At 37.5% G+C, this 144,179-nt stretch overlaps 3 long non-coding RNA genes and 1 pseudogene across 7 annotated transcripts; all 4 read right to left on the bottom strand.

The window, feature by feature from the left end:
* Positions 1-11,470: 11,470 nt before the first annotated feature.
* Positions 11,471-87,840, bottom strand: LOC119530084. Of its 5 annotated transcripts, XR_005216016.1 has the most exons (6): positions 87,752-87,840; positions 49,165-49,228; positions 41,198-41,290; positions 32,125-32,322; positions 29,774-29,865; positions 11,471-11,954 (listed from the first exon to the last, which is right to left on the bottom strand). It is a non-coding gene; the product is annotated as an uncharacterized LOC119530084 (long non-coding RNA). The 5 variants fall into 5 exon arrangements; XR_005216017.1 differs by lacking the exon at positions 32,125-32,322; XR_005216015.1 differs by lacking the exon at positions 49,165-49,228 and having other exon boundaries at positions 87,752-87,838.
* LOC119530085 lies at positions 13,059-26,757 on the bottom strand. Its single transcript, XR_005216019.1, has 3 exons — positions 26,670-26,757; positions 19,661-19,704; positions 13,059-14,157 (listed from the first exon to the last, which is right to left on the bottom strand). It is a non-coding gene; the product is annotated as an uncharacterized LOC119530085 (long non-coding RNA).
* LOC119530083 lies at positions 59,120-61,336 on the bottom strand (annotated as a pseudogene).
* An 11,072-nt stretch (positions 87,841-98,912) lies between the features above and the next one.
* LOC119530086 lies at positions 98,913-111,252 on the bottom strand. Its single transcript, XR_005216020.1, has 3 exons — positions 111,169-111,252; positions 108,693-108,759; positions 98,913-99,011 (listed from the first exon to the last, which is right to left on the bottom strand). It is a non-coding gene; the product is annotated as an uncharacterized LOC119530086 (long non-coding RNA).
* Between the last annotated feature and the right edge of the window lie 32,927 nt (positions 111,253-144,179).

A 144,179-nucleotide genomic window follows, 5' to 3' on the forward strand; every position in this document is an offset into this window, starting at 1 on the left:
AAGAATGACAAGGTTTGTCTATTTTCTTTCCATTAGCAGTAAAATAAAAGCTCTTTTGAAGTTCAAGAATCATATTCTGTATGTCTATATGTAAAATATGCAGTAGATTACAAAATATTATATCTAATAAAAAGTCTAGATATATAAAATATTAGATTACAATGTATCTTGTACCACAAACATTCTTTTCTGGTGGTTGTGCTGGGCTGAATAGCGACCCCTTCACACCCATGTCCTAATCCCAGCAACACAGGACTGTTATCTTATGTGGCCAGAGGGACTTTGCAGATGTGATTAAGTTAAAATCTTGATATGGGGTGATTATCCTGTGCTGTCTCAGTGGATCTTAAATGTAGGGATCTTGAAAGAGGAAGAGAGAGGGAGATTTGACTACAGAAGAAGAAGGCAATGTAATGACAGAAACAAGGGCTACATTGCTGGTTTTAAAGATAAAGGGGCCACAAGACAAGGAATGCAGGTGGCGTCTAGAAGCTGGAAGAGGCAAGGATACAAATATTCCCCTAGAGCCACCAGAAGGAAATAGCCCTGCTGACACCTTGACTTCAGGCCAATGAGACTGACTTTGGACTTCTGACCTCCAGAACTTTAAAAGAATATATTTGTGTTGTTTTAAGCTACTGAAGCTGTGGGAGTCTGTTACAGAGGCAGTAGGAATCTATTACAGTGGAGCTGCTCGTTCTGGACTGACTTCTCCTCGCTCCCAATAAAAATCTCTGTGTGCTGTACCTCTTGGAGGTTTCCATCTGGTGCACTGGCTTTTGAACATGTCAGTCCTGTAAACCCAAGAGGTAATCACCCCTCACAGGAAGGCATGTGGATAGGTGCCAGGCATAGGTCCTGGCGCTTGATTTAAGTCTTCCTCAAAGCTTCTGGAAAAGTTCCAGGGAAGGGAAACCAAGGAACCACGGGTCTGGTTTGGGCTCCAGGCAGGTCTGCCTGTGTGAGTTGGACAAGATGTTCCTTCCAGTGGTCAGTGGTCAATGGCCAGTCTTCAGGAGGGAATTTTTCCAGTTGGGTTTTGGCACCTGGCCATCCCATAGTCACCTATGTCTTCATAAGCAGATGGATAAATAAATAAAATATTTCTGGAGAAATACCCCTGTAAAGTGTAGTAAATTCCTGGAATCATTTGCTCAAAGGAGATAGACATCCAGAATGATGAAGCCCAGAAATTGTCCACAGAAGGAACTTAGCTTAATTTAAGAGTATGTTTTTTGGTCCAATTTTAACATGTAAGAGGTAAAAAGAATAGTCAGTATAACATGAAGATTGGAAACCTTTGCTTTATTTATCCTGGTCCGCATTTGTAGGCTTTTCCAAAGTCAGAATGACAAGTAGGCCGACCACCCAGAGGCTCAATCATATCAGGACAGAAATATAAACTCTCACTTCTTTTTTTGGTGGCTTCAGACTTGAGAAGCTGTTACATACACCAATAAATCTAAATTACAAGTGCAGATAGTAATTTCAAGCATTGGACAGTAATTTGTGTACCCTTGTGTCTTTGCTCAACTCCTTCTGCTCTGCCTTTCTCCTCTTGAAAGGCTCTCAGGATGATTCTGCTTGTACCCCACTGATTTACAGAGATTTCAGGGTACAGAGTTTTCACCTTTGTCTCATAGCTTTCTTTTACTTTTGAAAGTGGGCTGGGAACAGATTTGACATGGTACTCAATCACTACTCCTCTTTGAATCTCTAGGGAATTATGGCCAATCAGCTCATAATGCTTTAGGATGAGTTCTTTCTTGGAAAGCTCTTGGTTCTTTATTCAGTTAGAACTCTGAGAGGCAGTTCCGTGCATCTTCCAAACCCAAGACAATGTGTTTAAATCCTATTCAGGTGATTTCTTTTCTATGAAGATTCTCAGCCCAATGGAAATAGATTTCTATTGGGCTCTACTATCGGTTTACCGTTTGGCCAGAAACGCACAAGTCTCAGAAATGGACATAGAGAGAGCATAGGCTATGCCCAATCTATATTACTAATACATGTGTGAGAAGGATAATCACACTAAAAGAATTTGAAGCAGCAGTGCCTGTGAGGAGTACCTGGGTTTAGTCTATAATTGAGTTAGCTCAAGAGCATGAGTACCTGTGGAATACCTGGCAAAGGACTTTGAAGCACAAGGTGGCTGCCTCTATTTTATCTGTACTCTGTGAGATATAATTTAACTCTCTCTCTCTTTCTCTCTCTTTCCTCCTCTGCATGCCCTGTGTTTTGACTTTTCCTGGATCTTTCCTTACCACCTCCTGCACTTTGGCAGACAGAGAAGTGGGAGAGGGCAGGCAGGTGAGAAAAAGCATGAGCAGAACGAGAGTAAAGATATAAAGATAAGACTGACTTCTGGAGAAAGTTCCTTTCATTCCATAGGGCAGATAAGTCAAGAAGTACACACAGTGGAGGGTCCAGGAACCCAGGTGGATATTCTGGAGGTTCCCAATCTGTGGATCTCAGATCCCTGCAGGTTTGGAGTTACTGCTAGTGGTTGTCCATCAATATGTGCTCTGAATATTTCATTATTTACTGATTGAGTAAATAACCTATGCCATGTATTCATGCTACTACTTTTCAAATGACAAAATATAAATTCATTTTTAAATGCTACTAGATTCCTGTGAATTTACTTTTCTGTTTTTTTTGTTTTGTTTCATTTTGTTTTGCTTTCCCAGTTCACCATTGTAAAAGTAATAGGACCATCATGTGGACACCTTGAAATAAAAAGGGAGTTTTTCTTTTAAAATTCTGTAACAATAGTAGATGTATTCTGACATCTTAAAAGGACCAAATGTATTGTTGGACAAATTGAACCATAATAATCACCAGTACAATAGACATTCTGTCCATACAATATAAACTTGTCCCTGGATGGATTTTATTTCTTTAAAAACTAGTTGACCATCACCAAGTAGGTGTGTCCTTTCAAATTAAAACATAAACATATTTGTTTTCCCTTTTAGAAAAACAGTATATATTTATTATAAAAATAAAAAGAAAGTATATACAGGCAAATGGAGAGAGCAAAACACCTCATAATTCTACCACTCAAGATATTCATCATTAATATCTAGGTGTTTACCCTTCTAGAATTTTGAAAATATACATGCTTATGTGTATTATTTTTTAAAAAACAAGATCTTATTATAGACTCTATTTATAACTTTTTTTTCCTCCATTTACCAATTTAGGATTAACATCTTTCCATGAGAAGACATGTTCTTAAAATTTGGAATTTCCTACTAAATCAAAGGACCTTGTGATTGAGGTAGATCCAGATTTCTATACAGCAGAAGAGAATTCTCATGTTTTCGTTTGAAAGCATGCCTGGAAGGTATGATAAGTCAATGTGACTGCACAGATTTTTTTTCCAGTACAGCTTCCTCCTATCTAAATAATCATGATTACTTTCCTTATGCCACATGCTCTTCTGTACTTTTGGTGCTTTGCCTATGATTAAAACCTCTTTAATTAGGAGCTAGAGAATGGACTCTAATTTAGTATTCATTTAAAATTCACTGGCCTGGGCTTACAATTCTAATCTTTCTGTGCTTATGCCCATTTATCAGGATGACATTAGCAATGCACAGCTTCCTATTTCCAAGACTAAAAGTTTCTTTAAAAAGCTATTTAAATACCCTAAGGATTGCACAGATATCAAATAGCACTGAAATATTTTACTGATTTCAGTTTAAATGAGATAGAACCATGTGAATTAAATTTCCCTCCATAAAAACATGAGCTTGCAAATTAAATGCTTCAATGTTTCCATGGGCCTGTAACCTCAGGAAGGGCAAGCTATGTCTTCATAGGAAAAATTTTAGACTAAAAAAACAATGAAAAGGTCTCAGAGTAGAAAATAAAATAATTAAAGGCTTAGAAAGTAATATCTATTGTTGCCTTTGGTAAAATGATTGTTCCTGATTACAAACAGCATTAAAATGCCAAATATGTTCTGTGTTGGATATTGTCTACCTGTTAAGCATTGTTGAGGACAAAACAAGAACTAAAGTCTTAAAATAAGACCTAGCTAATGTCTAGGGCTTATTATTTTTAAAAACCATAATCCTTGATTAGGAAAGCAGTTAGTGGGATGGAGAGTGCCTTGGACCAGCTAGCAGTCGGAAGGCATGACTTCTATTTGGGCACTAACTCTGACTCACCATGAAATCTTTTATGCATCCTATTACCTCCCTGGATAGGAGTTTGCCCATCTTTAAAATGAAATGATGCATCTAAGAGACTGCTAATATTCCATCAACTCAGACATGCCTTTGATCTGGGTAATAGTCTTCTTGTCCAGTGTGGCAGAGACTGCAGTTGCATTTTCCAACATTCATTTTCCCATTCCTGCTTAGAAAGAAATCCTGATTTTTTAAGCTGGGCATAAGTCTTCTTAGAATAACAGGCTACACTTCTTAGTTTTCTTGTAGCATAGTGAGATCATGTAACTAAGGTCTGGTAAGTGAGATGGAAGCTGAAGAGTTGCATGGGACTTTGGGAAGGTAGCTTAAAGGGAGCTGAGTCAGTGTCACAGGGTCTCTCTCTCTCCCTTTGTTTTTTGTCTTGCCGTTTCTCCTTCAGGTCTAAGACTCAGACATACTGGCTTAAGCCCCAGAAGCCATCTTCGACCATGAAGTGACCTTGAGAATGGAAACCACTGGCTAGACGATGGCAGACAAAGATGTCATCCTGAGTCTTCTTAATGACACCATGGGGACAGTATATATATATATGTCCTGGAATATTTGCTTCTGTGCTCCTTTTACATGAGAGAGAAGTACATTTCTATCTTCTTTAGGCCACCACTATTTTTTTTTTCTAGTAAGTGGAACTATATCTATGCCTAGTATAATCAACAAAATGTGAGTACTTGCTTTTTGAAATAACTACAGCTACCAATTACTTTGCACTCAGTAGAAGACAGATACTGTAATAAGTGTTTTATGGATATCATCTAATTTGATTCTCACAAGTCTACTTATTGAGGTAGGTAATCTACAATTTACAAATGAGGAAAAGGAGTTTAGATTGAATAGTATCTACAGGGTCACTTATCTTGAAGTGACAAAGCCTGGATTCTTAACCAGATTGGGCTGTCTCCAAAATTTGTTCTCTCAATCACTATCAGCATTTTAATACAGTCATTCTTCCTTGTGAGTAAAAGATGGTGCTCTTTAATTTCACTTGACTATATGAAACACGCAGTGTTCACAGTTTTAGCTAATATTTCTAGGGAGCATTGTAGAATTGTCAAGACTTAGACGTCATCATGTCCAATTTATTCCCTTAACATGACAAAGCAATAAAGACCAGGCTCGCCTGGTGTAGCCCATATAATGACAACTCTCTCAAAAATCTTTCCAAGGTTATTAAACACTTTACCCTTATAGCAAATTGTAAAATGGAAATAACATTACTTGATATCAAGGCTGGGTTGGGGATGAATATGAAAACATGTATAAAGACACTTTTCTACAAATAGTAGAATACCAAGCATAAATAGGTGTTCAATAAAAGGTACCTGATAGCATCACAATTTAAGGGAGAAGTCAGGATTATCAGGTTCAATTGCAGTCTCTGCAATTTTGAGCTACATGAAAGTGGTTCAAGTCATTTACCTTCTTGACATCTAAATGTCTGAGGAACACGTTATTACTTTACAGAATTGTTATGAAGGTTGGAGAAAATGTCTTCAAAGTGCCTATCCCAGTGCCTGACATATTTTAGAATCCCAATAATGGGATTATTATCATTATTATTATTCTCACAGGATTCTAATAAATGTATTTACCAACTGTTATTTTCATCTTGGTCTATCAACCCATGTGGAAGAGATTGTTCACGGTGGAGTGTGACTGAGCTACAGGAATGTGTGCCTGTAATTAGGAGGCTACTAGGGTATGATATTTGTCAGTGGCAGAGAGCTGCCATGTACACTGCATAGAGCAGCACTTGGGCTTTTCTGCTGGTCTCGCCAGATTGCTTTGGATTTCAAGTTCGTCTCCTCCAACTTTTATTTCTGTGCAAGATTTGGTCTCCCTTCTGCCTTTGCTTTTAGCCAAGGCCATTCCAATGTCAGTCAGGCAAGGGAAGGATTATTCTATACCTACTAGAAACACAGAGGAAAATTGTTCTGTGAGCTCATCGTAGGTAAGTGATCCATGAGAAAATATTTTTATATATTTCTATTAATCATTCCTTGGTAGAATTTTATTCTTTAAAAAATCTTGTTTCATAGCAACCAAATAATAATACAAAATGAAGATAAGGATTTTCTTAAATAAATATCAGTTCTTTAATTCTGACATTAACATTTTATTAGAACTTTTAAAGAAAACTTCTCAATTTTCAAGAGTGCGTAAAATTCAAATTCTTGGTCCTGTGGATGTGAATCCATTAGCAAATAAGATCTTTGAAGTTGTTATTAGTTGAGTCGAAACTGAATCAGAGTGGGTCTTAATCCCCTGTAACTGGAGTCCTCATAAGCAGAAGAAATTTGGACATAGGAGGAGACAGAAAGAGACAGATGGCCCACGTGACGGAGGTAGAGCTCGAGTTAAGGGGAGCCGGCAGCCACCACCAGAAGGCTACCGACTTCAGAGAAAGCATAAGCCTGCAACACTTTGATTTTGGACATCTAGGCTCCAAAACTGTGAAACAAAAACAATTCCTGTTGTTAAAGCCAACTAACTAGTGTGTTATAAGAATATCTGGCAAACTGCGATTCCCACCCATTTCAAGTTTTATCCCAAGTTAAAATATTCAAACACTACTCCCAGATTTGCCTCTATCCTTACGGGCAAAGGGCAACTCTAAACTCCTACTTCTAGGCTCCTAGAGATAAGGCACTCAGCCTGGAGGCCTGGGAGGAAAGGGGCTCACTGCCTCCAAACTGACAGTCACAGCTCTCCACCCCTTTACTTACTGCTTCAGGAGAGGAATGCTTTGCCTGAAAGTGGGAGGGAGCTGACAGAGCCTGAGCAATTTATAATAGACCATCTGAATTAATGTTTCCTAGGCAGCAGAATAAACACATAGCCAGACATTACACTGCTTTTCAAAGAGATGTCTTTTCTTGTTTTCTAACTGCCACTTAAAAATCTCCAAACAAAAAAATAAGCTGTTGCTGCATGCTAGGATGCCTAAGCAAAAAATAACTCTCATTCTTTTCAAAAAGGAAGCTGTCTCTTAGGGTGGGAAGGGTGAGTAGTTAACTTGTGGTTTTGAAATCAAGGTCAGTTTTATTTGGTAATAAGGTATGTGTCAGTCAGAGAGGCTGAGATTACTGCAACAGGAAAACATGTAAAGGATTTGGTGGTTTAATTGTGCTTATGTTCTTTTCATAACTGCACTCTTTGAAGGGAAATGTCAAATTCTATTCAGGTTTGGTGGAAAATGATTTCAGAAGACCTGCCTGACTTGATGAATGTTTCTCTCCCTCTGGTACTTTTGTTTGCGATATCCTAGAATTACCCCTGCTTCCTCTGCAAGGATGACACCTTAAATCGCAGTGGTGATCACTTAGGCTAATAGGGCAGGGCTGCTAGCCTGCAGAGCCCTTGGAGTTCAAACTATGATCCCTACATTCAGTTCAACACCTGCCATTATTTCCAAATATATTATCATTATAATTACTTCTTCCCTTGAGCTCCCATAGCATTTTGTACATAACTCTATTATAGAATTTATCAAATTGCCGTAAAACTAGCTGTTTATGTGTCCTCAGTAAGTATGATTTCTGATGGTAGGAAACACTATTTCAGTAATTATTTTGTCCTCTGTGATTAGAACAGTGTTTGTTGTGTAGTAGGTGTTCAATAAATTCTTACTGACTATGTGAAGGTTCTTAAGGCCATGTCAATCACTTTTAGACAAAGAATTCTAGGGTGTAATATGATTTAACATCCCATCTCCTGGAAAATATTTAGTGAAACCATTCTAGAAATAATGGAGCATGATACCCAAGCCTTTTTAATAGAGGGGATTTTAATCCTTTGATCTGACACGTAGGTTTCTGTTTAATCCAGAGAATAGTTTCCTGTTCAACAGAAATCTACTGCCCCAGTGGACTGTATCTGGATGTGATATCTTGGCTCACCCTGTATTGATCTAAAATTGTTTTTTCTCCATTTCACCCCTTCCCTAATGTTCCATGGAGCCCCTGCCAGACATGCAGGGTCAAAGAGAGTGCTGGCTACAACCTTCCACTTCCATCAAGTATCTCTAATTTGAATGTAGACTAATCTCCATCAAGTCTGGTATTTAGAGTTAAATCCTTGGACTTCCTCTATCTCTGTTTCCACTTACAGAACTTTAAGAAATGCAACACTTCATGGGTATAGCATTGCTTCTTGGAGATAGTGTCTCTGATTAAACCTGCTCCTTGCTGCTGTTGGCAACCCGGCCATTCAGATAATCCAGTTTACTGAATGAGCCATGACTCTGGCTTTTCTGAGGCAACCTATTCTAAGTGGATGCAAAGAAGGCACAGGCAGCATTGGAATCTTTGGAGTGTGGGCAGTTGAAATATCTCAGCCAAGTAACTTTCTGGGCATGGTCCTCAGCCAAAGACAGCCACTAAGACCTAGATCAGGCTCCCTTCCTGGGAAAGACTTTATTCAGTGAGTCATCAATGCAGGGTATAATAGCCCAGACCTTTGCCTCAAGGCAGGACAACTCTGAAGAGCCATCCCAACTGGAGAGTTTTCTGCCTGACTGTCTGGGCTTTGTTGCAACTGCATCTCACTTCAACTCTTCAGTCTGCCCAATACTGCTTCCTTCAATTCTCCATGGGTATTGATCTTGAGGGAACCCCTCACCTCCCAATGAACTTCTTGCATGCAAATCTCCATGTCAGAACTGTTTCCCAGAGAACACTACTTTAGATAGACAGCAACTCCAGTCTCCCTGAACTCCTATCTCAATGTTGGATTTAGGGAACAAGGAAGTGGGAAAGGGGATGAAGTTGACATCATCTGGACTCATGTCAACTAGATCTGCAGGCATGTTCAGTCCTGGGCTGTCTGATTCTCCCAGCCTTCTGGGAGATCAGCTACAGCCAAAGTCCTAGCATTTTACAGGCTGACACCCTACAGTCATGGCCATAGGGAACTTTTTGAATGTAGGCCTACAAAGCATTCATAAAAATCCAAATATTTAGGAATCATTGCAGGGTAATAGCAAACTTTTTAACATCAAGGAAACTCAGGTTCAAATCCTCACTCTTGCAATTACAAGATCAATGATACTAGGTCATTTATTTGGCCATTCTGATTTTCAGTGTCCTCACCTAGAAATAGGGAATAATAAAAACCCCCTCAAATAAGTCTTGTGAGGTTTAAGATAGAAACCTCAAATCATCAGTGAATTAACCAAGCACCAGAGAAAATATTTTCATTTCTGTTCAAAGAACTCTCTCTGATCTAGGAAAAAAAGTGCTTCATGATGGAACTTGGAAGACTAGTGTCTCTGACCTCTCTCTGTCCTGGCAATCAATGATATCCAAGTCAACTCATATCTAAATTTTTCTTAGAACTATATGGTTTCGTTTGTGGTATCTTAAGACTGACCTGGCACACAGAAAGTGTGCCCATGTAGAAGCCATACAAGCTCCAGGCCCAGAAGCCCCGATGCATATATTTCATGGCAAGTTCACTACAGCCTGCTAGGCAGACAACACAGCCCCTGGAAGTTCAAGGGGACAAATGGCAGTCCTGCTTTCTCTTTGCTCTCGGGCAAGAGTTGGTTCTGGTCATGGCTATTTTCCTTTTTCTCTCACTACCACATTCCCAGGTTTTCTACTTCCTTCTTAAAGACAGGCTCATCTGGGTTGCTTCCTGACTTAGCCTTGAAGTGTTAAGGAGCAGGAGAAAATGGCAGCCTCTCAGACCACTGTGCAGGAGGGCCTCTTCCTCCCCATCCGTGCTGGCTCTGTAGACCAGAAGAATTTCCACGATTCCCTGCACACTCCTTTTCTTCTTTATAGGTACCTTAGATACGACTTGTAAGGAAGTAATATGAGTAATTATGTATACTATTATCTTGCTGGTGAGGTGGCAACTATGGGACAGATAAGAGTTAAATATTTACCTTAGAATTCGACTTTGGAGTTTCGCTCTGTATACTCAGGCAAAGGCAGGGAACAGGAAGGGAGGAGGTGGTGGCCAAGAGCCCTGAGAGCAATTTCTGCAGAGCCACCTGCTACGGGAGCTCAGAGCCTGAGGATCTGGCCTGAGCTGGGCAGGAAGCTTGCCCTTCATGCAATGTGCAAGCTTCCTCTTGGATGTTACTTTGCTCTTGCATGTATATCAGATATGCACAGAGTAAGCTTTTTCTCTCACTACCAGATGGTATTTAGAAAGCTGGCTCACTCCAGAACCCCCTCCCTTATTTTATTTTATTTTTTAATTATTTTTTAAATTACAAACTGAAGTAAAAGGAAATATTTATTTTTGGAAGTTAGTTCTTTTCACAAGGTCAGGTTGTATTTGTTATCCATGGAGAGGAGGACAATTTGAGCAGACCTTCACATTTTAATTATACAAAGAAAGAATGAGGCTTAGCTCATAATGACAGTGGGCAATTTGAGTAATTAAAATTATTTTAGAAAAGCACTGAATTCTTTTAAATTAAAATATGCCCCAGAAGCTTATTTATGTTATATATATTCAAATAACTGTTTTGTTATTCAGTATTTCTCATTTTAAACCACTTGTAAACTGACTTTCCCATTTATGCTGGAGGATGTTCTATCTCCCAGAATTATAATTGAGAATGCCCCATAAATACTTTAAATTTATGAGACTATTTCTCACTAGCTATACTGCAATTTCTTAAATGTAATAGCTGGGGAAAAGGATGGTAGAATTCTAGGGAAAAACAGCCCTTGACTTTTTACTTCTTTGTGTTCAGCAGCTTTCTTGTTGTTAAAATTCCCCAAATTAAAATGCAAAAGCTCAGCTTCTTGGCTGGACCTGCTTACTTAACCTTAATAAAATATAAGGGTCTGTATCATCAATCAGAAACACACCAGACATGGTGCATGAATTTTATCTTCCATTTTGTCCTTTGTACTTCAGAATGATAATAATAGGATAAAAAAAAAATCTTTGGTTTGGCAGGCCAGTTGATTGTACTCTCTTTGTTTCTGTCATGTTCCTATGTAAAATGGATTTTTCAGTAAGACTAAGTCTCTTAGGGGACAAAATTTCCTATGATCTTCTTCCCTGGAAATCTTTAAAAGTAGAATAAACTTTCATTTGTCTTGGTTTGGTTTAAGCGCAGTCTGTCTTTGGCAGAGGGATGGTTTAGTTGACCCATGAATGTTCCTGTTAGCCTCATGATCACTTAGGTAGAGAATTTTTTTCCTTAATCCTCTCCAGCTTTAATTTATCACAACAGTGCATTTTCTTACAGATGGAGTAAAAAAAAAAAATCGGATGCAATCTTCTTTGCTATCACAAAGTAATAGAAGAGTTTATTTCTTAGATATGAGAAAGTAAAATCAAATCAGGAAAATGTACACTGCTTTTCCCCCTTCTCAAACTTCAACGGAAAGATAGTGAAATATGATAAATAGCCTGCTCTTTAAGACAATATGTTTTCAAACAACTGGACTAAATCAGTTAAACCAAACCAAATGCTCCATCAGGACCACCTTCATATTCCTTATGCGAATCGGAAACTGGGCATCTGGACATCGGTGGAGTGACCTCGGCAAGGTGTGCTGATGGTCAGTGCCTCCGCGGGCAGTGGGGAGCGCTGGGGAAAGTGATTTCACAGAGACAGTTACAACCTGTGGCAGCCCAGGACCCCCGTGATGTGTGCATTGTTCTATCCTCTGCCTGGATTTCCAGGCATGCTGCGAGCCGCCACCAGTTCCCTGCTGTCCAGTCCCGCCTGCTTGGAATGATGATGTTATGAAGGTTTTCACTTTCCTAAAACATGCCAATGTAAAGAACAGTGTTATTTCACCACATCAATCATTAATACACACACACACAGATGCCCGTGCATGTAAAGAGGCATGACAAGGAGTCATATTGATAGTTTAGTTATAGTCAAATTCAGAATTGTATTTATTCATGCCCTCACCAATTCCTTTTTAAAATTTTCCCTCTCTTTCAGGAGGGGCTCCAAAATTTGTTTTTAACAGGTAAACTTTATTTAAGTTAAACTTTATTTAGCTACCTGAAAATGCACACATTGTGTGCATACATGTCAGTGTTTTCCAGTGAATTTCTAGGCTTGTGTAAGCATCACCACAATCCAGTTTTAGAATGTTTCTGTCCCCTCAACGAGTTCTCCTGAGCCCCTGTGCAGTCTGTCTCCTCTCCTGTCCCCACCTCCAAGCAAACACTGACTGATTTCCTTTTTCTACAAATTTTATATAAACCAAATCATAACATGTGGTCTTTTTTGAATGCTTTATGCAATTAGCACAATGTTTTTGAGATTCATCTGTGTTGTCACATGTATCAGTGGGTTTTTTAAATTGCTGAATAGTACTCAAATGTATGGGTATAGCACAATTTTTGATCTATCTACTCTATTTGATAGACATTTGGATTGTTTCCAGTTTTTGTCTGTTATGAATAATGCTGCTGTACAAGTCTTTGTGTGGACATAACTTTATATTTCTCTGGTGTAGATACCTAAGAATGGAATTGCTGTGTCATATGCTATGTTCAACTTTTTAAGAATGGAAGAAATTGTTTTCCAAAGTGACTGCATAATTTTACATCCCCTTCAGCAATGTAAAAGGGTCTAACTTCTCCACTTCCTTGTCACACTTGTTTCTGTCTGGTTTTTGATTATAGTCATCCTAAAGGGTATGAAGTTGTATCTCGTAGTTTTGATTTTCGTTTACCTATTGACTAATGATGTAGAGCATCTTTCCATGTACTTATTGGCCTTTTGTATATCTTTTTTTTTTTTTTTTTGAGAAATGTCTATTCAAATCCTTTATTTTTAAATTGTGTAGTTCATCTTTTTAAGTTCTTTATATATTCTGGATACAATTCCTTTATCAAATATATGATTTGTGAATCTTAATAGTCTGTGGCTTGCCTTTTAATTTTAATGGTGTCTCTTGAAGAGCAAAGATTTTCAATTTTGATGAAGTCCAATTTATCATTTTTCCTTTTATAGATCATGATTTTTGTGTTACCTCTAAGAAAACTTTGCTTAACCCAAGGTCACAAAGATTTTCTCTTATGTTTCCATTAGAATTTTCATAGTTTTAGCTCTTTAGATCTATGATCAGTTTTGAGTTGATTTTTGTGTATGATGTGAGGTAAAGAGCTAAGATGATTATTATTTTTTTGCATATGGATATACATTTGTTCTAGTGCCATTTATTGAAAAAAATATCCTTTCTCCATTGAATTTCTTTGTTTCTTTGTCAAAAAAGCAATTGGCCATAAATACAAGGATTTTTTCTGGACTTTCTATTTTGTTCCACTGATCTGTAGATCTATCTTTGTGCCAATCACAGTCTTGATTACTGTAGTTTTATAATAAGTTTTGAAATTGGGTAGTGGAAGTCCCTCTACTTTGCTATTCTTTTTCAAAATTGTTTAGAAGCCAGGGTTTAAGGGAAATCAGATCATTATTCCAGTACTACTCCTTCTAATATGGCAATAGTTTAATTCCACTCCTGGAAAAACATGAAAAAGGGGATCATCTTCACCTTTATACTTATATAAATGTGTTTGGAATATTTTTATTGGCTCTTGTATCAGCCAGCTTTTGCTACATTACAAACCACCCCAAAACTAGTGGCTTAAAATAACAACCATTTATTTAGCTCATAATTCCATGGATCAACCATTTGGGATGTGCTTATCTGGAAAATTCTCCTATTTTCAGCTGGTCTCAATCATGTGCCTGCAATCAGCTGTCAGTCAGCTTGGCAGCTGTGCTTCTGAAGGTTGGCTGGCTATCAGCTGGGGCAATGGGTAAGTGTGCTATGTGTTTCTCATCATCCAGAAGACTAGCTTGAGCTTATTCACATGCCAACATGGTACCAAGAACAGCAAGAAGGAAGACTTTTTGAGGCTCTGCTTGCATTGCCTTTGCTAATGTCTCATTGGTCAAAGCAGGTTACACAGCCAAGCCCAGAATCAACTTGGGATAGCCCTACCAAAAGAAGATACAGAGATGCATGAACAAATTGAAAGCATGACTGGGATCAATCCACCTCAGTTTTAAGAAGCTGCAAGTGATTCTTTGGATGTCAGAAGAACAAAATTTCCATATATGAGCCAAAACAAAGTTTAACAAATCAATTATTTCAAAGCAGTAGTTCTTGGTTATTGGGACTTGCTCTGTCAGAGATTATCAACCCATAGAGCCCCATGTTTCATCTAATAGAATGTTGGAACTTTAGCCAAACCTGGTAACTTAGGACATAGGGAAATAAAATCGTTCCTTTTAATTTTCCTTAGGATCATGAAACTTTGGGGAAACAAAAGAACCAAAAGCGCTTCCTCAATAAGAACACTAGAGACTCAAACTCCATTAATTCCTAACTCAATATGATTCCCTTTTAACATAGACAAGCTGACTATTATCTTAGAGATCTTAGTAGTTCATATGGACTAAACCTGAGGATTAGAGCTTAGAGCTAAATTGAAGGGATAATGCTTTTTACATGACTAAGTATTTTTTAATAGGCATGAGGGCATCTTGACATCATGATACACTATTCATGTATAAATAACCAATTTACATTAATGTTTTCCTGTTTGTTTATTCATTTATTTTTGGGTCTGGAAAAAATACACAAATAGCTATCAGGTTTTTTTGGTGAGAGACAAATCATATTTCCAAATTCATAATAGTCATAATTTATTTATTATTTATTTTCTCTATTTGTGATGTGAGTCACCCCTGTATAGACTCCCTGCTTCCACTGCTATTATGAAAACACTTGGAACATTTCAGCAAATGAGTGGGCTTGAAGGTGGATGAGATAAAGGAAGCTGATTATCCTGGGGCACAGCCTTTGAAGTAGAGTTGATCTGTTTCCAGATGTAGAGCTTTTGTGAGTAGTACCAGCATATTAGACCAATAAGTATGGATTAGATATGCTCTTTGGGCCAACCAGGAAAACCAACCATCACTTACATACACACTGGAAAAAATAATTGACCAAATGGTTTTTTGAAATATGATCCATTTGTAAACTGAGGTCAACTTGAGATATGCTTTTTTCAGAATATATAGGCAAAAGTTGGATTTATATGAGAGTGTTGATAGACTTTTTAGCTAAACTAGTAAATTAATTCAGTTCCATACAGACAATGCGAGCAATAAGCCTCACTGTTTTTCTCCCTCTTCTGACAAGGTTGTCAGTTAAAATGATTATTTTGGTAGATTATATTGTAATCATGGATATAGGATTGGACCCCAAAATTTAAGTTACTGCAAGTCCAAATTGCTTTATATTCTGAGTGACAGACTAGCTCCTTGTGATAATTGTCATGGTTGTCAGTGTATAAAGAAGCTTCTGAGGAAGTGAAATGTTGTCCTTGATCAGAGATGGGCATTACTGCAGCCTTTTATAAAGGTAATTTAAGTGAATCACCTGTAGTCTTGAGGTTCTGTTTAAATATGAGGATGAGGCAAGAAAGATGATGCCTGACAAGGATGGGTTGCTTTGTTAATTAAATTAGCAGGGGAAATTTTACTAGCTTTAATTAGTGTAAAATAAGCCTCAGAAATAAAGATGGTGATTAAAGCATGCTAATCTGATTAGAATCACAATGTACATTGTTATAGGCTACTTGACAATAGAGAATCACCAGACTAAGGCTGGAGAGATGCAGGGAACTGTTTTATAGATGAGAGAGTTGCAAATGGCACACAACCCTGTAGCTCCAGTTGGATTGCCACGTTGTGTTGGGAGAATATGTCTGATGAATACTGTGGTGGTTTGAAGCCATATTTACCCAGAAAAAAAACCTATTCTTAAACTTAATCCATTCCTGTGGATGTGAACTCATTGTATGCAGAACTTTTTGATGAGGTTACCTCAGTTAAGGTGTGGCCCAGTACAATTAGGATGGGTCTTAATTGTTATTGAAGTCCTTTATAAGTGAAATAAAATTCATACATAGAGAGAAAGCCATAGAGAGAGCAGTCAGAAGCTGAACATCAACAGAATCCAGAAGAGAAGGGAGAGACCAGGAGATGCTACCATGTGCCTCACCATGTGACAAACTAAGGACAAGGATCACCGACAGCCAGCCCCAGAACAACACAGTTTTCAGGCAGAAAGCATCACCTTAATGATGACTTGATTTGGAGTTCTATCTTAACCTAATAAATTCCCACTGTTTAACCATACTCATTTCATGGTACTCATGGCAGCCAAGGAAGCTAAAACAAATACCATGAAAATGATGGGGCATTGTTGTATTGATAAAGGCTCTCTTTCTAGAAAGGAGGCATTAAAATACATGGCCACCTGCAGGTAAAGAGCACTAAATCCAATATCATTGCTTTCACTTGCTAAGCAGGATTTTAGCCAGTAGGACCCCAATCTCTTAAAAGATTCAAACTTAGGAAAGTCTTCAGGATGGAAAGTTTATAAAATGTCTGTACTTTCTTTATCCAGACCTACACAATGAGCATAGTGCCTATTTGAGTCATTAAGACAACGCACTTCAAAGTAACTTGTGTATTCAGAGAAATGCTATTGTATTAAATTCAATGCAATACAAATCACACCATTAAATTATCATGCCAATCCTCTCCAATGTTCAGTTCCTTGGACTAACTTAGCATAGAGCTAATTTAATTTATGAGTGCATGTGGATGGAAATTGCCCATTTTATTTCTACCTTGTCTGGTTTGTAAAATTTCCAATCATCTCAAAAATAATACTTAGTGGTATCATTATTTTCTATGTGTATATACACTACATTGTGTACTATGCTTTCATGATATTTAGTTGGTACTAAGCCAAGAGAAATCATAACAAAACTGATTAGAATGAATCACAACCAAATGCAGTTTTAGTAATACTTGATTATAAATTAAATAAAATGATATTGCTTATATTCTAATATTTGACATTGACTATTTTAAACTTTTATTCCTTCAATAAGGGCTTATTGTAAGAATAAACTTTCCTTCAGTTTTTCAAATGCTGAGACATTAGAAATTTATTTTAAGTGGCCAGAATTATGACAGAAGGTTATGGCCATTTCAAATCAAATAATTTTTTTAAAAATAGACATTTTATTGTCAATTAGGTGACATAGATTTCAGCCACAATTGTGTCACCATATCTATTGAAATGATTTAGTTCAAAATAAAATGTTACTCACTATAGATTTTTTCATTAAAAGTATCTACTAGGAGAAAAGAATTTTCTTTGGTGCTTTTGGCCAGAATTCAAAAAGAAGTGAACAATTGCTGAAATATACTTGGACAAATTTGACTCATCCAATTCCTTCTATGCATCTAATTCCTTAATTATACATCATAATATACAATTTATTACTCACACAATATGGTAAGGAGATACATTTTAATTGAACTGCCATGTATATGAAAATAGAAGTGTTTTTCAGCCTATGAATACTTGTTGAGAACCATAGAAGTTTCAGCATTCTGTCTCACGTGTTTGATATCCTTTATAATGAATAGATAGGATGCTTAGATTTCAATAGCAACATACTGATGATTTTTGACCAAAACAGATACTTATAGACACAAAAAATAATTAAGTGGAACACTGAATCTTCTTTTAGGTTCAGAGTCTGTTCTTCTCTCCCTTCCTTTCTTCTTCCCTTCCTTCCTTGGCCTCAGCACCGCTATGTGGGGCTGAGCAAATGAAGTGTCTGCAAATGAAGAGGGCACTGGCACAAAACAGGTGTTATTGCTTGAGAGGGTTGAGGATGGTGTCTATGCAGACTGGGGTGGGGTGTTGAAGCCCAGGTGGGATGAGCAGGGTCTCTGCATGGGAAGGGAGCAGGCGGGATGCTTATGGCAGTTTCAGCAAAGGATGTTGGAATATGACTGGGGTGAGAAAGGCTTCTTTTCAAGGAGGCTGCAAAGCCTTTGGTAGCCTAGTGGTGAGTGCAGGAGGCTAACTGGGGGAGTAGAAGGAAATCCAAAAATATTAGGTTGAGGTTGGCAGTGGCTTTGGCTTAGCATGAGGGTTGGAGCTCCAGAAAGGGGTATCCAAACCCAAGAAGAATGAGAAGGGCACATGTTTGTATGTGTGTGGGGGTGGGTGGCATTGGTGGTATGACCCAGCAGGGGTCATGGCGCATGAATGAGGGGGGGCATCATGGTGGCAGGCAAGGGTAAGGGCACTGGAGGCAAGGGAAGAGCCCAGGAAGAGGGAGGAGAGCACCTGTGCAGGGAGTGAGGTAGCATTGGCTCGGAGTGGTGAAGAGAACAGCAGCATAAAGATTGGTGGTGGGGGGTGAGGGGGGGTAATTAAAGATAATGGGAGCCATGTTTCTCACTACTAGAAATAGGGAAAGGGAGAAAACTGAAATGAAAGTGTTAGACTGGATTTGTAGGTATTGCTTTAAATGCATGGTTCTGAATATACAGATATAGAACATCTGTGACTAAATATAGATAGGGATGAAACTATGTGTACATTTACAGGCATAATATGTGCATGCATACATGTGCATATATTCACTTGCTTTACCCAAGGAGAGGGCCTGAGAGCAGCGACACTTTAGTCCTACTGAGTCTATCTAAGATCCAGATGTTGGTATCTAAAAACCATGCTACAGTAAATGAATGATAAAAGAATATTTAGAGAAATGACTGAATGGGAAGATAAAAAATGGATGTGGGGCATCTTATTATGCCAAAAAATAAGGAAGTACTCAATGAATGTTGAGGACATTCCAAAAGCATACAGATGCCAAGTGCCAAATCAGGGACAATTTCAGCATCAAAGTAAATAATGATAGTAAAGCTTTTCCATACAATAGACTACTTTTATGGATTGAGTTGTGTTCCCCCAAAATATATGTTCAAGTCCTAACCCCCAGTCTTGTGAATGTGATCCTATTTGGAAATAGGATATTGGAAGATGTAATTAGATAAAAAGGGGCCAAACTGGATTAAGGTGGGCTCTAATCCAGTATGACTGGAGTGTTTATAAAGGGGAAGAATTTGGATGCAAAAGACAGACAGAGGATGAAGACGGCCATGTGATGGAGGCAGAGCTCGAGTTATGCCACAAGTTGAAGAACGCCATGGCCATGGTCAGAATCCTACAAATTCCAGAGGAAGCATGACCATGCCCATACTTTGATTTGGACTTGTAGTCTCCAGAAATGTGTGACAATAAATTTCTGTTGTTTTAAGCCATCCAATTTGTGGTACTTGGTTATTATGGCAGCCCTTGGAAACTAAGGTGAATACCAACGGATTAATGTACATGGAACAAGAAAAATCACCATTTTGCAACCATCATAATAATAACTCAGACAAGAAACATCAAAGGATATGAAAACTCATGATTGGAAGTTTGTTGAGGAATGGGATCAAGTTTCAAATGATCTCCCCAAAGGGACAAAGAGAAACTTGACAGTAAAAAAACCTAGCAGACACCAGCTCAATCGAGTGGTCAAGACAGAACAAAAAAATTGCGTATCACCTGAGAGCATCCAACAAGAACACAGCATCACATCCAGGATAATCCTGCCAAAGATATAAAACTTGAATGTTATCATGAGGAAACATCAGACAAACTCGAAGTGAGAGATGTGCTTCTAAATAGCTGACCTGTAATCTTCAGGATTGCCAGTGTCATGAAAGATAAGGAAACCTTGAGAAATTATTTGAGATTGACAGAAATTAAAGAGACATGGCTATCAAATATGAACATAGATGAGGTCCTTTTGCTAAAACCTGTATTCTTGGCCAATCTGAGTGGAAATTTAAATGATAGTAATGATATATTAATATTAAGTATTTTATTTTCATTGTCATTTTGGGGGTTTAAAGGAAAAGAACTTGTTTGTAGGAAATATTTGGGGGTAATGGGGCATCATGGCAGCAAAACATTTTTTGCAAATTGGAAATTATTTCAAAAGAAAAAGAAAAAATATTAGGAATCTTAAAATCTATCTTCTAGAGCTGACTCTGCTATGTCTTTTGAAGGAGGACAAATCACTTCATCTCTTTATATTTCCATTTCTTCATTTCTTGCAGAGGGAATTGGACTAACTGGTCTTAAATTCCCTTATAGATATAATGCCATCAGGTTCTAACATGTCAATCAAAACACTGTACTTATGGGTTAGGCGAGAATGGAGTAAGTGATACAAAGTTTTACAGAACTGGAAACCTTGTGGCTTCCTGAGATTCCCGGTGGTGCCAGGCCAGGGGTGTTCCTTGGAACTAGAGCATCTTAGAAGGGCTGAGGGAGAAAAAGAAACAAAATTGCTCAAACTAAAGAATTTGAGACAAGTTACACAACAGGAGGAAATAAAAAAATGTTTTGTATTTAATATAGACGTTCCTTGATTTGTCAGTGCACTTTCTTTCTTCTTTCCTTTCTTCCATCCTCCCTCCCTTCCTTTTTCTCTAGCAAACATTTATTGAGCATTTCCTGGGTTCAAAGCACTCCGTAAAATACCGTGGGGTATAGAGGTAAAAAAAAAGTCATAGTCTTTGCTCTCAAAATGCTTACAGTCTAATAGAAGGGGAAAGACACATAGACAAAAAAACTTTGCTTAAACTACATTGTGCTTCAACTGTTTGATAACCCGCCCCTGCCACTCTGATGGCCAAAACTGAATTAACATCTTGATCAGTAATCTTACTTTACTGCCCCCACAATATATTCTTCCCCTTTATGGAATTCTTTTGTAGACTAGATGACAAGTGCTCTTTCTTTCATTGACAGCTGTAAATTTTATCATGGAAAGGAAATAACTTAGCTAAGTGAGCAGTGCTTGGAGACTATCTGCCTAATGACTCCAGGGATGAATTTTCCTCTTTGATTTTTAAATCTCAAAGAAACACTATATTTCCTTTCCCATCACAGGGAAAACTGCATTTAACAGTTTAACCATGAAATGGATAATTTTATTAGGCTAAAATCATGATCTACAATCTGAATTTGTTTCCTCTTAAGTATATAAACTCTCTTTTTAAACTGGTAAATGATAATGTGTATAAATTTATATAATATTATTATACTCATGTGAGGGTATTTATATGTATGTCAATAAAATAGGGATATATAATACTTAAAATGCACATTTTTATTTTCTTTATGGGTAGTTTTGGAAGCGACATGGAAAATTATATTGCTTGAATTAAATATGTTTTCCTATGAATTTCCAAAGAAATTTTTTTCCTAATGCTCACCCTTGTTCATTAAGCTTAGATGAAAAGGACTAAAGCAGCTATTAAGGAGTGGTTCAATGACCCTCTGTTTAAAGTATACCCTGCTGTTCCAACCAATAATGTGTCTATTGTCTTGGAAAATGCTAATTGTTAAATTGATTGTGATATTCATGTTCTGACACTCCAGCGAAACACTGCACAATGTACCATGTGATGATGGAAAATAGCTTGCTTGATGTGCTGTGATAGCTGATCCACATCCATCTCAATTATGAGAGGTTGTTTCAGTGCCATGATTGTTTTCCTAAATGTGTTAGCTCAGACTAGAGAAGGGTAGTGCAAGATTTTAAATTATGCTTGTTTTTTTTCATTAGTGAAGTTGCCCAAATTAGTAGCTTCTGAGCAAGAAAACTGCATTTTATATGTTGGGAATGGATCCTGAGTGTGGCTGAGGAAGATGTAATGGCAGAATGGAGTCCATGACAGCTTTTCCTGGCTCTGTGATATTGGCAAGTTAGTCTTTGTTACCTCATCTAAACAAAATGACTTCCGAGCCCCTTTCAGCTTTAACATTTTTGAATATGAAATAAAACAACATCAAATTTTTTGGTTGCTCTTAAGTTAATTATTAGGAAAACTAGCAACCAACCTCCACCAGTCTTTTTGGTTGATTCATGCTAGACTGTTTTTGTTTTCAAGTTTAGTTTGGAATAAAAATGTCCAAAGGAACCTGTGCCGGTTTGGATGTATTATGTCCCCTAAAACACCATATTCTTTGATGCAATCTTGTGGGGGCAGACATATTAGTGTTGATTAGGTTGGAATCTTTGGATTAGGTTGTTACCATGGAGATGTGACCTACCCAACAGGGTGATAACTCTGATTGAACTATTTCCATGGAGGTGTGGTCCCACCCATTCAGCACGGGTCTTAAATAAATCACTGGGGTCCTATAAGAGCTCAGACAGAAGGAGCTTGTTGCTGCAGCCAAGAGAGACATTTTGAAGATGGCTGTTGAAAGCTGATGCTGACATTTTGGAGAACACCATTTTGAAACGCAACCTGGGAGCAAGCAGACGCCAGCCACGTGCCTTCTCAATCAACAGAGGTTTTCCAGGTGCCAATGGCCTTTCTTCAGTGAAGGTACCTATTGGTGATGCCTTACCTTGTACACTTTATGGCCTTAAGACTGTAACTTTGTAATCAGATAAACTCCCTTTATAAAAGCCAATCTATTTCTGGTATTTTGCAAAATGGCAGCATTAGCAAACTGGAACAGAACCTGAATTTTGGTTGACTGATTATTAGTGAAATAACCAAATTGCAATTTTGGGGATCTGATTACTTCCACAGCCCTAATTATTATGATTTGTCCTGTCATAATCATTATAAGTGATTTGTTCTGCTATTGATTGTGAAGACTTTCAGAGCAATCAGACCTACTATACTGCAACTTGGATTCTTAAAAATATTAACTATTTTAATGTATATAAAACAAATATTTTAAAGAAACAAAAGCCATCCAATCTGTGACCAGTAGAATTGATTAGAATAAGTAAAAAATGAGAAGGGTGGTATGGAGCAAACCTCTCTAGGCCCATGCTCAAGATGTTCTCACAGAACAGTATTTCAAGCAAGACACAGGTTTGAGGTGTGACAAGGCTATATATTTTGAATTTAGAGGGATGTAAGTATTTTAGATTTTTCAGAAATGAAATCATGAAAATTTATTTCAAGTTTCATAAGAATCTTGCACAGTCATCTAGCTAGGCAAAGACATTTTCTTAAGTATCTTTAGAAAAAATCTCTATTAGAGTATTTTTCTATTAATAGAAAGAGGAGACTGCATCGGAAGACTAGACTTGAAACTTTAAATAATGGTAATCTTTTAGATTCTGCAATTTTAGGTAAATCAGTCTTTACATTTCAGTCTTCTGATATTTGTTTCTTTCATTGCGAAGATTCAACCTTCAAAGCTGAACCTGGCAGGTTGTGCTTTGTTAATCTTGCCTTCTGGGAAACTGTCTTCAGTTGAATAATAGCAACAAATCTGTGAGCTCACTCCTCCTCCCAACACTCATTCATCTCAACTAAGTGACAGCAGAGAACTTAAATGAGGCATACAGAAGCGTATTTCACAAATAACTTCAAGTTGGAGTTTTGAATAATGTAACTTTTAGTTTTTTTTAAAGTTTTATTATGTTTTTCATGAATCTTAATGGAAAGTATTTTGCATTTTGAGAGGAGGGACTAAAAAGTGAATTTTTTCCAGAAGCTAAATTATTTGGTAATCCAAGGATGTTCCTTCTCAGAAGCAATATCATTTTATATATGCCATATAATAGGAATCACTGTGCATCATCCCAGTCATATACCTTGAATAGTAACTAGCACGTATATGAAGGGTTAAGCAATTAATTTATATTTAGTATGTTCTTGTTAATAATCTCCTGTGTCATATACAGGCATAACATATGAACTAGCCCTTGATTGTCTTTAACTGATAATTTATTATATAATGTTTGCTTTACCTTCTAATTGTTTTATGTACAGGTGTATGGCTTCTCCTCAGCTGTGAGACATGGTAATCTACACCTGTGGATTAGTTAGAAGAATTTCAACTGTGGTGAGGTTTGCACATTGAAAATTTAACATATTTGAAACTATATTTTTTCTAAGTTCTGTGTTGACTCTGCTTGATTATTATAATGAGCTTTTTTTTCCATATATACAGATGATGCTGCTGAAAACCACTGGAAGAAGTGTCCTTTGAACATTAGAAGGGATGATCTGTCCTATGTCATTCCCATTTTCTCAACTTGTTTGCCTTATGAATATTGTAAGGACTGATAGCTGGGGGTGAATTTTGTCATTAGGGGATAGAATTTTTCTTTCCGCTTGTCCATATGCAACAATTAACAACTAAGTATAACCAAGCATATATGTTTTCCAATCCATTCCATTCCATTTTAGTATTTGGCTAAGGTTTTCTTTATAATATTTGCACTTTCTGAAAATTCTTTAGTGTTACTAAGTTTAACCATCTCTTACAGCTTTGAAAACCAAAACTCAGAGTTGACATAATTTTCCCCAAAGGCTAGCAGCTGCCAATACATGGATCCAGGTGTCCTACTTTCCAAACTAGTTTTTTTTTTTCTATTTTCTATCACTTACCTCTGATTTGAAAACCATTGATAAAACACTGGTTTGATACTTTTTTTTACCTCCATCTATAACCAGTAGATTTGTAAGATCCCTACTGCATGCTTCTCTACCCTTTGACTGTTATTTATTGTTATCTAAGTCCATTGCCAATCTGTAGAATAACCATCTGGATATCTGAAATACTCTGCAGAAAGTTAAATGAAGTTAAATACTCAAACAAGAAGTGAAAAAAATTAGACAAATATCTAGATGTCTTCTAAATTTCCCATTCTGAAAATATGTGCTAGAGAAATGCCTATAATTTTTACCGTTCATATGAAAGCAGGCTCCATAAAGACAATTCCTAAAGCTTTCCCATGTTATTCTGTACAAGAAACTGAAAGTAATTCTGCCTGTCAGGGAGCAATGATTTAACTATTTTTTGAACAGATCTCCTTTCTCTTTCCCTCATCTCTTATAATGTAATTACATTTACATTTATGTGGGCATAGGAGTCTCAATAGTATCATTCGATCTATATCATCAATTACCTAACATGACTATTAAGTTCATTATTAATTTAATAAAAGGAAAAATATAGGAGTAATTACCAAGCAGTATCAATTAACATGTACTAGGGCCACAAACTTATCAGTTTGTATATCTCTGCCCCTCTGTCCTTTTCCTTTGTAGCTGATAGTGTATTAGCATACAGAAATATCCTGAAAATTCAGTTGACTTTTAAAAATAATCTTTTGTTTGGCCAAGTCAGCCAGGACCAGGTCTTGTTTAGGCATCTCTTTGAAAGGAATGTTAAAATTGTCAAAATTGTCATTTGAGTTCAAGTTTATACCTTTAAAAATACTTCTAGTACTTGTATTATCATAGGGCTTTATATATTGCAATTATAAAGATAAATAACTCATTAAAACAATTGAACTTATACTATGGAATACTAAATAAGTTAACTCCTTAAAATAATATTTAGTATTTTAAAGAGTTAGCTTATTTATATAAAATTAATTTGTTAATATTATATATGAAATTAATTTAACTATATATGTCTATAGTTACATATATATACATATATATATGTATGTATACACATACTTAGTACTGGAAATATAACATGAGCAAGACAATGTGATACCTTCCATCCCCTGAATTTGGATCTCTTCAATTCTGTTTTCTTTGGCAGGTAAGATGATTGGCTTAGAATTGACATGGGAATTAAAAACTATTTGGCATCCTTGGCTATGTATTTGTATGCATACCAGGCTATTCAACTGGATGCTTTATCTTAGCTATCTGGGCACAACAGATAACAAGAAGAAAAATTTGATGCATACTCCCAAGATGAAAACTATTAAAGAAAATATTTGCAAACTGGCTTTTGGATCTCTTTCCCAGGGACCCTTCACCAAGATCAAATATCAAAACGTTGAATGAGATGGGGAAAGGATTCTCTGAGGACAGTTTCTGCATAGGGATGCATTAGGAGTCACAAGCCCTTGAAGAATCACTCCCCCTTCACCCACGACTATTGAGGACTACTTTCATGGGTCACTGACAAGTTTCCAGTTAAAGAGCCACAGAGCACTGGTGCCAGAGCACATTGGAGAAAGCTAAAGTGGCTTTTGCTCAAAAGCAGAGCTCTGTATCTGGGAAGAAAATGCATTCCACACCAATGACAAGTCAACAGGGTATGAATCCTAGGTGTAACATGTTGTTATACTGATGTCATTTTAAAATGGATCTTATCTAAGAGGTTGTCCTTCTAGGGTAAGGGGACCCCAGCAGTAACAGCTGAGGTGAGATTGAAAGCCACAGGGCTCAAGGGGAGACACTGCCCATGTCTCAAGAGGTGCCATTGAAGTGGAAGAGCCTTCAAAGAACTCACAGAAGCACCTGCCTAAGAAAAGGTCAGCTTTAAAACATTTGTCAGGTATAGAAAGCATAGTACCTACTTAAGACAGTAATGGATATGTAGGAGTTATGAATATTCCTGCCACTATTATAGCCACCCTTTCCCCAATCCCAGTTGGTAGAGGCAGGAAGGAAACTTCCTTCTTCACTGCTAGCTATAGGCTTCAGCTGAGAGGAGGAAACAAGATTCAGTTTTAAAGTTTGAACTTTTTAATATTATCTGGAAAAAGATATTTTACCTTGCTTGGGACCATGTCTGTTACGTGAAGTTGCCATAGGTCTTTCCATTATCTAAGAGTGATCCTGAAAGTCGTAGAAACTGTCTGTATTTTCACTCAGAATCAATGGAAGGACTACAAGTACTGAACAGGTTTAATGAGAGGATGAGCAACAAAATTAAAATCCTTATATGACTCATTCATTCATTCATTAGCATATATTTATTGAACATTTACTATGGGCCAGGCACTGTTCTAGGCACAGGTTATATTTCATGTTCTTTAATGCAATCTTGTGGGGGCAGACTTATTAGTCTTTTGATTTGGGTGAAACCTTTTGATTGAGTGTTTCCATGGAGATTTGACTCACCCAACTGTGGGTGAGAACTTGATTAAATTATTTCCATGGAGATGTGACCCCATCCATTCTGGGTGGGTCTTAATTAGATCACTGGAGTCCTTTAAGAGAGCTCATGGACAGAAGGAGCTCAGAGAAGCTGAAAGAGACATTTAGAGAGAAGCTAGATGTGTAATCCAGAGTTTGCCCCTGGGAGAAGCTAAGAGCCGACACAGACCCAGATGCAGACAGAATGACATTTGGAGATGCTAAGCTAAGAGCTGAAGCCCAGAGTTTGCCCCGGAGAAGCCAAGAGAGGTTCCCCAGATGATTAGAGAGAAATGCCATGGGAGAGCAAGCAAGAATGCACAGGAGCTGAGAGAGAGAAGTTAAGAGAGACAGAAGGCCAGAGATGTTTTAGAGAAAGACATTTTGAAACCAGAACCTGGGAGTAAAGAACCAGCAGATGCCTGCCATATGCCTTCTCAGCTGACAGAGTTGTTCTGGATGCCAACGACCTTTCTTCAGTGAAGGTATCCTCTTGTTGATGCCTTAATTTGGACATTTTCAATCCAAGGGGATTTGTAACCTAATAAATCCCCTTTATAAAAGCCAATCCATTTCTGGTATTTTGCGTAATGGTAGCTTGAGCAAACCAGAACACTACCTCGCAGAGTTTTATAAGTTAGGGAATGTATGTCAGCATACTGGAGATATACACACATATGCACACCGAGATGGATAAATGACATGATAGAGTGAGTGAACTAGACATTCCATGTATGTCCTTATCATCTTCCTGAAGCTTTGTTGACACCCTAAGCCAGTTGTGGCTAAGGGAAATGTTCTTATTCTGGTCCTCTCTGCTGACTTGAGAATATTTGAGGTTGTCCTTTTATTTATGTCCCATGCTTGTCTTTAATCAGGTTGCCATATTCTGTATCATAGATGCTAAATTAATTACAGAAATTTTCTGTGTGCAAAGTTCAACTTCTAAGGCACTGATTTTCTTCATTTATGTGTATAACTCAACCTGTGCAATTTTCATAATTTGTTTTTGAATCAATTTTTGTAATGCTACATGTTTCTGCTTAAAATTGTTCCTGCTAGGGCTCTTACCTAAAAATGGACCACTTTACTGCTTTTCATTATGCAACACCATTGAGAAAAATTTTGGACTCTGGTGGCAACTTTGTATGGGTGTGCCAGAAAGGATGAAACAGTAAAATTTGTAATATATTCAATAGTCAGGTCTTAGCAGGTAATTTAATTTACTTTAAATACGTGCCCCACCCTCCATCCCCCCAAATACACAGCCTGCCTTGTAGGCCCTATTAGTGCTGGACTGGATAAAAGACTACTTTGACTGAAAATGGCAAGAGAAACATTTTCACATTGTGTGCTTACTTGTGTAAAAACCCTTAACTCTAGTGCGTAGCTTTCATTCTGACAAATTCACTATTTAATTATTTTAGCTTCATTTATGTGTGGTGGAACAAATGCAAAACTAATGGAACCTAAATCATAAAGTTAAAATATTCTGATCCTAGTAGAAGAAAAATAAAGGTATTTCAAAACACATTAAAATTATTATTGGTTTTTATTTAAAATAATAAATTTGTAGAATATGTAAAAATTTAAATTCTACTACTCTGTATTTATTATCTTGAAAATATTATGCCTATTTTCCACTCATAACATTGTAGCTATTGTGCAATTTCTTAATGCTTCTTTAAACACCATATTGACATTCTTTTTACTGTCATTTGAAATGAATTTTAAGTTTTAGTTCTTATTTGTAAGGTAAGAGTCCCTCAGTGTTTTTGTTAATGCAGTTTAAGCATTATTAAAAAACAGTTTGACTGAACAGTATTTATTATATATTTTGCCACTCTTACTTAAGATATTGATAAATAACCTCTTACCTCCCATTTAAGTCAGTGCAAAAAAAAACCATTATTGCTCTCTTACTATGTGCCAGACAATGTACTAGTTTCTGTGTCAGCTAAACAAATAGTACCTGGTTTTGAGGAGCTTATTGTCTAATATGTAGTGATGGAGGAGATATATGTAAATTAAAATTTACATATTTATAACTCATGGTATATAAATCAATAATTTCAATTAAATGTGTTCAGGGCTGTTATAAAATTATAGGTGGATTATTACCTGTCTCTTGCTAATTTCTAATCCCTGCTTAATTTCTATTAATAACAGCATGAGCCCTTTAACATGAGACAGGAAATTATTAGGAAAAGTTACACATAAAGTTAATGGAGGGTGGGTAACAGAAGGATTGTGACTACTGAGGTTGTGTGTGTGAATTGTGAAGTACGGAAGTTAATCCTCAAGAAATATGTGTTAATAAACAACATGTATTAAATGTACTGATTAAAACTGTCTGATTAATCGGACAGTAAGTGCTCTAGAGGCATTAAATTGACCTTTCAAAGAATTATTACCCACTTGAATCTTTTTAATTTCTCAAATGCTTTAATATTTTATTTACCACAGATTAGTTTTTGAAAACACAAGACCAATGTTATATAGCTAGAACTAAACTAATAAAATCATAATTCTTTTCTTCTTCTAGCAGTCTGTCCTGCTGTCCTAACCTTATTTCATAGTTAACGACTAGGCACTAGTAAATCTCAGAGGACAGTGTAATGGCACAGGGCTTGGTTTCACAGTTTGCATTAATATAAAATTTCCTTTGCTTATTACTTAGAGCTAGAATTCTGAGAATCATACACATTGAAAACATGATCCAGGAAAAGAGAGTTCTTACTTGCCGTGATAGAAGATTCTTATACACTGAAGGAAGTCCACATGTCAAAGCTGGGCATTCAGGAAAACAGAAACTTTTCTCCATTTGCTATGCTGCCAGGGGATTTAAGAACATAAAATATTCACTGAATTTGGCTTCATTTAAGCATGAACTTTCTATAAAATAAAATCACAAATATTTTCAGTTTCATGAGTAAAATTGAGGGATTTTGGGATTGGATGGGCCCATAGAAATTAACATCATCCATAGATTTCTGAAGGCCAAGGTGATTCTCTATGGAGCATAAGTTAAATGAAAATTTATAGTCATTTATATGGTTGGGCATTGCAATATAAATAATTAAAATCAGATGTGGCCACTCTGATGCATATTGCTATATCTTTGTCTCTCTCATTTTCAATTTTCCGTTTCTTTGTTTCTCCAGGAGAAAAAGATAGAAACAGGATATCTGAAAGAAAAGTATGGTGAGAGGGTGGGGAGCACACAGAGAAGGAAGTAAAGTGGGAATAGGATCCCAATATAAAATAGAAGGAGTTTGACTCACTCTTTTTAGGGGTCGTATTTCACGGTTGTTTTTGAGTTCTATTTTACAGGAGCTTTTATAGTGTTTCTTGGATCTGACCATGATTTGGTCCTTAGGACGAACAGAATGTTCTAGGAAGAGTTGACTTGTGGATAGAGAATCTAAATCACCAGCTGATTGACTGTGGATCTCAGACATTGCTATCACTCTCTCGCTGACTAAGGAAAATACACCACGATTCAGCACCCTGACACCCTGACTTTCGGGCATCCTTTCTTTATGAGATATTTCTTAATATAGTTTATTCATCTGGAGCTGAACAAACATTATTGAGAGGCTCCTAAATAGTTTTTAGGCAAAATGTGTCAGTTCCTTATGCCCTTCCGTCACCTGACACAATAGTACCTTCTTTCAGTCTGTTTTTGTCCACAACTCCTTTTTCTACAAAGGGCCATGAGAAGGAAATGTGCAACTAGATGTGGGAAAAAAAGGGGTGTTGGGAAATTGGGGTTCCAGGAAGGGTGCTAGAGGTAGAATCAAGTATCTCACAAATAAGAACCTATATCTAGAAATATACCAGTTTTATATAGAAAAGAGACTAATTTTTGTGGAGATCCAGTACTGTCCCTAATTTCAGTGCATTTAAACAGAGAATCCTTTGTGTCTACACTCATATAAGCTTATTATCTGAACAGAATTCTAATCGTAAGACTGGGAAATATCTTTGGGATAGCTAAACATTATTTTTCTTAGAGAATGTTTCATTTGCCATGCCTATTTAAATTACTCTTTTAAAAATGATTTTGTAGACAGGTATATACTCCAGAAGAATTGAAACAGGGACTTGAATAGATATTTGCACATGGATGTTTATAGTGGCATTATTCACAATCATCAAAATATGGAAGCAATCCAAGTATCCATCAATTGATGAATGGATAAACAAAATGTGATACACACACACACACACACACACACACACACAATGTAATATTATTCAACCTTAAAAAGGAATGAAGTTCTGGTTCATCCAACAACATAGATGAACCTAGAGGATATTAGGTTGAATGATATAAGCCAGATGCACAAAAGGACACATACCATATGATCTCATTGACATGAAATAATTAGAATAAGCAAACTCCTTGAGTTAGAAGCTAAAATATAGGTTACCAGGGACTGGGTTGGGGGTAAGGAATGGGGAGTTAATGTTTTATTTGTACAGAATTTCTAATTGGGTAGATTGTAAAGCTTTGGAAATGGATGGTGGTGATAGTAGCACAACATTGTGAGTTTAATCAACAGCACTGAATTATATGTGTGAATGTGGTTAAAAGGGGAAATTTAGGTTGTGTATATGCTACTAGAATAAAAATTAAAAGATAGAACAAAAAAACATGAGATTTCAGATTTAAAAAATACAAACTGATTTTATGTTGATATGTTTTTTTCCACCTCTAAGTATCAAGAATTCAAAAGATTTTATTTACATAATTAAAAAATCATTTTATAGAACCTCTGAGTATTTAAGATGTTAGATAGAAATCTAAAGTATCTTCTAGAGTATGTGGAATTTTTCCGCCTTTAATACAGCACAATCACTTCAAAAGAGATAATTTTTGTAATTCATTTGCAATTCTGTGTTGTAAATTCTGAGGTTTCACAAATTGGCCGTGATGGTTATTACGGTATTAACGTCACTATACATCTCTTTGGTTAGTTTACCTACTTAATTAATCATGTTTCATTTTCTTTCAGGCTTTTATAGCAGTCTCACTTATTTTTATATTAAATGATTTTTGAAAGAGAACATCCTCTGAGGACTCACTAATTTTTCCATCTTTATAGACATTCATTCTCAGAAGAGGCAAATGAGCTCAACATCGAAGCCAAGACAAGAAAGAGTACTCTGGATGAAGAAGGTGAATGTTGACAGAGACTTAAAAATCAAAACTTTTGAAATATGCTTCTGCTGCTCACAGTGTGCCTCTGGGACTGTACTTCATCTTTCTTTGCTTCATTTCACCTGTGAGTTAAAAAGGGCATAATATTTTTACCCACAGTGTCTTGTAAGTCATTTATTTTTCAATTTCTATAATGAACACTCTGTTCTTATTGAAGCAAGCCTGTTCTATTAACAAATGATGCCATTACAATGAAAAACTCCCTCCTTATGCAGAGCCCAAGGAGCAGCCCCATCTCCTGTGAGTCAACTTTCACACGGTTGTAAGCGGATGAGCCTTACCCTGCTGCCTAAAGGTCAACACATGAAGGATTTGCTCTCTTGGCCTGAAAGGATAAAGTTCTGGAGTTTCAATCCACCTATTTAAAACACCTCCTCTCTAATCCTTAGTAAAACTAAAACCTGGAAACATTTCGAGAAGCATGTATCTTATTTTTACTGAGAGTCAGTAGTTTTATCCTGTGCAAAGAGTTGTTCCACGGTGCATTTGGGAACATAGGCTCAGGCTCAACAAACATTTTCAGCAAATGACTGTTTATTACTTACACAGTACAAAGGGTCCAAAAGAGCAGGGGGAAAAGATGCTACCGAGGCTGGGCTTTTGGGGAGGCCAATGGCTTGGGTCAGAGTCCTGGGAGAGAAGGGACAAATCTGTGCTGCCTGAGGGTGGGGTATTTACACAAACTAGAGGAGGGGACCCTGCCACTGAGAGTTCTCACCTTGATAAGCAGCTGGGGGTAGCTTGTTCCCTGTTTGGGGCTTATTTTGGGTTTAAGGTACAGTCATTAGACCTACTATCTCCCCTGGGCTGTGGAATGAAGACATACTGAAACATATGCACATAATAGAAAAGGCCAGGGCTGGGGGATGACCACCAGGGGTGTCTGTGACTTCCCCAGCATAACCATAATATCTGCTTTCTAGAACACTGTTGTGCAAGTCTTACCTTAAAAAGCCACACTAGAGAAGTGAGACTGTAACTCGATGAGCTCTCAACTTTTCTTACAGCTATAATCTTCACCACTTGTAAAGAATTCAAGAGCCCAATTTTCCTACTGTAGCTGTTTGTTCATATAGAACAAGGTGGTATATATAAAATGCTGATTAATTAGACTTATAGTATCTAATTTTTACAAATACCTGGCCAATTTGTTCTTTCTCTTATCTCCCATCAAATGTTTCCATTCTAATAGAGAGCTGCAGTAGTAAAAATAACAATTCTAAAACTAAATCAGTAAATTCTAATTATTATTCATCGGGAAAAGATTTGTAGGGAGGCAGAAACCATAGAGGGCTAAAATTAGATTTGGGAACTATTTCACTTATACTTGTAAATTTTCTTCACATTATCAATAGTCTACCTTCTCTAGTTGTAATGGATAGTACTGTTGCTATTGCTGCTAATTCTGTGGCTAAAAATTTATTTACTTCTTACCACGTTGTGGTGGTTTCAAGTTGTATGTACTCCAGCTTTCTATGATTTCTGCCTCCCTACAAATCTTTTCCCTATGAATAATAATTAGAATTTACTGATTTAGTTTTAGAATTGTTATTTTTACTATTTCTGTATGTACCCCAGAAAAGTATATTCTTAAAGCTAATCCGTTCCTGTGGTGTGACTCATTGTAAGTGGTTTCTTTTGATGATGCTACTTCAGTTAAGGTGTGGCCCACCTCATTCAGTGTGGGTCTTATTCCTCTTACTGGAGTCCTTTATAAGAGAATGAAATTCATACAAAGAGAGAAAAAGCCATGGAAGCAAGAAGCTGAAAGCAACAAAACCAGAAGAGAAGGGAGAGACCAGCAGATGCCCCCACGTGCCTTGCCAAGTGACAGAGGAGCTCAGGATCCCGAGCTGCCGGTCTTTAGGAAGAAAGCATCATCTTGATGATGCCTTGATTTGGACAATTTCATGGCCTCAAAACTCTAAGCTCGTAGCTAATGAATTCCCATTAAAAGCCAACCCATTTCATGGTATATTGCTTTCAGCCTAGCAAACCAAAACACATGTAAAGTGGGCTGTCTTTCACTACACTATTTCATGGAATGCACTCAGCAACCTTCTCAGGTGACCACTGTTACTAATCTTATTTTATAGGTGAGGCCTAAAGATTAAAAAAACATTCCCAAAGTCTGGTCACTGGTAGTTGGTAGAAACAAGATTCAAATCCAGGTTTGTGTGGTTTCAAAACTCTCTCTTAATTATGGTGCAACACTTTGCCTGCTAAGAACATGATGTAGCATTTGTTAAATTTGTTAAATACCTTACATATGAATATTTGCAGATTTAGGATTAAAATCATTCCACAAAATGGATTTTTGATGTAATAAAAATTATCAATGTACTCTGTAAATTTTATTGTACAGAAAATAAAACAAACCATTCCTCTTTTATTTGAATGAGAGTTGCTTGCTTTCCACAATTCTCCTTTGTGCCTGGAGCCCCCAAATATGCAACCTCCCTGTTTAAAATCTCTACAGAATCCTCTCCAGGTATTCAGGGGTTCTAGGGGGAAGAAAGGCAGTTACCTATTTTGGGAAAAAGTGGATTGAAATGAGAAATGCAATAGTTCTTTTTTAGTTATACATCAAAAGAAAATTTCCCCTTTAAATACTGGTTAAAATCTCTGACTAAGAATTTGCAGACTCAGATTCTAGTAGACAATTGTGCTATTACTTAACACACTGTGTACTTTTGGGAAAATTAATTATGTTCTCTGGACTCAATTTTCTCATCAGTGAAATAGAGATTGCATTATATGATCCTCTGGCATCCTAGGATTCTGAACATTAGTGATAAAATGCCAAAGGAATCTTAAAATAAGAAAATGCTTCCAGAAATTGGTCCTCCCCTCTGAGAGAGTTCCTCTGTCTGGTATAATCCCATCTCAACTTGAGGTGTTCATGGCTAATGACTTGCTCTGTCTTTTGTTCCTTATCCTACAGCTCGTGGCCAGGGCACATTTCCTGCTCTGTATTCATCTGAATAGTCCTTGCAGGAGAACGCACGCCAGAGAAGCAGCCCGGGAGGGTTGTCCTGTACCATTGGAGGAGTGACCAGATGACCAAAACATCTTTTCTGTGATTCCTAATTAGTAAGCAGTGAGGCAACTGGAAGACACTGAGCTGCCCAAAAGAGTTCTTTCACTTGGAGCCAATTCTCAGCATTCTCCACTGGATGGGCTTTTAAATGGATTGCATCATGCTGGCTAAAAGTCAGAAGGTAGTCAACATAGTCTCAAGCACACCTACGTCTGACTAATTTGAAAATTCCAGGGTTGTAGAGAGGAAACACTGTGGTATTTCTCATTAAGTGACAGGCAGCTGAGCACCTAAATTTGATTGAGAAAAATGGAACTATTTTATAGTCCAGTGGGCTCCAAATTATTATTCTACTCAGATCTTTATTGCTTTGCTCCTGTTAATTTAATAAACAATCTGCATGACTAATACTGAAGACAAATAGGTTTCATAAGTGAAGATCTAAGAATCAGAGTGTTAATAACATAACTGACAGCATAGTTTTATTTCTTTTACTCAGTGGCTGATGATACTTTCTGTAGCTTCTGAGCAAACAAATCAATGTGGTCTTCTTTGTCAGAAGACAAAATTATGGGGTCTCTATTGCCTATACAACCATGGAAACAAATTGGTGGCCACAGTAATTTAATTTTATCATGAGTTACCTTGGAACAAATAAACACAGGCCTGAGGAAACCTCTGCAACACTTTCCCACATATACTCTTCCCCAAAACGTTGCTTCTGACTTGGAAAAAGCACTTTCCCAAAATAGCATTTAATTTAAAAATATCTCTCCTGTTAAACAACTTCACATGGAGCAATAATGACTTTAATGAGAGTTAAGCCTTTAATGACCAACTCTTTGGCATTCTTTTCTTTGAAAAGGTCTCTGGGAGGCATGCCAGGAAAATACAATAAAATTTACTAGCTAAAAGTTGTGTCCTTTCTTCCCCTCTCTGTGCATCCGAAATCATTGCCTATGCCATGCTTCTTTATAATTTTTATTTTTGTATTCAAAATTTGAGAGCCTTGCTTTGGTTTACTTGAAAGCTGCCTTATATTTTCAATGCTATGTTTCCATTTCAATGATACGATATTATAATGCCTTTGTAAAGTCATTATCTTTGAAGTTGATTGCACACATTTTCAATGATCTATATTTTCCAGATACTGATGCAAACTCTTCATTACTGCACTTCACAGGGTGTCTCATCTCTGCCTTGCTACACTTTGCATGGTTTCTTCCTCTCTCTGCCTCATAAGTCACAAGGAGGCAGGGCCATTTCCAAAATCAATTCCTGGCAGGAGAGAAAAGGCCTCCACGCATCAGAAAACCATTTCAAAGGTTAACAGTTTATCCAAGGGCATTAATTACATTTCTTTCATAAATAAGGACTCACTGCTGTCAAAAGGTGGAGTGCATGAGGAAATGATTCCAAGGCTAAAGCTTTCTTCATAAAAAATGATGCTCTCCTCAGACAAAGCCTATTGAGCACATGTACTTCCGGATTGTTAGATGTAACAAATGAGAGGGAGAGACCAAGGCAGCAGAAGAGCCCTTAATTCAAGGGACAAAGGACGTCTTCCATGTTCCCTGGCACTGTGCTCTTGTCTCAGAAAAATTCAAAGATCACTGAAGATGGGGATAATTAAGCCAATGAGGATTGGACATTTTAGATTCATTTGATATCAACTTCCTTCAGGGAGAGTGTCTGTTTGTTCCTTTTAGCATAGATCCTTGCCTGTGAGATTAAAAATGACACAGCCTTTGTTAAATAGTTTAAAAGAATTAGAGAATTTTTTGCCCTAGGCTTTGACTGATGAGATTCTTTGCCAGATTCTATAAGGGGAAAAATGGGAAAATTACAGAATAAACTATTATAGTCACTTTAGCTATGGAGTTTTCATGTCTAGGACTGCTATCAGTATGTGGCAAAAAGAATTTCAAGGGGAAGGAATTAGACAGTCTGACTTTTGTTGTCACACAGGTACTAAGCTATATCAAGATGAAGTAGAGACATTAGAAAATTGTGAGGGAATGTGGGGTAGACCGTGACACAGAGCAGTTTATCCATTGCTCGTCTGTACGGTTTCACATATTTCCCAGATATGAGTGAGAGACATGTCATAGATTCGGTTGAATGTACATGATGCAGAAAGAAAGAAAAAATCCAAGAAGATATATTTAGTGAAAATTCAAAGATTGTTTAATATGAGGTATATTTTTTGTATTGAAAGTATTTAACCTGGCTTTAGGTGCAGACATGATAGCTACTAAATCCACCAAATGATTTTGATGCTAGGGATAAATTGTAGTCAATCCTCAAATCTCAGCTTCAGACTTTTATTTTTGGTCAGAACTCTTTCCAGGGTAGTTAAGCAGTGGCTGTCCATTTTCCCCTTTCTCTCTGGACCTGTCCTCTCTCAGTGACTCATGATCCCTGAAGAGATAAATAGTTAGGTAGCAAAACAGAAGCAGCAAATGGAGCAGATTCTTTTCAAACTGGGAAGTGTCAGGGATGACCAGGCCCAGATACTGGCTAAGTGGATAATGTTTGGGGAGGAGCACAGAAGGATCTGAGTACCAGGTGATGGTATCACACAGAACTCCGAGCTCTGGAGACAGGGTTTGGGCCTGGGGTGCGGAGAATTGAGGAGGAGATGTGGCAGGAGCTTCTGGGACATGGATACTTGCTTTTTCCATCCAGCTTCTGGTTTTTGATTGAAGCAGAATGGGCTTAAAGGACCTGGGCTTGGGTAGATATATAATCAGCTGAGATCATTCAATTCCTCTCCCCAGTGAAAGGGAAGATCAGTGATTATACGTCGGCCAAGATACCACAATAGTGAGAATTATCTCATCTAAGACTAACAAGGAAAAGCAAAACCCAGGAAGAAAGTAGGGCTGACTGCCATGCAGGACACTGGAGTTCACATCCAGAAGGAGAGATTGGAGCTTGTCAAACAAAAGGAAGATATCAAAGAGACACCAAAATCTGATTCTGAATTGAAGAATACCTGAAAAAAAAAAATTCCTCATAATAGATGGATCCCTGGCAATTTTAAATAAGAGAATAAGAAATAGACAAATCAAAAATATTATGAATAAAAAGGTGCCCTAAACCCAAGTAGAAAAAGTTAAAATGAAAGATAATAATAAGACACTTATTAGCAATCATGTTACTACAATTTTGAAATCTGAGATGAAAGGGACAAATATCTGGAAAGATGCACCTTTTAGAAGTGATTTAAAAAGGGATAAAAACTCAATTATCCTATGGCTATTAAAGAAATTAAATTAGTGGTTAAAATCTTCCTTCAAGGAAAACACCAGAACTAGATGGTTTTACAGGTGGTATCAACCAAATGCTAACAAATCAGGATATCCACTTTAAAAAAAAAAAAAATTCTTTCTGTTGGTTCTAAAAGACAGAATATTCCCCAACTCATTCTACAAGATAAGCATATCCTGATTTCAAAAGCCGAGAAAAAGTCTAGAATAATTGATAATTGCAGGTCCACTTCATTCATGAATACAGATGAAAAAATCCTAAAAACAGCAACAAAAACAGAAAGAAATAAGAAAATCAAATCCAACATGTATTAAAAGAGAATACCCCAAGAACAAGTTGGGTTTATCCTAAGTATGCAAAGAAGATTTAGTATTTTTTTTTAAAAAAGATAATTCACATCAGTAAACATTAAGACACTGAATGAAACTAACATTGAGCATTTGTATATTAGAGGCTCAGAGAAATCTTGCCACAGAAAAATCTGCTTAAACTTTCCAAGATTTACTGAACATGAAATCATTGCTTAATCAATCCTTACAAAATTAATAAACAATTACTATTAAATTTTTTTAAAAAAATATAAGCTTAATATAAAAGCCTCTAAAGAGAGATTCAACATATACAATTTCCGTTTTAAGAGACATAGAATAGTGTATCGGAAATGTCCCTGGGCCAGGTGCCACGAGATAGAAATTGTAGCCCACACATTGCTGCTAACAAGCTAAGTGAACTATAGACTCATCTGCATCGTAGCTATGTCAGGTACAAAATAAAGAGGCTGGATCATATAATCTTTATAATTCCGTTCACTTCCTTAGAGTTTTGAGTTTCTCCAGATTGGAAAAATGTAAAATTTTTACACTGATGATTGGTGCCCTTTTTGGTATTCATTTGTTGCATTTATTTGTTTGCCAAATAAAAGGCCTTCTACCATTTTGATAAATTGTCTGGCATCAGTTATCTAACCAAAAAAAGGTTCCAACAATTGAAACCTCTAACAACCACAGTCCAGAGTCCAAGAGGAAGTAGAGGATCATCTGCTCTGAGCATGTGCCCTTTGGCATGGTCATTCTGTTGTGCTGAACTTGGTGTGAATCTTTTTGACTCTCAGGTCATTTGAACACTGCTTTTTTGATGGAGTACATTTTTGACATTCACACTACTTTTATGTTAAAAAGTAACAAACAATAAAACTTTTCACTTAAAAGATACTGTTCTGGTTTGCTAATGCAAAATATCACAAATGGATTGGCTTTTATAAAGGGGTTTATTTGGTTACAAAGTTACAGTCATAAGGCCATGAAGAGTCCAAGGTAAGACATCAACAAAGGGTACCTTCACTGGAGAAAGGCTATTGGCATCTGGAAAACCTCTGTTAGCTTGGAAGACACGTGGCTGGCATCTGCTTGCTCCCACGCTGTGTTTCAAAATGGTGTTCTCCAAAATGTCAGTGTCAGCTTCCAATGGCCATCTTCAAAATGTGCCTCTCAGCTGCAGCTAGCCATGAGCTCCTTCTGTCTGAGCTTTTATAGTACTCCAGTGAACTAATCAAGGCCCATGCTGAATGGGCAGGGCCACACCTCCTTGGAAATTATCTAATCAGAGTTATTACCTACAGTTGGGTGGGTCACATCTCCATGGAAGCAACCTAATCCAAAGGTTCCAATTTAAACAACACTAATATGTCTGCCCCTACAAGACTGCATTAAATAAGATGGCTTTTTCTGGGGGACATAATATATACAAACCAGCACAAATACCATCAAGTTCTGTATGCAGAATATAGCCTCTATCAAGCTCTGATTTTCAAACTTGAGCTTCATCCCTCAGGATCAAAATTCCTTATGGCTAGAAAACTCCTGACAAATAAATGGAACCAAATAAATGATTTTTAAAGGATTCAATGGATGATTAATTAGAATATTACATTCCATTCTGGTTGTTCACACCCACTCAAGAGGATGGGAAGTTTTCTTTTTCCGTTTTGTTCATTGTGTTATCCCTAGCATCCAAAACAGATCTAGGCCTGTGATAGGTGAATTAATAAAGCAATTACTGCAGTTCATATTGTACTTGTCAAAGTGAATAACAAAGGCTGTTCAATCTGACACAACAGACAGTTATAAAACACAGGCCACCTGCCATCACACAATGTATGAATGCATTTTCAGTAAAGTTACAAACATAATTGTAACACAAAAGGTAAAAATAACTGAGAACCTTAAGGCAAACAATGCATGAGAAAATGAAAAGTCTCCCTCTAGGGTGGCCCCAATGATCCTCTCCTCCTGATGTCCCTGCCTTTGCACAGTGACCTAATCTTGCCCGTGGGTTGGACCTGGTGGCTTGCACCCAATGAATGGAATTTACAAAAAGTAATGGAGTGTTTCATCTGAGATTAGGTTACAAAAAGACAGTGACTTACATCTTGCTCTTTCTATATTGCTTTCTCACTTGCTCGCTCAATCTGCTGTTCTGTGAGCTGCCCTACGGAAATGTTCATGTGGCAAGAAACTGAGGGAGGCTTCTGACAATCAGTCAGGAAATGAGGACCTCAGTCCAGCAACCCATAGTGGCCAGATGTGAGCAATCACATTACGAGTGAGCTTGAAATTGGATCTTACCTCAGCCAAGCCTTCAGATGAACCTGGTCAAAATTTGATTGCAACCTCAGGAGAGATAATGAAACACAACTAAACTGCACCCAAATTCTTGACCTATAGAAATGAAGATAATGAATATTTGTTTCTTTTAAGTTTGAATGTTTGGAGTTGTTCTTTACACAGCAGTAGATAACTGACACACTCTGAAATGAAATGAACACTTCAAAATAGGTATTGGTATTGTGTGATTGATTCACAATTGCTAAAAGTAAGCCAAAATCATGTCTCAAAATCAATGGAGAGCTGAAGCAAAGAGAATGCCATCATTTACATGAAACATTGCATCCATAAGATAAATGCAAATCAATTGTTTAGGGAATCAGTTTTGCTTCATTTGGGTAGCTGGAAGAAATTTTTTCTATTCTCTTAGGATGATGCTTGGTGATGGACTAAATGATGTCTTTTATGCCATGGCTATAATAAATAAATAGAGAATGGGCTCACACTCAACATATTACACCTCTCAATATAAGTCAACGGCAGAGTGCTGAAGCTTTACCTTTGAGTGATTTTGCAAAAGGTTGCAACAACATAATGTAAACACATTCAATAGTTAGACTTGATTTTATAATAAAACTAGAATATGCAAATATATGGATTCATGCACTACGTGCTCTTATAGCTGCATTCTTAATAAGAATTAGAGAGCATAAACTTCAAGGTTGTACTCAGAGGTAAGAACCAAAAGTAATTTTGTGTTGTAATTTAAAAAGCAATCCATAATTTTAAAAGAAATCAACAAGGCAAGGATATAATGAGGAACTTTGTGAAAATTAAGCATTTTAATTAAAAAAAAGTTTCCATCTCTACAGAGTAACAGGAACTTGAAAAGGAACTAGCTCTATCTATATAGAAGGGAGTCAAAATATAGATGACAGGTGTACTGGTTTGTATATATTATGTCGCCCAGGAAAAGCCATGTTCTTTGAAGCAATCTTGTGAGGGGCAGACATATTAGTGCTGATTAGGTTGGAACCTATTGGTTCAGTGTTTCCATGGATATGTGATTCAATCAACTGTGGGTGAGACCTTTCATTGGATCATTTCTATGGAGGTGTTGCCTCACCCATTCAGGGTGGGTCTTTATTGGATCACTGGAGTACTTTAAAAAAAGCCACACAGGCCCAGACACAGAGCATCTGTGAGTGAAATTTTGGAAAGTGACTTAGAGTGACACTTTAGGAACTGCAGATAAGAGAGGACAAAACACCGCAAGAGCAACATTTTGGAGAACGCATTTTGAATCGCAACCTGGGAGCAAGCAGACGCCAGCCGTGTGCCTTCCCAGCTAACAGAGGTTTTCTGGATGCCAATGGCCTTTCTCCAGTAGAGGTACCCCATTGTTGATGCCTTACATTGGACAACCTATGGCCTTAAGACTGTAACTTTGTAACCAAATAAACCCATTTTATAAAAGCCAATCCATTTCTGGTATTTTGCATAATGGCAGCATTAGCAAACCAGAACAACAGATAAGGCTTGCCTCATTTCTGTCACTTGATAAGCATATGACCCTGGGGATGCTTATTTCACAGGTTGATTTTCAGTAGCAAATAAGGTAATACATGTGGAAACACCCAGCCCTGTACCTGGCACATAATAAGTACACATCTCACATTAGTTTTTTTCTTAACTTGTGTGGCACTTATGGGTTCCTTTACAAATGATTCTCTCTTTTTTTTTAAAAAAATTGCAAATACCTCTAAAAATACCCTCTAAACATTACAGCACAGTTAGATGATTGACTTGTAGCACCAATCTAGAAAAGATATCACATTTGGAAATAGATTTTGCAACAGAGAAAAAGGTAAGCAGTCCCGTCCTCCAGCAACTTCTCCAGCTAATGTCAACAATCAGAAATGACAGATAATCTCATCTGTGAAATACAAGGGACCTGTGGATGCCCACGGACACTTTTCAGTCTCCATAGTTTCACTTGTAGTGAATTCCTCCCCTTACAACATCTCATTTTATCCTGAGCTGTGAAATAACTGTACAAGGTATTCAGAATGGCCTCAGTTTTCCTTTACCTGCTAATAGCATGTATACCTTCAGAAGGACAGTTTTCAATTCTTCAAACTCAAATATTTTTAAAAGAGTAGCTCTCATTCCATGTGCTACTAATGTTTAGATAATCATCTTCAATTAAAATTTTGTTTTGTTGAATTTATTCTGTTTTCCTTTTAATGCCCTTCAATTTTCTTCAAGGAATTTTTTTTTGTCATACTTGTTTCTCTGATATATTTGATCTTATGAGTTCTTCAAAAGCAAACTTTCTGCTTGTGTAGCCTATTAGCGGAGCAAAATCTCATTTTCTGCTCAGGCTTTTCCCCAATATGACCAAAGGGAACATGAAATTGTGGGGATTTATGGAGGGAGACTTGTCAGCCTTTGCTTATTTACTTGGACTGTGAGAAATAAATTGAATTTAGGGCTCTCTCTTTAAGAAGTTATTTGTTTTCAAGTAAGTTCATGTTAGTGGATCAGACATGGGTAAGGTATTTCTGTTATAACCTTGTTAGGAGTGCTAGAGTGCTCTGAGTTCTAGAATAGTGGTTTGCTTTCTTGTGTAAACTTCACTTTCATTTCTGACTGTCTCATTTGAATACCCCTGGCCTGCTTTTCACAGAATCTGAACAGTCTAAGACAGCTGATCTATTTATTACAGCCACTTTAACAGACACAGCAAATTATCACACTATTTCCTCAGTTATTGTGATCATTATTGATTGAAAATACAGTCCACAAAACCAATTAATAATGCTGCTGCTAGTTAGGTTGCTTGCTGAACTCATATTTCCTTACTCAACAATAATTTTGCCACCCATGTTTTTACGAAAGAATCAAAACTTAGAAGAAAAATGAAAAGATAATGAAAATCATTTTGAATTATGAATTTGGCATATGTAAATATAAATCAGTCACCAAATTTCTTAGTTGACTTGCTCAGTATTTATGTAATGTTTCTGATCAGATTTGGATATGTTGAGGCCATCTGATATCACCTCAAATGTGTTGAAGAAGATTCACATATGTGGAATAAAGGATTATAAAAATAATTAAAATTTAGCAGCAATTACAGAATGAACATATTGCCTCCTATATCTCAACACTGTTATGCTTTTTTTAAATGGGACTTATTTACTTAGTGACTAATCTGGGATATTCAGTAATTTACAGTAAGGCTCCTCACCATTACTGTAAATTAACAAAATGGTTCTGTTGTCCTTAGTAATTAGCTTGAGTAGGGAATGAGGAAAAGACAATACATTTTGAGAGTGCTCAATGCTACCTTTATCTTCCTTTAATGTCTGTTAGCTAAATATGAAATTTTAATTTCCCCCCTAATCAAGAAGTCTTCTGCTAATGGGCATAACCTCCAGGCAAAATTGCTTATTTTCACTCCCTGTGTTTTCACCTCACTCTTTTGAAATGTGTTCTTTAGTGAATTTGCATGGTTGCTCAAAAATATTTCTATGGGAAAAAATTAAAAAACTAACCAATGTCAAACAGCTACTGAGTATGTTGAGCCTTCTTTTGGGCATCTTCATTGCTGGTATCTCATTTGGTTCTCCCCACAGCCTTTCACAAATGAACAGAAGGAAATATTTTCTGCAAGGAAAAAGCAGGTCCATAGATGTTACTTTCGCGGCACTTGGTGGGTGAACTTAGATTCAAACTCAAGTTTCATTCTAAAGTCCACAGTCATTGGAACAAGGCAACTCATTCTTTTATTTATCCTGAGTTGGCTTTGATTTGGTCATCTCATCAGCATTTCTTCTTAGCTACCACTTAGCATATGATACTTAACAGTTTTCCTCCCTTCACCTTGGCATGGAAAATAAGAGGTATTCAGGCCCACATGCTTCTACCTCCCCTAGACTTTGCAGAGTCTATGGAAACCAGTTCTGTAGAAACCGAAACTCTTCTTATGTTAATAACAATGTATATTTTCAGCACAAGTAGGACATCTGAAAATTTATTTAAAAACTGTCCCAACGGTATCTAGGTAACAAGTGATCATTTTGTTCAATTGTCTACATTGTCCATATAATAATGATGGTGGAAATAATGGCAGCTGTACTTTACTGATTGTGAAATATATTACAGGAGTTTATCCATTAAAAAACCATGCTGGGTATTGTATAGTTATCCATATTTTTTAAGCGAGAAAAATGTGGTTTGGAGTGGTTAAGAAATTCACCCAATGGATGGTGGTGATGGTAGCACAGCATTGTGCATGCAATTGACAGCACTGTGATCTATATCTGAATATGATTAAAGGGGAAATGTTAGATTAAATAAATGGTAACACAATAAAAATTTTAAAAGAATCCATTGAATTACACTATACAAACAGTTAACCCTAGGTTAAACCATGGTCTTTAATTAGTAGTAGAATTATAATAATATTCTTTCATCAATTGTAACAAATGTTACACTAATGCAAGATGTTAATGGTGGGCTGGTGTATGGGGCTTGTATATTTTATGAATGATTGTTTAGTAAACCTATAATTTCTCTAATTAAAAAAATAAAAAATTCACCCTAGGTCTTATAGCTACTAAGTGGCAGTGTTAAACTAATATTTAAAAATATACTCATTATTGGTAAATAATATACTCATTATTGGTTAAGATTTTCTGTTTTCTTAATAAGAGTTGTATGTAGAAATCTCTCCTATTATTGGCCCTTGGTGTTACATTTATTGCATTAAGACTTTGTTAGTGTTATCAAGAGTTATAATAGTGACTGTTGAAATGATTTCAAAATCTGTAGCAATTCTACATACTAAGAGATTTTGAAAATCCACAGTCCTTAGTTAAACATCTCACCAAGAATTTAAGATAATGAAAATCTAAGTCTTGCCATAATGCCAAAGGGGGAAAACAGGCACTGACGCTTTATGATCTCCCTGTCCTCCTGGGGTTCTGTCTGTACACGCTGAGTTAATCATCACTGGATTCCCGCAGTACTGTTCAAAGCATGCTTCTCAAGCCCCACAGACAATAGGTGGTTGCAGGATCTGCTCAAATGGATATGAGCTCTGACAGGAATGATGGAAATTTAGATTAAAACAAATGGAAACATACTGTGCTTTGTTGTTAGAGTATTTACCTCACTGTAGCCAATAGTCACCTCTATGGATCTATCTATAGCTTTGGAAAGGTGACCCTGATGAAGCCCATGTATTAATAAAGACAAATCCCTAAATTGCCAAAACTTATCCTAAATCTCCAATTATCATTTGAAACTCTTGAAGACAGAACACCCTAGAAGGGCTTATTTAACATGGCTACAAATAGTGATTTAGGCACAGAATTTACCCTTACCTAGTGGTCTTCAAAAACTTCAGTTGCACAATTCCAACTTGTACATATATTTAATAATTTATAAATTTTAGCCATGCATATTAAGGATGTTATTAAACATATGCAAAAATAGAAATTAAAAATCCATGAAGTAAAGTATATTCTTCCTGCACTCTCAATGGATTATTTTCTCATCCTCCCCTCCCCCTTGTTTTCTTTCTCTCCAGTGTGGAAACCATTAACTAACCCAAACACTTTTTTTTTTCACAAACTAGCTCCTGTTCTCAAATATAAAGGCTAGCATTTGGTATTTTTAGTCTTAATCTCACCATTTTAAGTAAATTGTTGGTTTTCCCCAGGAAGTCACAAACAAGAGTAACCTCTTATTTTAAAAATTCTCCAAAGTGTGAAATGCAAATTCTCCAAAGTGTGCTATATAAACTTGATTAGAGCAAAAACTCTTCTATCAATACTGTTTCTGTCACCAACATAACTTTTATTTAATGTGTTTTAGGTCCATCCCAAAGAGAGTATCCAATCAAAACTTGGAAAAAAGAAAGGCATTGAAATGATATTTCTTTGTCAATTCATTTTCATCACCTCTAAATCATAACATCTTATCTTCTGCTGCAAGAATTAAAGGGGGAAGAATGAATACAGGAAACAAGGAAACTGCAACATTAGGGCGGAAAAGAAAAGAGAAGGAGGAGGGGAGTAACTCTCAACGAGCCTGACAGATTTCCCCGGCGTAAGATCATGTCTAGCCAAAAGTACTATTGAAATCTGCCTCCTGGAGGATGCTGGAACACATCTCTGTTTGAAGAGCCTAGTAACTGTGACACTGACAAATATCCCTTACAGGACATTGAGAAACAGTGGAAAACTGGAAATTCCGGGTTTTGTGATTCACCTATTGCAGAATATGTCCATTGATTTTTCTTTTCTTCTAAGAAAATGTCCCCTTGATACATCCTGACTATAAATTGGAAAGCATATTTTGTTTGTTTTATAAGGTTTGATTTTGGTTTGCCCAATAGAGAAGTAATCTATGGATTCCACTGAGGATAGGGGACTATCAAGCCAACTGTGACATTCCCACGTTACCTGGCTCTTAAGACTATTGGCATCTCTGGCACATGAGTGATATAGTCATTCCAAGTAAGATTCACTCTTTTATCCTCCCAGTTTCAAAGGGATGAACATCACCAATGGCCAAGAAATGATAAGAATAAACTTCATTGTATTTTTAAGATCAGTATTACTCTCATTCTCATTAAAAGAGAATAAAGATCATGGAAATATTCCACATATTGACGCTATTCTTGATTATTATCATCAGTGTTTTCACTTAAAAGAAAGCTAGTCTCAGCACTGATACTGTGATGTAAATAGAAAAAATACATATGATTGCTGTTCTTAGTTCTTTTTTATAGTGATTGAAGAGAAATCAGCAAAACCTAGGATTTTTTGGTTGTCGTTGTTCTATAAATGCAGTTTTATTTTTATGCAACATAAAGATATTTGATAACTACTACTTTAATATATATGTGATTTCTGGCAAATGAAAATAAACTTTGATAGCTATTTTTTAGATGTTTGTTTTTTTTTTGGTGCTAACTGAGGTCTAAAAGGAAAAATAAACCAAAAAATCTAAAATAGTTTTCTTAAGGCATGTTCTTAGAGCCTTTAAAATCATTATCTACTTGACTAATCGCACAGACAGGAATCAGAGCCATTGAAAGTAAAAAGAGGTTTCTGCTATTGTCATGTTTTATGATTCGTCTTTTATACCTGTCTAATTTCTTGTGTGAAAATAACTTTTGACCCTTTATTAGCTACAATGAATCTCTTTTGTGGTCTATGCGAAGCAAATTCTCCTAGGAATTCTTAATCTAGAAAATGTTCTTGGTACTTTGAAACCTTTTTAGGGTGGTTTATGATCATTTTAACCAGGGTTGCACTTCTTAAATGGAGAATACTACCAAATTAACTGTTCTATGCGTGTCAGGGAGAGAATGAAAGCTCACTCAGTGAAATGACAAAAAATTTGGAATAAATGATTTTATTTTAACCACAGTTCTTCCAAAAGCAATTTTCAGAACACTTTTGGAAAAGTCATTTAACATCCTTTCATGTGTTAATGAAATAAAAATAAACATTACTTAATTTATAGCCCAATAATTTTGTGAGAACTGGAAATTTTGATAATATAAATCAGGATGAAAATAAAAATTACTCTTGTCTTAGACCTGAAAAATTTGTTGACATTTAAAAGGAAGTTTTTTTTTCATTTTTTTTTTTTTCCTTTTATTTGTATAAGCAGATTTGTGGTAACAAAAGAATCACAAAACTGTAGAACTGGAAAAACCACAGAAATCATCTATTTTACAGATGAGGAAATTAAGGTCAAGATGAGTAAAATGTCCTGTCCAAATCCACCCAGATGGTTGAATGCACTCTATCTGAAGTTGTCATCTTTCTGCTGAATCTATCTTTTTCTTTTTTAGCATTCAAATAAGTTTGAAAATCATAATCATGAACCATAACTTCTCTGGGTAAATCCCACCCCAGCTTTATTATCTGGGTTTGGTAAGGCAGAAGCTTCCATTTTCTTACCTGGTCCTGCCTCCCTGGCTTTAGCTGATTGGTCTAGGGATTCACATGAAGATTAATTCTCATTCTGAAAGGCACAATAAAGCTTCTAAATTTTTGTCAAACATTTTATTAATCTTTGGAAATAAATCCTATTTTTGATTGAATTACAGTGTCCAGGTAATTGATCCAACTCACCTCTCTTCACATGAGCCTTTATTATTTGTGTTTCAGACAGTCCAGCTAGACCCCAGTGATTCACGAAGAGTGAATATAAATCAGGATATATAAATTATATGTCAGTCTCCAAGATATACTTCTGAAGACACATGTCAAGCACCTGAATAAGCTTCACTATACCTGTACCATTTACCCTGTGTGCTGTTTTATGGGGGAGGAGGGTCTATTATATTACACTAAAATAGTGCATTTATCTGTATCCTCAACTAGACAGCAAACTCCTTAAAGGACAGATCTCACGGGAGTATGGAGAAAATATGTAATATTCTGAAGTACTTAGCATTTTATTATTCTCTCTTTTGCTTTCATTCATTCAACCAGTATTAGTTGACCGTCTCCTCTGTGCCATGCTCTAGGTTCTGGGGCTATCACAGAGAATGGGGCCCATTCCAATAGAGCTTGTAAGCGCATTGAGAGAAACAGAAAATAAATAATCAAGCAAATATGCAATAGTCGTAAGTGCTCTGAAGGAAAGTGTGGCCAACACTGCCAGAGGTCTGATCAGAGGTCTGATACGGAGGCTGAGGCTTGAATGCCGAGACAAGCCAGCCACATGAAGATCTAGCACAGGAGTGTTCTAGCCCCAAAGAAAAGCTAAGGCAAAGGGACTGTGGCAGAAGGTGCTTGTTGCATTTGGGAAGCAGAAAGTGGGTCAATACGAGAGTAGAGAGATGAGTATGGAAAGATAGGCTGGGCCAAGGAATTTGATTTTCTTTTGATCGGAAGTCACTTGAGGGTTTTATATAGGGCCGTAAACTGATTTTTGCTCCCAAACGGAGGTTGGCAAACTTTTTCTGTAAAGGGACAGAGAATAGCTATTTTGGGTTTTGTAGATCATGGTGTCTGTCGTGATAACTCAGTTCTGCTTCTGAAAACAGCAATAGACAACATATAAATGAACAGAGATGGCAGTGTTTCAATAAAACTTTATTTACAAAAATGAACACCAGGCACAATTTGGTCTGTGGGCCATGGTTCGCTGACCCCTCTTCTAAAAGATCACCCTGGCTGCTATGTAAAGATTACACAGCATATTATGATGTTACGATATTATGAAAGAATCCTTTAAGCAATTCAGATGAGGGATCATGGTCCTAGAAATGGCAATCCCTCACCAAAGAATCCTTGTAAAGCAGTTTAAATCTTTAAAGAGGCCCCTCAAAAAATGCCAAGGGAGATTTCCATTTATAAGAAACAAGCACTCTGGAAAATCTTTGTTTATCATCGTTCTTCACATATCTCCCTTACAGAGCTTGCCCCTAGATCCTTCTCTCTCCAAACGTCTCCAAATTTACCAAATTCTGTCCACACTGACTCTTATCTTTTCTCCCCTTAATTCTTCAGAATCTACTTTTTGTGTGTGCCAGGAATCTTCAATGTTCATCAATCTCACCATTTTTTAAACAAACAAACAAGCCAATATACAGTAGTGAGAAGTGCTATGAAGGAGAGTGTGGTATAGGCAAAAGTGTGTCTGTTTTTCTTTCTTCTCTATTTTAGTTTACATGGACCATGTGATGGTTGGGTTCATGTGTCAACTTGGCCAGGTGATAGTACCCAGCTGTCTGGTCAAGCAAGCACTGGCCTAACCATTGCTACGAGGATGTTTGGGGCTGGTTAATAAGCCAACAGGCTGGTTTATTAAAGCGTCAGTCAATTGGCTGCAGCTGTGACTGATGACTCACCAAAAGGTGTGTCTTCCACAATGAGAGAATGCAATTGGCTGGATTTAATCCAATTAATCAGTTGAAGACTTAAAAGTGAGACAGACAGAGGACTGTCACTTCTTCGGCTGCCCAGCCAAGAGTTTCCTGAGGAGTTCGTCGAAGTTGCTGGTTTGTTTCCTAAGGAGTTCATTGGACATCTTCCTTGGAGTTGACAGTTTGTTGACGGCTCTACAGAATTTGGACTCGTGCATACCCACAGTTGCGTGAGTCACTTTTATAAATTTTATAGTCATAGACACCTCTCATTGATTCTGTTTCCCTAGAGAACCCTAACTAATACAGACCATAAATATAATGAATTCCTTGCAAACACGCTTATCACCCTTGCCACTCTTTCCCAGTGTCATTTTTTATTGACAAAATCCCAAACTTGGTTAAACCCAATTATCGATATGCTAAAAGTGGCCAGAGAACAACACATGAAGTGGCTGCCTCATCTCAGACTAAATCTAGGCCCACAAATCTCAAAGGACGGTCTACACAGCCCTATAGTCTAGCAACCTTCCTGATGTAGTTGGCCTGTTCACTCTTGGAAATAATTTTATAACTTTTTCTCTCTCTGATACCTCCAACATTCCCCCATGGTTTAATATTTCAGCTAATGACCTTGTCACATAGTTTATCGAGAAAATACAAGTTCTCAGAAGGGAACTTCCTTTTTCCACCCTAAATCTGTCTAAATACTTCTATCCCTTTCACACGCACTCTACCCTCCCTCTTTGTGATAATGGATAAAGGGCTCTCACTCCATCAAAGGCAATTCCTTCACTAGTTCTCTACATCTCACCTGTCTCCTTCTCTTGTGAATTTTACTCTGCCAATAATGCCCCTTTTCTGCATCTCAGTTTCCCAGTTTCTTCTGGATGATTATCATCAGCTTGCTCTAATATTCTCATGGATTAAGAAATCCTCCTTTGAGTTTACCAATCCCTCTCTCCCTATGGCTACTGTCCTATTTCTCCAATTTCATTCCACATTTTCTTCACAAACCACTCCATCTGGGATTCCCTCACCACTCTACTGAAACTGTTCCTGTCCAGGTCATCAATGACCTCATATTGCCCAGCCCAGTGGTCACTTCTCTGACTTGGTCATACTCTACCTCACAGAAGCATTTCTCATCATTGACCATTCCAGTCTCCTTGAAAAATCTCTTTTCCACAATACTACAATTTCATGCTTTTCTTTTCCTTACTTCACTGGTCACTATGTTGTTCTTAGACTAAATTTTTGTCTCTTCCTTTTTTGCTTGGCCCCTCAATATTTGGGTCTCAGAGTTTAACTCTAAGCCCTCTATACCTCAGTATACAAAATCTCTCCTTAGGATATTTCATCCTGTATTGAGGTTTTAATATTACCTGTGAGTATTGACTCCAACATCTGTATCTTCAGCCTAATCTCTCAATATTCATGTGACCTCGTCCACCTGACTTTACCTCTTCATTGTCTGATAGCTCAAATTTAGCATGGCCCAGAGGAAGCTTGTTGACTCTTTTATCCCCAAATGTATTTCTGCTTCTGTCTTTTCAACTACCCAGTTAACTCTCCTTGTTAACTCTTACCCTCAGTCTCCATGTTCAAATCAACATTGGTATCTGGTATTAGCAGTCCACTTTCTTTTTGTTTCTACTGCAATATCCATCTATTCCATGCCACCATCATAGTACAGAATGAAAAAACTTCCTAATTGGCGTTCCCCTCCACTCTTGCACCCATTAATCTGTTTTCTTTTCAAGATAGCATGATTCTTTCCATAACCTATAACAGATAATGTTACACTCCTGCTTAAAAACTTCTAGTAGCTTTATTGCTTTTACACAAAAATGAATAAAACTGAAATCCTTCATCATGGTCTACAAGGCTCTACATGTTCTGGCCCCTGTTTTCTCTCAATATTCATCTTTGCTGTTCTCCCTCTTACTACATCCCCAGCTAATTGATAAAGGACATCTCTTATCATTGTCTTATCACCTCCCTACCAAGGCTTTTACAGACACTCAATCTAAAGTTGACTACTCCTGGATAATTTTTAGTATTATCAAATTGTATTATTTTTCAGGAAGCTTTTAATCAGATCTGATGTTATTTTGTTTACACGAGTGAAGACCCCATCTATTCAGTTTAACCACTATTCCTGTATCCACGCATCTGGAACTGTGTCTAGCAGAAAGTAGAGACTCAACAAGTTATTTGTTAAATATGTGGCCCACATTTACTCTCTTAAATTCTCCAGAGTAAATATTTCATCTTTATCTTAAAGTTGCACAGTAAAGTACCAGGAACTGGTCTGGTAGAGAAAGACTATCCTTCTATAGGCAGAGGGTAAGAATAGCCGCACTAATATTAATATTTTACTCTGATAATTAATGTGAAAGCCACACTTTATTGAGTTTTCTTATGTGATTTTATGTATCATTAATTTTTCCTTTCAGTCATCTTAGAATCTGTATAACTGTAGTGGAAAACTGGTTTTTGCTTGTCTGTTATCCCCTCCTTCACCCTGTCTTATTCTGCAGTAATTCTTCTGGGACATTGTGATCTGGTGGAATTGACCTTGCTTTCCTGGATCTAAGACTGGACACATGACCTGGATAGTCAGAGATTTCCCTCTTTCTGGAAACAGTGATTGGTTAGAGATGGTTACATGATCCAAACATGACCAATCATTCTTCTTTGTTGGCAAGATTAGGAATGATGACTTTTTTCTCTGACATTTCCAGAACTATATAGGATCTCACAGTATACAGTTCCAAAAAAATAAATAAATTGATAGCCACTTTCACACCATGTGAATAGGCCCTACTTGGGAATGGAGATAACCAGGGGAAAACAGGCATGAGTAATGGAGAGAGAGACAGCCACTTGATGACATTGTCTGAACGTATGTATAGTGCTTGAATGAAGCTAGCATTTGCTGTCTGTAACTCTTTTCAGTAACCTATGGTAATAAATTCCTTTTTACACTTAAACTAACTTGAATTGCATTTCTGAAACTTGTATCCCATAAGCTCTTGACTAATTCAGTTATTATTCATGGTTTACAATTGGGGAAAATGAAGACCCGAGAAATGAATAAACTTGCTGAAAAGGAAATATTTGTGAATGTCTCTCTGATTTTCAGGTCCTGTGCACTCATACTATACAATATTGTAACATAGCAGCTCAGTTAAGAAGTGAAGTACCTCCTAAAAGAACTTCCTCACAAATCCTGAAATTTCATCTTCATGAAATACTCATTTCAAAATCTGGTTCTATTGGTAAGTAGAATGAATCTTATATGAACTAGCACTTCAATCGCTTTCAGGGTTTTTGATATTTTTTTTCACTTTAAATAGAATGCTTTATTAAATTTTCTTCTGCGGTGTGTATCCAAGTTTTTACATAGGAAAAAGTATATTACATTAGATTTGTTTTTTATTCTAATTTTCTCAAAACCCATTATTTAGTCACTAGAATGAAACTCTCCTAAATGATGGAATTGAAAGCAATTGCAAACTATGTAGAATTATATAGATGCCAAGAGAAAGGCTAATAAAATTTGAAAATGGATAGTCACAATTTAAGTAAATGTGCATATTTGATTACTTTACCAAGAGAGTGTACTATCTTTCAGGAAAATAAAATAAAAAAATTATCCCATACTGTATTGGTGGCATTCTAGATTACATAGAGTAAACGTAAAAGACAAATGGAAATACAGGTAGAAAAAATAAAAGTATTTAAATTTTCATGTTAGACTATGGTAAGTATTCTAGAATGTACAACTAAGTGAAATAAACATTAGCCAATATGGCAATGATATGAACAAACTAAAAATATATTCCTTGACTTATAGGAGAAGCTGATAAAATTAAAACATTATGGACAATTCTGAATTGCACCAAAATAGCAGTCTCATCATCATTTTGCTTTTTATGGATGGTGATACTGTCCATTCACTTAATGAAATCAGAAAACTTGGGCATCTCAGATTCCACCTCTTTGCAGTTCTCCCTACCTGTCATTGCCATTTCAAATCGACCCTCCTGCCTTATTGATTCTGATATATTCCTTAAAATGCATGTCTTACTTGCTTAATTGCATTGGCCTCATCTTCTTGCATTCAGATTTCTACCTTTTACAATCCAGCTGCCATTGAGCTGCTAGTTGATTATTTAAAAGCACAGATTTGACAATGCCACCTTTGAGCTTAAAACTCTTGGAATAATTTTATCTGTAGGATAAAGTTAGTGTCATTCAACAAGTATTTATTTATTAGGAAGTATATTTGGAGGTGGGGGGACAAAAAGGAGTAAGACATGGGCCTTCCCCATATGGAACATGGAATACAAGATGTGTAAGGATGTGTGGTTGGGTGTCAGGGTAGGGAAGGATCCCAAAGCAGATCATTTCAATATACCATGGAGAGCATTATCACAGACCACAATACAATGGAGCTCAATGCAAAAGGACTTAGCATAGCCTGGGTTTTCAGGAAGACTGCCTGGAGACATGATGCTGGAGTTGAGGGTCAATAAGTCATTTAGGATTAGAAGGAAGGCAAGCAATAGATGATTATCCAGGCAGACATAGGAGCAGGAGAAAATGAGTAAAAGGTTAAACATAGTATTTATCAATAACCGCAAACAGTTCAGTGTTATGAAATCATAAAATATGAGGGAGGAAGTGGAGGTTCAGAACGACAGAGAAGGTAATAGGAGTGAGTGTCATGAAGATCACATATACCACACATAACATCCATTCAACTATTTATTGAGTGCCTCCCATATCCCCAGCACTCTGCTGAGATACATAGTAAATCTGACAAACACTCTCCCAGCTCTCATAGAGATCACATTCTCCTGGAAGAGGCAAACATAAAACAAACAAAGAAGTTAAGAATCAAACAGACAAAATTCTTTCAATTTTGATGTATGCCAAGAAGGAAAACACAAGTGGCTGATATGAAAAGTGAGAGGATGAATAATGTCATCAACCTGGAAATGTAAGGCATCCCCTGAAAAAGGTTCCTTAGTGATTCAGCAAATAAAAGACAAATCCCACCTTTTTAGAACTCTGGAGGATGATAGAGACTGGAGAAGGACTCCACAAACATTGAATCAAAGAAACAGAAAAATCTGAGATAGGAGAAGTCTATCCTGGACCAGTGGTCAGTTCCCCTGTTCTTTACCCCTTACTCAGTCCTGTGCAGCTTTGGAGTCACACAGAGGCAGCATGACTGGGTCCCTCCCACTGTGGACAGAGACTGCAGAGGAGCTCACAGAAGTGAGTTAGAACTCCATGCATATCCAGGTATAGGGACCTAAGTTTGCAGAGACCCAGGGTGGAACACAAGCTGCTGAGGAGTGCCACATACAAAAGAGCCCCAGGTCTTTCTCTGTCTAAGCCTAAATTGGCAAATAAATCCATTAACCTCCCCCCATGTGGGATATGATTCCCAGGGGAGTGAGTTGTCCTGGCAATGTGGGACACTACTCCTAGGAATGAGCCTTCTTGACCAAAATGGGGAAAAGAAGGTAACAAAATAGGGTTACAGTGCCTAAGAGATTTCAAATAGAGTTGAGAGGCTATCCTGGAGGTTTCTCTTATGCAAGCTCCAGCTAGATATCCCAAATGGCCACAGTATGCCAAGCCCCAGCCAATAGTAGTCCCAAAATACCTAGGACCCTATCTGAGAATCTATAAAAGTTTCACTCACTAAGTTATCTCTCAGAAACTTAAATCCACCAGAGTGTTCCTATGCCAGATAAGGCCTAAAACCCAGAGGCAACAGCCTCTTTAAGAACAACAATCAGATGCAACCTCCTTCCCCGTAATGTTGACACCACTTTTCAATATGAGAAAGTTAGGGTGGTCTCTGCCTAGACACCCTTGAAGATTGAGAAAGTGATTAAATGAAAGGAAGGGGTAGCAACACACAAGATAGGATTTAACAAAGGATTACAAATACTGAATCTTTACACAAATATATGTTTTCTAGATGCTAAGGTATTAGAATAGCTAGAAGGAAATAACTGAAATGGTGGAAATGTAACCCATAACATCCTTTGAAATTACCTGTATAACTACTTGTTAAATTATACTTTGAAAGTTATAACCTTTCTGTATTTATGTTATATTTTATGATAAGGAAATAAGTGAAATTGTGGAAGTTAACCCATAACATTCTTTGAAATTTGCTAACTACTTGTTAAATCATATTTTGAAATTTACCACTGTTAAAAAAGGGCAGCAGGGACAGAGAGAGAGAGAGAAAGAGAGAGAGAGAGAGAGAGAGAGAGAAAGAGAGAGAGAGAGAGAGAGAGAGAGAGAGAATGATAGGTTGGTAAAGACTTTTGCGCCCCCACTGAATCTAGTTGGGATTTTCTGAAGTGACCTACCTTTCTGGATTGACCCCATCTGGCAGGATTCCCTAATAGGGAAGAAGTCAGAAGAAGAAAAGCCCCATAGAAAAAAATAAATAAATAAGGGGGTTTAAATGGAATTGCTGTAAGATAAGATAGGGCTCAGAAAAGTGTAAGGAAAATGGGGTACTGAGTGAGACAGAGAATTTAAACAAATCATTGGAGCTGGGAAGAAAAGTCTGCACAAAAATAAAGATTCCTGGAGAAAGAACAGAGGAAAGGAATTTCTTTCCTGGAGGTGAAACAATTGCAGAAAAAGTGCAATCGTAAAAATTACACCACATATCTAGGGCAAGAATCAGATGAATAAGAGCTCAGAAAATTTGAACAGTTAAGCATAGGATATTCTAAAGGTCTAGAATAAGTTAGACCAGGCATCAAAGAAGAGCCTTAACACAAAACCAATCAACAATAAAATGCAAGGCAAGAGAGAGAAACTGACCTTCAGAGTTAAATCATCAAGATAATCAGATGCCTAGTCATCAGTAAAAAATTGCAAGCCATACTAAGAAACAGGAAGAAATGGCTCAGTCAAGGAGACTCAGAAGTTGGAACAACAAATAAAATATGTTCAAAGAAATCTCCTAAATCAGTTCAAGGAGAAGAAGGAAAATATGCATGAAGGTAAAGGATATTAAGATGACAATGCATGAGCTTAAAGAAGAATTTGAAAGTATAAAAAGATGCAACAGAAATTGGGAGGATGAAAGACACAATAGTGGAGATTAAAAATTACACTGGGGCATACAATAGCAGATTTAAGCGGGCAGAAGAAAGAATCAGCAAACTAGAAGACAGGATAATTGAAATCATGCAGTCAGAAGAACAGAGAGAGAAAAGAATGGGAAAAAGTGAGAAGTGTCTCTGGGATTTGAGTGACAGCATGAAGTGCACAAACGTACACATCTTGGATATCCCAGAAAAATAGAAGGGAAACAGGCAGAAAGAATATTTGAGGGAATAATGGCTGAAAACTTCCCAACTCCTATGAAAGACGCAGGTATATGTATCCAAGAAGCTTAACATTACTTCAAACAAAATAAATCCTAATAGACCTACTCTGAGAAACACACTAATCGGAATGTCAAATGCCAAAGACAAAGCAAGAATTCAGAAAGCAGTGAGAGAAAAGTGACTCATCACATACAGAACATTCTTAATAACCTTCCAGTTAATGAAAAAACGTTAGTCTTTAGGATCCAAAGATCTCTATAACCAGCAAGGGAATACAGGGGAAAGAAAGAGTTGGGGAACTGATACTGGTTGACTCAAGTTTTCTGAGTCCCTAATTTCCTTAAGAGCAGAATGAATCTAGTTTTACAAGATCAAATAAAAGAAACCTCTGTGAAGGGGGAGACACACACTCAAACACACACGTGCACCATCACCACCAGAAGATGCTGTCCCAGCATTTTCAATATCCTTAGGGCCCAGATTCATTGATGGCATGAGGCATAAAATCCCATTCCACACTGAAGACTCCTCCCAGTTCAACACAGTGAAGAAATAAATGATAATGAAGTGAAGAAGCAGAGGCAGTAGAAACCACAGCCTGCCCCTTCCTACATAAAAGAGGCACAGAAATCTCTGGAGTCAGTGAAAATGGCATCATCTCTTACCAGGCCACCAGCTACCTACCATTGGATGGGATCTGTATTATCACTTTTTTCTCTTCTGGACTGAAGTGCAAGATAGAATGGCTGTGAGTGTCTGCTGGCTGCCCAGTATGTCAGGCAAAGTCAGGAAGTGGTAGGTAATGTTTATGAGTACCCCAAATTGGCTCCCTTCCTACTCTGGTCCCTGATGTTCTTTTTGACTTAGCTCTGCAGGGCTCTGACCTCTTCGTGATGTTGCTCCCCCTCCTCCAGCAGCCAATTCTGCAGCTAAAGAACCTCTATGTCAACCCTATGTTTCTATTTCCTCAGTGATGTGATCTCCACCCCTTGAAGGCCAACTGCTCAGTGTATAGGAGGAAAGTGGGCTTGTTGGCCAAAGCAAGTTGCAATGCTTGGGTCAGGTTACCCAAGGCAGATGTGTCAGCTGGGTCCCCAAAACTCCTGCCACCCACAGGGATTCTGTGTCTTGGCAGTCCAGGTCAAAGGGCACAGAACACAGTTGCTCCAGCTCCAAATCCTTCTTGGCAAGAACTGCCAGTGTGTGGTCCTGCTGCTTGTGCAGCTCTTTCTACAGTTTCAGGGTTGTGGTCCCTGGAGTCTAGCTGGCTCCACTTCAGCTTCTGCTGTTGGAGCTTCTGCAGCTGGGCCAGCTCCTGCTTCCAGTCCTCAGCCTCCTGTTGGTGCTGGTGCTCGATCTCCTTGCAGGGCAGCCACAGGGAGAAATAATTCTTCAGCTCCACTAGCTGTGCATGGGCTTCCTCCAGGTCCTTCACCAGGTGCTCTGTGTCTTTGGTGCCCTTGCTCTTGAGGACAACCTGGACCTTTGTCTTGTACCTCTCAAACTCCTTTTTCAGCTGTTTCAGCTCCTGATGATAGTAGAGCATGGTAGCCATTTCTCCATTGGCAGCCTCTGATCTGGGCATTATCTCCAGGTTGCAGAGCTTCTCTATATCCAGAATCATCTGGCTTCCTCTGGCTGTGACTTGCAGCAGACTCTTCAGCTTCTCCATTTTATCCTTCAGAACATTGTCATCCAGACTGGACTCCTCTCCATGGCTCTCTAGAGGGAACTGGCTGGAAGCGGTTAGAGCCAGCATCTTGATCTGTCTACCTGGCTTTCTCATAGGTGCCCAGCAGTTCAGATACGTTGGTTATTCGATTCCCCAGGACTGCCACCCTCTGCTCTTTCACCTGAGATTGCTGGCAGAGTTGATCTTCTGCAAGAGCTGTCTTCTTCATTTCCTGCTGCAACTGGGCTTGGAAATGGCTCTTGAGGCAGACAGTGTTTTCCTGAAGCTCCTACAAATGGGAGTCTGCCTGATTCTTCTCATCTTGAAGAGACTGCAGCTCACCATTCAGCATCTCCACTTCATGCAGTTAAAACCCTGCTATTTGATCAGTTGCATATGTCCACTCCACCAAGGGCTTCTCTGGTTTCTTCCAACCAGAGCTCTAAGTCCTGGCGTGGGGTCCTCACCTCCTGCAGCAGTTTCTGGAGCTAATGCAGCATCAAGGAATGGTCACTCTGCTCTTGGGCTCCTATCATGCTTCTGTGAGATAAATCAGGCTTTTGTTTCTGCTATTTGCTCCTACAGTCCCTTCAATCCCCTCTCCAGAAGGCCCTTCTCCTTTGCCTTTTTATTGACAAACTCTAAGTCCTGTTTCATCTTCTTGTCAGCCAGGTAAAAAGCCTCCATGTGGGATGTCTCCTGGATGATTGTAGCCAAAGAGCTGGTCAAAGTAACCAACTGAGTCTTTGTCTGGTTCAGTCATTTGTCCATCTCCCTGCCCTCAGAGGGCCCATCCCCTCTGCTACTGCTAATGCCACTCTCCCACCTGCTGGCCTCTTTGGGCTTTAGAGGTGGTGGCCCATGGTCAGTCTCTCATCTTCTATCCCAAACTCACCCTTGGTACTGGTGAGACCGGCCACAGTATCCAAGGTAGGGACAGTCCCAGTGCTATCACCACTGTGAGTAGAGCACTAGTCATCAACAGTCACGAAAGGTGAGGCCCAGAGGCTGGACACCCACCAGGCCCAAATTTGCCTCATGGGACACTGACCTCTAGAGTCTCTTTCTCCTTAAGAAGCATGGACTACATCTTTAAGCCATGCTTGGTACTAGAGAAGCTGCTTCTTTGACTCTTCTGTGGTACCCGGCAGGTCTTTCTTGCTCAGGCCACCCCTGAAGCTCATCCCAAACTTCTCCATGAGTGTGCTGAGTGGGCTACTCCATGTCAGCCTTCCGGCTGGAGAAAGCTGGGAAGATGCAGGTGGGGGCTTACTGTAAGTGACAAAATGAGAGTTGTCCAAATGTGGCTATACACCTGCTCCTCCCAGCTGTCCAGAACCAGGTAAGGGGTGGCAGGGCAAGTTGGCAGGAGCGCCTTGGTGTTCCAGGCCCCGAGGGTGGGGACAGGTCCTTTTCCCCAGTGTTGGCAGGGGAGGAGCACAATACCAGGGCTTGCCAGCACTGACTCAAAGGCTGATAGGCACTCCTTGCTCACCTGGCCCACAGCAGCCCAATTGCCCCCCTTCCCAAGTTCAGCTAAGGGCTTATGCTGAGCGCCGTTCCATCGGGACTTCCTAATTACTGCCCCCAGTTGATTTTTGACAAGGCTGCCAAGTCCACTCAATTGGGAAAGACGTCTCTTCAAATGGAACTGGATATCCATACGCAAAAGTATGAAAGAGGACCCCTGTGCTGGTCTGAATCTGTTATACACCCTAGAAAAGACTATGTTCTTTTAATCCATTCTTGTGGTGGCAGAACTATTGTGAGTCGGAGCTTTTGGTTAGGCTCTTCCAATTGAGATGTGACCAATCCTATTGAGGGTGGGTCTTAATTCCTCACTAGAATCCTTTTCTATCCCTGCTATCCTGGCTGGCAGTGGTTCCTTTCTTATAGATATTGCAAAATTCTTGTTGGTTTCACATGCAGTACACAGGGGTTGAAATCATCAGAGAGCAGGACTTTCCACAAATCTTTTCTGGATAACTTCATTTCCAATCCTGATCATCCTGAAATGTCTGACTGGTTCTATGTCCAGTTAAATCATTGTATAGAGTGCTACTCTCTGGGACTCACTTTCCAGAACCTCAGAGTTTTCCAAACCATCAATTTTTGCTTTCTTTGTACCCAAGAGTTCAGTTCTCAGCTTATCCCTTTCCTCTTGCATTTTACTATAAGCTGCAAGGAGAAGTGAGACCACATTTAGTTTGAAAATATCAACTAAATATCCAAGCTTGTCACTTCCAAATTCTATCTTCCATCCAACATCAGGATTCAATTTTGCCAAATTATCTGCCACTTTAAAACAAGGATCACCTTTCTTCCAGTTTGCAACGACACAGTCAACATTTCTAAGGCCTCATCAGAAGTACGTTTAGCATCTGTATTTCTACCAACAGTTTCTTCAAAGCAATCTAGGCCTTTTCTATCAAGCTCCTCACAATTCTTTCAGAATCTTCCCCTTATCCATTTATAAAGCTGTTCCAGCATTTTTGGTATATGCAATCTCAGTACCCCACTCTTCTGGTACCAAATTCTGTTTTAGTTTGCCAAAGTTGCTGAAATGCAAAATACTAGAAATGAAGTGGCTTTTAACAATGAGGATTTATTATCTTACAAGTTTACAGTTCTGAGGCTGTGAAAATATCCAAATCAAGTCATCAACAGGATGATACCTTCTTCCTGAAGAAAGGCTGCTGGTAATCCATGGCATCTGCTGGTACTTTCCTGGGATTTGTTACTTCAGCTTTTGGCTGTTCCATCTGTGGCTTTCTTTCTGAGCTTCTGTGTGTTTCTCTCTTTTAGCTTCAGTCTCTCTTAGCTCTCTCTTTCTCTCTGTCTTTCATGCTCTTATAAAGAGCTCCAGTAAGAGAATTAAGACCCACCTGGGGCACACCTCAACTGAAATAACCTAATCAAAAAGTCCCATCCACAACAGGTTTATACCCACAGGAATGGATTAGCTTTAAGAACATGATCTTTCTGGGGTACATACAGCTTCAAACCATCACAACTTCTGTTCCCACATTCCCATGTATTTATTTACTATTCTTTCCATATTTGTATACCTGGCAAGAATGGGTTCTCCATGAGACAAAGAGTCATGCTTTATTCATCTCTGAATACTTGATGCCTAGTACAATGCCTGGCTCATGGCAAGTACTCTATATTTTGTTGAATGGACAAACGAATCCCTGGAGCATCCATGCTAAGGATGGAAACCTTGATGTCTCCTCTTAAAATTATTTCTCTAATTGGTTAGATATATTCTCTGGCTTGGAAACTTAAAAAAATTTCTTTCTAATATTCAGATCCCCTTGGAATTCTGCTTGACAAATGCAGAATTTGTGAAGAATGAAGAATTTGCGTCTTCTATGTTACTTCATGACACTGAGTTTAATAAAGCACTGATGTGTAGTTAATAAAATATGCAAATAATTTGTACCATTATCTTTCAATTTACAATTCAGAATGAATAATCATCATGTTTAATGTGTTTGGTTGTGTTACTTTCTTCAAATGCCAACTCTAGATCATTACCCTGGAATTTCTTCATTGGGGAGGGTCCCCAGATGGTTGGGGCTCCTTGTCCAGAGTTGCCTGAGTCCCCATTTAGACATGGTTACTTAGATGGTGGCAGGATATCCTGGATGAAAACTGGCATCTCAGTCTGCCTTTGCAGAGTGTCCTGAATTCCGCACTTAACAGTCCTGCAAGGGACAAGTTAAGTCTCCTACCCACTGCCTTTTTTGTTCTTCTCCAAGCGGATGGAATACTAAACTGACTGGCTCAGACTGAGGACACTGATTGGTCCACATTTATTAGTAAACAAATGCTTCTTCTTGGCGTCCTACTCCATGAGGCTGATTGGACAAGAAAGCTGGCAGATACCAACTTTGCTCTCCTGTCTTCTTTACACGTGAACACTGTTTACTTTAGTTTCTGGTGGGGGAAGGAATAGATTCCACTTGGGTCCAGTTTAAGTAAGTCCTCTGCTCCAGGTCAGTTTACCAGTTAACAGAGTTTTGAGATCTAGCCCAATTAATAATTAATTTGTATTTGACTTTCCCTCCATCTGTGTCCCTTAGGTATAGCTGAGACAAGATTCAGGTGTCCCCTGGAACTCTAGAAAAAATAGCATCTTATTGCTCTTAGAGCCACTCTTGAAAGTTTAAATGTCCCCCTCTAAGTGGGGCCAGTAATAAAAAGTTACTTGGTTATAGTTTTATGTACATTGGTGTAATATACCATCAAAATAACTACATCTATACAAAATCCATTCAATTTTTCATCAGTCAAATTTCTCATGTTACATGTGACTGATTTGATGCTAATTAGTATTTTATGGGGGATTCTTCTCCCTTCCCCTCAGCAATTGACTGACAAACATGACCCATTTGATTTAAATTCCTGCTTACGGACAAGGCCATGATCTCAGACTATCCTTACACTTATCACAAGACAGAAACATTTGCTTGACAGCTTTTTCCAGGCATCCAAAGAATGGAAATCAATTAATTCTCTTCTGGGAAAAACTGGTAAAAATTGCAGTAACTATTTTTTTTTAATCACGTGTAACAAAAGCTCTTAAACAGAGCTATTGTTAGAACTTTAGGGACAATTATCCAGGGAAATGCTATGCTTCCTTCATTAAAGGTTTGTAGAAATTATCTTGGTTAGAAAGAGTTCTTCCTAAAATAAATGGCATAACTTTTATGAAATTGTGCATATCCTTCCAATACCATAGTACTATTTTACATTACTATTTTTACGATTGCATTTGATACTACATTTACCATGAAAGATTATAACTTAAAAAACTGTTTTTTCACAAATATGTACAATAATGGGAATCTGTAAAATGTGTTCTCCTTCCCTGGTATAGTTAATGACAGCTCTATTCCCGAAGTGCACAATAAACCGACTGTTTCATTTACACTGACGACTTGATCAGCAAAGCTGCTAACTTCACAAAATGTAAAGGTTTATAAGTGATTGGAGAGACAGGCAGATTCTAGATGCTTCAGCCTCTCCACATCACTTAAGAAAAATCCTCATCATCTCACGTATTTTTCAAGGAAAAATTGTGTGCATGTGTGTGTGAGAGTGTGTGTGCGCGTGTGTGTTCACGTGTGTGCGTGTGTTTGTGTGTGTGTGTGTGTTGGGCAGTGGGGGGATGAAGGCTATTAGCCCCCACATGTCATTTAAGCTATTTACAAAATAGGACATCAGTATGATTCCACAATACAAAAACATAAAACCCTTTGGTTTTATGCTTAATCTCTTTTTTTTTTTAAAGAACATACCTGCCTTAGTTTTGCCTTTAACCTATGAAGTGCTTGTTTATGATTGTGTGGTGGCTTTGAAAATTTGCAGGTGGTTCTTACAAATTATACATTTCATTTCAAATTCAAAAACTTCAAATAATATTTAATTTTTTGGGTTACTATTCTGCAATGCAGCCTTTTCTAAAGATTTACTACTTTATGACTATGGACATTAAATATCATGATAAAAAGTTTTCAATATATTAGATAAAAATAGGAATAGTAATAGCATAACCTTTTGCCCTTTCAACTACTGTTGACCTTATGGAATCTTTTTGTGTTCATAAATAATACATTATTGTACTTATTTATTAAAGATTCACTTGACTTTTTCCATATTTTCTTTAGCAAAAATGAAACACTATTTGAGGGAATATATCTTTTTCACCTTTAATGTAATATTGCCTGAACATAAATGTTTTAAACTTGAAATATTATATTGGCCAATATGACTGCCAAGCAAATATAACTAATTAATGCACATGCATATATATATGTGCATACATGTGATAAATGTATAAAATGATATGGAAAATGTGGAGATTCTTTGTGCCAATCTGGTGACAGGAATAGAGACAGAGAAATGATTTAGGATAATACTGACTTTCCCAACACAATGAAAATTCAAAAATTTACCCAAACACGGATGAAGTATTTAGGATGTGGGAGGGGGAAAGTGGTCATTTGTTTTCTTACACTTGCACTCTGTCCAATTCCAGACTGGAAATGAAAATTATAATTACCAAGAAATTGGTATGTTGGGTCATAGTGTCTAACCCCAAATTATATACTATCTTCATCCTGATCATCACCCCCTATTTATTGAACTAAATTACTTCCAGAAACCAAATCATTCTTCATAGTAAATGGGCAATTAGGAAGATACATGCATTGTTGAAAATTCCTGAAAGTGTCCTATGCCCTGTGCGTGGGGAACTGGGGGGCGTTACATGGTAGGCGTTAGAAGCAAACTTTGAAAGGCCCTCTGTGCTCTGCTCTGCTATAGGTCCTCAGCAGACATTCTGGAAGCACCAGTCCAACTTGCCAAGCTGTCATCCTGCCATGCCTCATGGATATGCCAAATAATGTGATCTCCTGTTTTAGTCTTGCAACGTTGGGAGAATCTTATTAATCTTAGGCAATAGTCTTGACACTGTGCTTTGTGCCACACTTGGGTGAAGGGCAAGGCTTTCTCTCTGTTGATCATTACTAAATCATGATCTTAAAGAAGTTCTGTAGTTTGGGTCTTAAAAAATAAAGAACCAAAATAACATATCTTCCAGAGAAGCTTGTTGCAGAGCTTTTGCCAATAGTCACTATTAGATGACTGCATAATGTGGTGCATTTGGATTAAAACAAGAAATGTTCATTTCTTCACCAGATTCTAGATGCTCACATATTCACTGTCATGTAGACCTCTCCAAAAATGAGAATGTAATAAGGAAAATAGTTTTTAGATAGTGTCTTCCTTTTTCAACATTAGTTTTCCCTATACATTAAAATTTTGTGGGTTTTGGGGAACAGATACATAGAGAAATCTAAAAAGACTTTGTGGAATTATATGTTAGCATACACACACCTGCAAATACTATTCTTTGAAATAGTACAGTCTAACTTCCTCATGGTTGGTCTCTTCTTGTCTTCTGTCCTCCCATCTCCCAGCCCAGGACATCCCCAAAGTACAGTAAATTGAACACTAAGGATTTTGATTGGTTTCAAGGATCCTTTCCTTTCTCTCCCCTCCCCTCCCCTCCCCTCCCCTTCCCTTCCCTTCCCTTCCCTTCCCCTCCTTCCTCCCTTCCTCCTTCCTTCCCTCCCTCCCTTCCTTCCTTCCTTCCTTCCTTCCTTCCTTCCTTCCTTCCTTCCTTGGTTCAATGTTCACAGGATCAGGAAGCACAGTTTCCTAGCCGCATATAGAATTCAAATTTCTAAATATCCTCCTTGAGAATGAAACTGAAGTTCTAAGGGTTAAACAAACTTTGGTTTAAATATTTAAAATACGTGAAAAGTTAGAATACTAATCATTTCTATTTAGATGTATTTGTAGAAAACATCATTTTAGGACCCAATCAAAGGCTATTTGCTGTGTTTTTTTTTCCTTGAGCATTAGGGTCAATAGCTCTTTTGCACCAATCAGTAGCAGGATAAAATAGTAAAATATACATTTTGTCTGCTCCGTCTGACTCTTTGCCACATTTGCCCTCCCTCATCCCATCAACATGAAGAAGAGAACACAGGCAACACTGGATCAAAATGCAGAGATTAGTTCCTGTAGCACTGAGCACTGTTCCAGTACCAAGTCTTCACCCTCTGGCTTCTGACTTCTATGGATAAGCTGTAGATTTTCTGTTGGTTAAAAACAATTCTTCATAGGTTCATATCGTTGGTGCTGGTAGAGTTAAGAGTGGAGAAAGAACTATATTTTGTCTATGTCCCGAATACTGCTACCTTGGAATAAGGTAGACAATCACAAGAGCCCGAGTTCCACAGCTTGTTTTGCCCTTCTCAAAAAATGCTTTCTTTACGTAGCTTAACTGCGTGACCCTCAGGGCAGCCAGCTGTTGGGCACTGGTTGAGCACAGGTCATGAAGAGGGTGAACGGAGCACGGGGAAACCTTTTAATACATATTTTATATAGTTCAGATCACTAATGGGGGCTGCACAAACATATCAATTTGCATACCTATTCCTAAAGCCATATTTCTGTTATGAGTTTTCTGGTAACAGCAGGGATACAAAACTTGAGTGTTTTTTTAAACACACCTTACTGACCAAAAAAATTCATAAGTAAATATTTTTTTACTGGTTTTTGTATAGTTTAAGTTAGACAGAAGAAAACAAATTATCTTGCTTCCGTGTGTATCATCAAAAGGATTAACAAAATCATCTGAACAGTAGAGAAAACAAATTGTCTAACAGGGAAAGAGATGCTATTTATTAAGACAAACTGACATTAATTTTATAGTTTCAGAACATGACTTATTTTAAAACTGTTACGATGTCAAAATTTATTATTAATGTGGCTACTTTAAAAGAAGCCTAATGTCCTGATACTTCAGTAGTATCCCACTACTTCAATAGGTAACAAAAAGTTTACATTTGTTATTTTACTGAATTATTATACAATCTTGCTGGGGAATAGGTTTCACCCTCCATTGTACATACGGGAAAACTGTGGCTCAGAGAGGTTTTTAGATTTGGTCGTAGACACAGTGTTAGTAAATATGAGGTCAGTATTTATTTGGTGTTAGTAAATAGTGGATCCAGGGCTGAGGAGGCTCTTTTCATACCACTGAAACTCTTTTCTATGTTTGAAATTTATTGATCCTTAAAAACAAAAACATTCCCTGTAGCATAAGAGAGCCACAGAGACCACAGAAGAAGCAGATTGACTTGGAACTGCTTTTCTGAGCCTTCTTCCTTGGAATGGACCACTGCTGCATCTGAGTGTCTGAGCACGCCACATGCCAGAACTGAATGAGCTCCAGCAGCTCATGAAACTGAAAGAATTTTAAAGTGCTGTATCAGAAATGGAGCAAGAAATCCAGGGAGCATTTATTAGCTACAACATGCCAATAAAGAGGAGTCCAGTGCTTTTCTAACTCTACCAGTATCTGCCCACAGAGTTTTATTATCTTAGACACACTGAGCTAGGTGAAGCCTTGCTATTCAGTTGAAAGCAAATTATAAGAGAGAGAGCCACACATTGCAAGAAAGATGAACATCTACAGCACGATAGTAAAGTTAAAACCTTTAGATGTATGACTGAGCCCCTCAATCTTTTCAAATAAAGGCAGATTTCAAGTTAGAAAGAAGATATCCATATGTAGTAGCATTTTAAAAAATGAGAGTACACAGAAGTACAACAATATGAAATAACATGGAACAAAAGAGAACCTTGATGGTTTCTCTTCTCAAGTTTCCCCAATGGCTCTAGTAAAAGCATGACTGCCATATCTAAAGTCTTGACCATTTTTCTTAGTTTAACAAACACCAGTGACTCTTTGGATTGAACTATTTTATCCCTTATACTACAAATTTTTGAATTACAAAAATTCCTTCCTTCCTTACTTCCTCCTTCCCTCCCTCCCTTCCTTCTTTCCTTCCTTCCTTTCTTCCTTCCTTCTTTGCTTGCTTGCTTCCTTCCTTCCTTCCTTCCTGTTTTGGATACCACATGGCCAAACCACTAGTAGTAAGAGGCAATATGAAAGAAAGTTAAAATAATTACAAATCCAAATGTATTATTTATGTTTGAAGGAAATTCTAAAGAGTGGAGCAAGAGAAATTTCTCTTCATTGTGTTCATATTTGTACATGATATTCTAATTAAAACATATTAAAACCTTCACATGCTGTTTTAAAGATGAATAATATAGAAACAACAAGGTGAGTAAGTTGAAGAAAATGGAAAGTCGTGTCTGGGAAAACCACTCTTTTTTTCCCCCACAATTTTATTGAGATATATTCATATACCACACAGTCATCCACAGTGTACAATCAGTTGTTCACAGTATCATCATATAGTTGTGCACTCTATATGAACATTTCATTACTCAATAAAGTAATAAAAACAAAAATAAAAACAGTAATAAAAATAAAAATAAAAAAAGTAAAAAAGAATACCCAAAACATCCCATTCTCCCCATCTGCCCCTATTATTCATTTACTTTTTTGTGGGAAAACCACTCTTACTTGGAAGAGTGCTATAATGGGCACCAGTGAGGCTCTTTTAGTTAAATTTTGGGTTCTTTTACGAGCTCTCCTTCTATCTCTGTGATTTTGGGCAAATCACTAAACCTCTTTGAGCTTGTTTTCAATATACATAAAAGAGGGGAAATAACATATGTGAGCATGTAAACTCTGAGACATATTACCTATGTCCATTATAATTATTATTATCAAGAGATATCTGTATTCCCCATATTCTGATGCTCAGAAATCTACAGAAAATGAATCACTAGCACCACTTTTATTACTGTCCTTAAACAACCCCTGACAGCATTCTTACACTTGAAAGCTGCGACTTCTTGCTCCTTTCCTGCAGCACAGGGATGGAAGTTGGGGATTATTCTTGGTAGCTTCTTGGGAGTATTTTTGAAAAGTTACTGGGTGGAAAGTGACCCACAGAAAGTGTTCACCCTCATTCCAGAACCCTTCATCAGGAAAACAGCAAATGCCAATAGTTCTTTCAAGCTCGCTCAGTTTCACCATCCAATAGGGAGGGGTTGGTTTCCTGGACCCAAGCTGAGCTTGCCTGGTATATCATTCACTTCCCCACCTGGTATGATATGAAACTTTTATGTAGATCTTTCTCCACAATTCAGATTCTAGGTAACAAAGATTTCCCAAGTCCCAGTCTACTTTGTTCCTACTGCCATGCGTGTTCCAAATGGCAAAATCATTTTCTGTGCAAACATGAGACTTTCTTCTAATATGTGTGCATGTGTTTAACACATACAGCATGTAAGTAGTGAATGGTCATTTTTTTTTTTAAGCAACTGAAATGAGAAAAGTATTAAAATCTAGTTAGAGGTAAGAAATAGACCTACGGAGGAAATTCTAATTTAAAGTGCTGCTCAGCCTCATTTTTTGGAGTCATGGAATTGCATGCATTTATTTCATGAGGCTTCTAAACATGCCCTTCTGGCACTTTGAGCTTGACCTTGCAGATGCTAACTCAGATCTATAATGGTTACACTCGGCTAGAGGAACATTAATTGTTGGCTGTAATCTGCACAGCATCCTGGAGAAAATAACAAGGCTAACTACCCTCATTTGAGAAACAGAGACATTTGGAGACGTAAGTGCTGCATTCAAGGATTTGGGTGTCCCGTTGGCACATATTTGGGCATGACTGTGGACTCCCACCTTACCCTCTAGGTGGGCATCTGAGACACATTCATAGAGCCAGAGAATGTTAGTGCCAATGCTCTAATGCTGAAGCGATCCTAGCAAGCATCTATTCTTTTTACAGGCAAGGAATCTTAGCCTTGGAGTGGTTTCAGTCATTTGCTTAGTTTAACACATAAAGTAAATGTTTCATGGAGGAGAAGGGGGAAAAAAAATTCTGAAGTTTTACCTTAAGGAGAGCTGTTCCTTAAAATATTTAAGAAGTTTTAATGTATTCTGCTGACATTAAAATATATTCAGCTTTTCTCCTGTTTGGTTGGAATCTGCAACACGGATAAAATCCTATTCCCTACAGTCTACAGCTATTGAAATCTGGTTCCCTCTATGCATTTTCCACTTTCAGAAGATGATTCTCATGCTTGTCATCATGAGCTTCTAGCTTCCTTTAAGACATGATAAATTAGGGAACAAAAGGAACTCCCTGTACATGACAGCAGCGCTTTGGGGAGCCTGAACATGTACTTCTGACTCAAGGCTGAGTTATTATAAGTAAAACAGAAAAGGAAGGAAGAAGGTTTTAATTTCCCACAACTGAAGACAGTTTGTCAAGATGAGAGACACACAGAATGTGCACAGGCTTGTGCTTCTATTCAGGGATGAATAGGGCAAATGTTTCATCCATGTTATCTTCAAAGCATTGACTAGAATACAAGATGAATTGATTTTTCTGGAATACAATTCGTTTTAAAAGTCCAAGAAAGGTGGTAGGATTTTAATGCACTTTTGGGCATCTTCAAGCTCTCCTTTCTGAAACCAGAATGGAGATGTTCTTAAAAAGCTGTCTACAGAGAAAAAAAGCAATCTGGTTATAAAATTCCCTTATGCTTTTTTTGGCCCATGTGATTTAATTGAAGACACCTTCAAAACAGAAACAGACTGTCACTTCATGGAGAGAGAGATGGGGGGAAACATGCATAAGGCTACCCAGAAATACAGAGAAACAGAATATCTTTGCCACTCTCCAAGTTAAGGAATACGTACATTTCACTCATAACATACATCCACATTTCCCCCTTTTGCTCCTCCAACTGCCTGTCTGTTCCTCCTTTGTCAAATCTATTCCCTCCTTCCTCCCTCCTTCCCTTCCTTCTTCTTCTTTCTTTCTTTCTTTTTCTTTCCTTCCTTCCTTCCTTCCCTCCTCCCTCCCTCCCTCCTTCTTTCCTCCTGTCCTTTCTTCCTTCCTTCCTTTCTTCCTTCCTTCCTTCCTTTTTCTTTCTTTCTTTCTTTCTTTCGTTTCTTTCTTATTTCTTTCTTTTCTTTCTTCTTCTTTCTTTTTTCTTTCTTTCTTTCTTTCTCTTTCTTTCTCTTTATTTCCTTCCTCCCTCCCTTTCTTCTTTCTTCTTTCTTTCTCTTATCAGAGACATCTTCCTAAATTGATCTTGTTTCTATGTTCAAAATTCTTTAGATTCTTTCTTTTTATAGAATCCTACCATCTCCCTGCCTCCTTTCCCTCTCTGATTGTTAAATCACTTTCCCCAGTAAGTCTAATTAAATTAAAAAAAAATTCTATGGGGGATTCATACAAGTTTTCTTTTTTGCCTATAATGTCCTAAACATTTTTTCAAAGTTCTCCCCATCCTTCAAGGTCTAGCTCAGCTACTATATCTTCTAATTATTTTCTTGATTGTGGTCAGGGTCAGCTCCCTGGGCAATGCAACCTGTGTAGTCACACAGCATCCCATGCTCAGAAGGGCCCACGCTTGTTTTAATGCTCTGCTGTAGCCACTTTGAAATTTGAACAATGGCCCATAAATTTTCATTTTTATTGGGACTGCAAATTATCTAGCTGGTCTCGCTTCCAGTGCTCCTAAGTTAACAATTTTTTATGTCTGATTCGGTAATTATCCTCCCCACTATTCGTTTGAAGAGAATTTTGCCTGCTTGTGGAAAACATCAAATTTTTCTAACTGGAAACTAAAAAGGGGATCTAAGAAATCATACATTTCATTTGTTGTTGAGATTCCACAAATGCCTTGAATGAAAGTTTGCACATAATAATTATGTTAAATGGAATTGATGATAAGGCAAGACTACTGCTCAGGGTTCTTCCTGAAAGAACTGACTAATACTAACATAAATGAGAATAATGGTAAGAGAGGTAAAATGTTTTGAACACTTAACTGTTCCCCAATCACTGTTCTTTGTATTGCATAAATCTAAGCTAATCCTCACTCCATTACTACTTTGTTTGTCAGACTGGGAAAACTAAGTCAGGTAAGATCTTCAAAGTCATACCATAAGTGGCAGAATCAAGAGTGGGAATCAGGTCCATCTCATATAAAATCAGAATTTATGTTCTTAACTGGTAGAGAATTTTGAAATTTTCAAGCAGTATAAAACATAAGAATGACACAAGAACTATGTAGGGAAAGAGGAGAATTTGCATTGTAGTCAACATCTGCCTAGCACTCTTCTAGGTGCTTCCAATGTTAATTACGTTAACTTTCACAATAAGGACTTATTATTATTATTTGCAGATAGACAAACTGAGGTGAAGTTGTTACTAGCCTAAGTAAATTGGATTTACCTAATTCCAGAGCTTATATTCTTTTCACCACACCATGACAAGAATTGTTTTGATTTTAAAATTACTTCAATTGTTTTAGCATGTTGATCTTTACCTTCATGAGTAATTAAGTAACGTGACATTCTACATGTTAATCTCTGTACAGCAGATAGTAAAGGTATTTCTTTATCTATTAATTCCTTACTAACAATATTTGTGTTCATAATCTGGTCCTAATGAGGGATATCTCTTTTCAGAAGTCCCTGTGAAAAATTAGACAGTCACTCTTTCACTTCTATATTCTTCACCTATAGATGCTATTTAAATTGAAGTTATCAATGGATCACACTTGGGATCTGTTTGTATCACAAGGCAAGATGAATCAACCATACTGGAAGAAAGGTTAATAGACACCTTTGCTAGCCCCAGCTTTTGCACCGGGTTTATTATCACCCCAGAAATAGAACCGACATGATCAATTTCAACCATCAGAAAATAACACACTCTACAGGGAACCCATAAAAGAGAGCAGAGGAAGCAATAGTTCTACAGTTAGGAAAAACCACAATTTTGATTGTGCGTGGAAAACATCAAATTAAACCTGGTACTTGGTATTGACTCAGCAAATCAGCTTCTGCCAACATTCTGACTAGAGTTTAATCTTCTGCTAACTCCCTGGAGTGAGACATTTACTCCCACAGCATCCCTTGCTGCTAATGCAGAATTGAACAGGTGCCAGCTTCAGGGGAAGCTTCTGATTAGTTTCTTCAAATGTGCAAAATAATGCGTAAAGGGAATAATCTAATAAAGCTTAAAATTTGAAAAAAAAAAGATGAATGAGGTTTATAAAGTTTCTTCTTATCCTACTAATTGATCTTAGAAGGGTTTGTTTTTTTCCCTAAGTCCCCAGCTTGAGTTTCAGTTACAGACTTGTTTTCTTCCTTTTCCTTCCCCCTTTTATTTCTGCAGAACAACCCCCTACAGGGGTTTCACTGCATGCCCAGCTTGGTCCGTGGCACACTGCTCACTGCTTTTGCTACACCCAGGCTGATGGCATGATAGATTTCTCTCCATGTGTAAGAGGGTTGGAGACATAGGAGGTGATGTTGAATGGCCCAAAGTTGTCAGAGTAGATTGGGGGAGGTGACTAATCTATTTACCATTGACAGACCCCAGGTACATTCTGGAAAGCCAGGAAACAATATCATTGCATAAGTGCCAAGATACAGGGCATTCTGATACCACAGGGGATGTCAGCAATTTGGGGGTAGTTATTTCACCATGCGTTTAGTGCCAAGAATTTACATTTTAGGTGGATGAGGTTGTAGTCATATTTCCACAGCATCTGATAGCAGACTTGAATGAATAAATGAATGAATGAAAAGCTGTGTCAATACCATAGGCAAATGGGACTTCTACAGACAGTACTGAGAGGTAACCTTCTACCACTATGAATAAAAGCTCAACAAATCCTGAGGAATCAAGTGGAACTAACATTTCCTAATTACTTATTATGTACCAGGCACCATGGCAGGTACTTTACATATACTATTTGTTGAAACACTGATAACAATCCTACAAAGTATCTTTTGGTAGCCAGATTGCAAATGATCCCTCAAAATCTCCACTTGCTGGTATTTGTGTCTTTGTGTAATCTCCTCTTACACTGAATAGAGTTGACCTGTATAATTAGTAGGATATTATCAAAATGATGGTGTGTGACTTCCAAGTTTGGGTCATAAAAGATTTGATAATTTCTACCCTTGCTTTCTCTTATATCACTCTCTATTTTAGTTTGTTAAAGCTGCCAGAATGCAAAAAACCAGAAATGGGTTCGCTTTTACAATGGAGATTTATTAGCATACAAGTTTACAGTTCTGAGGCTATGAAAATGTCCAAATTAAGGCATCAACAGGATGATACCTGGACTATGAAGGCTGGCATGGGAAGGCACATGGCAGCATCTGCTGGTCCTTCTCTCCTGGGTTTCATTCTTCCAGCTTCGGCCTGTTCTTTCTCTCAGCTTCTGTGGAAGCTTCTCTGAATTTCATCTCTTCACTTCTGTATGTGCTTTATCCTCTCATAAAAGACTCCAGTAAAGGATTAAGACCCACCTTGAATGGGCTGGGTCACATCTCAATTGAAATAACCTAACCAAAAGGTCCCACCCACAATAGGTCTGCTCCCACAGGGATGGATTGAAAGAACATGGCATTTTCTGGGGTCCATACAATTTCAAACTACCTTCAGACTTCTCTGTCTGAGAGAAACTGGCAACCATATCATTAGGACACTCAAGCAGCTCTTTGAAGAGGAACACATAGTAAGGAAGTGGGGCCTTTAGTCAACAACCTGCACTAACGAGGCAAGAACGTGAGTGAGCCCCCATGTAAATAAATCCTTCAACCCCAGTTAAGCCTTCAGATGAGTGCAGCCCTGGCTAATATCTTAACTGCAATCAAATGAGAGACTTTGAACCAGAACCACACAGCTGAGCTGCTCCCAGATAACTGATTCATAGAAAATGTATGATATAACTATTTTTATTGTCCTAAGCCACTAAATTGAGGGGTATTTGTTACACAGCAATAGATAAAGAATACAAACTTTTTATTACCCTTATTTTGCAGATGAAGAAATGAAGGACATGAAAGCTAAAGGAACTTCTCCTAATGGCTAAGAACCTAGGTAAGACTGAAGCAGGAAACAGGAGCCAAGGAGGACAGCAGCTAGTAGTGGATGAAGAAGCAAAGTTCATGTATTCATTCATTCCACAAAAAAGTCTTGAGCACCTACCATATGCGAGATGCTCTTCTAGGCAACAAAGATGCAGCAGTGACCAAAACAGACTAAAACCCCTGCCGTTTTGGAGCTTGATAAATAAACAAAACAGTAAATTGTGAAGTATAATAAAAGTTGAAGCCTGTCTTCCTGTCCTTTCAATAAAGCCCTTGGCTTGAGATAGCTTGAGTGCATTGCTCTTCCTTCATAAAATGCAACATGTTAGACAGGGATCACATACACATATGGGTCCTATGCTCCTAGAGCAAAGCCTGGCACATAATATACGTTTAGGAAATGTTTGTTGTGGTTACTTTCATTTTCAGAATACTTCAAGTTTTTATGAATTCTTTTTTCAGAATTGCAGAAGAAGTTCACCCAAATTTTCAGTTGTTTTAAACTAGATGAATCCTGCTGGGCTAACTCTTTTTCCACCACCAATAAAGCAAAATTAATTGTGCAATAATTACTGCTTTCTTCTCATTAGCCATGCTCATTCATTTAAATATGCAAGATCTTACGTATTATAATCCATGCAGCAAAGACCCTAAAATATTACATGAAAATATGAGATATTGTTACAAGATCTCAAAGCAGACGTTCAAGAGCTGAAGAATTCAGCCTCATCTTCGACACACGCATTAATATGGGTACTTCTAGCCTGCTTGGTTTCACCAAGGAATTGTTGTGGCTTCAAGAAAGCACACACAACACAATATTGGCATCCTGTTTGGGAGGCATCTGAGAATCTCCTTTAAGGCCTTATGCTCTTAAAAAATAAATTCTAGATTTACGAAAAGGAGAGATTAGGCAGTGATTTTTTGTTTATTGAAAGGATGTATTATATTTTAAAACATTGGTGCTGAAGGGAAATTTAAATATCAAGAGGTCCATCCACATTTCATAGGTTAGGGAAGAGAAGACCAACGTGGCCAATGGCTGTCCCCAGGCCACCCCAGCAGGAGCCAGTGCTCACGCCTGCACTTGGGGAGAACTCTTTTAAGGTGCCTTCTTGTACACATTGTGTTTTCTTGAATAATCCAAATGTCATATCTAATGACTCACAGGAGTTTGGCTGGCTATTTCCAGCAGTGCTGAAGACATTATTTCCTGGTGGTTTAGAATTCAGGTTCTAGAATCTGATGTCAGGCCTCAGACTCTAACTATCATTTTCTAGCTGGGCTAATACATTGGGCAATTTTATCTTACTTATCTGTAATAGAACGATAACAATAGTACATTTGCAACTATTAAACAAAGTATCGTAGGTCGGGTTAGGATGGTTTCATACCATATGTGGAACTGCTATTATATCATAAAGTATTATTTTTAGTTCTGTAATCATCATTATCATTAGCATTAGAATGCCTTTTAGTCTGAGAGTTATTAAGATAATGGGCTCACCATGAATTTTAATTCCATCATTGGCACCTGGGTTTCATGATGGTATTAGGAAGGAGAAGTAGTGATGGAAGGGGTGTCTGAGGGCTTTGGCCTCTTTCCTCAGCAATGCCAAATAATCTTAGTGAAAACGATGGGCTTTTAGGAAAACTCACATCAAAGCAAGTTCCTAAGCTCCCCTTTCCTATCAGTCAATCTGCCATCTCCAAGCCCCTCAAAAGTAGAAGTTATGAAATTTGATCCATAGTAGGAGGGCTAGGGAAGGTGATAGGTTGTTGAGTTGGTGATACTTTGTACTTCTAACCAGGCATTGGCAATAGAGAGAAGCATTCATAAGGAATAAAGCTCCAGTTTCTGAGTTTAGGAACAGAAGTACATGAAGCTATATTCCAGAAGTGAGATGATGGCAAGAGCCCATAAGAGCCCGTCAGATCCCACTACATGGAAGTTGACCGAGGTATGAGATCCCAGACCCTCAGAACGTGCACCAGCAATCGGATGTGAACAGGAATGCACGGTGTTTGCATATGTAGGAGGGAGTTAGGCTGCTGAGACTTTGAAATGCACGTGTAACCACAGCCTTGTTATCAGAATTAGGCATCAGTGAGATTAGAAGGGCTTCAATGCAGGAAACAGCATGGAGTGGATTTAGCAGCTGCAACTGAAAGTGAAAGCCCTGGAAATCAGACTGAAAAAGCTTTCCCTCATTCAGACAGGATTGATTCTGTAACCTGATTCACACGTGAGAGTTTGTTCCTGTAAGTGGTTTGTGTGGGCACAAATGGAATAGTATGCTCAAGTTTGAGTGCCTTCGCATTTTGGAGGAGAGGTTGCTGGTTAACCCCTCATTAGACAAAGTAGGTTTGAGTAAGGCAAAAACTGAGGCAGTGAGACAGATGACCTTAGGTATATTCTTGTGCATGTAACAGATGACTTGTTTTATTAAAGCTCAATATCCTTATAAATCTATTATAAAAAGTGAGGTCATATATGTTTTCAAATATGCATCATTCATAGATCTTTAAGTATGCCTATAGATATGAATGAAAATGTTAAATTGACTACAAAATATTTATATTTTGCAATTATGTATCAGAGTGGGGTAGGTGTCAAGTGTGAATAAACCTATATATGTTTGCAGTAAGCAGAATAATGGCCCTCCCCCCAAATGTCCAGGTCCTAATCCCTGGAACCTGCAAATATGTTAAGTTAAAGGAAAAATTAAGGTAGCAGATGAATTTAATTTGCTAATATGCCGATTTTAAAATAGGGAGATTATACTGGATTATCTGGGTGGGCTGGATGTAATCACAAGGGCCTTTAAATGTGGAAAGGGAGGCAGAAGAATTAGTGTCAGAGTGATGCAATATATAAAAGACTCACCTGGTCATTGCTGGCTTTGAGAATGGAAGGGGGCCCTGAGCTAAGGAATGAGGACAGTTTCTAGAAGCTGGGAAAGCCAAGAAAATGGAATATCCCCTAGAGCTTCCCAAAGGAATGCAGCTCTGCTGACACCTTGGTTTTAGCCCAGTGAGACTGGTTTCAGACTTCTGATCTCTAGAACTGTAAAATTGCAAAATTGTATTGTTTAAGCCACTAATTTTGCAGTAATTGGTTGCAGTAGCAAAAGAAAACTCATACATTATATGCATCAAAATATTTAATGAAAATACAAATGGTTTCAAAAAGTGAAAAATTCAGGAGATGTTTTTAGCCCACAGTCTGAGAAGTTCCATCTGGAAGTCGGATCATATGTCCTTTGCATAATAAATAATACTTATGTCATCTCCCATGTACTCTTTGACGCCTTGCAAAGCTGCACACCATACAATGTATTTGTTTAACAGCAACATTTAGAGAAATTGTCTCCATTTAAATGCTACTTTCTAAAACCATTTGTTTCTTTTTTCTTTCTTTAATGCATGTTAATTAAAGGTAAGAAGAGAATTTTTAAAAGATGGGGGAACTAAGGCAGTTGTAATGTGTGGGTGTAAGATATCGCAGTTAGAAGTATTATGTTCAGTTTGAAGGTAGGAAAACAATGATTATAGATATACTTCTAGATGAGATTCTACATAAATTCGAGCTTTGAATATGGGACTTGTGGTAAGTCAAAAACACTGGTTTTTCTTGATGTTAAATTAATTCTTGTCATCAAAGTCTAAGTCATAAGTGCTCATTGAACAGAAAGACTGATCTTATTTAAAAACATAAATCATTACAAAAATAATTGTTGGATAAATGTTCGCAGTTTTTAGAAGCAGTGCCCCCAATTTCAAACAAGTTTTAGTGCACAGAATTACTTGTCCTTGCCAAGTAGAGAGAAAAACTGCAAACTCAAACGTTACTGAGAGAATTTAAAGCTATCCAAAGGTGAGTCAATTTTCCATGAGGAGATTATATATTTGTGTTTATTCTGGGGGAAAAAAAGAATTCTAGCTTCCTTTGGGGATTCTCTCCTGCATGTCGGCCCATTGGAGTGTGCTCAAAAAAAGCAAACTTGTGTTGAAAATTTGCATTAAAAAAACAAGTCTACCTAAAAAATATCATATGGTAAGTCTTGCAGTCACTCACTGATTTAGGTATTTGTTGGTGTCTTTAGTTATTGCAGTGATCATGAAATGTTTTAGGCATATTATTGGCGAAGTGTAGAAGTCAGTAGCAAAGCTAAAACAGCAATATCTTGTTTCCTACATCATTAGGCTAACAGAAAAGAATATTTGTGGGAATTGCAGTAACTGCTGTTATGTATTAGTGTCATTCATTATTAACAGTAATAATTTTCTTGCTATATAACTAGCAGCTAGCCTTGTATTTTAAAATATAATAAGTCCCACTGCTCTCTATCCACCACATATACAATTCTACTATTTCCTGATGTTCCTCTTTCCTCTTTCTACTGTGAATTCTAAAGTATTTCAATATCTTTATGGAAATTAATATCGTGCTGAATATCTAGATGTGAGGGAGTTATTTATTTATACAGCTAATATGTACACACATGAAGGTGAAGCAAACATATCCACTTAAATTACTTAATGTTCAAAAGGGGAAATAATACATGCATTTGGTATTTAAGTGAAAGCAATATATATAGAGAGAAACATAAATTTTAACTTACTGCTTTCGTACCTTGTTGCATGGTCTAGGGCAAATTACAATGTGCTTGAGCTTCAATTTTCTTCTTTGTCAAAAGGTCAAAATCATTGCCTAATTCAGAGGTTTTGTTGTATTACAAAAGTTAATGTAAATTGGACACAGTATATTGCCGATCCCAAAGTATCTTACCTCCTGTGTCAGTTTGAATGTATTATGTCCCCCAAAATACCATTATCTTTGATGCAAACTTGTGTGGGCAGACCTATTAGTGTTGATTAGATTGTATTCTTTGAGTATATCCATGGAGATGTGCCCCACCCAACTGTAGGTGGTAACTCTGATTAGATAATTTCCATGGAGGCATGGCCCCACTCATTCAGCATGGGCCTTGATTAGTTTACTGGAGCCCTATATAAGCTCAGACAGAAGGAGTGACTTGCTACAGCCAAGAGGGACACTTTGAAGAATGCACAGGAGCTGAGAGAGGAGCTTCAGCTTACAGAGACATTTTGGAGATGGCCTTTGAAAGCAGACTTTTGCTCTGGAGAAGCTAAGAGAGGACAAAGGCCCCCAAAGCAACTAAGAGTGACATTTTTGAGGGGCTGAAGCCTATGGAGGAATATCCTGGGAGAAAGCCATTTTGAAACCAGGACTCCAGAGCAGACGCCAGCCATGTGCCTTCCCAGCTAACAGAGATTTTCCGGACTCCATTGGCCATCCTCCAGTGAAGGTACCCAACTGTTGAAGCATTACCTTGGACACTTTATAGCCTTAAGACTGTAACCATGTAACCAAATAAACCCCCTTTTATAAAAGCCAATCCATTTCTGGTGTTTTGCATTCCGACACCATTAGCAAACCAGAACACCTCCTCTTCTTTTCCATCACAACTCTGATTTGGTCCAGGTACTTTGATCTTAGGGAAAGTGGGCAGAGCATCTATTCTAGGGGGGAGCACGACATTAACTGGGCAGTGATAAGAGGCAATCTTTTGAGGATTTCTGGGAGGTTTTTCTGCCTAAAAACAAGGAAGTAGGCAAGGAGCCATATTGTGATCAAGCTATTGTTTTCTTCCTGTCTTTGAACACAATTGCATGAGAACCTGGTGCTTGGGGTTACTGAAACAATGGAGTGACAGTGACGGGAGGGCCAAGAGAAACTCCAGCAACCACCTTTTTACAGAATTACTGTTTTGTGTGTATATGTGTGTGTGTGGGGGGTGGTGGTGTTTGAACATCATTGGTTGGATATTCTGATATGTGCAGCTGAACCTTGTACATAGTAGGGATTCAGGGGTTGTTAGTGTCTGTTTTCAATATTGTTTTAATAATATCCTATAAAACACAAAGTGTGTTATAAGATACACTGATTATGTTCAAGTGCTGACTGTGGTGATAAATGCAGAATTGTACGATGATACTGTGAACAACTGATTGTACACTGTGGATAATTATATGGTTTGTGAATATAGCTCCATAAAAATGTATGGAAAAATATAAACAAGGATAAAAGTGCTTGAGAAAACATGGAGAGAGGGGTGTACATATTCACTGTTGGTGAGGAGGCAGAATGGTGTAGCTTTTCTGGAGGACAGTGGGATGGTTACATATGGAGCTAAGTAAGTGGGTGCCATAAGGTCCTGCAACCTCATTAGGGGGCATTTACTTGGAGGACCTGAGAGCAGGGACATGAATGGACATTTGCACACTGGTGTTTATGGAGAGAGTATGCATGATTTGCAATAGGTGGAGGTGGCCTAAGGATACATCGACTAAGGAACGGAACAGTGAACTGTTGTGTGTGCATACAATGGAATATTGAGCAACTGTGAGAAGAAGTGAAGCTGTAAGACATGCAACTAGGTGAACGGAACATGTAGACAGCATTTTGAGTGAACTACACCAGAAACAAAGGCAAACACTATAATGCCTCACCAATATGGACTAACTACAATGTGTAAACTCAGAATTGAACCTTAGAGCACAGCTTATCAGGGAAATGCTTATTGTAGCAGTCCCTAGATTGTAAGGTCTTACAGTAGTCATCTATTCCTGAGTTGTAATAGCTATCTCCAGATTCCGAGATGCTGATCTCTTTGTGTATAACCTGATCGATCCCTAGAACATTGGTTATCTGTGTGACAGTTGAAACTCAGAGCTAGAACTTGGCAGATATGAACATCAGTATTAGCACATATAGCAACTGTTAAAAAAGCTGAAAAAGAGTCCAGACTTTAACTAGAGATATGAATGAAGCAGATGTGGTTAGGACTAGGGCAAATCAGGCCAAAGGGTAAATGACAATACTGACTGCATTTTAAAAGTTCAAATTTCTATGTGAGACCAAGGGAAGAGATGTTTAGTTGGTGCATGATCTATATTTCCTAAATCATTTAACTCATACAGTCTGTTCAAACACCATAATTACATGGAACTTTTAATAGGAAGTGAGATCTGCTAGGTTTGCATAGGTTAGTGTGAAATAGCGACACATCCCAAAGCAATTTGGACAGAGAATAAAAATATATGCAGGGCCCCCCTGAAGAGCTGGGGGAAAATGCAGAGGTGTTGGGCTTCCTCACCTGGATTGCTGCTTATGTTCTCACAAACATTGAGGACCAGCGGTTTGATGCATTGAGCTCTCTATTACTGGACTTGCACTTTTGAAACTCATTACTGCAAAGGAGAGGCTAAACCTGCTTATAATTGTGCCTAAGAGTCTCCCCCTGAGTACCTCTTTGTTGCTCAGATGTGGCCCTCTCTCTCTAGCTAAGCCCACTTGGTGGGTGAACTCACTGCCCTACCCACTATGTGGGATCTGACTCCCAGGGGTGTAAATCTCCCTTGCAATTCAGGATATGACTCCTGGGGATGAATCTGGATCCAGCATCATGGTATTGAGAACATCTTCTTGACCAAAAGGGGAATGCAAAATGAAACAAAATAAAGTTTCTGTGGCCGAGAGATTCCAAATGGAGTCGAGAGGTCACTCTGGTGGGCATTCTTATGCACTATATAGATAACTCTTTTTAGGTTTTAATGCATTGAAATAGCTAGTAGTAAATACCTGAAACTATCAAACTGCAACCCAGTAGCCTTGACTCCTGAAGATGATTGTATAGCAATGTAGCTTACAAGTGGTGACAGTGTGATTGTGAAAGCCTTGTGGATCACACTCCCTTTATCCAGTGTATGGGTGGATGAATAGAAAAATGGGGACAAAAAACTAAATGAAAAATAGGGTAGGAGAGGGGATGATTTGGGTGTTCTTTTTTACTTTTATTTTTTATTATTATTTTCACTTTTTCTGGTACAAGGAAAATGTTCAAAAAATAGATTGGGGTGATGAATGCACAGCCATATGATGGTGCTGTAAACAATTGATTGTACACTTTGGATGACTGTATGGTATGTGAATACATCTCAATAAAATTGAATTTAAAAAAAAAGAGACATTTGATAATACGTTTTGTCAGTTCCCAGGCAAGGGAGAGAATTCCAATTGGAAAAATCATGGAAGACTTCATGGGGGAGAGATCAATCCTCTTGGACTTTGAAGGATTTTCAGTCTTTGAGCATGGAGAAGTTGGAAAGGGCTAACAACAGAATTCCATTTAGAGGGAGCAGGGCCTCCCTATCCTACCAGTGCTAGTATGAGCTCAAGCTTCAGTATAACTATGAGGAGGGCAAATGAGAGATGTGAAAATGTAGGGCTCCTTTCTCAAGACTGCAGGCTTGCCTTCTCTCACAAAGATGCCCCCAGTATATTTTCAATGGATTATTTAGGGATTTAGAGCAAATGTAGCATAAGTTTAGTTTGGATGCATTTCAAAGAATATTTTGATAACTGATTCTGGATTCAAGCAGCCAGCATTGCAGGTTATCAGACATCAAAGATTGTAATAATAATACATTTTGTAAATTGTAAGTGAAAAGTTATTTTTATATTATATATTGTCTAATTGTTCATCCTAATTGTTCTTGTTTCATCTAGGCAGGGAGATTCAGTAAGCGCCTTGGAACAATATTGAATTCTCTTAGCTTGTGAGTGTTATTTTCATATTTGAACTCAACTGAGATTAGAAGAGTATCAAAATATTTTGGTTCAGGATATTGGATCTGCCATTAAAAAATAAATAAAAACAATTTTACAGTGAAGGAAAAAAAAACAAAAACAAAAACCTAGCTAGTTTTGTTTCCAGTTTAAGTTATTTTTTGGTTATATTATTTAAAAAAAAAAAATCACTGATTTCATTTGTAAATGGATAAAACACACATTGACCAAGTTTTATTCTTTTTGTCCAGCCAAGTGTCCTGATTTGTGTCAATGTGCACATCCAGTTCAAGGAAGTGAATGATTCTAAGGGCGTACACTACCTGATTTCAGCACTACCGCTGAGTACCATCTGGTGTGGATATAACAGAAGGTGACTGGGGAAAAACATACAAGCACAGAAGTAGTGGAGTGCATGCAGCACCTCCACTTCTCTTTATTCCCCAACATAGTCTGGACATCGATGCTTTCTAGGCTCCAAGGCCAGGGCTTCTCTCAGAGCACCCTCCATGAGCTCACAGGCTGACCTGACAACCCAGAGGACTCCAGTACAAGGATAAGCCCCTCCCCACATCATGCTCCACATTTGTAGGCTAGCAAGGGGTGGCTTGGACACATCTAGTTTCTCTGAGTAAGCAGAAATACACCAAAGGATGGCCAGCCCAGGAGCAGCACTAGGGAATAGGGTGGCATGTTAGTTGTTGATTCACTTAGATTCCCTGGCTGGGCCGGAACAAAATAAGAAATAGAAAAGGTGGGACTTCTTCAAGTCACATAGTATCTTATCATTGTATCATCTATTTTGAACATTTTGACCCTTCTTCTATTTTTTCAAGATGTTTTCTCTTCAAAGTTTTCCCAATCAATAATTTTAGATTTGTTGCCACTATTTTTTAATGAAGTCTATTTTTGAAAAACATGGCTCTGATTACCTTGCATAAGTAGAAGTAAAAAATAATATTGAAAGAAACTACAAGCACCCAAGATTTCGCAAGAACTCTGGCAGTTATTAAATGCTATTATCGTACTTTAGGTAGTATTATGAGGTAATTGTATTATGTACTGTTATATTGCAAATGGGCAATTAAAGCTCAACAAACTTGCTCAAAGTTAGTGCAAGGTGAAGTTAGGATGTAATTTAATTCTACCCTTTTCTAAGACCCTGCTCTTTTCACTGTATCATGTGATTCTGCTACAATTCAATGCTTATTGTGTTGTATGGGGAGAGAAGGAAATAAACCCAGAAAACAAATCAACAAAAGAACTACAATTTAAATTCACTTAAACGTCTGATTTTTAATCAAAAGCGGTCAAGAGCAGAGGAGTTGCTTTGATTGATCAAATAATCGAAAATAGATATTTTTTTTCTTAAGGTTGTGCATTTCCCTTACTGAAAGGGAAGTTTGATGATTCACTGGCATAAAACAAAATACACTCCTTTTATAATTTATTTATCTTTAAATAAAAAGCATATTCGACAATTGTCAGTTGAGTGTCTGCTCTGGGCTATGCACATAGTTACACATGAGGATAACATGCCTTCACTTGAATATAGTACATCAAATACGTTGTGTAATTTTGATATTATTTTGAAACAACCAAAATAGGTATTAATTTAAGACAAGACTATATATTTGGGGTCAATTCTCACTTTGTAACACCAATAATTAAGGTCTAACATAATTAATGACTATAGAAGAATAATCAATGTTTTGTTTAGGAGGGTTTTCAAATAAAGACTATTTTAGGATTTTAAAAATTACTGATGTGCAAATTTTAAAAAATTAAATAAATGGCACTTTATGTGGTATGATTTTCCTTTTAGTTTTCAGATTGTATTATTCTTGAAAGACCCCCTTAACCAAAAACCAATTTTAATTTATTTCAAATATTTGCATAGTTTTAAGGGCATTCAGTTAAATAGAAACCATCTGTTTTTAATGGCATATCTTTGGGGATGCATAAAACACCTAACTTGTATTCACTCATGTTTCATTACCTAAGTTTGATTCATTTAGATGTGTGGTAAGCTCTTTCTTATTAATATAAATGGAACAAATTAGTATTCTAAATATAAAGGGAAATAGAGTAGAAGAAACAATATAAATATCCTAGATTATCTGGACTTTTTAAAATGTTTTGTTTCTTCTCTTTAATTAAGTTAAATCTCCTTTCTAGAATTGAATTTAATTTCGATAATTGAATTAAAATGGTTGTGCCTGCATAATTAAATTTCTGATAATGTATTCCTTTTGTAACATCTAAATGTTACAGTGTAATATATTTAGTAAAAGTGTGGTATGAAAGTTTTTTAAAGGAAATAGAATTTTACACTTTTAATCACTCCCCTCACCCCATCAGATAGTCATGAAAATGGAATTTCATATCATTCTCAGTTTCTGGAAGATGAGATTATATTATCTTTCAGTGTTTTGCACTCTTCAAAATTTTTAAACATCAAAATATACACATCATTTGTAATCGGAGAAAATAAAGCTGATTTGTTTTCAGAACAATCATTTTACTGTAAAAACTTACCAGTGTATGATGACATTTTAGGAAAAATCGAGTCCCTGATCCTCTAAGGTTAACACCCCAGCTCTGCTGCTTGTTTCTTCTCAGTTTCCTCTTCTGTAAATGGTGATAAATATTGTAGCTAACTCAGGGTTGCTATGAGGATTCAATGTGTATATATCAAGTCCTTAGAACAACACCTGGCACCCGGTAAGTACTCTGTAAAGGCTAGGTGCTATTATATGCCAGGTAATATGAACCACTCTAGAAAGGCTAAAATCATAAAAGGGGAATTGTATACCATTATTAACCCCAAACATCCAGCATCATTTTCACCCCATCTCCTTTTCTGTGGATTTCGTGGCTCTAGAGGAGAAGGCAATCGAGCACTTGCCCTGTGGACAGAGGTAGAAGATGCCAACAGATTCACCAATGCTGGACATGAACAGACTATTTAGAGAAAAGGAAATACAGATGGCTAATTAGCATTGAAAAGTTTTCAACCTTACTGGTAATGAAGGGATAGCAAGTTAAAATAATGATATGACATGGTTCACTTATCAAATTAGCAAAGATTTAAAGTAAAGGCTAAAACCCAAGGCTGTAAAGGTCAGAAGCACATTCTTAAACACTGCTGATGGGAGTGGAAATTAATCAAACCTTTTGAAAGCAATTTAGTAACATACAGAGAGAACACAGCAATGTTCAAGACTTTTGGGTTAATGAGTCTCTTTTCAGAGAGTTATGCTAAGGAAATAAAGAGGAAGACACTCACAGCTGCAAAATTTATAACACTAAAATTTTGAAATATCTAAATTTCCAATAGTAGGGGATTAGTACAGTAAATTACAGTACACTGTGTGGTGGATATTGTTCAACTATTACAGTGACATTCATAAGTAGCTTGCGATGAATTAAATGTTAGGCAGGGAATACTACTTAATTGGTCCTGAAATTTCCCTTCAGGTACAGAGAACTCCTGCCTTACAATGTGTCTTTACCCAGGCTGCCCCTGGCATGACTGGTAAATTTGTGCTGGATAAATGGACATGATCTTTTCCATCCTCTTTTTCCTTTGGGAATCCACATCCTTGCAGGGAGCCTCTACTCTCTGCTCTTCCCTAGGGACAGGTTCTTTCTTCGAAGTCATGTTCTTTCTGCTACATGGGGAAGCCTGTTCCTTCCAGCAGTGCCCAAGACAAGGTTTAAGTCTCCCCACTTCTGAGATTCATTTGGTAAGATCATTTGGCTATTCCACTTACCCACAAACTGATAAAATCTTAGCCTTCACCAATAAAAGTAGTATATTGATTTTCTATCTCCCAATCCTGTTTATTTCTCTTTTTCAAAAACTTGGTAGGAAAAGACAGTGTTATATTTTAAAGGGCATCTCAGACACTGCAACATTTTGACATTGTTTATTAATAAAAGCTACATGGTGTATTTCCACCAAATGTAGACACTTAAAACAACAAGCGTTTATTATCTCAGAGATTCTGTGGGTCAGCAATCTGGGCTTGGCTTAGCTGAGTGTCTCTGCCTCAAGGTGTTTCAAAAGGCTGCAACTTAGCTGCCAGCTGTGGCTGTGATCTCATCTGAAGGCTTGACTGGGGAGAAATGACTTCAAAACTCACTCGTGGTTGTTGGCAGGATTTATTTTCTCACTGGCTGTTGACTCAGATTTTTCCTGTGGTGGTTTGAAGTTATATGTACCCTGGAAAAACATGTTCTTAAACTTAATCCATTCCTATGAGTATGAACCCAACTTAAGTAGGACCTTTTGATGAGGTTGCTTCAGTTAAGGTGTGTTCCACCTTAATCAGGAAGATCCTAATCCTATTACTGGAGTCCTTTATAAGCAGAATGAAATTCAGATAGACAGAGGCAAAGCCACAGGAAATAAGAAGCTGAAATTCAAGAGAGCCCAGAAGAGAACAGGCCAGGAGAAGCTGCCGCGTGCATTGCCAAGTGACAGAGGAGCCAAGGAAAAAGGATCACAGCAGCCAGCCCCAGAATGCCACAGTCTTCAGGGAGAAAGCATTGCCTTGGTAATGCTTTGATTTGGACTTTCTTCTGGCCTCAAAGTCGTGAGCCATTAAAGTCCCATTGTTTAAGCCATCCCTTTGCATGGTATTTGCTTGAGTAGCCAAGGAAACTAAAACACCTCTCTCCGCTTCTTGCCATGTGTACTGCTTCACAGGGTAGCTTATGACATGGTGACTGGCAGCCTGCAGAGTACATGAGAGAGCAAGAGGGGGTGTGCACGACAGAAGACACAATCTCTTTGTTAACCTGATCTCAGAAGTAACACCCTTTCTCACTTTTACCATACTCTGTTCTCTAAAAGTGAGTGCAGCCCACACTCAAAGGGAGGAGATGACACAAGGACAGGATGACCAGGAGGCTGGGATCACTGGGGACCGCCCCACAGTCTGCTTACCACAAGACTAACATTTACCATGAGTCAGGCACAAAGATTGTCTAATTTGAACTTCATAACAACACAATGAGGCAGTTAGTGTTTCTATCCTGTTTTTAAAATGAGGAAGCAGAGGCTGAAAAATGTTAAGTACCTGGCCTAAGTACTCACAAGATAGCAAGTGGCTGAGTAGGGATTAGAATTGTAGCATTCTGCTCAAGAATGTGTCCACTTTATTTGGAAAATGTTAACGGAAAAACTGAATTGGAGATATAGGAATGTATTTCATCACCTTAGTTATGTCAAAAAATGCGTAGAAAAAAGGTGGAAGAAAACACATTAAATGCTTAAAATGGCAACATTTGAGTGAAGGGATTATGAGCATTTTTTATATTTCTTGAAGCATTCATATTTTTTTTTCCAAAATTGAACATTCATTCGTCTAATATGGGGAAAAACCTGAACGAAAAAGCCCAAGTCTTAGTTCCTGAGAACGAAGGGCATGGTTGAAGGAGCTGTACAACCTGCATGCAGGCAATATGGGGCTGTGCTGTCTGTAGAGAATTAAAAAATAATAAAACTGACCAAAGTCATTCATGTTTTTAATATCACTTGATTTCTACAATGCATAGGAAAACTCTGACGATAAAAAAAAAAAAAAAAATTGGTCCAGAATGTTAATAATGTTGAGATTGAGAAACCCTATAATTCTCAGTCTTTCTTATGTGAAATTGTCATTCCTTTTTTTACTGTATCTTCACTGTAACTGGCTACCTCTTTATTGCATACACTATCCTTATTTCTCACTGCATCGGCACTGCTTCCTAGTGGATCAGGCCAAATGTGGTTGGCAATGGAATTTAAATGCACAAGAATTATCCCTTCAAAATTTTGAACCAGGCACCTATTAGGGTCAAGCAATTGTCAAACACTAACATTCTAAATAATCACATACAAAATGCTCCGGAAATTCACCGACATAAATTGATAATAATATGTAGGAGTTAAATGAATGTATTATTTTCAAGATGTGGGACTGTGTAGGAAACAGAGAAGCGGCAGAAATAAGGAGATTAAGTTTTTTCCTTCTTTCTTTGCTGATTGTAGGGCTGGGATTTATTTCTGAATGCTGCTGCTATGTTAAATTACCCAAACAAACTTGAGGATATTTGTGCAAACTTATCAAAGTACATGCAAATGAATTTCATGTTCCCTCAATTCATGGGAAGTTAAGCTCAACCTCATGCACTTGAGGAGTGGGCAACCTGTAGCAGATATGTTTAAATCTTGCCTTAAAAAGATTTGGCTCTTAATCATCTTGTAATGATTTTACAGTTATTCTTGAATTTTATGCACTATTCTATGAATTGTATAGAACTGTCTTTATAATTGAGTTGGTTATTCCATTACTAAGCTCCTCCATTTCACATGCTATTATTTTTCTTTCCCCCTTACTTCTTTCCTCCCCTATGACTGAATATTTTATAAAGGAATGCCTGGTACTTCAAAAGTGGCCGTGTGTTTACCAGATGCCCAAATTACCAGTGGTTTGGTTAAGTCCACCAAAAAAACCCCTAGTCTCTGAGTATACTTACTACAATTAATGTGATTTAAGGGACTGATCCTATCGGTCAGAACAGCAGCTCAAATAGCTAGTGCATATGAAGAACAGATGAAATGCAAGTCTTAGAATTTGAGTTCTGTGTCCCATTTCCAGATTTAAAATTAATTGCTTTCACATACAATTAATGGAAAGTGGAGGGGGTGCTGAGTTTCAAGGGAAAGTTCAATCCAAGTGGAAAGCCTATGTATGACACAGCTTCAGGGCTGGTTTGATTTAGCAGCCCCTCATTGTGTATTAAGCAACTGGTTCTTTGTATCTCTCTTCTCTGCCTTCCATATTGTTAGATTTGTCCTAAGATTGGCTGCATCCAGGATGGCAAAATGCTGGAATTCCAAGGTTTGATCTATATGTTACTCAGACTAGAAAAGATAATATTTCTTTTGTCAGCTCTCTTGAAAAAGTGAGGATGTTGGTTTCTTTTCCAGAACTCCCAGCAACATTTCCCTTGTGTCTCATTGGTCTAATACGTGCCTATTTCTAAAACAATGTCTGACCAGGGTAAAGTCAAGACATAGGCTCAGGTCTGGATCCCTGAATCAATTTTAAGAATAGGAGGATGGGATTACCCAGATTGATTTAACCTGTCACTTTTTATCCCTGGAAGTGGGGGTGCACATCTTTATCTATGTGCTGCCACAATTTGCCTATCTTACATGTTTGTCTAACCAGTTGGATGTGAATTTGCAAGAGCTGAGCCTCTGAAGTATTTCTCTCCTTATTTCCAGGTCCTGGTATATATCTTTCATATACTCAGAAAATATGTGCTTGGTGTAAATAGAATAGCAGCTTTCCAAACTAGACTGCTGTCAGGATTGTTGCATTCCGTCAATTCCAAGATCATTCATTTAGCACCGACTGTGTACCAGGGGGAGGGCAGAGCCTTGGGAATCAAATGGCAAACATGGTACAGTCCCTGTCCTTAGGGAACTTAGAGTCTTGTGTGTGAGAAAGAAAGATAATTACAGAAACAGTCTCAATAGAATGTGGCAACACTACTGAGGGGTGCCACAGGGGCTCACTGGCAGGCAGTTACAAAGATTCTGTGGAGATGAGGTGGCCTCCCAGGGAAAGTGATGTCTGTAGAAAGACTGGACAGGTCTGCAGAAGTTCTCCAAGAGAAGAGGCAGCAGGGGACAGGGCAGGAGGAAGATGGGGTCATTTTAGAGAGGGATATGAAAAAACCCTTTTATGATGACACTGATTTACCTTATAAAACCTCACTGGAGGCCATGTGATATCAGCTGTGTTAGACTGGGGGGGGTCAGTTGTTTTCAGGAACACACAGCTCTAGTGTATTTAGCTGGAGTATAATGAGGATGATAATTCTCCAGAAGTACTTCCTATAAGCATTTTAGCTTTATCTTGTATCGGTGCTAGAGAGAGGCTTGTTCTTAGCATAGTCTTAGAAATGGGCTTTTACTGGCAAAATTGGAAGGCTTTAGGCCCACATAATGGATGCTAGAAATAGGTTCACATTGGTACATTAGTGGTATTCAAGATATGTAGACTAGTGAAAATATTTGGGAGACAGTCCCATCTTTGTAAGAGCATATGAAAATATATGCAATCCAAATATACAAAACCATTTTGGGATGGTGTCTGGGGTCTGACCCCTTAATGATTCTGTGTCCAGTTATTATTTTGGAGGATGCCAACTATGATATTTACTAGATCTTGCTTATAGCAAGTGATTGTTTTGATTCCAGTGATCATTTTGTGGGTTGTATAGTAAAAACAAGCCAGACAGAACACTGGGATGCCATATTAACTTACATAACACATATAAAGAATTTTTTTGAACCTGCTAGCTAACTTTCACTCACCTATTTGTATTGAATGGCAATACTTGGTTTTTTTTTTTTTTAAGTCCTAATAGTTGTTTGTGAACCAGTTGACTGTGGGAAATTTTCAATGAGTCCAGAGTGAAGGAAGGGCATAATCTAATCAGATACACCAGCGGTTCAGGATGGTGGGAGCTAACACGCGAGGTAGAAAGAATGAGAAAGTGAGGTGATGAGAATGGCATGGCTTGCAAAGCAAGGCAGGGAGCCATTATAGGGATGCACAGATGGGTGGTCGAGAGTATCAAAGGCTGCAGAAAAATTTGATACCATAAGGATGAATGACACCAATTAGATTTAGCAGCATGAGGCTCTCTGATGAGCTGGGTGAATGGAGTACAGTAAGCTGAGGAGTAAATAGAAACAATAGTTCATATTCATAGGTAACAAGTACTGTTTGCTGTGTGTCTGGCACTTAAGTCATTTAATAGGTGTTACTGTATCCCCCACTCTGCAGGTGAGGAAACTGAGGCACAGAGAGCTTGAGCATCTACCTAAGGCCTCAAAAAAGAGTAAGCGAGAGACATGGGACCTCAGATCTGCAGCCTGGCTCCAGCGCTACCACAGGAGAGGCAGGGGAGGCTGTGAGCAGATGGCCTCCGTCAGGAAGTTTCGCTCTGTCCTAAGGAAATGAAAGAAGGCATACAGTGGAAAGGGATGGGGGGTGAAGGGAGGTTTATTATTTTAATTAGAAAGATTTGAGGATGTTTACAAGGTAATGAGAAGAAATATGTATATGTATAGACAGGAAAAGAGATAGGTAATTGAACAGAGGCAGAAGGCAGTGGAATCCAGGCGAATGGGAAGGAGGCAGAGAGGATGCAGTTGCAAAAGATGGAAGGAGGCCAGCTTAGAATGGAGGAGTGTGAGGAAATTGAAGTGTAGGAGGGGTGGCAGGTGCTTGAGAGAATTTTTGTCTGCTATATTTATTTTCTTTGTGAAGTGGGAGGAGAGTAAAGAAGGAAATAGACTAAGAGGTTTGAGGAGAATAGAGTTTTGAAAAATAGGTATGATAGGGAATGGAGAGAAAGGTGGATAATTAAACTAAGAATGACTGCCTGGTATAGACAGGGCTCAGGTGCACTTGGAGAACAGGAGAGCGCCAGTGATGTGCAAGAAAATCAACTCTACAGAAATTAAAATAAAATAAAAAGCCCTGATTTGTGGCATTTGCCGACATCATTTGTGCAAACACTCCCACCATGGCTGATGCCAAGCTCCCAATGGTTCAACACCTGGCTCGAAAAAGCCTTGAATATTTTACAACTGGGTTCAGGAGCCAAGCGATCTGGCTCTGGCATACCATGGCATCAGTTTGGTTATGTGATTTCCTCCACAGTGCAGTGTAGGAAGAGAAGGTGAGTTCTTGAGTTGGTCCAAGGTTGTGGTTTGGACCAGTGAATGCTGCAAAAGCCAGAGAAAGCAACAAAGATAAGAACACAGCAGACAGTGTTCAGTATGGTACCCCAAGAGCCCTAGACTGGTTTGAGACAGCAGAGGGGTTAGGAGACTGAAAGTCTTGATGAACCTAAAGAACAAAGACAATAGAAATAATGGATATTATCCAGCATTCTTTAATGAATTAGAGGTCACCTTTAGGTCATCAAGGACAAGTGAAAAAGACCCTCAAGTTTCCTGGTGATTTTGCCACCTACTAAAAGCAGCATTATCAAACAGTTTATGAACTGGCGTAATGGACAGCTAGGGACAAAGGAAGACATGTGAGTGGAATGCGCAGGATGAGACCTCTGTGTGCTCTACCCATTACCCTTACATGTGGCATGCCTGTGTTGCTATGGAAGCAGCACCCATATCTAGAACTTAAAGGGATGTATGATCTCAAATACCATACTCTCTGAAAAAGTCCAACAGGAATAGGCCTTTCACAGTTTGAACTGAACTTTTTTTTTTTTTTGTTTATTTCTCACCCTTTCCTTCTCCAGCCTGCCTTCCCCACCACCCTGTCCCCCATGCCAGAAAAGAACATTCTGTACACTTTTGCACGCTGCACTTAAATATAAGCTATCTCCTCCTTCATACTTGAATGCCTCCTTCTACCACCCGTCATCTCTGGCCACCTAGCAAATATTGACTTATTCTTCAAGCTCCCTTTCTAAAGTTGTCCCTTTTATATTAACTCTTTCCCCTTCCCTCACCAGAGTTAGCTGCTCCTTCATTATGAGGGCATAGCATGCTGTGCAACATAAATTGAAATATTTCTCACATTGCACTCCCACTTTTTCTCCAGCACTAGACTGCGACCTCCCCGAGGACAACAATTATGTTTTATTCATCCCAGTATCCCTATTACTTAGCACAGGGCCTGACACATAGTACACATTCAATCCTCTTTTTTTCTTAATGGGTGAGGTTGTCGTTGCCTGTAAGCTACCCCCAAAGGATCTAAACTATTCTGAAAAGTGACATTGTAGACTATATTTCCAGTGCTATAGTTTCTCATTATGTTAGTAACAGTCTCAACATGAAGATATGGAAAGAATCTGGAGGACCAAGGATATCAAGATGGTCAAGGGCAAAGTGGGCAAAAATATGTGGTTGCTTTCCATTCTATAATCTAAAAGAGAAATTGCTAGCTGATGATGACTACTTCCCATGAGCTAAGGCTAAACTTTAAAATCCTTCTCAGCAAACCTTCTGTTCTGGTTTGCTAATGCTGCTGGGTTTATTTGGTTACACAGTTACAGTCTTAAGGCCATAAAATGTCCAAGGTAATGCATCAACAATCGGGTACCTTCACTGGAGGATGGCCAATGGTGTTTGGAAAACCTCTGTTAGCTGGGAAGGCACATGGCTGGTGTCTGCTCCAAAGTTCTGGGTTCAAAACGGCCAATAGCGTCTGGAAAACCTCTGTTAGCTGGGAAGGCACGTGGCTGGCGTCTGCTCCAAGTTCTGGTTTCAAAATGGCTTTCTCTCAGGACGTTCCTCTGTAGGCTGCAGCTGCTCTTCAAAATGTCAATCTCAGTTGCTCTTGGGGTGTCTGTCCTCTCTTAGCTTCTCCGGAGCCAAGAGTCTACTTTCAACAGCCATCTTCAAACTGTCTCTCATCTGCAGCTCCTCTCTTCACTCCTGGACCTTCTTCAGAGTGTCCCTCTTGGCTGTAGCAAGCTTGCTCCTTCTGTCTGTCTTACATAGTGCTCCAGTAAACTAATCAAGGCCCATGCTGAATGGGCGGGGTCACACCTCCATGGATACCATCCAGTGAAAGATCTCACCCACAGTTGAGTGATCACATCTCCATAGAAACATCCAATCAAAAGTCTCCAACCCAATCAACACCAATATGTTTCCTTCCCACACAAGACTGCATCAAAGATAATGGCATTTTGTAGGACATGATACATCCAAGCCAGCACACCTTCCAAATTGTCACAACTAATAGTCTGGAGTTGGTATGTGGGATGAAACCTAGATGCCTTCCTTACTGAGTGTTCTTCTTCCTAGGCTGTTGGCCATTGTAGTAAAGAAAATCCATTTCCTTTGCTTTTCGTTCACTGGCACTGGTGTGAAAATATGCTACATTTCATTAGTAAGAAAAAAAGGACAGATTGAATTTGTGCCCAAGTCTTAATTATATATCATTTTATCTTCTGATAAGAGAATATTTTGATATTTTGAAGTCAATTGAAACAGTTCCATATCTTAATGGGCAATATAGAAAAGAATTTTTAATCTTGTGTAAATTGATTTTGCTTAAATACCACTGTGGTTCATTATATAACATGGTCTATCTGTAATTTTAAAATAGTCTATATTTTATAAAACAAACACCAGTTTCCTGCCTTCCTGCTACATTTGTACTCCTTTATGCCAGATGGCTTGCAATATATACTTTTTAAAACCAAGTGGTGATTTTTTCATTTTTTATTGTGCTGGGAAATCAGTTTCCCACTTCAATCTAAATACATCTATAATTCTTTAATTCTTGGACAACCACTTACATCACTTCTTTGATAAGTATCTTTCTCAATTTTTTCTTTCACTTTCTTTTCCAATCTCTCTGTCTTCTTATTTTTCTTTTAGATTTTCTCAATTGTGTTTATTTTAATTTTTTTTCTTTATTATTGAAGTACTGGCTTTACAGAACAATCATGCATGAAATACAGGATTCCCATATATCACCCTATTATTAACACCTTGCATTGGTGTGGAACATTTGTTGCAAATGATGAAAGCACATTTTTATAATTGTACTATTAACTATAGCACACGTTCCACTAACGGTTCTCTGTGAAGTACAGGTCCATGGATTTAAAAAAAAAAGTTATTTTGTTACTATATATACAACCTAACTTTTCCCCTTTTAACTACATTCAAATATATATTTCAGTGCTGTTAATTATGTTTACAGTGTTGTGCTACCATCACCACCATCCATTACCAAAACATTTCCCATCATTCTAAAAACTTTGTTTTGTAATCCTTCTATTGAGTCAGGCATTTTAATCATGTATTTCTATTGAATCATTCTCTTTTATAAAACTCAATTTGATTGTGATATAGTCACATACCATGCAGTCATACAAAGTGTACAATTGTTCACGGTACCATTATATAGTTGTGCATTCATCACCAAAATTAATTTTTGAACATTTTCATTACCACACACACAAAAATAATAAGAATAAAAATTAGAGTGAAAAAGAGTAATTTTTCTACTCATCCATCCATACACTGGACAAAGGGGAATGTGGTCCATATGGCTTTCCCAAACACATTGCCACCCCTCATAAGCTACATTTTTATATGATCGTCTTCAAGTTGAGTCATTCTTAAATATCTGAGAGATCCTTAGTTTTCCATTTCTTTTCTATAATATCTTGTTTTTGTTTCACAGATGTAATATAATTTTTAATACATCTAAGCATGGTAACTGAAATTTTTAAGTTATTTTTTTTCAATTATCTTATTTTCTAAATCAGCTCTCTTTACTCCAGTACCAGAAATTCTTTCACTTATTTGATCTTTTAATCTTTGTTTTAATTTTATTTGTTGATTCTCTTCTGCAGAATTGGTCAAATTTCATTCAGGCAGTGAAATGACCATGGGTATTTCTTTGCAGGAAGTAATCAAACACTGGAAATCAGAAACTTACGAAACCACTGGAAGCACTGAGGTATTTTTTTAGGACCAGGATACTGTACCTGGTGTTCAGAAAATCAGAGGGCAGGAACCACAGCAGTGAGTGACTCAGAAGAGAATGCACACACAGCGCTCTTGTGCTCTGCTCTACACACCCCTGCTCACCTCGGCTGTCTTCTGAAGCCCACCTGGCTCACCTCTGCTGGAGCAATAATGGCTCTGTCTTCTCACAACTTCCAGATCTTGTGCAAATGCCTCCCACTGAGCCAGTCAAAGAAATGTAGTTTCCAGGCTTCTGGTCTATGCAGAGAAAGAAGCATAACATTTGCTGAGATGCTGACACGCAATTCCACACTCCCGCTTATTAACCCATGTTCAAAATAGAAGCTGAGTATCTGGTGCAAGTTTCATTTGCAGCTCTGTAAGTATGGCTCTTTTCTGGCTAAGTCTCCCACTCAACTGAAAAAGATGACTTGGGGGTATGTTAAGGGAGGCACACGGTGCTGTCAGACTTCACAGCATGGTGAGTTGACTCGGAGCTGGCTATCAAACTGTACCGTCCTCGAATAGTAAAACAAAGAAAGATTCATTCTCAAATGCCCACGTCCATGTTAAACCCCAAAAGTTCCCCTCAATTTCTTTGGAGAAGAGCTTCTGGGATTTAAGCCTGGGATAATAGCCACTTCTTTTTGCTCTCCCTTTTGAATGGGAATTGAGGTGTACATGCTGATCTAATTATTCTGGGTCTCTTCAGCCGCATGTCTCAGTCTGAGCCCCCCCTGTACCTGCTGACCCTGAGCCCCGAGTGTCTTCCCAACCTGAAAGTAGGGTTGGCTCCACTTCCTCTCCAGCCCCTCCCTAGTACAGACTGTACATCCCTGCCCCTCCACTTCTGGGAACCTGCTGAAATAATGCATTGTTGACCTCGCATCTCTTCCATTATCTTGGATGAATTGGGTTTATTCCTTTTTGTTCTTCTAGGCTTTTATTTCACCAAGGTCTTAGTGGATCTGAGAAAAATGTCTATGTCTGATCTGCCATTTAAATTAGAAAGTTTGCCTGCTTTCTCAGGCATACTTGGGGTCTCAATCTGGTCTCTAGCTAGACTACTTTGTAAACTTATCTTTCTAACTGTAGAGTTCATGTGCAAAATTTTGCTTCTTCAGTTAAGCCTGAACTGCCTTCTGAATGGAGATGTGCACCATGACTCAGTTTCTTTTTAGCCCTGGAGGATGGTTCTCCCTCTTTTCTTCCTGTATGTATTTCAATAATCCATCAACCTCGAATGAATTCTATATCTTTCATTAGGGTGATTCCAGCTAAATGTGGCTCTCTCGCTTTTTAGAACTATTATTGAACTATAACCACATGATAAAGATATGTTTGTACACCACATAATCTGGCACAAACAATATGTATTAATTATATAATTTTTCATATGTTTTAATGAATTACTTTTTGCTGCACATGATACCAGAAGTTATTTGTCATACTGTATATATTGCCTACCCCAATGAGATTTAATTTGCTAAAATCAGTGTCTCTTTTAGAGCACAGCATGTGGCTGGAGATATGGTAGAATATCAATACACACATATACAATTTATTGATTATATAAAATTTACATGGCACCTAACTTTCTCTCATTCTTCTTATCACTTACTCACTTTTTAAAAATTATGTTGCTCATCATTTCTTTCCTTTTTCTGAAATTCTTCCAGAGTAAATAACTGAAGAAATCAAGTAAGTGAGAAAAGATTAAAGAGAAAGTAGAAGAGAGGATTGTGTAAAGATGATGGGGTAGAGAGCTCTGGGACTCAGTCCTTCCACCAAAACAACTATTAAACAGGCAGGAACTGTCTGAAACAAGTACTTTGACACTCCAGAGGCCAGAAGAACACTACACGGCATCCAGGGAAGAGTGGGAGGAATACGCTGTTACATCACAGTAAAGAACACAAAATTGCTCTCTTCCCACAGCAGCCTCCTGTGCCCATCCCCCCAGCTCACAGCAGGAGCCAGCTTGGAGGGTGACCATTGTTTCAGCCACCCAGATGGAAAGTGCAGCAGCCATTGTTTAACCTTCTCTAACAAGGATGGTGGCAGCCATTGCTTCAGCCCTCCATGGTGCAGTGACAATGGAGACTTAAATACTTGGAACTTCCTCAGGGCTGCAGAGGATAGTTAGTTGATGGGCTGCATTTGCTGGGCAGACTAGGAAAGCTCAGTTCTGAGAAGCCGTTGGAGAAGCTCTTGGTGTCCTTCCTGATCTCCTCCTGAGGGCAATTTGGAGCCAATCTGTGCCCCCTTTGAGGGTTCCTGATCCTGTTTTGGTTGGGAAACACTGACTTGGGAGAGTCCTCTCTGGTGTGCCACTCCTCCCAGAATGCACCTGTCTGGCAAAGCAGCTTGAGGAAATGAAAGGCACGGAAGAAACGATAGAGGCGGACAGTGTGGGGCAAAGGCCTGCCAGCTTCAGACACCAGGAAACAGAAGTCTGTCTCCTAGGAAACAGAGGGGACAATCATAAGGCTATAAAAAAGAAAACTCCAAAATAACTAATGAGCAAAAGCTCAAGACAAGACAGAGGCCCAGAAAGACAGGGAAAACAATGTTTATTGCATTCATTTTGGGCAGCCCTTGCTGATAGGAGGGCAGAAGTTCAAAAAATTTCTGTCTTATCACCGGTTGGTTACAAAATCAAGAAATAGACATCTTAGGGAATAAATCCCAGAGTTAACAGTTTAAAATATTAAAATGTACAGTGTGCAATGAAAGAACACAGGAGAAACAAACAAACAAACAAAAAGACAGGAAAAGAAGGCCCATCTAAAGGAAGAGGATAAAAATCCAGAAAACACCAATGAAGAAGGCCAGAATGTGGACATACCTAACAAAGCCTTTTAAAAAAAGTGATCTTAAAAATGCTCAAGGAGATGAAGGAAAATACAGAGAGAGAGAGCTAAAGGATACTAGGAAAACATGAATGAGCAATATGAAAGTCTTAGTAAATAGATAGAAATTTTACAAAGGAACCGAACAGAACTATAGGAGTTAAAGACCACAATAAATGAAATAAAAAATTCCCAGGACAGTTTCAAGAACAGATTGGAGCTGGCAGAAGAAAGAAATAGTGAACTTGAAGACAAGACACTTAAAGTGAGTCAGGTTGAGGAGCAGAAAGAAAAAAGAAATATTAAAAGCAAAAATACACTAAAATACCACTGGGATATCATCAGCATACCAATGTATGCATTGTGGGAGTCCCAGAAGGAGAAGAAAGAGAGAAAGGAATAAAAGGAATATTCAAAGAGATAATGACAGAGAACTTCCCAAACTTAGCAAAGACATGAACATGAACATCCAAGAAGTCCAGAAAACACTAAATAGGATAAACATGAAGAAAAATACATCCCATCCTATATTGATCACACTACCCAGTGCAAAAGGACAAGGAGAGAGTTCTGAAATCTGAAATAGAAAAATAACAAGTTACACACAGGAGAGTACCAATTAGATTGAGTGCTGATTTCTTAACAGAAACCATGGAGGCAAGAAGGAAGTGTGTTGAAATAAAGTGCTGAAAGAAAAAGAATGCCAGCCAAGAATCTCATATCCACTGAGACTTTCTTTAAAAAATGAGGGAGACATTAAGACATTCTTAGATAAACAAAAGCTTTGGGAGTTCACTGCTTCTAGACCTGCACTACAAACAATGCTAAAGGGAGTTCTTCAGCCTGAAGGGAAAGCAAACAAGACATTAAAAGTGGCATAAAGAAATAAAGACCTATAGTAAAGGAAACTATTTGGGTAATTATAAATGCTAGTATTATTATCGTGCATTGTTCAGTATATAACTCCATTTCTTACTTCCTACAGGTGCTAAAATGCAAATGCATAGAAAGTAATGATAAATGGAATCTTACAATGTGTGGCCATTTGTAGATAGTTTCATTCCAAGATACCAAGTTGTAACATGTATCAGTAAATCATTCCTATTTATGGCAGAATAATATCCCTTTGTATGGATATGCCATATTTTGTTTGATTCCATTTATATGACCTGTCCAGAATAGGCAAATCCAAAGCAGATTAATAGTTTTCAGGGGCTGGGGAAAGGGGTAATGAGGCATGACTGATGATGGACTTAGGGTTCCTTTTTGAGGTGATAAAAATGTTCTGTAATTAGATAGTGATGGTGGTACAACATTGAGAATGTGCTGGAAGTCACTGAATTATACACTTGAAAATAGTTAAAAGGGTGAATTTTATGTTAAGTGAATTTTACCTCAATAAAAAGAAATTTTAAAAAGTAATGGTAAATCTATGTTTTTGAATATACAGTGTACAAAGATAGAAGTAATAAGCACCAAAACAAAAGGTAGGGGCACACAGGGGGTATCAGAAATGTATACGTGTATCTGTTGAGGTTAAGTTGGCATGCATAAAACCAAATGTGATCATTATATACTTAGGATGTTAAATTTTAACCCCAAGGTAATCTAAGGAAAATAGATGAAAAACATATCCAGATAGAAATGAGAAGACACCCAATACGGTACAACACAAGAAATTGAATTTTTATGGTTTACAAATTAATGAAACCAAAAATATACAAGGGAACAAAAAAAAAAGTAATAAAGCCATACAAAGGCTAAATAGAAAAACGGAAGAAGAAACTTCTGTTTTATTAGTAGTGACTTTAAATGTAATGGGATTATACTCTCCAGTCAAAAGGTAGAGACTGGCAGAATGGATAAAATAGCATCACCCAACTATATGCTTTCTGCAACAGGCTCACCTTAAATTCAAAGATACAAGTAGGTTGAAAGTGAAAGGAGGGGGAAAATATACCATGCGAATAGTAACCAAAAGAGAACTGGGGTACCTATACTAATAACCCCAATAAAATACTAGCAAACTGAATCCAACATCATATGAAAATAATTATTAATCATGATCAGGTGGGATTTATCCCTGGTATGCAGATTGGTTCAACATAAGAAAATTGATTAATGTAATGCACCACATTAACAGAATGAAGGGGGGAAAAAAAACACTTGATCATCTCAGTTGAGGCAGAAAAGGCATTTGACAAAATCCAGCACAACTTCTTGATAAACACACTTACAACACTAGGACTAGAAGGAAACTTCCTCAATATAGTAGAGGACATATATGAAAACCGAACAGCTAACATTGTACCTAATGGTGAAAGGCTGAAAGCTTTCTCTCCAACCAAGATCAGGAATAAGACAAGCATGCCCACTGTTACCTCTTTTTTGCCTCAAAGGACTTTATCATGAAAGTAAAACAACAACCTGCACAATGGGAGAAAATATTTAGAAACCACATATCTGAAAAACGTTTAAAATCCAGAATATATAAGGAAACCCTTCAACTTAACAACAAAAAGACAAACAACCGAGTTAACAAATGGGCAAAAGACTTGAATAGACATCTCTCTAAGGAAGATATACAAATGGCCAGAAGGCACATAAAAATATATCAACATCATGAGCCACTAGGGAAATGCAAATCAAAACCACAATGAGATACCATTTCACATCCATTAGAATGACAGCTATTGAAAAAAAAAAAAGGAAAATAAGTGTTGGAGAAGATGTGGAGAAATAGGAACACTCATTCATTGCTGCTGGCAATGTAAGATGCTGCAGCCACTGTGAAAAAGTTTCAGAAAGCTATGGTTAGACTACCATATGACCTGGCAATCCCACTGCTTGGTATATATCCAAAAGAATTGAAAGCAGGGACCTGAACATGTATTTGCATACCAGTGTTCATAGAGGCATTTTTTCACAATTGCCAAAAGTTGGAAGTAACTTGAGTGTCCGTCAACTGATGTATGGAGAAATAAAATGTGGTATATACATACAACAAAATATTATTCTGCCACAAAAAGGAATGAAGTCCTGATATATGCGACAACATGGATGAACCTTGAAGATATCATGTTGAATGAAATAAGCCAGCCACAAAAGGGCAAATATTGTATGATCTCACTGATCTGGAACAATTAAAATAAGCAAACCCACAGAGTCATAAATTACTAGGGGATGGGTTGGGGATAAGGAATGGGAAGTTAAGGCTTAAGATGTAGAGTTCCTATTTGGAATGATGGAAATGTTTTGGTAATGGATGGTGGTGTTGGAAGCACAACATTGTGAAAGCGATTAACAGCACTGAAATATGCATCTGAATGTGATTATAAAAGGAAATATTAGATTGAATATATGGTAGCAGGGAGCTACCATACTCAAACAGTGAACTAAGTTAAACTATGGGCTTTAATTAACAGTACAATTATAAAAAATATGCTATCATCCATCATAAATGTCCCACACTAATGCAAGGCATAGGTGGTGGGGTGGTGTATGGGAATTCTTTATTTCATTCATGATTGTTCTGTAAACCCACAACTTTACTAATAAGGAAAAAAAATATGCTGCCAAAAAAAAAGTGGAAAGAGTTTTTAAAAAGTGTTGGTAATTGAAACTCATCCAATCCTTTCCCTCTTCCTTATCATTTTTATTGATTGTGTTTATCTTTACTCCTGCAAAAATATGCATTAGAATTTCTCCATTGTAGGTTGGTGTATTATGGTTAAATGAACATTCTTATAATAGTTAGGCCATTTCATAGCCTATTCTATTCTATTAACATAATTTTAATGAGCTTTACAATTTAAACATGTTCTGTGTACCGTTTCTTATTTCTATAAGAAAGAACTCTCTGCTGAGAAATAGTAAAGTGAAACTCTTTTCGTTTTGATGACTGGGAAGAGATAGGAGTAGTATCTCCACTTCTAAAGAGAGTTACTCTCCTGGCAGATTCCATGGGTCATTTTAGTGGGTTTTTGACTGATTAGTTACAATATTGAAGTCAAACTATTTCCTAAGAGTATCTGCCTTTTCAACGCTAATCTCTGTAGAAAAATACCTAAACCTTTTCCTGTTGTTGACTGGAGGCACCCTGCATCTTTGAAAATATTATTTCATTTGTTAGGAAGGTCCCTGAACAGCCACCATCTGTCCCCTATGGTGTTCGAGCACTGACCCAGAGCAATTTATATGACAAATTATGTAGCCATACTTTGACCATTTTTCTTATCTAACAGCCATGTTGAAACTAGAAGTGGGAAATTAGGATTGGCAGGAAAGGGAAACTTAAATTAGAGCCAAAATTTGCGTCTTTTCACTAGCAGTTTCAATAACTTATTTTTGGATCAGCAGAAGTGATATGTTGCATGAATTTTCTTAGGCTTCCCTCCCTCGCTCCGGAGCACAGATTCAAATGTAATATAAAATTAATCTATACCTTTAATTAACCTACAATAATGGCAAAGTATTGATTTTTTTAAAAATTATATGTAATTTAAAAATGTAATGCTTCTATATAAAAGCATTTTTGTCACTCTAACCATCTAGCATCACTCAATAACATGAATAAAAAAAGTCTCTATATAATGCTCACATGTTAATGTTTTATGTACCATGCAATTTAGAATTAGATCTGGATGTTTGCAGAAAGCTGGCTAAATCCCTAATTGAAATGAACACTCTGAGCAATGTAACTAAGGATTATCACACCATGGCATGCAGGCTGGGTATGTGATGGAAAGTATGCAAATTCCTGAAGTAAGTGGAAAAGGCAATGGACAGTATAGCTACTGGGTCCACATGAACTTGATTGTGAACTTAGTGAGCTTAGAACAGAAGAAACAGAAGGAATTAGGAAAGGGACGTCAGAATATTTAGTATCTTATGCAAAATATCCAAATCCTTTATTTTCCCTTTTCTCTTGACTTTTGTTGTAGAGAATTCTAAAATCTATTCTTTGGAATATGTAAGTGGACCACATTCATGTGCTTCTTGAGGAATCCTATTTTTTTCCTGCCTTCGAATTCTCACATTGATGCTATAGACCAGTGCTCTCCCATAGAACTTTCTGCAGTGATAGCAATGCTATATGTCTGCACTATATGATAAAGTAGATACTAGCCACACGTGGTTACTGAAAACTAGAAATATTGCTAGTGTGACTGAGGACCTGGGTTTTGATTTTTTTTGGCTTTAATTCATTTACATTTAAATAGGCACATGTGGTTTATGGCTACTGTATTAACATAACTACAGATTATCAAAGTATCAATTTTCCAATGTTTAAGACTAGTTGAAGTATAAAATATTTCTTTTTTTAAATTTTATTTTGAAATAAATTCAAACTTACAGGAACAGTTGCAAAAACAATACAAACCCCATACACAGAACTCCAGCATACCCTGACTCCCCTCCCCCGATACCCCAATCCACCAACTTTACAATCCTGTCAACCACAATTTCTTTCTTTCCCTCCCTCCCTCCCTTCCTATCTATTACCCATCATCTATTGCTCTGTCTTCTGAACATATGAGAGCAAGCTGCACACATAAGATGCTTCTTAATTACACAGGACAATTTTTTGAAAAAAATATTAAGTATTTTTCATCATACATACATTGAATTGGAATTTAAAGTGGTTTTGAAGCGGAATAGCATATATATTGCATATTCAAACCAGAAAGAGTTCATAAGACCTGGTTATATAGTAATATTATGAAAAAACTGAAAAAAAAGTTGTTATAAAATTTCATGGATAAAAAGACATATTTTTGTCAGTGAATACTGATACATGTCTGACAAGGAAGCACACAGATTTAATGTTAAAATAAATATCTCACAATACATACAGGACCAAAAAACAAAAGTGATACTGCATTTCAATAAATACTGGAACCTAAAAAGAAAAGGAAATGTAAAATAAATTTGATTGCATTCATTTTCAAGCAGCCACAATTCAGGAAGATAATTAATTCAGCCAGAAGCAGCAGGAAGTATACATCAAAGTAGTAATTTTGAAGAATTTTCAATGTCATTCTCTGGCATTCAGAAAAGCAACTATGTCCCTGATTATTATTTTATGACTGCTAATGTTCTAAAAAAAAGTAATAACTCCTAGTCTTTTAAGCAATGGATTATGGTAGCAGTATATTTTAATCTAAAATGTTAATAAAATAACTCAAACTTTAGCTCTGATCAGCTATGTGAAATAAGATTTATTGGTGGTGGTTTTTTTCTTTGTTATGAAATGACCAATAGGATCTGAGATTCCTGTCTGCTGGGATGGTGTGTGGTGCCCCTCATCATCGCTAGGGAGAGCACCCACCAGGCTCTCGTGCCCTGCCTACCTTTCACCCTTGATGCTGAATTTTCCATTATTAAATTTTGCACACTGGATACATATTACTTTTTCATAAAATAGATCTATTCCATGGCAAATATATTCATGGGTGATTTTTTTCATACAAACCTAATACTCCAATCAAGGTCTAAACATGCTGTAGGTGAGTATGTGTGTGTACACGTATGTGGGAGAGGGATTTTAGAGAATGTTTTATGTGCTAGAGTAATGAGTGAAATGATGCAGATATGGCCTAGTTGCAAATATTATTTTAAAAAAAGAATGAAACTCAGGGAAAAGTTATAGATTTTACTTAAAAACCATTTAAGGAATTAAGCAGAAACTAAACAAGGTACAGTTGGATTTGTGAAATGCTGGTTCCTGTAGACCTGAATATGTACTTTTTTTGAACCTACCTCTATGTCCGTAGTTTGAAAGGAGGAAGAGAATTATGTGTTCGCTTTTTTTTTTCAACCACTAGTTTTAAATTATTTTGTATGAATGTGCTTTGAAAAAAGCACAAAACTAGTAGTCAGGAAATTGTGTCAGTTTTCTGGCTCTCCCCCTTTGTAACTGTGTGATCTACATGAAAGCAAAAAAGGTCATGGGGTCTCAGTTTCCGTATCCATAAAATGAGATAACTGTATAAATGATCTCTATGACATAGCCAATTTTAGAAGTATTCTTCACTATGGAAGAGACAAAACATTAGGTAACCCATAGTATTTCCAGAAAAGGTACCTGAAGGCACAGTCTATTTCTGTTGAAGGAGTCATGAGTCTCAAAGAAAGTGAGATGGTCCTGAGATCTAGACAGAGAAGAAAGAAAAGCTGAAAAGCATTATGAATATAATTTGTGTATTTTGGTTCTAAACATGTGCACATATCCACAGACAATTAGCATTCACTCTGAGTGCCAAAAGAGGAAGGAAAGCAAGCGACCTCACCCACCTCCATTAGTTTCAAATAAAGTCAACTCATTTGCTTGGAAAGGAAAGAGGGACTTCAAGGTTTCCACAGGAGATATCAGCAAGAAGAACCTCAGAGCGTCCACAAGATCATCTTGAACTTGGATTCACCATAGACCAGGATCTTACAAGTATTTCAGAGTTGCTGGGCCCCATTTGTGCACTCTCAGGTTAGTATGGTTCAAACAAAATAGAAATAGTATACAGTACCCCTGTTAATTTCCAGTGACACCCTCATGACCAAGCAAACAGAACTCAGGTTCAGATAGTCGCATCCTCTAGTTAGCTCCAAAGCAGCCTGTCAAACTCTTGGGGTCACATCATGCAAATGTTTAAGGACCTTTTTTTAAATTAGAGAAGTTGTAAGTTTACAGAAAAATCATGCAGAAAATACAGAGTTCCCCTATACCCCATTCCCCTCGTTATTAACACTTTACATTAGTGTGATACCTTTGTTGTAGCTGATGAAGGAATACTATTAAAATTGTGCTATTAACTGTAGTCCATAATTTACATTCACGGTCATTGTTTGTGTTATATAATCTCATGGCTTCATTTAAATTCATATTCTAGTAACATGTATACAACCTAAAATTTCCCCTTTTAACCACATTCAAATACATAATTCAGTGGTGCTAATTACATTCAAAATATTGTACTACAACCACCACCATCCAGTACTACAACTTTTCCATCAAATCAAATAAAACCTCTGTACCAACTAAGCATTAACTCCCCATTCCCTACCCCCACACCCACCCCTGGTAATCTGTATTCTAGTCTCTGACTCTATGAATTTGCTTATTGTAATTATTTCAAATCAGTGAAATCTTACAATATTTGTCCTTTTGCACCTGGCTTATTTCGCACAACATGATAAGGACATTGGGTTTTGTCAGTTGGATGAGTCTCTCTTCCCAATAGGTAAACATTTGTTAAGAGGTCTAGATACCTGAGTCTGCCTGATCTATCTCCAGAAAATTCAGTGTTTTGGACCAAATTACCCATGTAGTTTACAATTTCAGAACTTGAATAAACATCTTTTTTTTTTCAGTGCTTCCTGAAATGATGCCTATGGGTGAAAGCAAGTGTTTTAGTTTGCTAATGCTGCAGAATGCAAAACACCAGAGATGGACAGGCTTTTATAAAACGGGGGTTTATTTCGCTACACAGTTACAGTCTTAAGGCCACAAAGCATCCAAGGTAACACCTCAGCAATCGGGTACCTTCACCGGAGGATGGCCAATGGCAACCGGAAAACCTCCGTTAGCTGGGAAGGCAGCCGGCGTCTGCTCCAAAGCTCCAGCCTCAAAACGGCTTTCTCCCAGGACGTTCCTCTCCAGCAAGCTTGCTTCTCTTCAAAACATCACTCCCAGCTGCACTCTCTCTCCTCCCCCCCGAGTCAGCTCATTTATATAGCTCCACTGATAAAGGCCCACCCTGAATGGGCGGGGCCACGCCTCCATGGGAACATCTCATCAGTATCATTGCCCACAGCTGGGTGGGGCACATTCCAAGCAAATCCAACCATCACCAAAACGTCTGCCCCACACAAGACCACAAAGATAATGGCATTTGGGGGCACAATACATTCAAACTGGCACAGCAAGCAAATTAATTTTTAGGGACAGTTTAATATATTATATCAAAGGCCTTAAACAGGGAACCAAGATTAAGCATGTATAACTCTCTTCTCTACATCTTAAGAACATTAAATTCTCCCCATCTCAGTGGGGTGCCTGGGAGACAAGGATCTCTGAAGCAAATTAGAATATACATAATCAGAAGAGGGGTGCATCTTCCCTTGTCACAACAACTCCTTAAAAAGAATGACACTGGTTTGCCTCATCCCTAGCACTGGATATTGAGAATATGGTTCAATATTTCAGGAAAGTTTACACATCTGAGAAAAAAATTCCTGCTGAAATCTGCCATCCATAGAGAATTTTAAGAAAGGTAATACACTGTCTCCTTTAAAACACACATAAAATATTCATACACACATTAAGAGAAGCTGTAAAATTGTTAGAACTGAAGAGATGAAACTTGAATGTCCTAATGCTTTATTTGCACAGTTCTTGCTTGGACAGCCTCAATTTGTGTTCGCATTTGCAAAACGTTTTTTTTTTTTTTAAACAATTTGCATGTTCAGCTATTTATTTTGCATATTTCGATTCATATTGTGCATGCATAGCAGCTGGTTCACAGTACATGACTTTTACTCAGGTGCCCGATATTTGCAAGTCCTACCTGTTAATGTGAATGTCCCTTTGGCCGTCTGGTTAGCATTCTGCCCAGCCATGAAACCCTGTTAGCGGCGAAGCGGTGTTCTCTGTGGGCTTAGTTAAGAGTGGCGTGCCGTGTGGAATGCTTTCTTATCCTCAGTCGATTGCAGGTGAAGTGCCTCTGGGAACACTTTTCTCAGGTTGAAGATCCAGCTTTAATGTTTCCTGGAATGGTCTGAGGTGTGGAAGAAGAAAGAAAGCCAGAGCCTCTGTAACTGTATTTATTATAATGTACTGCTTCACAGCTTCAATATTAGGCCCTGGGTGCAGTGTCTCAGGCAAGTGCAGCATAGTGGAAAGAGCAGAGCTTTGGTGACAGCCCTGGGTTTGAATTGTGGATCTTTGTTTAAGGGTTTTGAGACCTTATTTCAGTTAATTAACCTCACCAACCTTCAGGCTCTTTATCCACGAAATGGAAATAATAAGATCTCCACTCTTGAGATCATGGTGTGAATTAAAGGAGAAGATAATGTATGAAAAGCTGGTTGAGTGTCTGGCATGTAGTATGTGCTCAACAAATGATTAGCTGGTGTTACAGCTTTAATTTTACTCCTATTGTGTTTGAGAAGGATCTCTAGGCACAGGAAGATTTTCTTTTAGAGTTTATCTCCTTTGAAGGATGAGAGAATCACAAAGGAAACTTCCACTCCTTACTTCCTATGTGGTGACCAGCCAAATGGAGATTTGGTTGATTAGAAGCTATTAGTTATAATACTGATAGTTTTAGAGATACGCTAAAAACAAGATGGAAAAATTCAAAGACCACCTTCTGAAACTGAATTTAACTCAGAGATATTAAATACAAACTCCCAGAGGGCAGTATCCAAGGTTTTTGGCATTATTGTTATTGCTATTCACAACTGTCCTTTGAGTAAAATGCACCCTTTTAATTGAACTGAATTGAGTTCCTGAGAAAACTTAGATTGAATTACTTACAGGTTTGCCACAAGAATTGCATGGGTGTATAAACTTACTGCTTTACATGAAATCTGCTAGAGAGATTTAAATTTTATCAATCCTCTTAGCTGAGCTGCTTTTAAGACTACAAAAAAAAAAAAAAAAAAAAAAAAAAAGGCCTGTCTTGGAGAAACCTTGCCTATTACAATTCAGTTTCTAGACATGGCAGGGGCTCATTCATGGTGGAATTTATTTCACATTCCATTTGGGGCATGCATGAGATTTAAAAGCAATGCTTTTTCTCTAAAGTACTCACTACAAAAGATATATCACATGTACTCAGGCTGTTTAAAACTCAGCAAGGGGAATATCAACAGATTTTTCTCCAAGTACACTCTCTGATGAACTGGGGAAATAAAATCTTTCTTATGAAAAACAATGAATTGAAACAATTCTGGTGCATTAAAGCCTAGGGGTACCTGCCCTATTTGACTGAAATTTTTGGCAGCTTTAAATATAGAAGTAGTGTTTATGTAGGTGTATGTACATATGAAAGTATTTTTGCCCCTATGAAAAGGTTTTTTTGACTTAGACATCTTCAGTGCTCTTAGGAATATTTATGAGGGAGCAAATACCATTAGTAAAGTTTTCTTTTGGCTTGGATTACTTACGAATCAATCAAGAACCCCTCAATTGTAAGCAATAGTATCAAACAAATATGATTTTTCCTAAAAAATAAATTTATTGGCTTTCCAACTGGGGCATTCTAGGGGTGACTAGCTTGAAACATGATGTGATCTGGGGATTCAAAGTTACCCTCAGGAATGCCCTTTACCCTGCTTTTCTTGATTCTGTTCTCCTAATTGTATCTTTCTCGGGGAGGTCATCTTTGGTGATCACATGCGTGGTTACTGGTAGTTCTGATAGGAAAGCAATCCCAGAGAAAGGGAATACCTCTCTTCTGATAGTCTAACCCAAAGTCCCTGGACGTGTCTTGACTCACATAGCTAGTCAAGAGTTGGGGTGGGGACTGAGGTTTACTGCTTGGGTGGGTTGTCCTCACTTTTCCAATGCCGTCAGTGGTCTATCAGCACCACCATAACCATGTGGGATGTTTTCTACACTGAAAAGGGCCTAGTCCCAGAAGGAGGGAAATGAAGAAGGCTGTTGTGTAGCCAGAAACATTCAGTCTATTAGAGAAGGAAGCAGCAAACTGCAGCAGGAGAGCCAAACTCAACCTGCTGCCTATTTTTGTATGGCCCATGAACTAAGATCGGTGTTTACATTTTCGAATAGGTGAAAAAAAAATCAAAAGAAGAATAATGTTTCTTGACATGAAAATTAAATAAAATTTAAATTTTAGTGCCTATAAATTAAGTTTTTTGGGGGACACAGCCATTCTTCTTCCTTTCGCACTACAATGACAAACTTGGGTGGTTGTGACAGAGACTGACCCCAAAAGCCTAAATAGTTACTCTCTGATACTTCACAGGAATGTTTGCTGACTTTTGTATTATAGCTTTTCATCAGTAACTAGAATTTGGAGTATAAATCCTTTTTAATTCAGTTTATAAATGGTTGCTTATCCACATGGATATTTATTTATTCTAAAACCAGTTCTTACATAGAGTACTGAAACTTACAATAGTAGAAAAGGTTATAAATTAAAATGTTAAATTCTCTTTCTGTTCGTATCCTCAAATTCTTCTTTGTAGATGCAATCTTTATAAACATTTTAAAAATTTTTTAATTCTTTTGGTGGTTATGGTCATAATTCAACATTCAGTTTTCATTCATTTCTTGATTCATCAATATTAAATATTATCTGTAGTTCATTTAAACTCTCTCTCTTTCTTTCCCCCCTCCAGTCTCTTACAGAACATTTTTTAAATTTAAGTTTATTTACTAGTTGTGTTTATAACTTTACATAATATATACTTAACTCTATTTTTTGGCCTATGGAATTTAGAAGTAGGTCAACATCTCCCTCTGGAAGGAGAGGAATTTTGTGTTCCTAACCTTGGTGCCTACTCTTCATCTTCCAGCTTCTACTCATATCTTTACCTTAAAACTTTTAAAGGTTATTGACATTTGCACGCTGTTCTGTAACACTGATCTCACATTCTTTACATTTAGGTTGAATTAAATTTTATTTTCATCTACCTTATTCAGTGGTTCACGAGACCATTTTATCTGAAGATGCATGTCCTTTCTCAATTGTTACCTTTGTGTTTTTCCTCTCCATTTTTGCTGTTCTCTTTCTCTATATTTCCCGTTAGACAAACGTTGGCTCTCTTGGACCAATATTCTGAACTCTAAATTTTTCCTCATGTTTTCTTCTTGTTCTTTGTCTGGAGCATTTCCGTTACATTTATTTCGTGCACCTTTATGATGTTTTTTAACTTCAGCCATCAGAGTTTTAATTTTCATAGAATTTTTCTTCTTATTTATTGTTCCTTTTCCACAGGATTTTGCTTCTCTGTCAGAATCTACCTTCTCTTTTTCTTCTCAAGTCCCTCTGAGGTTACTAATTGCATTATTTTAGTGTTCTCTTCTCTCCCCTCAATTCATTCCATTTCCAAAAGTGTGGAGTCATTCTTCTCACCTCCCCTGTTGTCTCGGTAGTTCGTTTGCAACCTTCAAAACTCAACTCCTCTCTGAAGCCTTTGCTCATCCACCAGGTTTCAAGCTTGGGGTTCCCACCTTGCTCTGTGCCTGCCCTTATCGCACTGTCCTTCAGTAACGAACTCTGCTTCCCCTCCTCAAAGATTCTCTGCAACTTCAGGGTAGGGACGTGCTCTCCCCAATGTCCAGCAAAGATTTGACCTTTAGTTATATATATTTTTTGAATGAGTGAATGCATGTAATGCACACAAGGTGGTTTTCCCATTCTCAAATTCTTTGGGGGAACCAGGTTTATTCAGATAAATTAGAAGTATCATTGCATTGATACAAGCCCAGTTGGGCCATGGTTGAGAAAGTCATCACACCTGGGAAAACCTCCACATCACCCAGAGTTCTAGGCAGAGTGGCTGCACTGATATGTTTCTGAGTCTAGGTACTCCCCCAAGCATGCACACTTTTTTTTTGTTTCCTAACCAGAAACTCAGTCACATAAAATTGCTTTATCAAAACAATCTTTTCTAAACTTAATATTCAACATGTTTGCTTCTCTTAGGAGAAAAAAATTAATAAAAAATTATCTGAAAGGTATCCATAATAAAATCTGAAAAAGGAGACTCTAATTGGTTCCCTTAATTCAGTTTCTGAGGTTTGGGGAATAGGCCCAAACCAGCTATTGAATGGTCACCAAAATGTTTCTATCTAGCATCCTTCCTGTCCATCTCCAGATATATAGAACCAATTCAGCATCTTATATTATTGCAACAGACCCCTGGATGATTTTCCCTTCCTACCTCCTATCTCTCCTCCAGAGTATTATATACATTGCTACCAAATTTAACTTTCCAAAGCAGAATACAATTCACATGACTTCTTTTTATGCTATTCCATGGTTAGAATAAAATCCAAATATCTCTGAGATGCCCCTAAGACTTTCCAATCTGGCCCCAGCCAGTCTTTCCACTCTTCATCTCTGCATTAGTTTTCTTTTGCTGCTGTAACAAATTGCCACAAATTTAGTGGCTTAAAGCAATACAGATTTATTATCTTGCAGCTTTATAGGTCAGGAGTGATGTGGCACTGGGCTAAAATTAAGTCATCTGCAGGGCTGCCTTCTGTTCTGGAGGCTCCAAGGAGAGAATCTGTTTTTTTGTCTGTTTGTTCTTTATTTTTTAAATCGTAGTTTTTATTGTAGAATATAACATATATACATAGACTTGGTAACTTTCCAAAAGCAATTTAACAAGCAGTTAGAGAGCAAATTTCAAAGAATGTTATGAGTTACACAGTTTCACAGTCTTCCAGATTTTAGAGGCTATACTTTTATTGGCTTGTGGCCCCTTTTTCCATCTTCAAAGCCAGTAATGGCAAGTCAGATCCTTCTCACATCTCATCACTCTGACCTCTTTGCCTTTTTGTACTTTTAAGGATCATTCTGTTAATCCATGACAATCACCCTAAGTTAAAGTCAGCCTATTAGCAATCTTAATTCCATCTGTATACTTGATTCCCCTTTGCCTTGTAACATAAAATAGTCATAGCTTCTAGGAGTTTAGGATGTGGACACGGGGTGGGAAGCAGTATTATTCTGCCTCCTACAACGCCATTGCTTCTTCTTACTAGCATGCACTCTTTGCTCTAGTCAAACCAAAGAACTTGCTGTTACTCAAAGCATCATTCATGTTGGCCTCCTTTGTTCTTGTTGCTCTCTGTGTCTAAATTATACTTTACTCCCACTCTCTATATATTCGTGAACTCTCAATTCAGGCATCATTTTCTCCAAAGCCTTGAGCAGTGTCAGTACTCCTTCCTCCAGCCTCCTCCACCACTTTATTTATACCACCCATTCTGGGCTGATTGCGCTGTAGACAGGGCTAAATTTCCCACCACGCTTTCATTCCCTGAAGCTACTTACTATAATCATTCTCACATCTTCTCTATTGTCTAGCAAAAAAAAAATACACGTAGGAGGACCTTACAAATATGTGCTAAGATGGAATTGAATTTTCAAACTCATGGAGTCTCTGAGAAGGAATTATGATCTTCATTTAACTAGTTAAGCTTCTTCGGGTGGTGGGTTTTATTTATTGTTCAGAAGTTTTATGCATCAGACAGTTATGTAGATTGATGTCACTTGCAGGGAATCATGGAAGGAAGCTAAGCTTTAAGCAAATTTTTCAGTCACTACTGAACCTATTGTGTGTCTTATTTACTTTCTCCCAGAGGCCCCAAGATAAACTCTCTATCAACCTTATAGAACAAAAGTACTCAGAATTCCTTTCACATTACCTCTGGGTTTGAACTGTTTTGAACATTTATACAGTTACGTTTCTTATTTGGGGAGAACATCCTCAGTTAAAGGGTGTTTTATTTGTTTGTTTTGTTTTTGTTTTTGTTTTAAGCACCAGCTTTGTATGTTGTAGTTTCCAGGAAAGATTTATTTTTATTGCTGCACTATTATAATTGTTATATCTTAAAAAGTGAAGTTATAATATAATAAACAGGTTCTTATGGTAGGAATGGTGAGTTACTTGCATACTAATAATTTTAAAAAATATAAGTGTAATTTTTAATAGAATAGGATTTTTTCCCACTTCTAAAAAATATGAAACATTAGACATGGATTATTCCCAGTAGTGTGAGTTATTTGAATATATGAATATATTTAAATCTCTGCAATCCCTTACTAGACAGATGAGAATAATGATTTTCAGAGCATTTGAGAACCCTTCCCATAGTCTCAGAACTAGTTAGCTAGGATTCAAATGCAAGACTTTCTAACCACCTGCTATTTTCAATATAACCACCCTATGTTTCAACATCATACATAGAAAAACTCTGCATTTGCTTTCAAAATTAATACTTCTAAATGTTCACATAAAAAATTCTGATATAATGAAGTACCAAAAAGTATATAATATTTGGAATTTAGAGTTATGCAGTCTTGGTCCACTTGTTTAAATTTCCTGAATTTCACTTTGCTGTAAAAAGAATGGAAATAATAAAGCCTATCTCACCATTTTGTGAAGCCTGAATGCCATAACTAAGTTGGTTTATTTCCTTATGTTTCATTCCCTATCTGAAGAGTTTGGGCGAATGGGAGACTGGTGCCATAAAGTCAGCTGCTAAGAATTACCATTCCCCCAGGTGCTACAAATGAGAATTCCTCCTCAGTTGAACACTAGATGTCCTTTAGGATACAAACATCCTCCCATTGGAGGGTTTGAGATTATTAGTAATATTCTAATGTGCAAATTATTGTAATCATAGTGTGTAACTGACATAGTATGATGGTTAGGTTCATGTGTCAACTTGGCCAGGTGATAGTACCCAGCTGTCTGGTCAAGCAAGCCCTGGCCTAACAATTGCTGCGAGGACATTTGCAGCTGGTTAATAAACCAACAGGCTGGTTTATTAAATCATCAGTCAATTGACTGCAGCTGTGACTGATGACTCATCAAAGGGCATGTCTCCCACAATGAGAGAATGCAATTGGCTGGATTTAATCCAATTAATCAGTTGAAGACTTATAAGCAAGACAGAAAGAGGACCTTCACTTCTTCTTCAGCTGCCCAGTGAAGCGTTTCCTGAGGAGTTAATCGAACACGATCGTCGAAGATCCTAGTTCATTTCCTGAGGAGTTCGTCGAAGTTGCCGGTTCGTTTCCTGAGGAGTTCATTGGACAACTTCCTTGGAGTTGACAGTTTGCTGACTGCTCTACAGAATTTGGACTCATGCATACCCACAGTTGTGTGAGTCACTTTTACAAATTTGTTAGTCAGAGACACCTCTCATTGATTCTGTTTCCCTAGAAAACCCTAACTAATACACATAGGATCTCTGAATGGAAGTTTTTACAATGAAAAAGGAGAAGAAGGTAACCAGGAGCTTGCGGTTCTGGTGATGTGGAAAGTTGATTTTCTCCAGACACATCTGGTGTTTGTTGTGAAGGAAGGAAAAAGAGAGAGAGAGAGAGAGGGAGGGAGAGAAACAGAAAGAGAGAGAGAGGAGTTCATATAGGAAGTTGGGCATGGCTAGGAAAGAACTCTGCCTACACTGCATTTGTCTAGGGCCTGGGTGGTGACTGGCACCCCTCATTCCCATGGCTTGCTACCTTTGGTTTACATTTCTACAGAGCTGCCAGTGCCTGGTAGAATGGCAGGACTTTATGCACAGTGGCTCCCTCAACCAGCTGCTCGGTGCCAACTGGGCCAGGCTCCTACTGAACCCCGTGTTCCACTTCCAGCCAGTGTCTGCCTGTCCCTTCTCATTTCTGTGCTCCTTGGAGGAGGAAAGAGGGGGAAGGGAGGAAAAGTGAGGGCCATAGAGGAGAGGAATGCACAGGACACTTGTTCCTGGAGAAAACCAAGAACAGTCTCTTATTGACCAGATTTTCCATTCCCTGCCCTCACCCCCATCACACCCTCTTTCCATGTCCAGTCTCTATTGCCAAGTACACATAAGAATCATGGATTTCTCTTCTCTAGAAAAAAAGAGAGTCATAATTTTTCCACATCCACCCTGTAGTCTCATGTTGTAAAAAATAATGGCTGATAATTTGCTAAAAAGTTCTCTGTTGAGTTCTTCATGGCCTGGTAATCTTTACATGTGTGTAGTCTTCAGCTAACAGATGGTTTGTCTCTTAGGAATTTGGTTCTAAGTCAGTTTTCTAAACTTATAACCTATTTTATCACAAAAAATTGCCAATGAAGATAATACTCTGAATATCATTTTAAAAGCCCATTTCTTCATAATGTTGCTAAAATAGTACACATTTTTTCATTTTTAAATTATTCTTGTTATTTTAAAGACATAAAATGTTAACATTATTAAACTTTTAAATAATTTTACAAATATTTTAATAAGCAATTAATTGCCAGCAAGGGTTGTGAATAATATGATTACTTACAATGTGTTAATTTATTCTTCAATAAACATTATTGAATCCAACTCTGTGTCAACCTTTGCTCCAAGAGTAGAGACAAAGCAGTGAACAAAACTGACAAAAATCCCTTTTGTGGAGCTCACTTGCAGAAAACAATCGAGGGTCCCTTCCCATCACCATCACACACATAGGTTAGAAGGAACAGGGCTTATCTTATTTTTTCCTGATTACAAACTATGCACAAGTATCTGAACTTTGGAATCTCAAATCAATTAATGTTGCTGTTTCTATGGGGAGATATGGTCTTTTCCAGACACAAAAATCAGAGGATCTTGGAGCATTAAATTCTTGCAGCTATTTTACCTTTGCTTCCTTAAAGAAACTTGGTACCCCTTCCTATGTTTTCAAGAGAGTGCTGTCATAGGTCTAAGCAGAGGTAACTGGTCTACCACACACGACCCTGTGCCTGGGCAGCCATGGGAACAGAACATCTTAGGGAGCGAGATACCTCATGAGCAGTGGCGCCAAAACACCCATTTCTCACATACTATTTTTGTTGTGGTCATTTTGGCTAAAATGCCCTCAGAAGAGAGGCTCAACTCAACGTTGTTAGAACACTTGGCTTGTCCTGTTTTTAGAACTATAGAGGTTTTACCTGGAAGAGATCATTAGTTCAATCTTCCCATTTTCAGTGAATGAAACTAGGATCCATGGTATAAAGTGGATTGCTTGGAATCATATAGCCACCTGTGGACAGGTGAGGGCCACAGTCCAGATCCGCTGACCTTTCCCATACTCTACCTGGCCGATGGCCTTCCATCTACAATTCTCCGTGTTCTCAAAAGCCTGCCAGCTGTGAAAACCACCAGGTTGGATCTCCAGAAACTATTTCAAGTTCAATTTGGCAAGCTTCTTAAAGACCTTCATTGGAATAGGCCCATTAAATGAGGCTCAAACTCTCTCCATCCATCAAATTTGAAGCTTTTTTATTAGGGCTACTACTGAACTTTCTTTATTCAGGAAACCTAATCAGCAATAAAAACCTGAGTGATCAGTGGAATATGAATTTTATTGCTGTGTGGAGACAAGGTTTTATTTTGCTGTCAGGGAAAATGAGATCTAATTGGGGAACGAGTGACTTATAATCCTCACTGCATCATTCCCGCTTCATTAAGGCAGTAACCCAAAGACTGCTTCCTCTTAGACTCCATCTGATTTTTAAACTTTTCCTGGATTTCTTCTGTTTCCCTTAGATCCTAGATCTGACATAAACCTAATGCATTTAGCACACTTTTTGGCTCTCTAACTGTTTCTGAGAAATTCCATTATACTTTTTTTTTCTTTTTGGATGAATGTTGTGGAAAGGCCAAAAAAAAAATAAGAAAAGGGACATTTAGAAAATGTACTTTAGATTGCCAATTCAGATAGCTAGGCTGGGTCCACACATGTAGAAGGAAGGGAAAAAAATGAATCAGTAATTCAACTTTTAAAACATAATCCTACTTCACTGATATGACAATTTTAGCCAAAGAGGTATTTTGAGCTAACATGTAAAGATTCCACCTTTTCCTGGTCCTGAGAGCCTGGGAGTCATTGACCAAGCATCCACTCAATTACACAGGGCAATTGCTTCTGGAGCCACAGAAGTAGTGAGAGGAAACTGACAGGGAAGCAGGTACATTCTAGCACCCATCTTACTGGGTCACTCATCAAACTGGACATGCTCCCAAGAAGGGCAGGATTATCAAAATGCCCCCTTGCTCTGGTATCCAAGATCCTCAGATGGCTTCCTTTGTGCTTCATCTAAATCCAGTCACTGCTCACACCAGTGGGTCAGAAAATTAGGTTCATTTTTTTTTTGAACCAGTTGTTCCCAGTGAGCTGACATATGCTATGTTGAATTTTATAGTGCAGTTTGTTTTACAATGAGATATTTCTTAAAGAGCTATGCCCTTTTTCCTATTTGTTGGAAAAGTAAAATTGTGCATCTTATTCAGGTAAATAGCTGCTGAGAGGGACAAAAGCATCTCTTTAGCCTTAGTCAGTGCAAAACTCTTTGGCTAGGAGAGCAATGTTTTGTTTTTTTTCTCCTGATTGGGAATGACTGAGCAGGTTTTGAAATCAAGTAGGAACAAAAGAGAGAGGAGAGACTTCCAAATGGATCAGGAGCAGAAGCAGATTTGTTTTGCACAATTGGATTGCAAGGAGAACCTCCCAAAACAGAAACGATCATCTCCAGGGAGTAACTTTGAAGTTACTCACAGCCAAATGGAAAACAAGGGGTTCTTATTTGGGAAATTCTTTTAAACATCTTCTAATGTAATAAACAGACAGGGATATCTTAGTTTTTACCAAAGATAAGTAAGTAAACATAGCTGTATCCATCTATCTCTGTACCCTGAGCTGATTCTAAAGTGTACCGTGTGATTATAATATTGGAAGTGGAAGCAGCAAATGGGTCCCTGCAAAATGTGGGTAATAAGAGTAAAATCTGATGGAATGGCATGTCTGGGAAAACAAACACAAGCTGAAACATCTAGTGAGTGGTAAGTGCCTATGCATATCCTTCATAAAGTTAGAATGGCATATTCGAATTAGAGCTGAATGGAGGTAAATCAAATGCTTAATAAACTTTGGGATATTCTTTCTAATTTCATGGGTCAGCTTGGCAAAGTTTGGTGTCCAGTTGCTTGGTCAAGTAAGCACTGATTGTTACTGTGAGCGTATTTTGTGTATTTAAATTATTAGTCAGTTGATTGCATCTATGGCTGATTATATCTACAATCAGCAAAGGATATTGCCTTCAGCAATGAGAGAAGTCTCTTCATCCAATCACTTGAAGGCCTTAAAGGAAGAACTGATGATTTCAGCAGGCAGAAAGAAGAAGTTTTACTTCTACTCCAGACAGCCAGCTTCTCCTGAGGAATTCATTGTTGCCTGCATCAGAGTTCCCAGTCTGTGGTCTGCTCTATGCATTTGAACTTGCTGTTTTAGTTTCTTAGTCTGCTCAAGCAGCATGAAATAGGTTGGGTTAAACAATGGGAATTTACTCACTCACAGTTCTGAGTCTCGGAAAATGTCCAGATCAAGGCATCATCAAGGCAATGCTTTGTCCCCGAAGACTTTGGCGTTCTGGGGCTGGCTGCCGGTGATCCTTGGTTCCTCTGTCACATGACAAGGCACATGACAGCATCTCCTGGCTCCTTCCTTTTGTTCCAGTTCCATTTCAGCTTCTCCCTTATTGTGGCTTTCTCTCTCTCTCTTTCTGTATTCATTCTTTTATAAAGGACTCCAGTAATAGGATTAAGACCCATCCTGATTGAGATGGGTCCTACCTTAACTGAAGTAACCTCATCAAAAGGGCCCACTAACAATGGGGTCACATCCACAGGAATGGATTAAATTTAAGAACATGATTTTCTGGGGTACATACAGCTTCAAACCACCACACTTGTCAATCCCCATGGTTTCATGAGCCAATTCCTATAATAAATGTCTTAATACTTACATATATATCTCTATCTATCTATCTCAGTCTCTACCTCTACCTCTATCTCTGTCTCTATCTTCCATCTCTATTTCTATCTCTATCTCTATCTCTATCTCTATCTGTATCTGTATCTATCTCTATCTCTATCTCTATCTCTGTCTCTATCTATGTCCATCTCTATCTCTATCTCTATCTATCTATCCTGTCAGGTGTTTCCCTGGAGGATCCTGACTAACGCAATGGGTGATTTAAAAAAAATCTCTTCAGGTACTTCTGATAAGCATTAAAGGTTGAGAACCAGTGCTGGAAAGTTTTGAACTCCTGTTGGGTAGTTTCAAATGATCATAAAACAGTACCCTGAATTCTTAGAGGAACCCAAGATTAATCACATTTGACTGATTTCTATAATGTACAATACAAAGTCAATGCCATCTGTTCAAATTAAGGCTAAACCTGGCTGTATTTTTCCCATCTAGTACCCAAGAAGCGAATCCAGAATTAACAATTTTTTTTTGGTCTGTAAAGTGTAACATAATTTTAGTTTGACTTCATTCATCTTTTTTTTTTTTTTTTTTTTTGTCCCTATCAGTCACCATTGCTATTAAATTTTCCCATTTTTGGCCAAAATGTTAAAGGAAAACTCATGAATTCTATAAATTTTCTTTGACCACTCACCAATAATATTCTGCTTTTCCAATTATAGGCATGATTTAGTTTCTCTTATTACCACTGGCTGCTTTGCACCTGGGTGAGATTTGGTTGGGGATGTTAGAGGTACATTCCAGGTTTTTCTGCAGAGTTGATTCATATCCCGTAGGATTTGCTGTACAAAGAATTCACCAACATGGAATGATAAGTAATGAAACAGCACTTTTGGAGCTCAGGAGAGGGACTCCATGCTGACCAGCAGTTTGGGACTGAGGGAAATAATGAAGATTTATTTTTTAGGTATATATGTGGTTGTCCCATTCTGCTGCTGACACCCTTTTAGGTGATGGTTTCTTTGGGGAGGTATGATTAACTGAGCAAGATTGCTCTCCATTGTGGTATTGAAAGAAAAACTGTAAGATCACTGTGTTTAAAGAATGAATTTGGTTGATCTAAATACCAGTGTCTGCCCATAACCACTCTCACAGTTTAGATCATTAATTCTTTTAATTTCTGGCTTATTCTTTGCGTCTTAGAGAAAACTATTCCTGGGGAGAAGATTACCAGAGCATCCAACAGCATCAAAATACTTTTAGGCAATAGAGGACTTCTACTGGTTTAGCACATGACTTTGGAGAAACTACAAAGCTTGAAAATACTAATTTTTTCATTAAAGTCAACCCAACAGTTTTAAACAGTGGTTTTTACTATACTATTAAAAGCTCTATAATAAGCAACTTTTGGAATCAGGGCAAAAGCTAATTATAGAACTTCTTTGCCATAGCTGTTTCTATTTATGTCTTCAAAGCCACAGAAGCAAATTATGTAGATTTTCCTAAAACATCAGCATCTTCCTGTCTTTCTTTTAAGGTTCTGAGTTCTTTGAAGTTATCCTTAAATCTTTCCCTTGAAAACCCACTGTGGTTGACTATTCCCAATTCAAGGACAATTTCAGCTTAAAATTTTTAGTCCAAATAAAGCATTCACTTCTTTATAAAATACTGACTCTCAAGACATTTACAAAGTAGACAAAAGATCACAGTAATGTACACAGTGCCTATTATCCAGTCTGTTTTATATTTATTTAATATTTTTGTGTTCGTTTTCTTCATCAATAGCAGCAAAATACAGAAGAAGAACAGTTAACATTAAATATCTGCTATGTTGTGTTCTTTTCTATCACAACTTTTGACTTGATTTTTTGGAAAAAGAAATTTTTGAAAATGAAAGACACTGTCCAAAGCAAAGTTCTCAAGATACTGCAAAGACTAGCTGACCTAGACGTTTTGGTTTTGGTCTTACAGGATTTCGCAGCCAGTTTACATTGCAGGAACTACTCAGTTGGCCTGGAGAGCTGATGTAACATAAAATTAATTCTCTCCAGCACTGAGCCTCACAGACACACCCATTTGACCCAAATTAATCAGTACCCACCTACGGCACATTAGAATTGCCTGGAGAGCTTTTAGCAATCCCTCTGCCAGACAATTAAATCAGACCAATTAAATCACAGTCTCTTGGGGTGTGGCCCAGTCATGAGTGCCTTTTAAAGTTTCCCAGGTGATTGCAATGGGCAGCCAAGGTTGTAAAACCACAGCCCTCCATCTAGAGCACATCCATGATGTTCCAATTACTTTGGTATTTCCAGTCTTCATTTTACCCGGCATGGGGTAAAAGGCTGCCTTGAACTCCCTACAAACATTCCATTAAAAAAAAAAGTCCTTAACTGGACAAAAATCCTAACTGAAAATAATCAAAAGATAAATCATACTTTATTGAACATCTGAATAAATGTTCAGTTTCCTAAGTAATTGAAATGCAGTTTTTTTTAAAAGAAAATCTCTATGTATCTATCATATTATAGCAATGATTGTAAGGGATTTAATTTCCAATGTCTTTGGATTTGTGGGAAAATGGATATTCTTATATATTTCTGCAAGAGAGGAAAATGGAAAACTTTAGAATAACAAAAACAACAATAGTTACTAACAATGAAAAGAGCCAATACTTTTAAATTAATAGTAAAAATGAGCTAGGAATGTACTCCACATGTATTACCTCACTATAGCCAAGTGAGTTAAATGCTGTGATTATCCCCATTTTCAACAAGACTTTGAAGCACAGAAGTATTGTGTTACATTCCTATACTGATTTGTATATCTTATGTCCCCCAGAAAAAGCCATGTTCTTTGATGCAGTCTTGTGGGGGCAGACATATTAGTGGGGATTAAGTTGGCACATTTGGATTAGGTTGTTTCCTTGGAAATGCGCCCCACCCAACTGTGGGTGATAACTCTGACCTGGATGATTTCCATGGAGGTGTGGCCCTGCCCATTCAGTGTGGGCCTTGACTAGTTTACTGGAGCACTATAAAAGCTCAGACAGGAGTGAGCTTGCTACAGCCAAGAGGGACATTTTGAAGACAGCACAGGAGCTGCAGATGAGAGACAGTTTGAAGATGGCCGTTGAAAGCAAACTCTTGCTCCGGAGAAGCTAAGAGAGGACAAATGCCCTAAGAACAACTGAGAGTGACATTCTGAAGAGTAGCTGTGGCCTACAGAGGAATATCCTGGGAGAAAGCCATTTTGAAACCAAAATTTGGCGCAGACACCAGCCACGTGCCTTCCCAGCTAACAGAAGTTTTCCGGACGCCATTGGCCATCCTCCAGTGAAGGTATCCAATTGTTGGGTACTTTATAGCCTTAAAACTGTAACTGTGTAACCAAATAAACCCCCTATATAAAAGCCAATCCATTTCTGGTATTTTGCATTCCGGCAGCATTAGCAAACAAAACACATTCCCAAGGGCACACATCCAATAAGATGATTGAGCAGGTATTCAAATACAGGCCATCTAGATCTGAGCTGGCATTCCTAGCTACTCTTAGAATGGTAGGGAAATATACTTTGTATCCATAGCCTTAAATAGGCCCATAAATAGCAAAATACTACTTTTAAAAATTTGCCTTAAGCAAATAACCAGAGGAGTGAACAAAGATATAGGTATGAGTATGTCCATCAAAAATAAAACAAATTATGAAGGAAAAAAAAAGGAAAAATCTAAAAGTCCACAGATGCAGGGTTGGTTAAGAAAAGCATTCTATAGCCATATAATGGAACAATATGTTGCCACTAGAACGCATATTATGCAGTGGTTCATCCTAATCCTTTTCACATCACAGCACATGAAGCAAATAACAGTATTTTTATGGCACACTAGGGTAAGCTCTCAAGTTGGCCAGATGTGACTAGTCCTGAAAGCTGGTAGCACAGGCCTACCTAGCCATTGTGAAAGCCGAGGGGATCAACTTCTTGGAATTCCTGTAGCTCATCACCAAACACCAGTTACAAAGTTTTCATGTATAGATATATGTTTAGACATAGGAAACTAGTCACTAGATTTTACTAAATGAAGAAAAGACAAACTATAAGAAAGCACCATAATATATCCCAGTCTGATAACTACATCAGTCCATATTGGTACAGACAACCATACTGATTGTTAAACTATTAAAACACCTCCATATTAGTTGGTATTCTGGTTTGCTGAAGCTGCCATTGTGCAAAATACCAGAAATGGATTTGCTTTTATAAAGGTGATTTATTAGGTAACAAATTGGTGCTGGGAGAAATGGTGTCTGAAGCTCATCTCCTTAGGTGCACCAGGCAGCTGTTGCCCTTTGTGGTCTCGTTGCTTCCTCTTTTGAGGTTCTCCTTACAATGGGGCAGAAGTCACCATGGTTTGGGTAACCCAGCAACTTCTATGCCTTCCTGTAAGGAAACCACCCCCCCTTCTCCTTAGCTGCTCTGACTAGCCTCCTCTCTCACTGGCTTCACCTGCCAAAGCACCCTAAAGCAGCTCAGCTTTTGGAACCCAGGATCCAGAGAAGGAGTGTCTTTTACAAGCTTCTGCTTTCCTCCCAGAATCCAAACCTCCCCTATCACAAATGAGGACAATAAGAGCTACTTGCTAGACACAGGGATAGGAATATATAAAGAGAACTAAAATAAATTTCCATCTCAGTAAAGATCCTTTCATTTTCTTTCAATTGTGAGCTGCTTTTGAAGAATGCTGGGGGGAAAAAATTTAGTCTCCCGTTATCCTTGCCCTTATACCTCCAATCCCAGAGTTTCCTCATTGCTACAGTGAGATTGACAGGCTTTGCCTACAGCTGACTCTCAGGGTAAATTTGGCATGGTTCTGACTTTGCTTCTTTCTCTTTTTATTCAAATATTTGACATTGTGTAAATGAAATTGTGTAGAGTACCTATACAGACAATTAAGTATTTTTACATTATGCAGTTTTTTTAAAAATACAAAAATAGTTTATTTCATCTTCCTCTGTGGGTGCCTGTTTTCTAGTGAACATATCTCTCAGTGATTCAGTTTCTGCTGTTGTTTCAGACAGGCATAATTATGCACAAATCCGGCTTTGTTTAGGAGACTTAGAGGAAGAGTGGAAGTGAGATGTATCCCAGGAGTTTAACCTAAAACCTGCCTTAGGAGAGAGAATAAAGGAATCAAATAGAAGCAAACTGAAATGCTCTAGTCTAGAGCCTTTATCCAGTGTGTGGATGGATGCGTAGAAAAATGGGGACAAGGACTAGATGACAAATAGGGTGGGATGGGGGGGATGATTTGGGTTTTCATTTTACCTTGTATTTTTTATTCTTATTAAAAAACTATATATATATTTATATACATGGGTAATATTGTAATTTTATTGCTATATAATAACACTATATATGATCCATAATCCCATAGCCAGGATTTACTCATTATTGGATCCTTTCTATGATCATAAATATACATTTTTTCTCAATAGTTACATTTGAATGAATATATTGAATGAATGGTATCCAAGGATATATTTGAACAAGGAAAGTGCTATTGCTGATTTGGCAGTTGTTTGTCAGAAAGCTGAACTATTTGGAACCCAGCTAAAAACTGAGAAGAAAACAAAATAGATTTCTCAGAACACTTCGACACTGGCACTTTACTTACAAAAGTATCATTTTAGTCTGTTTACCCTTATTTTACACACAGTTCAAGTTAGCCAGGATTTTTGGTTTCCATGGTTAAAGGTCTTGAGCTTTGGAATAAGCAGGGCTTGGGCTTGAATTCAAGTAAATAAACCTTCTGTGGCTCATTTTCTTAATCTACACTTAACCATAAAATGATACTATGAGAATCAAAGAAGTTAACATATGACAAGAATCTAACGGAGCCAGATATATAGAAGATGTTCTTCAACAGTAATTTCTTTCTCCTTCTTTTCTCAATCCATGCAGATGGGAAGCAGGAGAAGAGGAAGAGGTTTCCAAGATGGGCAGACTAACAATAGCAAGGAATAACAAATCAGGGCTGACCATAAGAGATACAAAGAACTATTGTTAAAGGGACAAAGAACTCAAAATCACTATGCCCCTTACTGGCTTCTGAGGCCATCACTGTATTCCAGTAAGCAAACAAAGGTAAAATTATATGTGGTTTATTTTCTCAGAAGTTGGTGGGATTTGCCAGAGACTTTAGAACTACTTCTGCCTAAAATAAATGAGTCAAAAAGAGAGTGTTGCTGTGACAAGTAAAACTTTGCTCAGGATTGAGGAAAGTTGAGGCCTTCACATTACAAGAAACAGATATATTTGAAGGGTTGTGGTTAAACTAATTACACTGAGCATGGGTCAGCACGCTTTTTCAGTGAAGGGTCAGTTAAAAATATTTTAGGCTTTGTGGTCCACATAAGGGCTCTAGTACATATCCTTCTTCTTTGTGTGTTTGTGCTGTTGTTGCTTGTTTGTTTTTTACAACCCTTTAAAATTGTAAAAATCATTTTGAGCTCACGGGTTATACAAAAACAGGTCAGGGACCAGATTTGACCCATGGGCCATAGTTTGCAAACCCCTGATTTAGAGGGGTTGTAAACTATACGAGATTACAAAGTCAAATGCCTTTTAAAATGTATTACATAAGTTAACAGGTAATGTATGTATGTCTGCATTTAAATTATTACCTTAGGAAAGAAAACACAGATCCATTGTAATTTTAAATAAATACATCCATTGAGGTTTATTCAAGTATATTTGCCTCTATTTATAAACTGGAATTTTAACCAATCAAAATGATAAATGTTGGAACAACTCATGTACCTATCTGAAAGAATAGTAAAAGAAAATCACATAATGAGAGCAAATATTTATTGTGAAGTTACTATGTGCCAGATATTATGTATATACTTTAAGCTAACTCCTACAATATTCCTATAAGGAAAGTGTTATTATTACTCACAGAGGGTAAAACTGGTGGCAGAGAAAGATTAAGTAACATACCCAGTCTTGGCTCAGTAAGTGCAGGGTTGGGATTTGAACTCAGACAACCTGACCTAGACTTTGGTTCTTAGCCTACAGCACACTGTCTTTCAACCAAAGTGAGGAGGTTATGTTGATATTTTCCCTCCCTTCATATTGAGGGATGGCTTCTTCCTTGATTAAACAGAACCCATGGGAAGAGCTGATGTAAAATAGTAGTTCTTCAAGTGCTCCAGCACATGACCACCCAAGGACTTCTATAAATCTCACCCATACTGATTTTATTGCTTCCAAAAAAAAAAAAAAAAAGAAAGAAAAGAAATAAAGCAGAGACTGAATGGTCTATTGCTGGGTGGGGAGGATGTTGGAATGTACCCCAGGGAAGAAATAGGAACTATATTTTATTTCTCTCCTTATGCCTTATATAATATATACACTCTTATAATGTACACTGTGGCAAGTTTTGTATAGACATTTTCATATAAACCATTTTTGCAAAGTGCGATGTGTACTAAAGGGAAGATTAATTTTCCAAAACAAACTGGTCTTCCAGAATTTTATAGAAGTGAAGGGGACAAAGCAGACATATCCATGCAAGCCAACCTTTATTTTGGCAGTCCTTTCTTTCCTCCTCTCTCCTTCCACCGTTGCTCCTGATCTCTGAACTTAGAATCCAGCTTTGGTTAATCCTCAGCAGTCTTACACTACAGAAATGCTCAGGATCAGACTTTGAGATTAATCCTGAACTGAATTAAATTCTAACTGACTACACAGTTGAAAATTGTTACAAAAACTGGAAAACCATGGCTAACTTGGGCAGGGATTGACACTACAGGGCAGCACATCATCAATTCTGATCCTTGGTCTGCTGTTTAATAGTCAGAAACACAATCAGTGGTCTCTAATGGGCTCATCTGAATGTGCTGAATAAAAATTGAAGAACACCTATGGTAAATATTTGGTTGGAATATGGTAGAAATAGAGAACCTGAGTCATAAATTAGATTTAATCATTTATTAGACTAATAGTTTTTGAAGCATTTATTACACAAATTGTTACCCTTATCGACTAGCCCTTTACAAAAGTAATAAACTTTATCATTTTTCTTTTTTTCTCCCACTCTTACCTTATAAAGTGGATATTCAAAAGTTTTGATTCTACAACTGGTATACTTTGCATGATGTTGAAAAAAAATGAAGCTGTGTGGTGATGGTGTTTGTAAGGGTAGAGGTAAGCGAGAATATTAAAATGATATTGATAATAATATTTAAATATTATGCTTAATAATATTAAAATGTTATTGATAATATTAAAATGATAGCTAACAGTTTTCCTTCAGCCATCAATATTGATCTAGTGCTGAAATATGCCAAGGGCTATTCTAACTGTTTTGTTCTATACTGGTGAACAAAAACAAAGATCTCTGCCCTTGTGGAGCTTACATTCTGATGGGAACAAACAAAAAGCAATGAGTGTGACAAATAAGTAAATCATATTCTGTGAGAAGCTTTGGAGGAAGATTCCAGGCAATCAAAAAATGCCCATGGCAGGGGCTTGGTGCTTAGAGGAAAAATAAAATGACTTTCCTGTGGCTGGAACTTTGTGAACAGGGGCTGAGTGGCAGGAAATGAAGTTGAAGATGAGATCAAAGAGGTGGCCAGGAATGATGGGGTAAAGCATTGTAGAATGAGATATGGCAAGGGATTTGATTTGATTCAGTATGCAGTGTGATGCAGGAAGAAAGCTATTGGAGGGTGTTGAGGGTAAAGTGATGGAATCTAACTTACATTTTAACAAGATCACTTTGGCTACTGTGTAAGGAAGAGACTGTGAAGGGGCAACAGTAAAAGAGGAGCACATCTGGGGCTTTGCAATGGTTCAGGTGACAGCTTTGGATTGGAGTGCAGTGGTATGGAGATTGTGAGCGGTGTCAATTTGGAATATAATTTGGAACAACATTAACAGAATTTTTGAATATGTGAGGAGTGAAAGGAAGAAAGAACTTTAACTGAGTTTTGCTTGAAGTGCTCCAATAGTGCCTTGACAAATGTTGAAAACAGGATCTCTTCATCTGTACCAGGTAAACCAGCCATTTGTAACTAGCTAGAGCAGCCGGAGTCAGGTACTATTTAGTAAGATGCATCAATGGTCATTTGGAGGCATGAATCTTGAAGTCTAGTTAAGAATTTACAAGCAGCATTTTTAAAAAGAAGATTAATAGAGAAGCAACCAAACTATGAAATAGACATCACATCTAGTAAGGGAAATATATATCCATAGTTGTATATACTTAAATATGTATACACATATATAAAGAAAACAAAATGTTTCCTATGTGTGGGTCAGGATGTAAAATTTTTCTTACCAATGGTCAGAAAATTCTCAAAGTCAACCCAGCATACCTCCAGTGTACAGCACACTATAGATTATAAAATGTTTTTGTTGACTTAAAATGAAAACAAAGGGAAAAACTGGAACTCATCTGTAATAAAAATCACCTTCCGTTTGGCTGAGGGACGTGCAATGGAGAGGAGAAATCTAAGAAGCCTTTTCACTCACTGTAAACTGTGACCACAAAGCCAGGGAACTATACATACACAGAAACTTTTGGACAGTGTTTTACTATTATGCAATTTTCTGGGACAGCATTGTCTCTCTGACTCCTTAGAGAAACATACTGAAAAGACAGGATGAGTGGTGGCATTCAGTTTTGCTTTCATTTGAGGCTAAAAACATTTAGAATGCGAGGCCAAGATTTTCTATTGGTGGGACAGGAGTACGTATTTAGACTTACGAGTCCATGTTCCTTCAACAGCTACGTTGTCCTAAAAGTATATCGACTTGAACATACACCTTTGTAGAATGGAGAATAGTCTGTTGTGTCTGTAGTAGAAAATATATGGCCTAATGGGAAGAGTGATGTAAACTGAAACTAGAAAGGTCAGTTGGAAATTGTGAAGCTCTAAGGCATTGGACTTAATGCCGTGGGTGTCAAGTGGTCACTAAAGGATTTTAGGCAGAGGGATAAGATGAAGAGATCTGTTTTAGATTAATCTCTACTGAAATAATCGATTAAATGTGTATATCTGTGCTTTTCTTTCCTAAACTTGCTTGTAAGTGACCTTGTATCTCCTGGATGAACTGAGGTAGCCACCTTGCATACTAGAATAAAGTGAGAATTACTCTACTAGAAATGCAAAGAGAAAAGTCAAAGTTGGTGTCTGTTTTTCTTCCAAAACAGGCTTTTGAAGGTCACTCAAATCAATATTTTGAAAGATTAAAAAAAAAAATTGCTCTGCAAAAGAAGGAAGATAAGATTCTTGAGAATCAAGAAAAGAACCTGAAAGAAGCAAGGAATAAAGTTTATTTAAACTGGAAAAAGGAAGAGAAGCTTGTGGTAAGAGTCATTTCAGCTGGGAGGTGACATGGGAGAGGAAACTTGGATAGATTATTATTTTGGGAGTAGAGGGCCGAGAGTGTGGCCAAGAGTAGGGATGGAGTGGTACTAGGGGTGGGGACAGAGAGTTGAAATGAGGATGGAGTTCATCCAGAATATCAAGCACAACTGGTCTCCAGCTCCAGAAAGTTCTTCAGAACATCAATCCTGTTGATTGAGCACCACAAATCACTCGTGTTGAGAAGTCATGTGGATTGTTCTCATTGCTATTTGGGAAGACCATCCTCTCGTTGACAATTACCTGGATGTTGTCTGTGGATCACCAGAGTAAACATTTCCCATTCACGCTGCCCTATCTGAACTTGTTCTTTCAATGGTTTAAAATACTTACAGGCTTTTTCATACTGAGTCTAGAATCCTTGAGAAATTGGTGGTGACGTGGAAGGGAATACTTCCAAGCTCAAAGCACCTGAATTATGGATGGCTCAGGATCTGATGGAGACATAGCAACTACCTCTCTCCACAGATACAATACTCCCTTTTGGCCACAGGATTGAAGAAGAGGGAAACAGGAGAGGGGGAGAATAATGGGGCGTCCAGAGAAGAGGTAATGCAGCCTGAACAGAGTCAATGGGAATACCTGAGAGGGCACATTTTCAGAAAAAGGTGTTTCAGTTTGTAGTTTACCAGTTTCATGAATTCTATCTTGAAGGCATTAAACTTAGGCTGTATCCCCCTACTATTTGTGTGGTATGAAATACCTTTTTCACCGGCATAGGAATTAAAAAAGTATTAAAAACATAATTAGAAAGATAAACATACTTCCTCCCTAATCATACGATGTATACTAAAGCCTAATAGAAAATATTTTGCACTCTTTGCTACTCAGTGTTCATCTGTGTCGAAGCCACCCATTCCCACCCCTCCCTCTGAGACCCATTAGAGTAGGTAATTGCAAGTTAACTAGATAAGGAGGAGAGTCAAATTAAGCAGTGATGTAACTACTGAGAGTCACACTAATGCTTTCCTTCCCACGTAGCAGTTGATTGTCTGATACACGCTTTTTTGGTTCAGTGGTTGGGCAAGTTTGGAAATGCATGCACAATTAATACCTGTGAATGAAGGCAAATAACTTCACCTAAGAGAGCTCCTCCTCCACCTTGTGCTCCTTTTTCTCCTCATATTCTTCCTTTTTTCTCTTTCCCTCTTTCTGTCTCAGGAGTCTGGCATTGGCATGAGGATGCATGGCTTTCTGATTAGAGGTTTAGTTGCCAGAGATATTCCAAATGCCCCCTGCCGGCCACTAATGGAGCGTCTCAGGGGTCTGGAGGATCTACAAGGCTTCAGGCAGACATTAACATATAATTTCTGATCGCTGGATGTAATTGTGTCACATTCAGAATAGCTGCCTTACCATTTGGGTAAGTATGCAGGAAATGCTCTTCGATATTTTGTTTTTTAGTCCCAAAGTTGGGAGAATGCATTAGTAAATCTCCTGGAGATGTACCTGTTTTCCATAATGAGTTCTTTTTCTTTTTTTTTTTAAATAATGATTTTAAGCACACTTAAACCAATTTAAATTATATTTTCCCCCAAGCAGATTCATATACAAAAAGCATTTTGCAGCCCCAACAAAAATAATTTTAACTGATTCACTGTCAATAAGATCTACTTTTAAAATTATTTTCCAGGATTGGGAATGAATGCCCGTTGTTTCCTGTCGGATCCCGCTGGCCTGAAGGTTCCATTTCCTAGGTCTGCTGGTTGACAATAGGGTTATATTTGCTGGAGACTTGAGAATAGAGAGAAACTCAAATATTTTCATCCAGTTGATTCTAATAGATCCATCAGAAGTGAAAAACTTATGGTTTTTCTTCGGTTGAAGAAAGGTATAGTGAAGCATTTAAAACAACTTGAATACTCTATAATATAAATATTAGTTAAATAAATATGGTTTATCAACTTAGTTGAACATTAGGCAATTACTAAATGGCAATGAAGAAGCTTTTCAGCAGCATAAAAATGCTAAAATGTAGATAAAAGAAGCAGAATAAAAATTATGTTGTGCTATGATTACAAGTATTATACAGTTATGAAAACATGTTCATAGATAAAGAGAAAATCATTTATTCATTAAAGTGGCAGAATAGTTGTTAAAGTTTTTCTTTAAAATATTTCCATTTGCGTACCTCCTGATTGATGCACTAAGATAGAATATCAACATGTTAGTTCTCCTGCCGAAGATGAATAAACTGAATCTAAAAATAAGGAAAAATTAGACACACTCAAGATGAGGGCCATTCTGCCAAATAATCCACCTGGAGTTTTCACAACTGTCAATGCTATGAAAGAGAAAGAAAGAATGATGCACCATCCCAGATTAAAGGAGACTAAAGAGACATTAAAAATTAAATGCAATGTGTGATCCTGGACTAGGAAGCAAAATTTATAATGAACACTATTGAGCAAATTGACAAATTTTGTATAAAGTTATTAACTGGATAATATCATTGTGCTAACATAAAATTCCCTATTTTGGATACTTGTACTCCAATCATACAAGTGGATATCATTTCTCTCAAGATATATGCACTGAGTTAGTTAGATGTAAAGGGCCATGATATCTACAATTTGCTCTCAAAGGGGTTATAAAATAATGTGTGTCTGTGTATTTGTGTGCAGAGAATGAGAGCAAGAGTGTGAGAGAGAGAGAGAGAGGGAGAGAGAGATGGAGAATAGAAAAGCAGCTATGGCAAAATGTTAAGAATTGGTAAATGTGAATGAGATGAAAGATATATGGCAGTTATATACACTATTCTTGTAGCTTTTCTTTTTAAATTTGAAATGATATTTCAAATAAAAAGTTTAAAACCTGTTTCTATTGTATACTATTATGTTGCATTAAATAAAATTTTGATTGTGTGGTATTTCAAAACAATTTTTGTGAATTTCCCTTCAGGACTAGTATATATTTGTTACTTCAAATAAAACTTATTTCTTGATAGAAGTGATAGAAATTTTATGCTATACTTACTTACAACAAAATGTTCATGTAGAAAATAGATATATTTGTCAGAAAGTTTTAATAATTTTAATGTCTTTGTCAATATTCCAGGAAAAGATAGAATAATGGTCTAATAGTAACAAATAACTGGTCAGACTATTGTTTTTTCTTAGTTTAATGACGCTAAATTTGTAATAACCTTAAAATGGTAAGAAGAGATATTTTGCTTTCTTACAAAACAATCAGAATTTAACATTTTCAGATTGCTCGATGAGAAAAATGCATTTTTCCCTTGAGCGCAAACCAAACCAAACTAAACCAAACCAAACCAACCAACAAACAGAAACCAAAAGAAACATTCCATCTTTATTATAATGTTACATGGAGGCAAAGGAGAACAAGACTGATTATACCATTCCTCTCTTCCCGGATTGAAATTTTCTGCATGAATTAGGCCAGGAATCTGTTTTAGTTTCCTAGGCTGCTTAAGCAGCTATTGTGAAATGGGTTGGCTTAAACAATGGGGATTTATTAGCTTACAGTTTTGAGGCTAAAAAGAGTCCAAATCAAGGCATCATCAAGGTGATGCTTTCTTCCTGAAGACCTGTATACCGGGGTGGCTGCTGGTGATCCTTGTCTCCTCCGTCACATGGTAAGCACATGGCGGCCTTTTCTGGTCTCTCTCTTCTCTTCCATGTTCAGTTGGTTTTCAGCTTCTTACTTTCTTGGGCAGACTGTCTCCATCTGAATTTCACTCCACTTATAAAGCTTTCAGTAATGGAATTAAGACCCATCCTGATTGAGGTGGGCCACAACTTCTTAACTAAGTAACATCAAAAGGTCCTATTTACAATGGGTTCATATCTATAGGAATGTATTAAATTTAAGAACACATTTTCCTGGGGTACATATAACTCCAAAGCACCAGAGGATCCAATTCTGAAATTCTTTATTTTGTCTTATAATCAAGTATATACTGGTCATTTCTTTCTATCTTGCATGTGACAAGTGAAACTTAAACTATTTCTGCTTACCCTAACAACAATTCTAATGGGTTAGAATTATGTACACTTTTTTTTTTTTTACTTTTTTTGCTCAGCACTTTATTAAATTTTTATTTTGAAATAATTTCAAACTTACAGGACAGTTGAAAAAATAATACAAAACCCATACACTACAACATACCCTTACCCCACCCCCCAGATTCCCAGATCCAGCTACTTTTAACATTTTGCCACATTTGCCGTATCATTCTATCTATGTATGAATGTATGTATGTATACATGTGTCTATCTATCTATCTACTTAGCCACCTATTTACTTAACATTTGAGAGAAATTTGTAAACATCATCAGCACTTTCTTTTTTTAACATTTATTTATTAGAGAAGTTATATGTTTACAGAAAAATCATGCAGAAAACACAAGGTACCCAAATACCCCACTATTATCAATACCTTGCGTTGATATGTTACATTTGCTACAGTTGATGAAATAATATTATTATAATTGTACTATTAACTATGATCCGGTGTTTACATTAGGGTTCCCTGTTTGTGTTATATAGTCCTATGGCTTTTTTCTTTAAACTTTCATTTTAATTACATATATATAACCTAAACTCCCCCTTTATGTTTAAGACCTCTCCACGTTGCCATGTGTGCATCCAGTCCATCATTCCTGGCTGCTGCAGAGCACTCTGTAGATTTTAATAAAGATGTCACTTTTCTCTGGTAGATGTATTTCCAGCTGAAATAAAACAGAAAATTTCAGTCCCAGCTCCTTATTTAAATGACTGTTTGATGTTTTGTTTTGCTTCTTGGTCTGTTTGGTTGGTTGTTTTTGGTTAGCTGTAGTTGCCAAAAAGAAGTCTTCATATCCCAGAGTGACAATAGTTACAGCTCTGTTTGTTTCTCCTGGTGTAATGACAGGTTGAATTTAAAACTGTGCCCTCTTCTCACTCATGTTCTCTTGAGACCAACAACTCAGAATTGCTGTTTGGAGTTAGGAATTGGCCATGGAATAGAGAGATGCTAATTTGTTCTCCACAGGAACTCAGATTCTGATTTGGGCCTTGCTGTGTTCTAATCAATGGAGCTAATGAACTACATGCACCAGAAGTTCATCTTCTAGGAAGCTTTGGATTGTTCCCAGAGCTGGAAGCCAAATATTTGAAGTGCTAATCAAGTTTGCTTTGCCATTGCTGATACCTGATCATCAGAAAATCATGTCTATTCATGCCCATATATATATATATATTTTTAAAAAGATCTTTGATTCTGCATGTATGCCAGCCACTTGCCTGGTTGAATGCAAATGGACCCAGAAAGTTATGTCACATTGACCTCCTTCAACACAAAGTGTGAAGCTCAAAAAACCTTTCCCTGGAGACTTTCCCTTCAGTGACACTTTCTAGACAAAATTTGCATTTGTTCAAGGTGGCAAGGAGAAGTTCAACTACTACTAGCATGTACACATATTTCTGTATTGAGATTATAAAACAAAAATATGTTGCTTACTTGGGAATTTTTGACTATTCTATTCAACAAGTATTGATCAAGGAGCTGTTTTGTGCCAGGTCCTGTGCCAGGTGTCCAGAGGTTGTGAATGTAGAAATGAGACTATGTATTATACTGATTTATCTTGATACAGTTATAGATTTGAAAAGCCTGAACTATAAACATAAGGAGACAATAAATATGTACATACATTTGTTGGTTTTTTAAAGTTAGCACTTGAAAATAAAGTATTGAAGCTTTTTGCTCTCTCTTGGTTCATACAGGCCACTTTTGAGATGGTTTGAAGTTGCAAGAAGGTATAAAGTAATCTCTCCCAGCCACGAGCACTTCTGCAGGAACATCTAGTCCATGGACTAACACTGGCATATTTTTCCTGAGACACCAGAATTATCCTGTCAGAGATTAAATAGGAGAGGAAATTGTAGGTTGGTTGGGAATAAAAATAGGAAGTAAAACACATTTCAAATAGAAATTTAGGATTTTGCATTAAAGCCTTGGAAGAGATTGTTATAGGCAAAGCAGACAAAACTCCCGCTCTTTTAGATTTCACTTTCAAGGTTTAATATTGGAATCTGTCTCTGCCAAGATGGAGTGGTTCTGCAAACTGTTGGATATTCAACTATACAATGGAAAAAGAACACAAACTTTTACAAAGTGAAGGGTGAATATTATAATAGTTTCAATATGTCATGAGGTTAATAAAATTGATATGAAAGAACTACTCAGATCACAACGAATTCAATGACCAATGACAATCTATCAGTCTAGACCAGCTAATAACTGAAGGAAAAGAAAATAATGATTAATGATTAATTATGGTTAAGTAAAATAGAATGACTTGACAATTGAATGATTAAGAAAGATAATGGAGAAAAATCTGGTGGAAAATAAGAATGCTTTACAAAAAAAATTACAAATGTTCTAATTTTGCTTTTCAATCAAACAAAGTAAGCAAATTCTATACTTCTATAATATAATATTCTGAGAAAATCATATGCTCAATCCATCCATCAATATTTGATAATTTTGTTCTTAAAACTAATACAATTGTAAACTTCTTTTTATTAAAAATAAAATAAACTTATTTTATACTTTACATTTTACTGAGAAGGTCTTAGTAAAGCCTTTCTCCAGGAACATTTACCAAGTTATCTTAGTTTCTATTATGTGAATTTACTTTAAGTAGCTGCTTTTAAAGTAACAGTGAAGGGACTTCTTTATCTATGTATGAGCAGCTTGTTCTGCCCCCCAAGTCTGAGGTCCATCGAAGACAAGCAATTCACTTTCATTTTGGACTAGTAATTGGCATAATTGTCTCCATTTTCCTATTATTTATTTTCATCTCATTGAGTCACAGCCATATTTTCATATTATCATTCTCTAAGCTAAAATAAAGGTTAAAATCTCTGAAACTTCAATCTCCTCCATGTCTCACATTTCTGTATTAGTTTTCTATTGATGCATAAGAAATTAATCACATCCTTAGCAATGTAAAACAGCACACAGTTATTATCTCCCAGTTTTTGTGGGTTAAAATTCTGGGCATGACTTAGTTGGTTCCTTGGCTCAGAGTTTCAAGGAGTTAGTCGGGCTGCATTGCCATCTGGAGGCTCAACTGGGGGAAAAATCTGCTTCCAAGCTAATTTAAGCTGTTGGTAGAATTCATTTCCTTGATACTGTAGGACTGAGGGCCTTGGCTTTTTACTGGCTGTCTGCTAGAGGCTGCCCTCAGTTCTTATAGGTTGCCAGCAGATCCTTGCCAGAGGGGCTTCTCAAACATGGCTGCTTACAGTGTCAAGCTTACAAGGATAGACTGTAGTCTGCTAAGCTAGAGTATTATATAGCATAACATAATCATGTAAGTGACATTCATCACCTGTGCCTTATCCAATTGGATATAGCAAGTGACAAGACCTGCCCACATGCATTTAGAGGGCATGAACACCAGGGGGTGGAAATCCCTGTAGGTCACCTTAACATCTGATCACTACAATCTCCTACTGTCAAAACCAAAGCATTATGAATATGGGAATTAAAATCCAAGGTTATGTAAAATGGATTAGTTCCTTATTTTCTCATTTCTAGATAACCAGAGCAATTATATGAAGTTTACTAAAACTAAGAATTATGTCTCATTTAGGTTTAAAAACTCTTCTTCTTCTGTTAAACTATTATAATTTCTTGAAGACTGTGAATGTGGTTAGGAGTGATCTTCCACTGAAAAAACTGAAAAAATTTCACTTTTTCTTAAATCTTCAAATAATCCTAAACCAAAGGGAATATAGAGGCATATTTTATATATTTGGTAGAAATCTCTGGATTAACTATTTTAATTTCATAGCTATTGATAACATAATTCAGCTATAAACTTTAAGTTTCTGGACTTAATTAAATTTATCTTCAAAGCCTAAGTAGTGAATGCAGCTCTAAGGGTGAAGAAACAGTTAATTAGTAACTTGTCCTGGGATTAAAACTTGATTCAGAATATTCTGAATTGTCTTAGACTGAAGCAAGAATACCAATTAAATGTTGCCATTCACTGGGAGAATGATCCAGTTGGCTAGCATGGACACTTTCTAACATTTAATGATGGATATCACAGTTAAGCCAGAACACATGCATGATAGCCACTTTGATGAATTCCTGAAGAAAAAGGAAGATAATAAAGAAATAAAACTCAAGTTTGGAATGGAAAACACAGTATACATACTTGTTTGTTGACACTAATGAGGCAATATTATGTTTGCTTTATTTTCTTTTTCTTTATTAAAATTTAAATATATAATTACACTATATGCACATGTATACATAATATATATTACATCCAGAAAAATCATTTGATAAAGTTAAACCTTTATTTACTGTAAACATATTAGGACACTGAGATTAAAAGAAAAAATCTTTAATTTCTCAGATCTGTATTCACCAAAAGCCTTCATAGTTTGGATATAGTTTCTTTAGTTTCAGAAATAAGAAAAGAATACCCCTACCACTTCATCTTTCCAGGAAATATTTGTTGCTTACCTCCTATGTGGATACTGGGGATACAGCAGTGAAGAAACACAGACAAAAAATTCTATCTTCATGGAGCTTATGTTCTAATAGAAGAAGTAGACAATAGACAAAATAAATACTCAAATTATATGGTATTTTCCTAGATAATAAGGGTTAAGGAGAAATATAAAACAAGGATACAGATAGGGAGTACTGAATGAGTGGGAGTTAAAATGTTAAATAAATTTTTCAGAAGATAATATTTGAACTAAGAGTTGAAGGAGGTAAGGTGATTCTAGAGGTTCTGGTCAATGTAAAAAGAAAAAAAAACAAAGACTAAGAAACAGGATAGAAATAAAGAGATAAAAACATTAATATTACAAGACGCTTTTCATCATTTCCATAGAAAACTAAAGAAAATCTGCACAGAAAAGTACTCACACTAATAAGAATTCAGCAGGTGTGTAAGACGTAGATCAACATAAAAAGTCATAGCATGTCTTCACATCAGTAAAAATCAATTCAGATATAATGAAAATATAATGGAAAATTGAATGCCATACATCCAAATATCTTGGAGTTAACAGAGAATGTCTAACACATTAATGTAAATGTTTCAAACACTCTATTAAAGAACTTCAAAGAAGACGAAAACAAAGAAACACCACTTACGGCAGTTCTCTCCAAATTAATATAGACATTCACTATTCAATATTTTCAATGGAAATTCTATCAGGATTTTATTGAAAAAATTGATTCTAAAGGATATATTGAAGAAGCATTTGGGAAATGTTTACACAATAATTCAAAAGCATGTTTCACTACATAAATAAAATAAATTGTCAAACATGTCAAGGGTATGAGATTTTACCCTCCTTGCAAACCAAGTTAAGCATGGCAAAATTTCATGGATGCCAGCAGAAGACATGAGACTTCTGGGTGGGAGACAAAAGACTTTGTTATTCACAGTAGAGCTGGCAGCTTGTGCTTATTGTTTGAGCTGTTCCCTATGTCCCTCAAGTCCCCAGGGGTAATTTTGTGGGCCAGATGATGCTGCACACACAGTGGACTTGTATCACAACCACAAGTCTAAGAAATGCTGATCTTTAGAAAGACAGTTCAAGCACACCTGCCCAAGTTTGTCACAGAAGGAGACATTGTCTTCATTATGCTGAATATTAAATCTATCCGCTGCTCTGGGAGGTACTGAAAAGGTGGTCCAGAACAAAAACTGTCAGTGCCTCTGCTTACAGAAAGGCAGAAATGCAAGACCAATGGAGAACTGTCTCCTAAGAACCCATAAGCAAAGTAAACACATAGATTTTAGACTTGGAGATTTTGTTTTCAGTTTCAATAACTTTGACAAAAATTCATGAAATCAACTAAAGATGGGCAGAATTTATGGATATGCTAGTCATGTAGGGTTGAAATTCAAAATGCTAAAAAGACTTTAAAGAGATGCTTGTCTTAATTAGTAATCAGAGAAATAAAAAGTAAAATAAGTATAAGACATCACATTGCACCCATCAGATGCATAAAAGTTAAAAGCTGTTTAATATGAAGTATTAGCAAGATGCATGGACAGTAACTTTGATACCTGGCTAGTAAAAGCCCATTTGGGAATACCATTTTGGAGAACAAATTTGTTATTGGTGAAACTATTATGCAAATATATTATGATCCAGCAATTCCATTCCTAAGAATAAATCCCAGAAAGACATTGCACAAACAGATGTGTGTGAAGATGTTCATCTTGGCAATAGGTTGGAGGCAATCTATCGATCCATTGAAAGTAGAAATGTTTAAGTAAACTGACATAGCCATATGATGGAATACCATTCAGTAAGCAAAAAAAGTGAACAAAACATATAAATAATAAAATGTAGATATGTCAGAAATATAATATTGAGTAAAAATGTGAAAATAAATATTTATAGTATAAAGACATTTATGTAGATTTTTAAAATCACACACCAAATACCCCAATAATACATAGAGCCACAATCTCCCTTCCTACTCTCATTCTTTATTTCCTTTCCCTCCTTTGTTTTTCTTTATAACACTGACCATTACCTGAAATTACATTAGAGGCTCATTTGCTTATTGTCTCTTGACCACTAGAATGAAGCCACCTGCCACTGCATTTCCACTCCTATGACAGTTTCTGGCACATAATGTGAACTCAGAAAGTAATTTTATTGAATTGTATATT

This window comes from Choloepus didactylus, chromosome 3, assembly GCF_015220235.1.
Source record: "Choloepus didactylus isolate mChoDid1 chromosome 3, mChoDid1.pri, whole genome shotgun sequence".
Classification (NCBI taxonomy): domain Eukaryota; kingdom Metazoa; phylum Chordata; class Mammalia; order Pilosa; family Megalonychidae; genus Choloepus; species Choloepus didactylus.